Below are 144,179 nucleotides of genomic sequence, written 5' to 3' on the forward strand. Positions count from 1 at the left end.
TATTTATGGGGAAATACGCTAGTTTGGATTTCCCGGTTAATACTTATTTGAGGTGTCAGTTGTGCTAATACAATCTACATAGTTAAGAACCGACTTCGATATTCGAAACAGATTCCTGAACTGTAGTCTGTTAGCTAACATAAAATATTATGTAAACAAACAAACTAAGGTCTATCGTGATGAGGGATTTCCATAAAATTACATGCTGATGACTACGATAAAAAGTATCCTAACGAATACTTATAAGGACCATTGAACTAAGATTCAAAATTTCATCAATAATAACATTCCTTACTCCCTCAACTTAATTGTATCTTTTAGTTTTCAAAATCTTACTATACATGACTGTCTAGTATTCTTTTTAATCCTTACGGTTGTCATTGCAGCACTGGAACTAGTCGGGCCTAAAGGCAGGGTCTTCATCAGCTTGCTTTTCAACACCATGTTTATCCTCGGCGGAGTCACAGTCACACTACTCTCGTGGTGGCTTCAGAACTGGAGGCACCTCCTCTTCATCAGCTACGCTCCTTCCATCTTCGTCTTCGTGTACATCTGGATGCTGACGGAAAGCTTCAGATGGCTCTTCAGCAAAGGAAGATATGAGGATGGCCTCAACGTTCTCAGCAAATCCGAAAAAATGAATAACGCTAGCGTACCCAAAGACCACTATGACCAAGTAGAAAAACAAGCGACAAGACAAAGAGATGAAAGGAAATGTGAGTCGAAGGAACGGAACCAGTCTACATTCAACCAATTGTTGACATCTCCTATGATATGGAAGAGGCTGTTTACTTGTTCATTCCTGTGGATTTCGTCCACTCTAGTCTATTATGGTTTGTCTATAAACGCTATAGAGCTATCGGGGAATAGTTATGTGAACTACATCGTTGTTTTGGTCATCGAAGCGCCGGCTAACATCTGCAAATTAGTCTGCTTGGACAGATTTGGGAGGAAGAGGGTCATAGCTTTCGCTTTCTTTATGACTGGATTGATTTTGATTAACTACGGATTCGTTCCTGGTAAGTTCTTTTTTGTAATTGAAAAAGCTACTATTGGCTTAATACTTAATTATATTGAAACAGTTAATTTATTTTTGTTATGGTGATAATTGTGTATAAAACTAGATATTATAATTACATTAATAATAAGTTAGGTTGAAATCACTATATTAAAGACGTAGGTTTTAATTTCGGTTGAATCGTACAACATTTTAAAACTTGATAACACTTCAGCATTTTGTTTTAAACATTTTAAATATAGTTAACTAACCCACTAATCTCTTATTGTAGTTAAGTGTATAATAAGGCTAAATTAGAAAAGTTACACGCAATATCACTATGTACCTAACTGTTCAAAATAAATAGACGAACGCCATTAATTGCTAAGATTAGAGAATAGAGTCAATTTTCTTAACTTGCTACGTAATTAGCAAAGTTCTCTTTATATTTGAAGCATTAGCTTACAATCGTGATCAATTATAGCTAGGGGCGTCTTAATACTTTACTAAGCGGTTTTTGATTGTGTTCTAACTATAAGCAACTTTGGCAAGGGTGATTGTTATTGTGAACTTAAAGATAATATATCTTAGATGTTTATGAATACGAATATTCAGTAGATAAATAATACGATTGGTCATGGAATTAAAATGTAGTTCTTCTTTTATAACTTTCGAACATATGCATCAGTGGAGAAGCGTTTATACAACCCAATTCCTACCGGTTGCCGGTCGGTTGTTTTCTGTTAAATTGGCCAATATGTTAACTAAGGCAATTATTTAGCCTCGGGTTACCTTTTGAAAATTTCACCCTTCGCAACTGATATGCATCCTATAATATATCTTAGATAGGAGGTGATACTATCAGAATAGTAAATAGCATCGAATTCTTATTGAGGTGTTGAACACACAATTATATAGATTACGGACGCTACCATTTTCTTTTATGTATATTTAATTATTGTAGAAAATAATACTGAGTGTTATAGTACTGCCTCGGTGGCGTAGTTGGATTACTGCATTGCTGAGGTCTCGGGTTCGATCCCCGGGTCGGACAAAATGATAGATTTTTTTACTCAATATCAGCTCGGAGTCTGGGATTCATCCCCGATATGGCGATAGGCTCGCCCCCTATCACATTATTGGACAGTGAGTGCATCATTTGCGCCTCTGCCTAACCCTTCGGCGATAAAAGGCGTGTCTGTGTGTAAAACTAAGTAATGTATATAATTTTTCGTCAATTCTTTACAGCGGGCAATTGGTCGATACTTCTGTACCTTGGAGGCAAGTTCTTCATCACGTTGGCGTACAACTCTCTCTACGTGTTCGCTGCCGAAGTGTTCCCGACCAACTACAGGACTTCGTTACTAGCCATGTGTTCTACGATAGGTAGGACTGGCTCGACAGTTGCACCACAAACTCCTTTATTGGTGAGTTTATAGTCTGTAATTAAAAATAAATTGACGGTAGAAGCCCAATTGAGTTACGACATTTTCTAATATTTAAAATTAGTGTCTTTTTCCGCGTCTTCTGAATTTTGATTAAATTTTCAAAAAAGAATGTTGCCTTTCAAACTACATTGGTATATTCTAAGATCCAATTCTAAATTTGAATGATAAAAATTATAAAATCTCTTTGAATGTTTTTCAAACCTCTTTTTGAATGAGACCATACTTATATACAATTTATAACTTAATTAACATAAAAACACCGTAATCTTATTACTAATACAACCTAATAAGGTTTATATATCACACAAAATATAAATACAAAAATATTCTCTTTCTACAGACAAGATACTATGAATACCTACCGACGATGCTCTTTGGCTGTATGGCGGCTCTATCTGGCTTCCTAGTCCTAACATTACCAGAGACAAACAATCTCAAACTGCCAGACTCTTTAAAGGAGGCCCAAGAACAAGACAGAAAAGATCAGCCACAAGAACAGACTACAGAAAAACCTACAGATACAAAAACACGGCTTTAAATTAAAAAAATAAGATTGTATAACAAAGTAAATTGTCGCTCCACATCAATTCGACTAAAATGGTGCTATTGATAAACAAAATTACGGTAATTTACATGTGCCAGTCGTAGGGAAATAGGATAAACTTTGTACAAACATCAGGTTAATTGTTTTATTGCGATATGCTTTACGTTAGAGTTTCCATGCTAAAATTTATTGAAAAGCGAACTAATAAAATTTCATATTTATATCAAAATGTTATCGACATACAAATATTTAAAAGGAATCGTCGCTGGAATTTGAATTTAGAAGTTGTAGGTATATTCCATTTACAAATATCGCCGTTTTGTGTTCTATTTTAAAATTCCATATCATTTTTTAAAAAAAATATAATTAATTTGGAATTATGGCATTTGTGTGTTTTTTTTTTTATTAGTTCACGAGGTTGTATTTTATGCAATAAAATCTGGGGTGCCAAAGGCTCGTGATGTTAATTAGATAAGTTTTAGTAAAAGATAATATTACTTATGCCGTCGGATATTGTAGAATACGTTATTTTCGAATGTAATTACTTTTATATATTTACAAACACTGCAGGTAAATTGCGAAATGTTCGTTCATTTGTATAATATTATCTGTATTTCAAGATAACCTCAAAAATTTGTAAATAGAGGACACACTTTGTAAAAGTACGAATTATACAGAGTAACAACGACATAATAAAATTCACCTCGTAGGAATGGTGGCAGTGTGTTTAGGCTGTGAGATTGGAAAAGATTTAGATTTGATTCCCAGGTCGAATAATTAAAAAAAAAGTGACGCTAGTGACCTGAGATCAAAATTTGTTTCCGTTTCAGTTGGTGCTCTATTTGCCCCATTAAGTTTATTTTATATAATATAAATATTATAACTTATATGTAATGTATGTAAGTACTTAAGTATTACTAAAAATTTAAGTTTTATATCATGTGATCTACTAGTAAGTCAAAATAAATTTATTAGGTAAAATGAAATGTAAATAATTTAACTATAATATTAAGACGTAATTATTAAAAATTAAGCAACTAAATAATGACTTGATTTGCATTAATCCTATTTAGCAATTCACAATAGTATTGTAATTAGGTTTTATTCATGTTTTTTTGATTCACGAAGCAAGATTATCAAGATTATTGTTTAAAAAATGAGAATTATTGATTTTTTATTTGAATTCACATTATACAAATTGTAACATTAAAATATTTTTGTTAATAATATCATCAATACCTAACTGTTTCTAATACGTTTTTATAAATATTAATTTTATCGTTTTTTAATAAAAAGTACAATACAAATTCAAAATTTCTGTATTAATAAATGATTTTAATTACAAAGCTGTTTTTCAAATAGTATATAAGTATACAATCCCTTTCTTATTTTTAAGTTAAATATGTTTTTAATTTTAATATTAAGGCGATACCTCAAGGTCCATTTTCATACATTTTGTTTCACCTTTAATCTGGGTAACTAAACAAGTATTGGCAAGTAAAGAATTTAAATTCACGTCTAGTTAGTGATTAGTTCTCGCAGTTGAAAGAAAAACGTAAAAATAATTAATAATCATGGATATTTCGGCCTTTAAAATTTAATATGACGAAATTTTAAAGGCAGAAATGTATGAAAATGGACCTTGAGGTATCGCCTTAAATATGTTTTATTTGGACTTCTACTTTTAAAAACACACACGGGCATAGGGTAATCGGGTCACGTCCAAGTTTTAATTTGAAAAAGGGATTAAAACCTGACGTATTATTATTTTTTAAAACGTTCCGTTCTTTGCATCCAACTGGCGCGTTCACAATTGTAATTATGCGTTTAGAACGTGATCCCATTTCTCTGTACGTGACTGGGTGGACCTCGTTCATGTAAATAAAAAAAGTCATGTCCATAGAGTATGTAGGAGATAACTGGCCATTTAGCGCAGATTATAATCGTTATTGGTATTTGGTATAAAATTAGAAGATATTTTATTTCCTAATTTAAACCAAATTTACGCGAAATCCTGTTTTCGGTCAGACAATTTCAGTTATTTAGAAATTATTGTTAATTTTCCTAGGAACCATCTTAGAACTCTACATAAAAATAATTTACACGAACTAGAAGATATCTTTACGTTTACAAATACAACACAAAAACTATAGTTTAAACTTCTCATAAACCTAATAATATTATAACATATTAACGTCCCTACAAAAACATCGAATAAACAGTCATAAAGGCTTTACATTCCCGTTGCCTTATGGTAACAAAAAAGAGCATAGTTGGCCAAAGGGCAAGCGGTCTCACGCAAAAACAATTTGCAAGTTTTTGTTAAGGGTCCCGGCGCATACATGAATATGTTAAACCGAACCATCCCTAACGTTACTATTGGTTTTGCAGCTTGTTAAATTTTCTGTTGCCTTTAAATAATACCAAAAACTTTAGGTATCGATTATTTCAATATAGATTTATAATGTCAATATTTTTTTAAATACGATTAAATCAATGTAGAGTTTATTTAGAATATATTCATCACTTTAATTGTTCCAAAAGTTACAAACTTACCGCTATAAAAGCTATGAAATCGCAATGTGACAAATTAACGCACAAGATTAGCTTAATCTCAGCTATCAAGCAATTAGCACTAGGTCGAAGCAATAAGCAGGTTACAGCGCCAGTGATGGACGGCGTCCTATCGCCGCAGCATAATCGTCGCATCACTCACGCGTTCCAATATACAGCCCATAAATCCCCCGCAGTCATATGTTGATGTAATCAAGCATAGCCATGGTTTGAATCGCAGCACAATTAATAGGGGTCACCGCAGTTGTATTGCAAATTCCTGAGCTGTGTCCAACACTAGGGAATTGCGTTGATTTGTTTATGAGTATGTAGTTTGAGATGAATGAATTAAGGACTAATAAAAATTACGTGTACGTATTAAAAGCTAAACTTTTACAAGTACCCTCTAGCCGCGCTTCCGTAATCACGAACCTAACGTGAACCAGTAGAAAGTAAATTAACTTGGCTGCTGGTTTAGATAAATCTAAATAAATCTTTTCATGTATGAGCAAGGTTATAATCGGAAATAATTAACTGCTCAATAATGCGTTTCTTTCATTTAAACACGTAACGTAGTATGCCAGGTTTCATCTTCAATTTCATGTCATAAGTGAGGAGACTGATATTTTAACGTTGGTTTTCTACAGAGATGGGACCCGACAAAGCCGGCCCTTATATATACACAGACTAAAAAATACATTTTCAATGCTAAAGCCTAAAAGATAAATCAAAAACTCAATCAGGTGTATTGACTTTTAAATTGCTTACACGAGACTTGCCCCGAGTCCTAAATTAAAGAAAAAGAAAACGCAGCAATTCGAAGTCATATAAAAATTATAATTTACTTTTATAAATAAATCCTATAATCCGAGCTGATTCATTTTCTTCAGATAAAGAATATAATTGCATCTACGTGATCCTAACCATTGAACTTGGAAACAGAATTTCGATAAATATGATTAGTCTGGCTTTTGTACCGAAACATTTAGCTATTTTGTTTAGAAGTAATTTAGTTTATAAAAAAGATTTTTGATGTTAATTAATCTTAGAGCTGGCCTTTGCTCTTCAAAGAAAGAGATTTGAGTAGGTCCTCTGGCAATGAACATATATCATTCACCGCAAGAAGGTGATATTATCTGAGATTCCGAAATAAAGACCTATAAATGGTTTGAGGCCTTCATACTGTATAAAGGGAATGTTTCTGGTAGCTTCGGATTTCTTCGAGGTGGCTGGCGGGAGGACAGACTTTTTAGTGTTAGCGCCGCCCACCATTACCCTTGCTAGCTACGGCCATGCTCGTAGATTAGACTTTGATTTTTCCTGAAGATTAACATGCATTCTCATGTTATCATAAAAAACCGCTCTTAGTAAAAAAGGTTCCTCTTATTCGGCAGTCAAATAGAAAACGAAGCAGGCTGTTATTAGTTATTACGAAAATTTTCTATTTTCATTCCAGACGCAAGTCCTCTGTATGTTGATATTAGAGGATAGGCGATTTAATATGAACCTACATACTTACATGAAATTTATTTGAGATGTTTAGATTTTTAGTATGCAATCATGTACTTATACTATTGCATATTTAATGACTCGCTTCCTTTCTTCAAAAAGAAAGTATTGAACTCGCTTATTGCAACCTAAATCTAGTTTTATATTCAGTCTTATATTTAGAATATAAGTACTGCACTTATGGTGCAGCCATTTGTTTATTGTTATGTAATAATATGTTCATGCTGTGACAGCCTATATTTAAAACAACACTGCAGCAATTACTCACTGAATTGTTTCAAATAACTATGTAAGGTGCATGTTTTGTTGGCTGTTCAAACAAATAAATAAATAAAAACCGCTGCTTTGAATAAAATATTAATCTTAACAAAATACGCTAGGAATTATCGTGTCAAGTTCACAATAAGACTTTTATCCGGGAAGACTTACAAAGATAGGATTACGAAGTAATCTATTTAATTATAGAAGCGTATACAGTGATATACAAGTTCATAATCTTCAACAACCGCAATATCATCCGCAAGAATTATGTCAGTAACCGCATTGTACCACACCGCACGCAGTGAGTTACAACTTACTATTGTTTGCTATTGCGAGACTATCACGTGTCGTGTTTACGATCACATGGGTAGCTAATATTGTGGTTACGTGTTAAAAGCTAAAACATTGCTTTGAAAATTCTAGAAATATTTTGATTACACATTTTATACAATATTAACAAATTAAGCATCTGATAAGTGACCATTGCTCATAATTTGTACATATTTTTTTTTTCAATTATAGTAATGATTTTGCTTCGCTATCAGATTAAATCTCACCATGAACTATGAAACCCAGACATTGCTTTTTTAAATTCTTTCCGTAAGGATCCGGCTTAAGTCAAGGCCCATTCTGCCAAACCATATGTAAACCCAGACAAATCACAATTCTTAATTCAAAAAATAATTTATTTTCTTAACGAGCGAGTGCACGGCAGAGGAACTCCATTGCACCTATAAAAGTAATGCCAACCCATGTAAAAAGAGATTCAATATGTATGGGCATAATACCACAATAATATTTTTTACTTTTCGTATATTTTCAATTTCTTTGATACTTACGCATTTACCTTTTTTTTTTTTATTTAGTTACCCAGCCGGTATCCAACCAATCCGCCACCCTGTTTCATCTCCAATCTTCGTATTATAAAGGCAGTTACCACGATATACAATCTAAAGTTAAGATTCTGTGCAAACGTCGGTTACCAGGGGGCTAATAGCGCGAGCTGAAGCCAGGTATTGCGGTCAGCCGTTACGATCCACATGGATTATTGTCACGGTTCTGTATTGCCTTCCGTAGTGTTATCGCCTTTACAGTCGTATTGCTGCCCCCGCAACTAGTAGGGGGACTTAGGCGCGCTAAAATATGAGACTGAACTGGGACTTGAATTGTTTTAATTTTTTTTATTTCTGCCTTTAAAATTTCGACGAAATATCCATGATTATTAATTATTTTTACATTTTTCTTTCAACTGCGAGAACTAATCACTAACTAGACGTGAATTTAAATTCTTTACTTGCCAATACTTGTTTAGTTACCCAGATTAAAGCCGAAACAAAATGTATGAAAATGGACCTTGAGGTATCGCCTTAAGTAAATTTTTGGAGTTTATTTTGTAAGAGAAAATGGTTTATAGAGGTATGTTTTAAGCAACTTGATTTGACGAGACGGTTTCTCGTCTAATAAACGCCATGCCATTTATCATTAGCTTCTTATATTTAGTAGACCTTCTTACAATGCGACCCTACAGCCTGTCTTTCTAAGACTTAAAATAAATTATAATGAAACGGACGAGCTGATGGCATGTTTTTGTTTCCAACTATTTAATTTTCACCTATTAAATCGAAAATACCAAAGGAATCCTTGAGCGTTGCCGAACTTTTGTATGAATGTAAGTACTTAATTACCTCCCTCTACTACTACCCTATACCTGCATAATACACATATTTTTAATTTTATTTCAGTAGCAATAAATAAGCAAAGAAAATTTTATCATTTTAAAATTTCCACATATTTCATAACTTTTGAAAATGTTCCTACAAGCCGATGCATGGCCACCGTGCAATATGGCGAGTTGTAATGAAGCATTCCTCACCTGTGACGCGATTTATCGCCGTGCAGTAGAAGCATGCGGCTAAATTGCGAATGCCTCGTGACTACACGGCGGGCGACACCGCTGGAGACGTTTGCAAATATTCGTATAACACGCCGCCTGGATTTGGTCAATTTGTAATGAAATATTACTCGAATAAGACGTTGTTACTGGGAACGCGAGCCAGGGGAACGTTTACGTGATTGAGTTACGTTTTGTATGTTTGCAAACTGACTAATGTTATTTTGATTTGTTTAGGCGATACGAAAGTTATGATTACAAACGTAACATTACAGGTTTCAGGAAAATAGGTGTATGAATGCCTCGTAACCGAATTTCGGCTACAGCTGCCGATCTCAATGGAGATCAGCCTAGTACGCCTGAGATATTACAATGCATATGTGTATGCGCAATACACAGATGTACTCTCTTTTCCTTCACTCTCATGGTACAGTCAGCAACAGAAGTCGTTGAACATAATTTGTTTCCAATATTTCCTAATCGTTATAATTTACCATAAGTTACTGATTAATTTAAATTCAAAACAACTTGTCATAATTGAACTACAAAAGTAGCTGAACGCCGTCAAACCATTAACTGCTAAACATTACTAGCGACAATTTTTATGATCTGTAATAAATACAAATGTGGCTGAAATTAGCAAATTCTTTGTTTTACATACAAGCTGTTTTCCTATTCATTAAATTGAACCCATCAATCTTCAAGAAACTCATCTCGCGAAGCGCAGCGCACCGCGTTCTTTAATAATAATATAATAATATCAGCCCTGTATTATATACTTGCCCACTGCTGAGCACGGGCCTCCTCTACTACTGAGAGGGATTAGGCCTTAGTACACCACGCTGGCCTAGTGCGGATTGGTAGACTTCACACATCGGAATTCCTATAGAGAACTTCTCAGATGTGCAGGTTTCCTCACGATGTTTTCCTTCACCGTTAAAGCGAACGATAAATTCACAAAGAATACACACATGATTTTTTAGAAAAGTCAGAGGTGTGTGCCCTTGGGTTTTGAACCTGTGGATATTCGTCTCGGCAGTCCGTTCCACACCCAACTAGGCTATCGCCGCTTCTTTACTATCAAAACATTGCCGAATAAATACAACAGTCCAGAATATCAATTAAATTGTTATTTTACAACATACTAGCTTTGGCTCGCTACTCCACCCGCGTGAAAAAGATTTTCAAGGACAAAAGTCCTGCTTTATATTTACCCGGGATAGAAAGTAGTGTATAGCGCTTAAGAGTAATGTAGCTTCCTATTAGTGAAATATTTTCAACATGGGTTAAGCAGTTCCTGAGTTTAGCGCTTTCAAACAAATAAACTCTTCAGGTTTATATAATAGTATATATTGAAGTTAATAACCAGAATTATACTTTTTTTAGTATGGACAAAGCATCATATTATATTAGTAAGTAATATTATAACATTAATAGGAATAGGTTAGTTACATTTAAAACATCCTATTTTATAGAGCACTGGCCGGTTTAAGAAACAAATGTGTAAATTCAAAATTATTCTGGCAGGAGATTCTCTTCGAAGGATTCAACGTAAACGTCAGTTATAAAACTCACAAGTAAAATGTTTAGCGACTTATGTAACATTGAAATGATAACCTTAATCTGTACTCTTCTTTGGTACGTGATTTATGGTCCGTTTCAATGTTCAGGTGTTTTGTAAATTAGTATCTGTTCATCGACTTTTGTTGCTGACCGTACGATGAGACGGTAATTCGACATGTCCGTATGGACCAACGGATTTACATCTTTCCGAGGCACAGGGGTATCGAACGCCAACTTCCTAACTCTGAAGTGCAGCTGAGTAATTTTTAAGATGGAAAAACCCAGTCAATTGTTTTTGACCCGACCCGGGAATCGAACACAGGACCTCACCACGGTAGTAAAACTCCTGCCGCTTATGCATGAAAACTACGCCACTAAGGCAGTCATAACATGGGTACCTGAGGTATATCGACTAATCGGAACTTTGTGCCGTAGCTAATGATAAGCAAAAAGAGGAGATATTTTAATTTTTATATACCTAGTTGGTAGTTACTTACCATCACATTTTACACTAGGTACGGAGTACCTATACAGGTGGGTAGATCCCACGGCCACAATAGCTATTCTGCCGCTCAGCAGTAGGTAATTACCTTACAGCATTGTACGCGCACCGTTGTTACAGTTTGAAGAACATCCTAGACAGCTACATTCCTAAACTGTTTTGAATGTTCTGCGTCAGTGTAAAAGGATAAGTGTATTTGATAGAGCGATATAAAGATTTGATTTTAATTAGAAAATTTATAATAATTAAACTATTTACTTTATACAAATGTTTTCTAATGATATTAAAATTGTCCTAGAACGACAAAACCTAGAAGAAATGACGCAGAAAAATCTGGCGCATCGAAATGTTTCTCTATATTCTATATGATTAATTTTCGGTTAATCTGTCACTTAGACATGGTTGCCTTTCAAGGCATTGATATGTACTTAATAAAAAAGAGTACAAAATATAAATTCTCTGAAATTAGCATCAAAATTGGTTGAAAAATACAGCAATTATTCATATTTCAAATAATATTGAACGCTAAAGTGGGGGCGTCTCGGGGTTATCGCGCTATCTCTTTCTCACGAACCCAGTGCTTTGGCCCATGACAGTTGGTGACGACACAGTTTACTATATCTGTTATGATAAAATAAATGTATTTTAAACAAAGTAGTCAACTACCCTATTAATTGACACACTTCCAAGCGGCGACAGCTTAGTTGGGAGTAAAACAGGCTGCCGTGACGAAAGTCCACAGGTTCAAAAGACAAGCGCGTGCGCCTCATCTTTAAAAAATATGTGTGTATTCTTTGTAAATTTTCGCTTGTTCTAATAATGGAGGAAAACATAGCGAAGAAACCTGCATGCCTCAGAAGTTCTTCATAAGAATTGCAATGATATGTGAAGTCTGTCAACCCGCACTAAGCCAGCGTGGTGGATTTAGGCCTCGAACTCTCAGTAGACTGGAATGTCTTGCAGCGGGATAGTACATATTTATATAAGGGTAGGTAGAGGCAGGACAGGTGCACCTACTTTTCACTGTGTGTATTACATCTTGTAATGTAATAAAGAGCGAGCCTATCCTCAAATCTACTAGACTAGAAAAAGGCTATATGACTTTGCCTGACCCAGGATTGAAACACAGAGAATGAAACCTCAACACGATAGTCCTACCGCACATGATACAATTACGCCAGCAAGGCAATCTAATTTTAAGATAAGTACTAATATTATGGCAATTGATAGAATATGTTAGAATAACAGGAATAAAAAAAAATTAAATCGCGAATTAATTTTTTTTTATTTTTTAAATACCACACATTGGAAATGCCGTCTAGAGCAACTTAAGTTATTTTCTAACAGCAGCATAGTATTATTACATTTAGTGTAAACCAATTTATTATTTTTCACCATACTGCCATACAATAATTACTCTGGTGAGTCTGCCTGTACCCTCAAATAGAAGATGTACACATGAAACACAAATTATAAAAATAATATTTAATTACATCAACTTTCATCAAATACAATCTTCTTTCCTTCGAAAGGTAAAATGCCAGACTTTTTCTTCTTTGCTTCCCAAGATGGATGCAATTTCTCAGGTTCGTCTTTTTTAGAATTAAAATTCCTATTATTATCAAACTTTCTATCATTAAAATTACCCTTATTATTAAACTTTTTATCTTCTTTGTCATTGAATTTACTTCTAAAATTGCCCCTATCATCATTCTGTCTAAATCTGGAGTCATCATAATTCTCTTTTGGTTTTATTTTTGGTACATGACCAAACATTGCAGCTCTTCTTAACTTTCTGTTACCCTGTTTATGTATTTCTTTAACCTCATCAGGTTGTCTGGGTTCTGCTACTGACATATAGTTTTCTCCTGTAGATGTAATAAAGAAGGGATCTACAACTTTATTTTGTGCCACGGGAGCTTCATCTTCACCTTTCTTGAATTTCCTTTGAAGTAACTTCTCATTAAGATTTTTGTTCTTGTTAACATCTTTTTTCTTCTCTGATTTTTTTACTGGTAGTGGGACTTTATTTCGTTTCACAATGTTTTTACTATCTAAATCAGTATTTTTGTCTTTAACTTGAATATTTTTAGATAGTTCTGGTTTTAGTTTAACAAAATTACCCAAACTTGACTTTTTGTCTTCATTATTATCATCACAACTGTCACTATCATTACCATCACCAACCTCATCTTCCTCACTATCCTGATGTCTTTCGTCACTTTCTTGACTTCCTTGTTCATCTGCAGAATCTGCATCACCTAGTAAGGCTTTGCCTCTACTTTGTTCATTATCTGAATCATCATCCATTTCAAAATCATTGCCTTCATCAGAAAACATCTTTTCAGTTTCAATGTCATTATCTCCATCCATCATTACCTTTTTATCACTCATTTTAATATCTTCAACATCCCAATCACCTTCTGCGTTAACAACTTTCCCATTCTTTCCTCTTTGTTTACTCTTCTGCTTTTCTTTTGCCTCTTTTTTCAGTTTTAATCTTTCTTGTCTAGACATAAATAGATCTCTAATTGGTACCTTTGCAAATCTTCCTCTGATGTGTTTGTACTTTTCTTGCAATGCTTTGTGTAGGAGTAGTCTGGCACATGCTTTATTGTGGTCCACATTGGGCCTGTTTAAATAATCCTTTAGTTCACCTTGATGGGTTATCATAAACTGTGCCAAGTCCTTGACTTTTATTTTCTGTAAATATAAATAAGTTTTGGTTATGTATTGTATTTATAGTTTACTAGCTTTTGACTGCAGCTTTTAGTACAGATTTTAAGTCAACATATATTAATGTTTGCATTGCATTAACTTATGTCAAAATATTTAACATACTGGAAATATTATCTATATATCAGGGTTTTTTTAATAATTTTCACATGACATTTCAAAGACTTTGCAGCCTTCTTGGACCATGACCATGAACACTACAAAGTCTTTGAACCAACAACAATTATAAAAAACGAAAAATAGTTTTATGTCAATATTGTAAACCTTTGTATAAACATAAGAAATCATAAGACCAATCTTTATTTAAAATCAGAAATCATAATGAAATTAAGTAAATCTGAATAATTTTTTACTTTTTCATTAACATTAAGAATTGGTGTAATGCTTTGCTATGCAAAAAAGTTATTATATTATTGTAGATAAAAATTTTGCATTAATTATTATACTAGGTACATAAGAGTTAGAGTTATATACCGACAGAAATGGAAACATGGGTAACTGAATGTATAGGTTGTCATAAACTATCCATAAATCACATCTTACTTCCGGCAGATACAACTTGAATCATTCACATGTTTCAAAGTTTTCAAACTTGTTTATTATATTAATTACCTTCAATATTAAGACTTCATTTATAGCAGATTCCGCTTTTCTCTTTAGTTTCTCTTTTAAAGTATCTGGAGCCTTCTTTTCTGTAAGAGTCTTGGCTTTTCTTGTCAGCTTATGTATTACCTGCGTTCTGGCTTGGTTCAAATTTTTCTTTAACAGTATAAGCTGGAATAAGTACAGAATATCATGTAAAGATATAATTATCGACGGTAAATACTTAAAATGATAAGGAATAGTAAATCTTTGTAAAGGATTCGCGACATTTGTTTATACTATGTACTAGGTTACATATAATGTCGTCTATAATTACCTCATTGTTAAATGCTTGCTTTACAGCCCCAACTTCCATTTTAATTTATTAAATCCTTTATTTATTCATAAATTTTAGGTTATTTTTAGTCAAAGCGGGGAGGACACGGGGGAAGGTACATGTGTAAACTGTCAGTTGTCAAATTGACAGTTCACACTAAAGATAATAAATAAAAATTGAAAGGATTCAAATTGGAATTGGAAATCTCTTTTATAATCTTACAGTGATCGTAAGTTAACATGTCAAATGTTGAAAAAGATATTTCACAGACTTGACAGAGGAATATAAAAGTGGGTAGGTAAAATGAAATTTAATCAATCGAGGCGATAAATTATATTATATTACTATAATATAATTTATCGCGTTATCCAGTAATTATAAATTACAAATAATTTGAATTCGGCATAAAAGGAGAACCTTTTCGCGTAGATCTGCCTTAGTCATTTAGTTTAATTTTTCATCTGTATTGACCATAGACAAGGAAAATATGACATTGAAGTAAAAACAAAAATATAAAATATTCTCTTTGGTCGGATCTGTCAATCCGAAATGTACGTAAATAATTTTTGAAAAATAAATTAGATTTTATCCGTTCAATCCGTTTATTTCAAAGAATATAAGTTTATCAATCTGAAGCTGGAGAAATTAAATGAACTGACTGTGTATTGATTTCGCCGTTTATAGTTTGTGTATTTGATATTTCAGCATGGCTCCCCGGTTTGAGATCGCAGTTGGTCTGCGAAAGGGCCACAAAACCACTAAAATATCTGCCGGCAGAAAAGGCATCACAGACAAGGCCATCAAAATCAGGCCAGCCAGGCTAAAGGGTGTAAGTATTCTCTAGAAATTAATATTTTTAGGTTATGTTTTGTTACTTATCTTTGTGCTTTGCATTGTTTCCAACATTATCCGTAGTTATGTATTAAATAATAGCCGTAGTTTTAGTTTTCAGTCAAATAACTTAATATTTCAACTAGCCTACTTTAAATTCTCAGTCTATTAACTTAGACATTTTGTTTTCCTATAACGCTGTTACTTATGGTCTTAGTTATATGTATGGGAAATGGCTTACAATTTACATATATTTAGTCCCCTCTGGAAATCGCCCAGTGCTGTATATTTATGTGCGTTTTTTTCCGTTTCAGCTGCAAACCAAGCACTCGAAATTCGTTCGAGACCTCGTCCGCGAGGTTGTAGGACACGCACAGTATGAGAAGAGAGCTATGGAGTTGTTGAAGGTAATAATATTTGTATAAACTGAATTATCGCTGTATTTTCATGCTGTTTACTGGTAGTTAGATGTGACTAAACTGATGAGATTTAATGCCCAGTAATTGAAAAGTAATATTCTAGTATTTAACTGCACATTTTTTGTCTTTTTAATACTTAGGGCCTGTTGCATGATATTGGAATAAATATCAATTGTCGAATCTATACTATTATATAAAGCTAGAGTTTTTTTGAACACACTAATCTCAGGTTTGATTTTTATTTTTGTGTTGGATAGCCAATTTTTCATAGAAGCCTATAAGAAATAAGCAATATAATATAAAGTGAACAAACGTTATGTCAAGCTTCCAAATAAATGGTAAACAAAGGCATACACCCAATGTGTCTATACTGAATACAGTTGTCTATATGTTAAACAGCAAATACCATGTAAAGGAAGCCCTAACTCTCATATATTAATGTAAATATGAAGCTGTTTGTATCTTAGAAACAAATGCTGAAGGGATTTGGATAAAATATGGCACAGACTTAGATTTAATGAGCTACTTTTTGTTCTGGAAAAGGATATTGAGATTTTTAACGTCTATCATTGGGTGGTACTGTCAGCAATATGTGATATAGATCAACAGAGGGAATGACACTGGGGAGCAATTATAGTACTTTCGTATTTAAAACATATATAGATTTTAGATTGTGACTAGATTTTGTACAGAACTATCACCAGTGCTGGTAGTAGTATTATAAAATTCTGTGTGGTTTTAATTGTAATTTGTATTGCATACATATAAATAACTAGTTTTTGCTTGTGACTGTCCACATAGAAATGTTTTTCTGGGATAAATATTTTCACAGGATAAAAATTTTAGCCTTAAGGCGATACCTCAAGGTCCATTTTCATACATTTTGTTTCGGCTTTAATCTGGGTAACTAAACAAGTATTGGCAAGTAAAGAATTTAAATTCACGTCTAGTTAGTGATTAGTTCTCGCAGTTGAAGAAAAATGTAAAAATAATTAATAATCATGGATATTTCTGCCTTTAAAATTTCGTCATATTAAATTTTAAAGGCCGAAATATCCATGATTATTAATTATTTTTACGTTTTTCTTTCAACTGCGAGAACTAATCACTAACTAGACGTGAATTTAAATTCTTTACTTGCCAATACTTGTTTAGTTACCCAGATTAAAGCCGAAACAAAATGTATGAAAATGGACCTTGAGGTATCGCCTTAATAATTTGGGACTAATGTATGTTCCTGTTCGTGAAAAACATTTCTAAATTGTGTTAGAAATTCCCGACATTAGTGCATTAAAACAAACACTCTTCAGGTTTATGTATTAAGTTTAGATTTAAGAAAAAATAATGGAATTTGCAAGTGTATTAATTTACATTTTTGTGCACACTATAATATTCTATGTGCTCAAGCTCGTGCTGCTGTGAAGGTGTGGCCAGAGTAAAAGTTCCACTATGCACTCTTCCAGGATAGAAAGGAACCTACATGTTCATCCTAGACATGGTTTTACCAAATTTTATTCATAATACAGTCCACATTGCATGTTTCCTCCTAACAAACATGTAAATGTGTTCACCAACTTTTGATTTTATCCTAAACTAACTTTTGTATGAGGCTAAGCCTATGTGAAAGAGTTTTACTGGGATAAAATTTCTGCTATATATTTTACCAGGTTAAAAAGTAGCCTATGTCGCAGAGATCTCTATCTCCATACCAATTGTCATAAAAAATATTTTGGTAGTCTTTGAGTTTATCAGACAGACATAACACGGGGACTTTGTTTTAAAATATGGAAGGATAATACCTCTCAAATCATTTTCATAATACAAAGTAATTCATACAAAATATTATAACATTTTATCCTTGATAGAATTTTCTCTCGTAACATACAAGAGCCATAACCATCGCGTTGGTATAATAAGGAACAAGTTGTATGTGGAAGGTTGCAGAGTTGAGATTCTTGCACCAAGATATATTTCTGTCACCTGAGTTTTTTGGGACATTAAACTCCATTTATTTTTATTTACTGAAAACATAAAACTAGTATCTTACCATAGTCATGTTTATGAAGTTAGTATTTTCTTTTATTTGTTGCTTTTATACAATTCCCAGATTGTGTAACACATGTAAGTTGCTCAACCATAAATTATATAGAATTGGGTCCTGCTACAGGGCTTGTTAAACCATTTTTAAAAGTCGCCAACCTATACATACAATACTTATACTATATTATACTTCAAATAAAATAATTTGTAATTTGCTTCACATATTTGTGATTTTTAAACACTATTTTTTGTACCCTAGGTGTCGAAAGATAAGCGCGCCCTCAAGTTCCTTAAGCGCCGCCTGGGCACGCACATCCGCGCCAAGAGGAAGCGTGAAGAGCTCAGCAACGTGCTCGCGCAGATGAGGAAGGCAGCCGCCCAGGCGCATCACGCCACCACACACACTAAGTGAACAATAAACTAGTTTACCACATGACCTGTTTGATTTCTTAGGGGTTTTTATACAGGGTGATGCAGAATGGAGGTATCAATGGCATTTAAGGCCCTCACTCAATCAAACGACCTTGAGTATTTTTTCATATATTTACAGCGCACCATTTACTAGTGGTAATTTTTTATTGACGGATAATTTCATTAAAAAACAATTTTGGGTATTTTATCTACCAAAATGTTTCTTATTGGATGTATCTATCAGTGGTTGCAATTTATTGTGACATCGGGAGAGGCAGATATTCGACAATTAGTAAGTTTATTATTATGAAATTAATGAAACGAAATGCACATTATACCCAAACCAAAGTCAAGATGACATTTTATAAATTCAAAAACGTATAATTTAATAAAAATTTCGTGATAAGTAGTTAAAAATCCTTGCAATCTGGCACCGCATACTGCTATCTATCCGTTCAAAACCAGCTATTGCACGACTGGCATATTGAAATTAGTATGAGTAGGTATACTGAAGTTCGGTTAGACTTATTGCTATTCCAAAAACGTAGCGGATAAATATTAGGTATACGCGGAGTAAATAAAACAAGGATTCTTCAGTTTCCTTATATTTTTTGTGGCTTTTATGCACAAGATGGAGGCAGGTACATTAACTTTCAATCTAAAATAATATTATAATACCTACCACACGCGATGAACCAAAGAGAATTATAATATATATATATGGAAACGATGAACCGTTTATACGCTTTTCCTATGACTACAGCGTAACAATAAATATACCCCCTTATCCCCAAAGGTACAATCAGAGATACAACTATATTTCGCCTGTGTTCTATCCTATGATAGGATAGAGGGCGTGCCTATTTCCATAACAAGCTCAAATTCCGTACTCCGGATTGATACTGAGCAGAAAACCTCAATAATAAAATAATAGGCTCGGACTACGGATGTGTTTCCAGAGGGTAAACAGCACGTTCACACTATCAAAAACTTCTACAATATAAGTGTTAACGTTAGGAAAAATAAGTCTTTTTCACAAAATAAAAAATAAAAAAAACACTTAGCTACATAGATATATACTACAAAGCGGCGATAGCCTAATTGGGTGTGGAACGGACTGCCAAGACGAATGTCCGCAGGTTCAAATCCCAAGGGCACACACCTCTGACTTTTCTAAAAATCGTGTGTATTCTTTGTGAATTTATCGTTCGCTTTAACGGTGAAGGAAAACATCGTGAAGAAACATGCACATCTGAGAAGTTCTCTATAGGAATTTCGAAGGTGTGTGAAGTCTACCAATCCGTACTAGGCCAGCGTGGTGGACTAAAGCCTAATCCCTCTCAGTAGTAGAGCAGGCCCGTGCTCAGCAGTGGGCGAGTATATAATACAGGGCTGATATTTTTATTATAAGATAAATAGACACGTCACTCATAAACCTTGCGCATAAATAACTATGTATTCTAGATTTATTTACGTATTTATTATCGTAGAGATGATGAAACTATGTATGTGATTGACCCGCAGGGGGAACATATTAGATAATCCAATCAATGAATTACATTTATTTTACAGGGCAAAACCATGAACCCGGCGCGATATAGATTTAAAAATAAATTTTAACGATAAAAACTATATTTTTGGTTTACCAAAAATCTTCAATGCTAGGTTTACCTAGCATTGAAGATATAATTTAAAATTAAGAATATTTTAAACTGGTTTTTATGAAAGCAAGAGCGTCAAGTCAAAATTTTGACATCAAACGTTATAACAAGGGCTAATTATTATCTATTATAGAAGCGTATAATTTATATGTAACGTTAATTACATTTAGAAAGCGAGTAACATTTTTATGTAAAACTCCTACACGGTATAGCGAGATCTTTTTTCCGTACAGAGTTCAGTTAGAGAGCATAATATCATATTTTCCTACTTTATTTGCAGGCAACGGACCTACTTGCCTACAATTATTCTAAGCGCTTACAGTATAGACTGGTAATTGGTATAGACCTTTGGGAATATCGATCACACGCCATCAGCTAAGCTCTTTGCTAGTTTGCCACTTAATAATTTTATGGCTGTATGACGTAACACATTGCCTTGTTGCTTTGACCATTAAGTTATAACTGGGGTGTAAACATAGTAAGTGATCAATAACTCGACAGCACTATCAGTTCGCATGTGCATATTTGCGATACTGTTTACTTTCAATCATGACGCTGCCAAGGGTTTATCGAGGCCGCATCACGCATAGGCTATCATATTGCGTCAAGTAATTTGAGTATAAGCCCAATCTGACATGGCTAGTCACTGTTATCTGCAAAACAAGCATTAAAGACATTCCTTTCAGTTTGTAATAAATATAATTTATTCAATTCAATATATTATAAATTACCTAATTTTTCTGTTACCATTGACAGGGATTGTTTTATAATGATAATAATATAATAGAGGTTGATACAGGTTATGAAACCTTATCAATAATCTAACTATATGTAGGAACATATTCCATGGGTTTAAACAAGAAAAGTGCTATTAATTTTATACACAATATTAAGTTCTAGAAAAATATGTTTGTGCATAAACAGTGAATGCTTTCTTATCGAGTTGAAACTATTTCGTAGACGTGCAGAAAGTCTAAAACTGAGTAATGTTTTAGCCGCTAAGTGTTTTTTTACAATTTTTTTTTCTATTTTAATTAAAAAGCAATAGTGGGAAATTAGGATATAACTAGTTGATAGAATAAACTTTTTTGAAATTATTTGAAAAATTAAAATTAAACTGATAATAACACAAAATGAACATAACAGCGTTTCTTATCAATTCCACACTTTATAATTTTCCAGTTCTCTCAAAGTTTATTGTTCCTTAATCAGCATAGCAGTTCTGAAATATAAATTAACATTATTAACTAGTGATATAAATACCTATCCTTCGAAATAGTATTACATATTACTTACTTACTTACAGACAGGTATACGATTCACACGGATTGGTAAGAAATCAAATTTTTAAGAAGTGATAGGTCGCAAGTTTGGATTTCAACGTAGAAAAAAATATTCTCACATGCATATTATGTATTATTATTTATTAAAATGGTAATAATTGTGCGAAAATGTATAATATTATGTACAATACAATAGGTATACATAAGGTAAAAACAATAGTACAATAGTTACTTAGTACCTAGTACCTACAGACATTTTGTATGCAAGTCTTATGATACACAATACACATCCACTGCTCCGTCCATTTCCGCAGCCAAACAGCATCTATAGCATTTTAATTCGAAGTAAAATGTAGCCAAGGACATTTTATGTAGGTACTCAAGTCTCACAAACCGCGAAATACTGGTAGGTGCCATGGACATGGATAAAACCCTTAAAACGTGGTACCTACCTTACCGGTTATAGCAGGAAGTTTTTATACCAGAAAATTAAGTGTAGGTACCGACTTATCTACTCTTAAAAAGAACTCTTAACAAAAAACGCACTACCAATATAAATAGTTTAATATCACGGAACAGCTGTGACTATTCTAGCTCTATTAATTTTAATTTTAACGTCGCTATTATCTTTAGAAGTAACCTCCTACGCACGCAGTGAATGTCAATCATCGCTGGCTTCCAAGATAACATTATAAATACATACGTCTTAAGATTTTTTCATACCTCTACAATTTTATAGGCCTTTAAATTCTCAAAGTTTGATTACACGCGGTCAGCCAGTCAAGAGATATGCGGGTCACGCTGGCCTTCTGTATCCTGGGGATGGTGTGTAGGCAAGTACAGGTATAGGTATTTCGATTGCAGCTGAAATCGTAATTAGAAACATGTTGCTTTGTAGTCGTTTTTAGTAGAGCAAATATTTCGAAGAAACTGAGAGAGATCAAATGCACCACCTTTGCGAGAGTAGCCCTCTAGAATGTGGTATAAAACCACGACACGAAGATCCATGTTCTTTCATTGTGATTGGTACAGATACTGTCGCGTAATACACGAGTTGGTCTCTCGTGCAACCAAAACGAAACGACACGGCACGTTCGTAACGTGATTTTGGCACATTCTAAAGGGGGTTTGTTTGAGTCATCGAACACCTAATAAAAGTCCTATGACCTAACTAATCATCGGAATAGGTACTTACTACCTATTTCAAAACCGTATTTTCGCATTGTTTCTTTCACTATTACAACGCGGAATTATTTTTACACTTGTTTATAAAGTCTTAATTATTTGGCATCAACCAAATCTCGTATCTTGGTGTGGACGGAAACGAGTTGGCAGTACTTTATACATACATTGCATAGCGTTTTTAAATCTTTTTAATACCTAAAATTTTGTCACTCAGGTAGAAACTATTAATGTTTTGATATCCGCAGGTAGGCAACAATTTTTAACTACCTACCTGATTTTTTTATATAAAAATAGCAACTACACGTCTTTACTTACGACTGCGCTCGTTTGAAAATCCCTTTTCCTAAATAAAAATTCCGTATGGGTTACAATAAAGTTTCTTATTGTTAAGGCGATACCTCAAGGTCCATTTTCATACATTTTGTTTCGGCTTTAATCTGGGTAACTAAACAAGTATTGGCAAGTAAAGAATTTAAATTCACGTCTAGTTAGTGATTAGTTCTCGCAGTTGAAAGAAAAATGTAAAAATAATTAATAATCATGGATATTTCTGCCTTTAAAATTTCGTCATATTAAATTTTAAAGGCCGAAATATCCATGATTATTAATTATTTTTACGTTTTTCTTTCAACTGCGAGAACTAATCACTAACTAGACGTGAATTTAAATTCTTTACTTGCCAATACTTGTTTAGATACCCAGATTAAAGCCGAAACAAAATGTATGAAAATGGACCTTGAGGTATCGCCTTAAACAAGAATTTGAGTAGAAGCTAGTAGGTAGGTATAAAAAACAGTAAACCTATTTAGTAGGTAGATACTAGTAATCATCCAGAGGTCGAATTTAATATACTTATTTGTAATACATAAGTATTATTACACATATATGTTTTATTTACCTCAAATCTATATGAAATTTATGCCAAATCTTAGCTTGCGCGCAATGTGCTGTAAAAGGGGTAGGTAGGTACCCCAGTACAAAGTTTTTCTCCACTTAATAATATATAGATAAATCATCACATTATATGAATAGTTTTACTTTGTTTCATAAATCGGTGTAATTCGATTAGTAGAAAAAAACATTACTACTTATAACTACTGCAATGTCTTATATAACCCAATTTCTCTATAACGTATGACTTCTACATAAGTAAAATTATTTTATTATTGTTTTGTGTATCCTCGCGTCCTTGTGATCAATGCAGCTAATTAGCGAGTATAAAAATAAAGATTACTTTAAAAATAACTGAAAAGAAAGCACCTTGCTTCGACGCGTTAAAAATAGTCGTCAAGACAAAAATAATTATGGCGTCCGTAAACATTTGTTATTGTTTTTCTATTAGCGACTTGTTTTATTAGATACTACCTCGTAGTTATTTCCTAATTCGTATAATGCGTCACCATGACGTATATAGTAGGCTCATATAATAATAATATCAGCCTTGTATTATATACTGAACCACTGCTGGGCACGGGCCTCTTCTACTAATAAAACTGATTAGGCTGTAGTCCGCCAGACTGGGCCAGTGCGGTATGGTGGACTTCACACACCCTCAAAATTCCTATAGAGAACTTCTCAAGTAATCAGGTTTCCTCGAGATTTTTTCCTTCACCGTTAAAACAAGCGATAATTCATAAAGAATACGTGTAATTTTAGTGTGCCCTAGGGATTTGAACCTGCGGACATTCGTCCCAGCAGTCCGTTCCACACCCTACTAGGCTATCGCCGCTTAAGGCTCATGTATTATAAGTAATAATATATGGGTTCGATTTCCAGGTCGAATAAAACAAATTATGTTTTTAAATTCTAAAAAACCGCATTACAGGTTACTGCTGAATATGCCTAGTACTCAACAGTTCCGTGGAAACCAACACTCACACCTTAGCTTTTTAGTGTTCAGAACTTATATCTTATATAGCCATTTATTAGGTAATATTCACATTATTGATCAACAATTAAGTACTTCGCCAACTGCGTTTGCACCAGTTGTCACTCTAAATAGTAAATTACTTAATTAAAAATGGACGACGGAGCGACGAAGTGCGGAAGCGCTAAGTACGCCTCTGCACTCTCTTAGAGGAATGATTTTAGCGAGTGATACACGTAGTAAACTGTTTACCTTCTTTCCCGTTTAGGCGTAGAAAAACTTCCAAGCGCCAGTTTGTAGCAAGTTTAAATGTAGATATCAATATTATACCTATCTATGTTACTGCGGCATACTGGGCTTTAAGATAGGCACGTTATCTCGATATCAACAAGCATGAATAGCCTAAATTGGGCTATATTTGTGTCACACTGTCAAACGATCGCTGTTCGACTGTAATTGGATATTTTTTACGCAACGTGAGCGACTCAAAGAAACAAAAAAATTCAATCCAACTTAACTGTAGATAATCTAAACACAATATTCATTATGAATTCGTGAAACGAAATACATTTTTACAAGATTTAATTCGTATGTCGCTTTGGGGTTTCCGTTTCTTCCGTTTTAAGGAAATCTATAAAATCTTCAGCTTTGTAGTTTATTTTATCCCCACCAGTGTCATGTTTGGACAATATTGACAAATCGACGCGCCCACAAACAATTTACATCATTGTCGAATTGACCTTTAGGTTCAAGTTTTCATACAGATAATGGCGGGGTCGTGTAACAACAGCCATTTAGGAAAAATACATAGATTGCCGAAGCATGTTATTGTTTACCCTAGTCCCCATATCAGTGGAATGGACTGATCTTGAGTTACGTCTTTTGTTTAGGTACGTTGGTGTTTGATAAACGGAAATTTAACAAAGTTTATTTTACATTTCATCAATAAGTACCTAAGATAAATTGAAGTACTTTTTTCCATAAAACATTAATTTGCGTGGGTGTTGGAAGCGTCCGCTTTGTGTGAGAACATTGTTTCCATGAAAACTGATAATTATTATAAATTATATTCAATCTTAAAAGTTCCACCACTACTATTTCGAAGACACCAGCATAATGAATCTTCATATAACAATTAATAAATAATCCTACTATTTTAATTCATGTTTATTTGGCAGAGATGTTTTGAATATATTTACATAATTTGAATAATTTATTAGCTTCGCGTTTTTGAAAACACGAGACGCAAAATGCGGAAATCCTATGGTTCCTAATACAATTCTTGCTGGACGCGCCAAAAAAAACATGACGCATTATTCCAACATAAGATTCAATAAACAAGTTTATAAAATTAAAAACAATGTTAGTTAAATCAGTTGTTATTTATTATTTTCAGTGCGTACACCTAATATACAGTATTTATTAGCTTAATTCTCAATTTACAATCAAGGCTTGTGCTTGTCAAGCACTGTTGCAGCCAATTCATAAAATTTTAGCGTAGAATAATATCAAAATATAACAATTTGAAGTTTATTCGCCAATACAAATTAGCCATTCAGCCAAACTCCATTATGAAACTAAAATCAAAGAGAAAAATATAAACAACCTAATAACTAAAATAATCAAAAATGATCTTTCATGTTTTCTTCACTCGCACTATGTCTTTTCATTGTGTTTGTAACATGTATATTTCATCTAGAGTGAATACAAATAAATGCAAACAAAGTTAAAATATAATATTCCATGAGATTGGAATGGACACTAAATAAATGGGGTACAATTGATACCTCATACCTGATCAGCACATTGCAATAATGATAGGCAAGTTTGTTTTTGTCCTTTAAAGCTCTTCTTCAACTGAGATTATATTTTAAATATGTAAATTCATATAGCACAGCTAGTGTAGCATCAATTCCAAAAAAATATATGAAATTGCATAAATTTATATTGTTCATGACAATATATTTTTTTTAAATATTGCTCAAATCTGTGTTTGCTGTTATGGTTAGCAACACACTATATATTCCTTATTCAGACACATGAAATACTTTGAATAACCCTACCTAAATATAAACGTAAAAACATAAAGTATTAAACTAATATGGAACATTAGAGAACAGATACGAGACAGACTCTCCGTTGTGTGTACGTCGCACAGCCTCCGCCAGCATCATGGATACATCAATGCACTGGATCTTGGGACACTCCTGCATGTGCCGCTCCTGCGGTATAGTGTTCGTCACCACAACAGCTTCTAAACATGCATTATTGATCCTCGAAATCGCAGGTCCAGAGAAAATACCATGTGTTAGTATTGCATAGACCTTTGTGGCCCCTGCTTCAATTAATTTCTCTGCAGCATGGCATATAGTGCCGCAGGTGTCTGCCATATCATCAACCAGGATAGCTGTTCGGTCCTTAACATCACCAACTAACACCATTGATGCAACTTCATTGGCCTTTTTTCGTTCTTTGTGTATAAGAGCAAATTCTACATTCAGTCGATCCGCGATAGATGTCACTCTCTTGGCGCCACCCGCATCGGGAGACACTACAATGCTCGTTTTCCAGTCTGGTATATTTTCCTTGATCCATTTCAACACGGCGGGCTCAGCGAAGAGGTTATCTACGGGTATATCGAAGAATCCTTGGATTTGCGACGCGTGGAGGTCCATTGTGATAATGTGATCCGCTCCAGACACGGACAGGATATTGGCGACGAGTTTGGCAGTGATGGGCGCTCGGCTCTTGTCCTTCTTGTCTTGCCGCGCGTACGGGAAGCACGGGATGACGGCGGTGACGCGCGATGCGGACGCTATTTTACAAGCGTTGATCATAATAAGAAGCTCCATCAGATTGTCGTTGATCTCGCCGCTGCCGCTCTGCACGATGTAAACATCCTCGCCACGAACCGACTCGCCGATTTCCACGCACGTTTCCATGTTACTGAATTTCTTGGTTACCACTTTGCCCAGATCGATGCCGAGCCGGTCGACGATCTTTTGGGCCAAATCCGGGTGCGAGCTACCGCTGAAGACCTTGATGTTCGGCATCCTTGTTGTTAGAGGGAGAGCTTGATCTAATCTATTCACTACTTCTTCTAAGGTTACCGTTGATTTCATCGACACTATCCGAGACAACGTCCCGACACTCACGGTATGCGAGCCGATAATAATGAGATGAACTATTTATGTGTGTCTAATTAATGATAAGACACTGGGGGCAACGTGGGGACCGCTGCGCCGCGCCGTAAATACGCACGCTTCGCAACTCGACCACACTTCACACGCTCCGCGTTTGCCCTCGCCACTTGTCTTGTATGGCCGCACGTTTTTTTATTACCAAAATTGATTTGACCTGTCAAGAATGTCATGAAAAAACTGTTCGTGTTGTACAATTTTATTGTGGCTACGAGCTGTGTTGTCAAGTTCAAAAACGACTCAATGTAAATTACGCAATAATAATATTGTTTTGAAATTGCTCCAAGATATTGTTATTGTTATACAGAAAGTCAATACTAAACAATAAATATTTTTTATGCTATAATAGTTATTTATGAAATTATTGACGTCCGCAGTAATTTATTTATTCATTTTAAACAAAATATTATGTGACACCTTATAATATCACGGAATATAATAATGGAATCTGCCATCTAGATAATAGAGATTTGAGAAAGGTAGATAATAAAAACTAGTTTGTTTCTTCTTGCCACTCCGTTCGTAGTCCGCACCAGTAAAATAGTATATAAAACTATTAAATTATTGCTAAGTAAAATCAGTACATAAAATAAAAAATAGAATGAAAGATGTTTATTTTAAATGTAATAATAATATCAGTCCAAGGGCCTTATTCTCTATCCCGCACGTTATTTTGACAGTGCGTAACAAGCACGTAACACAACGCATCATGTTTAGGACTATAGAAATTTGGCTTACAGAATACCATTCCACGCACATTACTCGAAGATAACATGACACGGCTGCGTTACGCGTTTACACTATCATACAGAATAAGGGCCCTGAATAAGAGGGCCGTATAATACTTCGCATAAATTAAAAAATACGACCACTTTCAAACTCGACATAATAATTAATTTCGTAACACCAACGATATTTTTCCAAGACAATCCTAAAAAAAAATTACAATCATTCATTACAGAAAAATTCCAAATGTGAGGTAATTCAATTTTATCTGGGATCTGGATTCAGATCTGAATTCTGAAAAGGAATAAGCGGATGTATAAGCCCAGCCTTCCGAGTTCATGCGAATTATGATTGTTGTATAGTGTATAGCTTCAAACCAAAAAAAAAAATGTATAGTGTATAGTCTACCTATCTCATAATAAGCGCGCCAATCCATAATCCAATCCCTATTTTGACATGAACATTTATAGATATTTCTATTTTGCACACTGTAAAGATATACAAAGATAAAATAAAAGGGAAATAGGGAAGAAAATAATTGTCTGCAAGAAACTAACTGCTTATATACCGATAGTTAATGATAATGGAAAGGATCGTGGTGGTGTTTTTCATTCTACTAATTTTATGAAGTACAAAGAAAAGTAAAAGTTAGTCTTTACTGTTCGTCTTTACTGTTAGTGTGTTATTTTAAATTTAAGCCATGTCTGATGATTTAGAGCCAAATCCAAAACGCGTTAGACTACTTCGTGGCATGGACTGGTTGAAAAACCAAAATAGTGAAACAAAAAAATCACAGCAAAACAAAAACGATATACAGTTTATAATACAAACGAATGCCGATAGAAAGAAATTTTTGTTGAACGCTGCGGAGGATGAAGCTAGCGTTCCAGCAGGGGTAAACGAGTCTTCTGTTGAGCCCAAAGCAGTGGTAAGAATTTCAAAAATGGAATACATTTTATTGTGGTTTATATTACAATTATTAAGGCTTGGTGCCATGGCTCAGCATCACCTTCTTTTATAGCATACATCATATTATGAGCAAGTCACTTGATGTTGAGATGATGCACTTCACAACTTGTAAACACCCCACACTACTAGAAAAATCATGGATAAGTTGTTAGTTTTACAAAAGAATTAGGTTAAAAAACTAGCAGAGACTAAACTTGTAATACTTCAGAAGGATTGCTTGAAATGTACAAAATACATTTTGTTAGTTAAACCTCAAAATCAATTCCATATAAATTTGTTTCAACTTTTTATAGCCTTTAAACCGTTTGAGGCTGGACAAACTGCATATGGAGTGTGAATGGCACACATGTAGAAAGAAGTCAAGTGATTATGAAGAATTTCAGAAGCACATACAAACCCATATCTCAGATGTGAAGCCTGTTGTCGATAAAAATGAAAGTGGTGAGTGTTTTGTATGATGCAGATTCAAAAATGTAATACCAGCCTGTATCACATACTGTCCCACTGCTGGGCAATGGCTTGTCTACTACTAAAAGGGTTTAGGTCTTACTCCACTTTAATATACTTATAGAGAACTTCTCAGGTATACACATTTAGTGACAATGCTTCCTTTACCATTAAAGCAAGTGCCCTTTGAAATTTTAGATGATTCTTAGGTATGTGAATAAAAAATGTTTATGGGACAAAATATTCAGAGCCTTAAACTCATTTTCATAGTTTCTAAAAGATATCTTACATACTTAGAGCTTGACAGACAAGAAAAGCCTGTGGTTTTCATTTTCAGTTTCCTTGCATGATATTCCTTTATTAGAATACAAGCCCCAGTATACTCTTCAACTAGTTTAGCAATAATCTTAATTCAGGACTTGTCTGTTCATATGCCAAATTTAATCTGATCATAACATTTCAAGCAAACAACAAAACATTTCTCCAAACATTTTTATTCATAAGTAGGTGGTAGAATTAACCTCATAAAAACAATTTATTTTCAGTGGAATATGCCTGTCTGTGGGACGTCTGTGGTCACATAACACCCGATTTCAATGAAATGGTGCGACATATTAACTTTCATGCGTACCATGCGAAGTTACTAGCAATAGGCTTCAACGGTCGAGCCACTCTAAAGCTTGTGCGGTGTAGAAAAGATTCAAGCAAAAGAAATCAGTTGCCGAAATTTATTGGTGAACATGTCTGCATGTGGACTGGTTGTCAACTGAAATATAGTTCTATTCAGGTATGTGCACTAATACTATATGATTACTGACTACAATAACATTTGACATGCTTGCTATAGTAAATTATGTCACATACAGGTTGTTTCAAAATGGTGGGTTTAATGTTTTGTTTGCATTAAAAGAAAGTTATGTCATAAATAAAAATAAACTTAAATTTTAACATAACACATTTAAACAGTGATAATATTATTTTTAATGTAAAATTTTTAAATTTATAGCCTGCTTCTATAACATAATATAAAGACTTTATAAATTCATCATCTCTGCAGTATTGTACCTATACTACTCAGAAATAAATTTTATATGTCTTATCTTCCAGGCGTTCTTTGACCATATCAAACAGCATATTGCACATTCTGAGAACCTGCAGTGTTCATGGGCAGGTTGTGGGGCTATATTTAACAGGCGGACCTTCCTCACCATACATATGAGAATTCATACCCGAGAGCGCCTTATCGCGTGCTACCATTGCGGTGTCCACTTCACATGTAACAGGAAGCTTTGTGATCATCTCAGGAGACAGGTTAGTATGGAAGACAGTATATCTTGTGTTGTGTTGGCATTTTACACCACACATATAAATTTAATTGTACCAAGTCAGTTCTTGTTTGATCGTCAACCGCTCATCAAGTGTATCTTCATTACTACTGTCATATTATGTATACCTGTTTAGTACATAATATGTTACCAGAAATATTTTATTTACATTTATGAAGTGTAAACCGTACATTTTATATGGATACCATATTTGTATAGTTGATTTATTGGCAGCAGTTGACAACAGTTTTGATGATTGACACCACCCTTAATTCTTGGTTGGACTCTTGGCTTGTGCCCGATGAGACTGAATATGTGGGGAAAAGGGGTGGTCTGGTATCATGTGTTGTAATGATCTGTATATATCCGTAGAACGTGAATCCGAACTCTGCGTTCGCGTGCTCGCTGTGCGGCACGCTGTGCGCGACGGAGTACCTGCTGAACGAGCACGCGCGCCAGCACGTGTCGGCGTACGTGTGCGCGCTGTGCGACATGTCGGCGCCCACGCCGGCCGCGCTCGCGCACCACGTGCGCTACCGGCACCTGCCGCCCGCCGCCGCGCGCCTGCACGCCTGCCAGCTCTGCGCGTACCGGTACATACTCGGACAGCGGCAACGGCCACAAGGTGGCAAAATTAACTAAATGCAGGCCATACGTATAACATTAAACCTAGAAACCCTGCTTTAGATGCGCTTACTCTTAATTTAATACATTTATTTTGATGTTTAAGCCTTATTACAAAACAATCACCGACCGCTGCTTTATAATATACTTTCAAAACAACAGACTACAGTCATTTACAAATGTCTGTGTTGTGGGCTGAAAAGTATATCAGTGAACTATAAGATTTGGTCATTTTAGTCGTTTTAGAAGATGCCATATTATACATTTATATCCGCCCCGATAACGACAACCATACACAAGGTGTTAAAACCCGCCATAATGGCCTTAAGTGTGTGGCATTCCGAGAGCAGTCTTTGTATATCCAGTCCCAACAGACCGGCATAATTGTATCAACTGTCTAACGGTAATCGTCTCTCATCAATTGACATTATATTTAACTCCAGTCCACTTACTATCAGGTACAGTGAAGTCACTTTCCGCGTCCGTAAAATAAAACATAATTAAATGCCGTGTTTGACACATCCAACATATTCATTTAAAAAGCCAAAATGGAACCTAACGAATATTTTTCAACAGGGCGGTGACACAATCCGATCTTCGCAAACATCTACGCCATACTCACAATAAAGAAAAAGCTGTAAAGAAAGCTGAGGGAAGTGACCCAGATGATTTTAGCGATGATTCAGATGCAGAAAGCAAACTGAGGAAGAAGAAGTCGACTAAGAAATACGCGTGTCACTTGTGTCCAGAAAAACATATGAAAATCTTCTCCAGAGGTTACAGATTGACTACACATTTAGTGAAAGAGCATGGGGCTCAGTGGCCGCATGGGCATAGCAGGTTTAGGTATGGACCTAATCTATACTTATTATATAAAGCTGTAGAGTTTGTTTGTTTGAAATTTGCGGAAATCTCAGGAACTACCGGTTTGAATTGAAAAATTATTTTAGTGTTGGATAGCCCATTTATCGAGGATAGCTTAAGGCTATGAAACATCACGCTATCACGAATAGGAGCGGAGCATTAATGAAAGGTTTTGAAAAAAACGGAGAAAATGTATGCTTGTTGAGAGTTTACGTTGCGTACGTTGCGTAAACGGTTAAAGTAACGCAACAAACATGTATGACGGATTATTCTTCTTAAAAAAATCAAAAAAAATATATTATGAAACAAAATCCCCTACCGCATCTGTCTGCCTGTCTAAAGAAAAGACGAAAATTCAAAAACTATCCAAAGGATTTTGTTGAAAGTTGGTATGGAGATAGTTTGAGACCCTGGGAAGGACATAGGCTACTTTCCACCCCCGAAAATATATAGCGGGACTTTTATCTCTAAAAACTTTCAAGCATCCTGAGCAGCAAACAAAAACTAGTTTTAAATATAAGCAGTGTCTCGCGGCTCTGCTCGACCAAAGTATACCTAAAACATAAAATTATGCCCATAATTAATTACTACCTATTATGTATTATCCAATAGTAACCGCATTTTGTGTATTAGAAAAGTAGTCAAATAGAGACCAGTAAAGTATACCTTTTTTAGTATTAATGTCATTGTAACCATTACTACTTTCAGGTATCAAATAAGCGAAGATGGCATGTACAGACTGACAACAACAAGATACGAAGTTCTCGAAGTTTTCAAGAAGATTGTGGATCGAGATAGCGGTCCAAACGAATTGCTGACAAACAAATTTGAGTTTAAATTACAACAAACTGCAGAACCAACAGAAACAACACCTAGGCAGTTTGAAATAGCATTTAAAAATGAAACAGAAATGGAAAAGTTTGAAAAAACAATAAAAAATGATGAGAAAAAAGACGATAAAACTAAAGTGGAGATTGTCATGTGCGATGTGGATGAGGAAGGGAATATTATTAGATCTGAAGTTATGAATTAACATTTCAAAGCTGTTTATTAGCTACAAATACAAGTTACTATGTTGATATGAACCGAAGTGATTGTATACTTTCAAGTGGATTGTTAAAATACTTTCAATAATATAGGATTACATTGTAACTGAATAGTAGGTACCTAAGGTAGATGATTTTAATATCAGCAGTATAGTAATTTGTATATTAAATCAACTGTTTTATTCGAGAAACCTTACGGTGACAAAACTACGGGCATGAGATAGTGTTTATAATAAAATAAATCAAATCTTATATTTTCAAAAACAAAATATTTTTTTGAACTATATAAAATATTATATTAGGAATTTTTGAAATCTAAATAATTTTAATCATGATGTATATAGAAATATTTTATAATTTCTTGAAACTCTCCACGAGTCTCTCAGCCTCTCTAAAACCGGCTTCTACGGCGCCATGGACGTTCGGATGGTAATGATGTGACGTGGCTTCTCCTCCGAAACATACAACGGGAAACCCATTGTCATGGAACAGCGGTTCACTCAAGATGGCCGCCCCGCCGCCATTTTCTTCTGTCGTAACACTGCGGTATGCGTACGCGCCTCGTGTTAGCGGATTTGAACCCCATTTTGACCTGTGATATTAATGTTTGTATCAAAGGATTGCATCTAACATGGATTGATTAAAATTCGATGTTATAGGGAATTCTTTGTCAGCCAGCAGCCTGGTTGTCAAAATGTTAAGATAAACTCTACTTTTTATATAAAATGCGTAGCTAACTTCACGTTGGAATGGAATGATAGGGGTAGTGATTGAACAAAAGATAGGGGTAGTCTGATCCGTAAATCGAACCCAGGTCGTCACTCATTTCATAGCCTATACTGATAAAGGATACGCGTACGATAAAACGAGAATACCTTAAAACCGACTTAACCGGCGTCACATCAAATCTCTTCTTCAAAACTCTTTCCAACAGTACATTTACTCCAGTCTTGACTTCATCATTGCTTAGTTTCTCCATAAAAGCCGCGGCTTTACCATACATCCACGCCCGGAGTAAATTCGGCTGGTATTCAACCGTTTCGAGGCAAAATATTTCGGCGATCCATCTGTCTTGGTCCGAGAACTGGGCTTTATCTTCTTCGCGCCACAGAAGTTGATATTTACAAGCCTTCGACCACCAGGGCTTGGTGAATTCTATGTAGATTTTATCCAATATACACATTTGCATGTTGTTTATGCAGTTTAATTTCTCTTTTGGTAATGGTGGATTGAAAAGGTTTGCGTGTCTGAAATAGAATAGAATTTGGTTAAATTAGCAGTTATTTTTCTACACAGTTATTTGTGACAGGTCGTATACTAGAGTCTGTTTGGGTAGGAATGACCGTAGTGTCTATTTTTGCCGTTAAGCAGCAGTGTGCATACTCTTTTGTGTTCCGGTTGAATGATATTATAGCGTAATTGCTGGACGGTATGAGACTTAACATATCATTTGTCAGGATGGCGAGTGCGGTGTTGTGCTGCAGTACTTTGTAATTCAAAAGTTCTGTATGGTGTTGCTAATGTTTATGGGCTGTCGTATCGATTACTTATCATGAGCGAGTGGATTTCTCGCCTAGTCATAATATTATTACTACTCTGGATATTTATCAGCAGTTTTCATTAAATACCTTTCCTTCAACACTCCAACAGACACTGTAATTATGACACTCTTCGCCGCATACAGACTGCCATCTTTGCACTTGACTTGCACGAGTGGGTTGGTGGTATCCCCGGGCTGACTTGTCCTCCATCGTACGTTTGTAACCTCTTTGTTCCTTAGGATTTGTACTGGTATCTCTTTGCTGGGATCCGGGTATTGATTCTGAAAAAAATATGGTTAATTTACCACTGGTCGAAGGCTAACCTCCTTCAAAATACTGAGAGGAACTGAAGTGTTAGAATTCGGCTTTTCGCACATCAAGCTGGTAAATGCGAGTTAGTAAAACAAATTTTAATGAAGTATAACACCTATAGAAAGCAAGTTTTTACTAATCTCTTGATCTAGGCTTTAAACTAACTTTCAATTCGAATCCTATTTCAAATAACACGTCTCGTGACAATCGCCGCGTTATTTGCGTGTATTCAAAAATATTAAGAAAGTACGAAGACATAAATTTGGTCCTCCGACCCTGATTTGTGATTTTTAAATAAATTTAAGAATGAAAAGAAGGATACGTCAGCTCACCTTATAGTAAGCCCCGAGACGACACATAAACAATTGTACAACGAGGAACCACCACTATGTATTTGGTGTTAATGTACTCTTTGAAAATGACGTATAAAAGTCACATCTGGGTCTCTAGTTTTCCATACTTCAATAAATCATTGTTGATACTATGCCGACAATAGTTTGTTTGACAAAACTTTCTATTACGTGTATTTATATAAAATACTACATAAAGAGTAGGAAAATTTGTTTGTAAATTTTTGGGTTGTAGTAAATTATCTGAAATTACTAATCCTCTTCTGAAAATTCTTTGATTATTAGGAACCCGCATTATTTCTGCGTGATATAACTTGATTTTGCCGATGAAAATATTTTTTGTCATAAATCTGTCATCAATCAGAAAAAAACAAATTTTATTCAGGATGGAAATTTCGGGACGGTAATGTTCGGTGAATGTACATTATGTTAATGTTAAATATGTATAATAAGTTAACATAATTTCGAAACTGAACAAAACTATTTTGATACTGTGTTAGTTTTGCAAAAATAAATTTGCAATGTGGTGCGGTAAAGAATACAGGCTCATCATTAGCATCAACGAGGCGCTAGTTATGGGGTGGATGCCTCCAAAATGTCTTCAAGGAATGGATTTAATTAAAACGGGCAGAATCGAGGCTTAAAGTTGGTAAAATATAGAGTAAATAAACCAGATGTCATTTGTCAGAACAAATATGTCGATTTGACAGACAAAGTTCTGAATAAACATTACACAACAGTGTGTTTACCTGTTGTCATTGAAAATACGTTTATCGGTTTGTGTAGGCAAGATATCATTTATGAGGACGAATGACATGACGATTATGGCAGCGTTTTTTTTCACGCCGCGTTTTTCGTCGCTAATGCTCATTTAATGTAGTGTGCATATCTGAAGTTTTAGTTAATTGTCCAGTTATTGTGCTTGGTGTATTCTTACTAAAATTATTTAATATGCATGTAATTTTAATACAATCTGCTTTCTTAAAAATAATATTAATAAAAGCCGTCGACTATCTATGTTCTTGTTTTAGGGATTTAAGTAATTTGCATTAGCAGATAAGATTATCTAGATATAAATTCAATAAGTAAATTATGAAATTAACATTAGCTCGTTCAAATTTTATGCAAGCTCCATTGAAACGAAACCTCGTGGCAAATTTCATCAAATATTCAATGGTTTGTCACCGGTTGACCAACGAACATCCAAACATCCATAGCTTTGACGCACCTTCATATGTATATTATTAATAGGATTCCTCTTTAGCCTGAGTTATCAATTTTTACGCTAACAGTAGCAGTTACTATTACTTTGCTACTTAAAATAATTAACAATGTCGAGCGTTTTAAAAACTGTCTTTATTGGCGTCATACGAAAACTTTTGTTTATGTAATAAAATGACTAAAATATTTTAATAGAAAGATAAAGGATGTTATAAAAGGGTAATTTGAGCTACTGCCATACAGTGTTTCGTTTGGAAGAAAGATGGTCAGTGAATTTAATAAGTGTTACAATCTCACTGAGATTTTTACGGAAGATGAAGTCGATGTTATAATAAGAAAAGCGTTAGGTAATGGACAATGGAGGCTAGTGAGGAGTGACTTCAAGCAGATGTCTGATGGGCTTACGGGTTTTCTGGGGGATCATATTAAGGGTGCTCTGCATATCGAAGCTGATGGAAGAATATTCACATTGTTCATCTTTATAAAACGAATGCCAAGGAATAACAAACCTAAAGCTGATTTTATTACGGAGCATAATTATTATAAGAGGGAACGATTGGTGTTTTCATTATTTGGAAATTTGGAGGATTTTGGTACGTTGTTTTGAACTATATGTTTCTGTATATTTTTATATTCTTTTCGTTATTAGTTCTTTAAATTATTTCCATAGTAGAAATACAAATTTGTTAATACTTAACGATAAAAAATGTGGTCACACGTCAGGCATTCGCTAAGTAACTAAAGTAGATTTGCACGATTGTTTCCAGATTCCAACCCGTGGATTCCTAAGGGATACATTTACACCGATGAGTTGTTGGTATTGCCTGACCTCAGCGCCGAAGGATATGCCTCGCGACATCATCTAGACACCTTAGATTTGTCACATGTCTTGATAACTGCTACTTCCTTAGCCCGCTTCCATGCTGCATATGCGAACTATGAGTCTAAAAAGTGTGTGAATAATGTTCCATACAATATACTGAATGATTATGGCGATATCATGGAAGAACCCACATTCAAAGAATCTCCATGGTTGCGAGCAGCTGCTAAGCTCACAGCGAATTTCTTAGCGACGTTTTCTACTAAATACAGAAGTGTTGACTTGGAGAGTGTGTTAAACGTGTTGTATGTAGAAGCTTGTGATAGTCTCAGAGACTACGAAGACACCGTAAACGTCCTTCTTCATAAAGATTTATGGATGAACAACATAATGTTTAAGTATGAAAATGGTGTTCCAGTAAATGCAATATTAGTCGATTTTCAGTGTCTAAGATATGCCCCTCCAGCCTTTGACTTGATGGTTTTCCTGTATTTGACTACTTCAAGGAGTTTCCGAGAGAAACACGAAGGAGAAGTCTTGCGTCATTATTATAATACCTTTTGTAGCTTATTAGACGATAAAACAACAGAAAGAATTAGAAATTTGGGATATGATAAAGAAGAGTTCTTGGATTGGTGTAATAGAAGCAGAATGTTTGGAATGTTGGAAACTATTACAATCTTCCCGTTCGTGCTGATGGATCCAAAGACTGCTGAGAAGACTTTCGATGATCCTGACACTTATGCTAAATATTTGCACGAAGATAGATCGGAACCGGTGATAGCTTATGCCAACAAGTGTTCAGTTTACAAAGAACGGCAGGTGGAAGTCTGCGAAGAGTTCGTTGAAAGATATGTGTTAAATGATATACGTCAAATGCTTGTCGAAGATTAATATATTAGAAGAAGCAGATTTTAAGCTGCGAGTACTTTATGTCGTAACATTTTACATTCGTTAGAAGATTTAATGGGTGACAGAAGGTTATTAAAGATCAAGGTGGTGATAGGGTGGTGATCAAGGAATAACTGTAGATCGAAGAATAAATCAGCTCGACGAAGTGATAATATTATTATAGTACCTACTACATTAGTTGTTTATATTGGCCCAGTCATAGGAAGGAATGGATATTATACCCTTTAGAAGGATGATACCGCTTCATTTAGTGAATATTATAATTTTACAGTTAATGTTGCTTTACAGTTCCCTATAGGGATCCCCAGAGGGGGTGATATCGGGCAGGCAGCCGATCCTAAAAACCATGGTAAAAGTTAAGCCAAATCCTTTCAGCAACATACTAGTTAAAGTATGTTACGTTAGTCCTATATTGGATCAAGATATAGGTGAGAGGCAGGAAGTTTTCTCTAAAAGGGCAAAAAGAAAGCAGAAAATTGGACACTGAATGGCTTAACGAGTTGTGGAAAGAGAAAAGTGCAAACAAATTATTTGGAATGTATTGTCTTTGAAGACGCAAATTTAGATTTCGAGTAACAGTAGCACTGAGTAGTTACTCGGACTTTTGTCGATTTTTAAGTTAATTATATTGCAATGCTTAAATAGAATTATTTATGATAAATTTTGAATTCAGATTAGTTTTATATCATACTGATCCATTTTCTATAATATTTCTCAATTTTGTTTTGTTATATTGTATCGTTATTAAATGTTTTTGTTGATTATATTTGATTTCCTCGTTCCTGAAACACCCCCTATAGAACTTGACTCCTAACAATCCGCATTCCTCAACTATGAATGAATGAATCCATGTCGATTACGTCAACTGTTGTCAGTGGTTATTGATGAGTCTTTACATGGCTGATGTATCCAATTACAGCTTTAAATGTTCTTAAATAGATGATTTATACGAAGACACCATCGACATAATTGTAAGTGATCTGGGTCATCAAAAAACAACATACCACAGGCATTGTAGAAGTTCATGCTCACTCACCATATGATATACCATGCCACTTACATCTTCTATCATCCTTTACAAAAACAATACATACCAGCAAGACGCTTAGGAGGGCTTTGAATCCCTTGTCCTTCCAATTCAGCATGAATTCCCCCTCGCAAATGTGGCTTTCTTCCAGACTTCTCAACGATTTGCCGGTCTTCGGGTCGTCTTCGCCTCCCAAATGGTTTAGTTTCTCATATATAGCCGTAAGCCAGTTTGTTATATGGGGTTCCTTTTGGAGGATCTCGTGGTTGTTGATTCTAAAAATAAAGTGTACTTTTATATGATTATGTGAAATGATATTTGCAGTTTATGTCTTTTAATGACTGCGCTTGTGTTATTTCATAATAAATCGAAACATTTATAAAATAAAGATAATAAATAATACGATCAGATATGAACAATTTTGACTGACTGAGGCGTTACGGCCGATGAGTTGTCTGTTACAGCAGCAGATAACCGGAGGTTTAAATCCCACGTCGAGACAAACATTTGGGTAATGCGTATATTTTTACAATTTTGCATATTTTTAGGACCGACAATCAATCGTAATTCTTCTCAAAAAGCTTTAGATATGGATATTATATAACATGACATAACATTTTATATACTCACGCGCCCTGCACGCATTCCGAAATGGATTTTGTATTTTTATCAGCCTCGTAGACTTCGTTCTCCAAAACGGATATTATTTCTTCACAGACGTCTCTCGGCACCAATTCTCCATTAGATATCATAAAATAGTTCTCATAGTCATCAGGTTTTCCAAGCAACCCCAGAGGTTCGGCTAATTCAAATACTATATTGTTTTTTTCGCCATGACACCTGAAATTAAGTTGAAGTTGAGTGACATACTGTTTTAAACGGATTTGATTTTCATACTCTGGCATGGTATTGAAGATATAAAATTGTTTATTTTTACTGTGATGCGGCAAAGTGGGTATTCTGTATTTCATGACATCCTTGTCAGTGACAGTGTGCGCCAAATATTGACAGAGAAAAATCGGTAAGTATTTTTCGAACAGCGCATATGTTCAGTTATTCCGAAAAACAACTAGTTTTTTAGATTTCTGTCGAGTCTTAATGTACTATTGTATCATTGAGGACCTAACAAAACCTTATAAAATTAACATACGTGACTTATGGAAGATCATAGCAAAATGTTTGCAAATAGCGTTTAAACAACTGCAAATTATATTATGTACCGAATATATCATCTAAAACTTATATATTATGACAGCAATAAGATATCTACTATGGACAGGCAATGGGTTAAATCTTACAACAACTGTTTTGAAAAAAAGAGAGACAGATTACGTACCCAATGGTTTTACAGAGTCTCGAATTTTATTATCAGCAACAACATTTTGTTGTACACAAGCAGTGATTGCTCCAGACCCATATCTCCTGTGTCTAAAATTTCTTTACATTTTCCCAAAGAAACGCAGAAACAATTGCTCTGTTCTTTACCTCCTAAGCTACCTCTTTCTGTTTTCTTTAAGTCCTATACTTAGAGACTCAGACGAATTTAAACTCCCAAAACATCATTTCTAGTAAGTATACCTTGGAGTCTAAACACTAACCAGGCAGCTCCTAAGTCTACAGTGCCGTTGCAATATTCGACGGTGAGTATCCTCCCTCCGATTCTGGTGGCCGCCTCCAAGCCCAGGACCTGGAGACCAGCGTCATGCAGCTTTCTTATCGCTGCCAATCCTGACGCACCGCAACCGATCACTATTACGTCCATAATTCGCCTGGAAGTTGAGATATTTTGGAGATGAATTTGTAACTTTTTTAACCGACTTCAAAAAAAGGAGGAGGTTCTTAATTCTACTGTATGTTTTTTTTTGCATCAGCTGACAAAAAAGCAAGTTTGTCCACATGTTAAATGATGTAATGCGCTCATATATTTCATAATAGTAAAGTAGTAAATAAAAAAAATTACTCGTACTCTCCATGACCATGAAAGCTGCAAGTCTTTAAAACGTTGGGAGAAAATAATTTAATTTAGCCGCGATAAAATCCGTAAATAGTTTTATTTCAATGTCTAACATTCGCAATAATAAATAAAAAATTTAATTCTTTCTTAAAATTTTGTGATAGCAAATATGTGCGCTAAGTTTTCAGACCGGCGGTTTTTTATCTCGGGTTACATTGAATTCCCACTGGACAGCAGTAGGAAGACACATAATCAAAGACTATGGATCTTCCTACTGCTATCCAGTGCGATGGCCAATTGTTGTCATATATAAAAATCGTTTCATTACCCGTCATTTCCTTGATAAAAAAGTGTTGATAATTAAGAAACACCGGTCCCACTACCCTAGGATGTATTGGTATTATTTTAAATAAGAAACATAGAAAAATAATCTTTTAAAGTGAACTGTATTTTATTACCATATTTTTTTTTATACGGGGAGACCCCACGGCACCTGATGGTAAGTTGAGTGTGGTCAGATAGAATGTCGACTGACAAGAGATGATTACCCCTCGACAGTTTACACAATTATGCCGGCTTGTTGGAACCGGATATACACAGTCTGATCCCGGAACGCGACACACTTATGTAGGCTACTATGGCGGGTTTAAATACCTTGTGTATGGTAGTCGCTATCTGGGCGGATATAAAATATGTCCTACCGCTAGCAAACTTATAGTTTTAAAGAAAATATACTAATATACTTACGCCAGTTTATAAAATTTTTGCACAACAAAACCCAGCCGATACTCAAGAATATTATCCACTGACTATATTTATAATTCTACTATCTATATCTCTGTACACTAGTGATGTAGAAAATATTGTTATCTCTTGTTATTCACGGATATTCGCAAGTTTATCGACAAATATTCTTGTTCTTAAAAAATAACACGTTTTTATGATATCTACAACTATTAATCTATGAGCAATCGGTCCGTTTCATTTCAGTTTACTTTTGATTTAACCATTTATTAAGCATAATTGGACCTTGTTGTATATTTTAGGCGCCATTTTTAAGAAGCGTATTTCGTTTCTTCATAATAATTCGCACTTGCGAATAATAGAGTTGTGTATTCGCAATCGCAAATTTGTGAAACTAAACAACACTAATGCATACATAATGAATACAACAGTCGATGCTATCTGTTTATAATTGTTTTTTATCTATTTAAAAGCAATGATATTAAGAACTTTAGATTCGGCTTTACCGCCTACAACTTTTTGTTCGTTTAAATATGTCACGTTTGAGACACATGTCAATGTAGCGATGTGTATGTGTGCGTACGAAATAATTTATTTGTTTGATTTGATAGGATATGTCGTATCTATTCTTATAGATTATCAGTCTATGAAAGTATAATATTACTTGAAGTAAATGAAGTGATAGTAATCTCACTATAAGCATGCATGTTATGTGCATGCATAATTGAAGTGATGTTTTGTTATCAATGTAATCTATAAGGATAATGTAGGAAACTAAGATTGTCACAGAGGACTACAATACGACACGAAAAATCGTATTAAAACATCGGTTGCATTATTTTATTAAAAAAATGTGTCGTGGGGCTGTTCTTATGTATCTATGCTATTAATGTTCTGACGCATATAGCAGCGAGAATATTTAACCGCAGAAAATTAAAAATCGGATCCAAAAATTAAATCGAATTAAAGTCAACTGTATAAATTAGAAAAAACATACATTTCTAAATATCTGTTATCAAATTTCACTGTGACCTTATTACGCTATCGTAATATTAAAAGTAGCCGAGTGCAGCCACGTGCAAACATCAACAAAAATTACACACTGATAAGTATTATCGTGTTACGCAATTGTAAACATAATTATCTCGATCCACGATGCTCTCATAAGTAGTGATTCGTAGGTATTACTAATAGCTTAACGTTCTCAGCTGAGTAATATAGAAAAACTTCGTATTTTGTTAGATTTTGTTAGATGCAAGCGTTTAGTTATGGCTCCTGCCTTTTTTGAGATAAAAAGATAATGTAGCACGTGGTCTAGATGCTGACTGCCTCGGTGGCGTAGTTATACTGTGCGGTACGACAGCGCTCTGAGATCCTGGGTTCGAATCCCAGGTCGGGCAAAGTGATATTTGAGTTTTTCTGCTTAGTATTAGCCCAGAGTCATCACTAAAATATTTTTTACTAACTTTACTTTATTTTAGAAAGAATATGCATATTCTGTTTGAAGTTAATATGTGTAGGAGCGAAGTTTTAAAATTGCTTAGCTACTTTTTTGGTTGACTGTACTCATTTTTCTACCTTCATCTATATTTTTTTAAAGAGAACATTCTAACGGGTTTATCTTTCGGGTTCTTAAGACTGGATCTTACAATTGGCATTCAGGAAAACAAAATATCAATACTCATGAGTCATTGTGGAGTAAAAAGGATGAATTGTTGCCAAACCGCATAAGTGTCCAGTAGCGGATAGCGTCTCTAGTGGACCAGCCGCGCAGCATTCTTAGACCCACCCTCGTTGTCACACGCAACGGGCTCCCAGGCTCGGTTGGCCATGCTTTACCTATTCAGTGATAATAAAAATCGTTTTTTTAGTACTGCTTCATTGTAGATATTTAATTTGTAACTTGATAGGGTCAGCATGGTCTATGTGGCACTGTCACAAAAAAACTAAAATAAATCGAAAGCTTCTTGCGTTTCGTATGGTAGAGTTGACCATAGGGGTGATTGGTGTGAAGACTCTGTCCTATTTTGTTACCTTAAAACTAGTGGATTATGGATGTTATCTAATACCTTTGCATGACGAGACGAGATTGCCTTTCGTCTGATGGTAAGCGATACAACCCATAAACAATAGAAACACCATCCAGCGCCTTGAATTACAAATTATTGTTTGGCATTTCACTGCGCTCGCCATTCTAAGACATGGATGTTGTCTTATTATGTCCAGTAGTTACACTGGTTACAATATTTTACAAACCGGAACGCAACAGTGACTACACACTATTGCTTGGCTGCAGAAAAAGACATTGCAGTGGTACCTACCCAAGCGGACTCTCGCATACGAGCGACCTACTACCAGTAAAATAAATTATTTATCCCAAAACGTCAGTAACTTACAGCCACCGCACGATCCTTGCAAGTTTTTACCGCGATCCTCGGACAACGATCTTCCACTGACGTTCGCTTATGTAAGAGATTACCAACGCCTTATATGTAAACTGAATGAATGCAAAAACATTTTCATATCCTTAATTGCCTAATAACCACGTTTTTATCATATTTCAAGACTCTTATGGTGTGCTCTTCTATTTGTTTCTGACCGGATTTACCCATGTGAATATTTTTTTTTATGTTTGGAACAGACTATCTAAATCTGAATGGTTAGGTTGGGGGTAATTATGCATCGTATGTCATTTTGTCGAGGTTACCGTCTCAAAACGGGCTAGTAAGCGTCAATGGGGACTGGAAGTGCGATGCGGTGTGGAATTGTATCGGGATATGAGTTTTTGGAACTTAAGTAATTTTTAATTTTTTTTTTATATTCAAAAAGAAAATATTTGTAATAATACCGTAGAAAAATAATACCAAATAGTCGCTTAACATCGGATTTCGGACAAAAGGACGGTGGTAACTTATATTGTGTTAGTAGTATAAAACGCGTGGCTCTAATAAATGAGACAGGTTGGCATAATTCTGTCGACAGTCTCATAGTTCACGCAAACGTTGTTAATTAGTGGATATTATATTTATTTATTTTAATGGCACAGTTACAGAACACAATTCAATAGCGCATGCATACACATCCGTAGAGAATCACAAATAAGTGTTAATTTGCGTTTTTACTGCAACTATGCATATTGCACAGAATTAGTTAGGAGATAAGTTTATAAGTGGAGAAAACTGCACAAGAAAATTTAGACTACACTGAACAGATTTATGTTCATCGTACTCACTTTCACGAGCTGGTTAAAAAAACGTCAATTTAATAGCACGGGTGTATTACAAAATACAGTGTAAATTCCTGTGATGATATTCTTTATTAGCCAGAAGCTGAATGAGGGTTCCCGTTGTTGGCATAATAGGTATCATTTATTTTTCTAATTTTATGTTTTTCTTCTCTTTTTGTTATTATGTGCACGTTATACTGTTTGTGTGCAATAATAAAAAATCTTTCTTTCTTTCCATCAAATATCAAGAGACTTTCAGTTTCACAATACCCGGTCGTCAACGGGTCACATACCTGCGCATTCCACATTGTCCTACGAGAATCTAACCCACGACCTTTGTTGTAGCCACTCAGCCACGAATGTTCAAGAAAGTCGTGAATTCCGCATACTTACGATAGTGGCAGATTTTAACTTCGTTTATAATTTCTTTTATTTAAAGAACATTAAATAATCTGTCCATATGTTTTTTTAAATTTTACGCCTCTTTGGAAAGGGACAAAACAAAGATTACCTAGCCCAATTATAATCAAATATATTTAGGGGACTTTCGATAACGTAAATAATTAGCGGCCGGCCCCGGCTCCGCACTTAGCACTAATTATAATATATAGCCAAATAACTTCTGGTAGTTCGTTTCAACACCAATCGTCAACCGTTTTGGAGTCCAAGAGGAACATACATACATCGATTTTTGTATAATATAAATTTTGATATTTATTTTTTCACTCCGTATTAAGGCTTCCAATAAATTGGCGCCAATAAAAGGCCGCCATTCGTAGGCTGGCACGCGTGCTGCCACCTGGAGGGCAGGTGTTAATATAAAAACCGTCTTGTACTCGTGTATTCGCTTTGCTCTTCTAATGGCTTCTTTCACCACTTGTTTTAGTTTTGGCGAGTGACCTTTTATTTTTGTATTGTCACCTGCGTGTGTACGCGAGAATGTAGGCAGATAATATGGCTATAGTATTTTGGGAGTAAATGGTTCTATTTTTAAAATTGATACTTTAAATATTTGTTTTTTTTTTGTATCGGATCCCGCAGTCTACATCGGGGGAAACTGGAATCCCTTGGCTTAGCGGCTGCAGGGCCCTAGAGGAAAGTTGGGAGAAGGATAAGGAAACCTCGTAGGATTGGAGGAGGGGAGAAGATTAGGAAATGTGCGCGAACCCTTATAGGCCTCAATGTGAATTAGCAACCATGAGGTATACATATTAGACTGTGTGCCTAAGGCTACGACAAATGTCCCCCCATGCATAGGCGTGCATTCGGTGTGGAGACCGAGCGCACAGGAAGTACCCAGGGGAATATTTTGGGTTAGATGTATGAAAAGAAAATCGACAGGTAAGTCAAATTTATAAAAAAGTTTATTTTACGTTACGAATGGTCTCTTCAACCTGGTTTTAAAACGTAATAGTTACGTCACTTTTTTGCACGGCTTCAAAAAAGAGGGGTTTCCAATTCGTGGTGTATTTTTTATGTTTGTTACCTCAGTACTCCGTCAATAGTGAACCTATTTTGAAAATTCTTTTTTATTTGAAAGGGTATACTAGATTCGTCTTGATAAATTTTTTATCGAAGTATCGATAATTTGGTTTTTAAAACCAAATATTCTAGAATCGAGGCTTCCCAAACTCTTCATTTTTAACTTTCATAACATCAAAATATGAGTTAAAGCTTTTTACTTTTTATAGTATATAACAGGTCAAATCGATTAACCTCACTCGGTTCTCTATAGCAGATGTTACCAATTTGACACACGTATTTGAAGCAAAATTGATTTAAATAACAGTTAAAATACTTCTGGTTGGCTAAACAAAAAATATTATTGATGTATTGTGAGCAATTTCTTTAAATGTTCCTGATTAAAGGAAAAGTATTACAAATAATTTTGTAGTTTTAATCACACAAGCAAATGGTGTAATCGATGTTTAAAAAGAAATGTTTATGAACATTGTCCATACTTGAGTAAAACTCTTTAAAATTCAAAAAAAGAAAAAGAGATAATGATTTATTATGTTTACACAGATTTTAGGAATTGAAATAAATTTTAATAAGTTTTATTTATACAAAAAGGAATTGAGGGAAGCCTCATGCACACACTTATCCCTTTTATTTCTAGATGGGGTAGGTGTATAGTGCACGCACTTTTAACCATGTGCATTTTGTCCCATGATGTGATAGCAGGTGAGCCTATCGCCATTTCAGACAGAAATTCTGGACTCCGGGCTAATACTGAGCAGAAAAACCTAGCTAGGTCTTCCAACCTGATATCTCAGTGCGGAAGTCCTACCGCACACGCAACAAAACTACGCCACTGAGGCATTCTTATGAATAGCCGAATCCTCTCTTTATGCCTAGACGATGGATACTTTCAATTTGCTACTGAAAAAAACACATTTATGCCAATATGTAGAGCTAAAGGTTATGTTTATTTGTTTGAACCCGCTAATCTCAGGAACTGCTAAACCGATTTTGAATTTTTTGCATTAATAGGAACCTGCATTATTCCTGCTATAAGCTACTTTTTAACCCGAAAGATTTTACGCGCCAAGGAGCCGGAGGCAAAAGCTATTTACTAATAGAGTCCCTTCAATTACTTCAACACAAAATGATACGTACCAGAAATTAACTTTCATTTTTAATGGAAATTAACCAGTAAGTTTTTTTGGCATTTGAAAAGGGCTCCCTTTTCTATTCACACCTGCTTTGTATGTAAATAAGGCTATCTTATCGGTACGGACATGCAGAAGCTATTTCACAAACGGTAACACTAAAAGCAAACTGATTAATCTGTCAGTGGCCAGGAGTGATATTTTCTGATATAGAAACTGACACAATATATAGGAACCAATAATATGTATAAATGAGGTCTACATATTCTAATGATAGTTAGATTTTAAATAAATGACGAAAGGGTAGCCGGCAGGAATCGGGTATATGGACCCTTTGCCCCTACAACCTGTGTATATCTGGTTCGAACAGGCCGGCATTATTGTGTCGACTGGCGAGGGATGTTCACCTCGTTAGTCAACAGTCTATCTGGACCACTTTGCTTACAATCAGATACAGTGAGGTCACTTCGCCGAACCCTTATTTAAAAAAAAGAATGTGGAAATTTGAGAATTTGTAACGTGCCGAATAAATAGAAAGATGTTAAGATTTAGTTAAACGTTTTCTAATCATTGTATGAGAGATTTAATATCCAGCAAATAGATGCACAGCTCTTAAGCAAAAATTAGGCCGCAACCACTGGATGCTGTCTAAAACCTTGTGTTTTGACTTTGTTTTTGTTTCCATATTTCAACGGGTCAGACATGACGCAAAACAGATCTTGTTTAGACGTGGTTAATAATATCTGTACCAGATATGTTAATTCCAGTTTATTCTAGATAATTCTTTCATTCATAGTTTGCAAAATGGCTTCTCACTATACTCTGCTTATGAACCGATTCCTAGAGCATTTAGTGAACTGGAACCTTCTCGACAGCATCATGGGATGCACATTTCCTGAACCCTCTATGTATTATTTATTTGTTCTTTTTTTACCTTGTTATAAATATTTGTGAGCGTCTCAGTATATTGTGCGAATAAATTGTACTTTCTTTTCTTTTCCTTTTTTATCTTTCAGAGTTTCATCATTTTAGCCGGGAATCGTCCACTGCTCGACATAGGCCTCCCCCATTGAGTGTCACAGGGACCGGTTCTGGGCCGCCTTCATCCATCGGACTCCGGCGACCCTCACCAAGTCCTCGGTCCATCTTGTGGGGGGCCTGCCTACGCTGCGTTTTCCAGTTCGTGGTCGCCACTCTAGAACTTTTCCGCCTCAACGGCCATCAGTTCTACGAGCTGTGTAAAAACGGACACCCAAAATCTCTGGTAAGCTTGACTACGATTTGATAGGCACCCGGTCCTTAAAAGGTGTGGATTTACATCCACACCCGGCTTACGCCGGGCAAGCCAAAAAATTATGCCATATTGCAATGTTATAAAATAGAAAAGGAATATTATGCTGTCACTAATTCAATATACTCATTATGTTCTACTTCTATCTCCTTAACAGTATTATTAATCACTTCTATCATTTTATTTCTCATATCAAGTCATTTTCGAGTCGTACATAAAACGATGATTACGTTAACTAATGGTTAAAGACATGTGTCGTCACCTATCCTTCATGACGAGGGCATTGACTTAACCATTACTATAGTGCGTTTACGTAATTTGATTTATCAAAGCATTCATACATTGATAGCCCCTAACCTCACCCTTTCTTTCGAAATCATAAATAATTTCCTTATTTTATAAATCGTATGTATGTATGTCTTTCTACAGCTCAGTAATGATAATATGCTTTTGTATAAAACGAAAGGCACTGGGTTTGAATCTTAGGTCAGGCGAAACTTTATGTGAGTATTATTAATATTAGTTGGAAATGGACCCTTTGGAAGTTAACGTCAGGTATGGCGATCGTGGAAGCGAAGTTAAATCAAAGTAAATGTCAAGCTTTAATGATAATTAGATTCTACATAAATTAAGGGAAGCCGAGAGGAATCGAGTTATATGGACCCTTGGCGACTGCTTCTGATATTTTACACTGCATTGGATCTCTAACGCATGGCCATTAAGCATTAGACGTATGTTCCTAGATAGCCGCACGCATCTGAGGTGACGGTGAAGTGGCTCTTTGCGAATCTTATCAATGCTTAAATGGATTTAATAACTCCGTGTTAGTTGATTAAAAGGAAATAAATATGCGTGGAGGGAATTTTCTGGTGATGAGAATTAATAGTAAAATGTGCGATTAAAGCATTCGATTGAGATTGAGCTGATTTCCGTCCTATGATAAGATATATATTGGGTATGAAAACTACATACGTCTGGTTCTAAGTTTCTCCGGAACGGAGATTTAGTACACGACTTCATAAGTCTGGTGCCAGAAGATCATTGCATTAATACGACCAACAAAGATGACCTCTTTGCTTAATCTTCATTTCAAGACTAATAAAATAAATCTTTCAACAATAATAAAATATTTAACTTATTAAATAAATGTATATTTATGTTTAATTTATAATAAAAGTGGTTACTTACGTACATTTTGCTTATGCAGAAATTACAGGTACATAATTTGATGTCATATTAGACTCTAAGATTGAAAGTATAGGAACGCAAACGAATCAGAACAGCGCGACGCGACGCAGGGTTGAACTGATAACATTGTACATAGGTATATAACATTGTATTTGTACTGAATATTGTCAGGATAATTAAAAAAAAAAATGAATATAATCTGAATAAAAAACCCTAAACCAGATACCAGTTAGCGCTCTATTGCCAAAATTGTTGAAATACGGGAACTAACTTGATGTCTATATTAGGCTAGTGTTAGGCATGTCGTTCCATGTAAGTACTATAATGGTTGCATTAAGCATTTTGTTGTATTATAATAGTTACATTATGTTACTAATGACCGTCAAATTGAGACTAACACTGTGTTTAAACTATTTAGAAATCTATTTTTCCATGTTTTGAAATTGTGCAGTATCACAGGGTTAACATATTTTTCATTTAAAAATGGATTTAAATGTATTTATTTTATTTTATAACGGTTAATATAAGTAATACTATTCGTACGAATAAATTTCATCGTATATGGGTACTATAACACGACTCTACAATTTACTTAAATCGTGTCAAATGTTTACACAAACACCTTTGACAAGATGAAAGAAACAAACACATTGTGCTCAACAAACGTGTCAACAGGCACTTGTTTAGAGCATTGTCTGCGGAGTGCCATTATTCCATTGTCAGGGAAGGTTAGTTGGGTGGTAGTGCGGCGGCCGGGAGCAGATCGCGCGCCGCCCCAGCCCTGCGTGCCGCCGTCGAGCCCGCTGGCTGATTGACATTAAGCGCAGAGGCACCGAGGCAGGTAGCGAGCGGGGCCGAGCGGCGAGCTCAGTCGCACTCCGCCCGTCGCCCGAGCGGCCGCGTCACCGTCGCGGAGGCACGTAAACCGGCTCGCATGCCGGAAAACCAGTCGGCGGGATGGCGAGTCACGGCGCGCTAGGTACGCCATGTTGAAACATGCCCAGCGGCCGCCGGCGGCGAACGATGCCGACCACCGCTACCAGAACATGCCGCGGCGGCCGCACCATCACCTCCCGCTCAACGTGTCCACGCTCGACTCGTCCAAGCACTCGGTCGGGGGCACGTCGGCCAGCGTGAGCCCCGGCGCTCAGCCTCCGCCCGCCAACCCAGTGCAGGTGCCGCCGATCGCCGTCTCCTCACCTCCAAAGATTGCGAACGGCACGGCGACAGGGCTGCCGCCGCCGCGACCTTCGACAACGAGGAACCGGAGTACTAGGGCGGCCACTGAGGAGGCGCTCACGTCTCTCGCCTTGCTATGCCTCGTGAGCCTGCTCCTGGCGCTGCTAGCGCTGCTGTTTCTGTTGAAGATCTCGGCGCCGGCGACCAGCGCGCCCGAGGAGTTTGCAGTGGTGTACGAAGTGACACTAGCGTTGTGCGCGTTGACACTGTCGTTGAACTTATGCTGTCTTCTAGTGTGTGCAATACAGTTCCTGTTCGCTGTAAAGTTGGTCCATTCACCATCCGCGCCGAACGGACGGTAAGTCGTGAATGACGGGCTCATCAATCAAACAAGAGCGGTGGTTGCTCGAATTTTACAATATTGCAAGCTCGCGTAATAAATCTCAACGTGATTCTTGCTGTATGCGCTCTCCAGCTTAAACTTTATTAAAATTTCAAAAACTCATTAACTCTTATTACCAGAATTTTAAATTGTTCAAGAATTAAAATCCATACCTATGATTGAGTAAAATTCCGTTACAAACCAGTCAGAACTGCGTGTTATCAAAGTCGATTTACAAATTACGACCCTATTCCGGCCCAAAAGTGTTTAGGCACGTTACCAGGTTACCCCGGATTGATCAAACACGTCGCGTGACAATCAGACACGACAGCCGACAGGCGTCCGACACGCCGCAGATCCAAACAGTCCTATCTCGTGCAGGTTATCTCTTACATAACGAGTAACTGTATGAAAAATTCAACCAAACCGATTGTTGAGTTTCCAGTTTTCCTTTACATACCTACTATGAATCATATTTTTTAAACCTTTTGCCTTTTTATTACTGTTGCTAAAATTAGGCTCTATATTTTGAAAGCTAGATGCTATGTTTCGCTTATACGACAGTCTGACCGGGTTACAAAGCAGAGTACCTACTTTGTCTATATTTGCCGCCAAGCAGCAGTAGGCATACCCGCTACGTTCTAGATGAAGGATTGTAGCCAGTGTCATACTGGACAGTGTTGAGCAGTGCTTGCAAGCCGAAATTCAGCGTTGGATTGTTTATGAGCAGGGAATTAGCTTTTCTCATTATTGAATTTAACATATTTAAGCTTATCCCCAAAGCACCGTACATAGAACACCATTTTTTTGAGCTTATATCATTCTAGGATAAACCTATCACAGTTTCCGACATAAATTCCAATATTCAATTCAGGTGTTTTCTTCAAATAATGTCGCCATTGCCAATGCAATGTATTCATATTTATAAACATAATCCCACAAATTGTTTAAAGATAAATTAACACAAAACGTACAATTCGTGGTAACCATTTAGCTAGATAAATATTATTTTTTCGCACCTATCATTATAGCATCATTTACTAAGATAAAATATTCTCAGTAACTATTATGTACGCGGCTTCGTTTGTGCGATGAACTTGTTTCTTACGAGGTAAATGTCAACCCAAATATTAAAGTCAAGATCTATAGAACTCCAAAAGATTCCAACATTATAGTTATTACTAGAAAAATAAATAATTTTTCGATAAGTATGGGATGATATAGCTCGAAGTATTTTGGTTCTAATTTAAGTTTTTTTTTTGTGCCTTTTATGCAGTAATGCAGGATAGAAGTCTTCTTTTGAAAGAAAGGATCTAGACTATTGTACTATACACCATGAGCGAAGGTCACTCATGATCTTTATTTAAAAGAAGTAGTTTGACCAATATCAATTACTCTGATCTAGTGTAAAATTTCTGGACGACTATAAGGTCGAAATTTTAGTAATTACGTCACCATAAATCAGGACTAAAAGATGTTTTAAAGATGTCGGAACCCTTAGTAACAATTTGCAAATAAGTAAAATGTTTATAATTCTTACTTGCTGACGTTGATCCACAAATCGGTTAACGTTACTTTGATGATTACGAAACTTATCGAAAAAGGACAGTACCATGATGAAATCAGATCGATAACATTGTGGGTTGTTTATCTATTTAATTGCGTACGAAATGGACCACCCATGCGACGCATGTTGCCCAACACCCCATTAAGGACGTTGCGAAAGAGTTTAGTACATTTTAACGACTTTAAACAAACTTTTTGTGTTTTTTATTTGTTTGTGGATAACTCGTTAAATCATATCGTTTCACTAACCGTTTTCGGGTGATTTCTTTTCTTAATCTTAATTAAATTGTACATTTCAAGATCTACAACAGATTCCAATACATTGAAATAAAACTATTTTACGGATTTTATCGTAGTTTTTTATACTATTATTTTCTCCCGATGTTTCGAAGAGTGCATGCAGCCTTCATGATCACGGGGGATTTAAGTGTTGGTCGTCCGAAAAGTCAAAGTTACAATACCTTCCTGCATTTTACAGACAATTTTTGATTCATACATTTAGTCCTCCAAGATGCTTGTGACCGTCACTAAGTCTTATAGATGTGGCAGCTTAAAGCACGTAAAGCCGTTGGTCCTGCACCTACTCTCCGGTAATGTCGGCTTGCCTTCTCACCGAACTATGAGAGTGAAGGAACAGAGAGTGCACCTGTGTATTGCGCACACATTTGTGCACTATAATATATCCTGCGTTCCTGGCTGATCTCCGTTGAGATTGGCCGCCGTGGTCAAAATTAGGCTAAGGGGCTACTTTATAGATGTGGCAATAGAAAAAATTTATTGCTAAAATTTACTAACATAAAACTCTTCACTCATTACGCTGTTTCACGCGGATTTTGGGGTGATTAGAGCTCCTTCTATTAACATATTTTGCATTTCATATTTCGATAGCAGCGCAAACATCCTGGTCATCTTCCAAATCCTTATATCATTAATGGCAGCATATCAAATAATAGGCTCGTTTGCGTAAAAAACGAATGTTGTATTTTCAATAGCAAACATACGTCCAGGATGTGTTGTATCTAAGCAGGTGCTAACGGTCTCAGACGTCCGTTGGCTGAATGGAGCGATAAAAAATATTCTCAACCGTTCGAACACTGTGTTATTGTAACATTTGCACCTTCACTGTGTGAAATTGGACATTTTTGGCAATGGCTAGATAGATTTACTTATTATTAAAAAGTGGAGTTTATGTGTTCAAATGTATGTGTTTGCAACGATTTCTCCGTCAATTGTGGATCGATGTTGGTAAATCTTGTTGGGTTAGATTTTGTACAGCTTCAAAATGGTTGGAATTTGGATTAAAATATTAAAAGGGTTATCCAAATATTTCATGTTTCTTTTTTAATTAAAGCTGGCAATATCATACCAGTCGACCCATGTATTCTCCGATTCAAGACTTAATATATCAACATTTCAAATCGATCAAGTGATGACAGGTTCTAGCAGATCCATAATAGGTACTCCGGATACGTCTTTAACTTGCTTACTCTTCGTAAAAAATGTTTGTGAATAAAATCATAGTGCAAAATGTAAATATTTTTATTATGACTGTAACATATTAATCACCTGTAGCAGAGTACGCTCTATAATTTAAATTAGCAGCCTTTGTTTAATGATTTTTATCTTTTGTTTAACATAGCTTCTGGTATTCTGTTCTATTATGTAACAGTGGTGAAGCGTCCATACAGCCCGATTCTTACCGGCTTCCCAAGGTTTATTTACGTTTGTTTTAGTTTTTATTTCCTTTTAAATTGGCCGCGATTTGTTATCTAAGGCATTTTTTTTTTCTTTGAGTTACCTCTTCAAAAATTTCACCCTCCGCCACTGTTATGTAATACACATTTGTGTTTGCTATTAGTATGTAGTGTGTCTTTTTTATTTGAAGTTATCACATCATTCATTAAGACTATAAAGTTCATAGTATTTACTTTGATGTCAGTATTTCGTTATCGTGATAGATGATAAAATGTTGCTGTCTGCATGGCGCTTGTCCCATTGTAACATCTGTTGTTATTGTCTTCACACTTCTATATCCTTAATACCGGAATCTTGCCTTGCGAGTTAGACAAAACGAATTTCCCCAAATGATCTTCCGCATACGAGAGCTAAGAGGTAAAATCTTTGGCTGGTTGAAAAAGTTGTTCATAGAATGATCATTACACTCACCATGAGGTAAAATTATGTGTGCCTTTCATTCAATTTTTTACAGTTTATAAGAACTCAATGTTACACATGTCGAAACACGTTCAAACGCGTGTAAGTTTTTTCTCTTGCAAACATTTCAAGTTACGTATGGGTCACTTCAACTAACTTTTTCTAGCAAATTGGCTCGAGTGGAAGTTTTGAATAAACAGTCCCAAATAATTTATTCTTTGATAAAAATAAATCTAAATAATATTATTTCAGAACCGGGGTTCTCTATTTACCAAATTTCATTCAAATTCGTTCAGCGGTTTCTGCTGTTTATTTATAATGAACATCAAAACACTTTTTCAAACTTACACATTTATTAAAAACCTTGAGCTTATGTTAGCTCGCATTTTACCTACTTTATTTAATATACATAATAATAATATCAGCCCTGTATTATATACTGTCCCACTGCTGAGCACGGGCCTCCTCTACTACTGAGAGGGATTAGGCCTTAGTCCACCACACTGGCCTAGAGCGGATTGGTATATTTCACAAACCCTCAAAAATCTTCTGAACTTCTCAGGTATACGGGTTTCCTTGCGATCTTTTCCTCCACTGTTTGAGCAAGCGATAATTCACAAAGAATACACACATCATTCTAGAAATACTTCATGTAATTAAATTAAATTATGTAGTCTTCCAAATTTTGCTCCGGTAGAGCACGGTGCGAAGCTAATCGATAAGATACTGTATATATTTCATATATTAAGATAATGAATTATTCATATTACATTTTAAAAATATTTGACTTCACATTTATTTCTATTTGAATATTATATCACTCGATCAACATTAAATGTCATCGATGTACGATTATCATATAAATACATATTAAAATTTTACATATAGTAGCCAATATAAAAAAATATATTTAATTAAATTTAAATATAGGTAACCTTGGTCAAAATTACTATTCAGTTTATCTAGTTTTTTAGTGGTATAGTGTAGGTATTTTATAATCTACATGAGGATTAAAATGGTCTCAAGAATTCTAAGACTCTTGATCTAGGTTATTAAGTTGATTTCTTTTACGTTTTATTCATACTAGATGATACAAGCATACAGGAAATACTGTAGCAAATTTATTGGTAAATATTAAAATAGTAATCAACCATTCTTTATTTTTTATCAAGATTTCAGGCTTTCGCGTGCATACCTATCCTCTACGAAGAAAATGTTGCATATTTTTTTCTACTAGGTCGCCAAGTCTACTTCTAGATTAAATTTTGAGAAAAAAAAAATCTTTTTTCCTTCAAATATCTTGGTATCTCCTCTTCTCTTTTCCTTTGGTATTCTGTTATATAGACAACGGAGATCACTTTAAATGGATGACCCTTTTAATCGTTTGCTATATTAGGAACTATAATATACAGTGCCACTGATTGTCTCCGTGGTGTAATTATATTACGGTCTAAACTTCAAACCCGGGTCGGGCAAAGTGATATTGGGTTTTTTAGTCAATATCAACCCTGAGTCTGGAATTTGTGCCTGATATGGTGATAGGCTCGCCCCTATTACATCATGGGACGGAATACACACGGCGGAGAGTGGATGCACCAGTTTCGCCTCTGGCTCTTCTTTTATGGATAAAAGTGTGTTTTAATATAGAAATATATAATATAAGCAACACAAAATATTCTAATATTTTTTGTATTATCAAGCAATCAACACCAAATATGTAATATGAAATTATGCAATTACATTTTATATTATCAATCAATCATTATACGAATGTACGGAATTGCCAGTCACTTCCTACAAACAATAAGTGGCTAGTAAATTAGATGTAATAATTGGCTTACATTTCAATGGGACATAGAAATTCATACAAAAGATAGTTCTTTATACTAGCTCCCGATCTAGGACATGTACAACGATTGTAGTGGGCGATAGTGATGGGAAAATACATTCGCATTGCGCGAACGCGAAGGAGAATATTTTGTACAGTCATAATAGGCAAATGAATTCGGAAAGGTATGAAGAAACATTCAGGACATGACTAAAATGATTAAATAGATACTACAAATAGGCAAAGTATGTCATCTTAAGTTTTTTTTTTTTTTCACTTAAGTTATTCCATAAACGATAAATTGTTAATCAATTATTATATAAAAATTGTTATTACCCGGCACATTTATCTCAGAGCGAATGAGATGTCTGTCAAATTTATAAACATTTGCAAAATTCTCTACCACATTGATTAAATGTAGTGAATTAAATGACTATCAAAATTATAAATACCAAGATATTTAAATTCGCATTTTTTTAAATAAAATGTTTTATTCATCACGTAGGCGAACATAGTTTCGCTTATGATAAGTCAAACTATATGGGAACAAATTAATTATAACTTCAATTAAGTCGCTTATATAACTACAGACATTTTATATTGGACATAAAATAAATGAAAGAGTACAAAGTAAAAACAGAAGCCAATTCGGGCTGGCTGAATTGAAAAGCGAATACGAATAAGGCACATCACTAGAGACAGCGCTGCCTTCCGCGTTGCGATTTGTATTTATGTACGGCCGCATAACTGTGGGATCACCAGTTCAAAGACACCGGGCTGTTTGCTCTTTTATGTTATTATCAATTGTTCCTTCAGGTATCACGTTTCGACCTTTAATTGGCAGTTTCGGTGAAGCATTTTATGATGATTAGGACCTTTGTTATAGAGACTTTGATGCAGTCTTGAACGAGATTGTTTGATTATTGTTATGCTATTTTTATACTGTATTTCACAAAATGGATTCGCTGTTGAAATGACTTACAATCATCCAAACATCTTTAGAAAACTTTGTGTTTCTTGCGTTTATACAAATTTGGTGGTAGAAATACCCCTGATATTTAGTTTTGACAAGATTGGAGAGTAATTTGTTAACAACAAGTAATTACATTACTATTGTAAAAGATCAATTTTGAAAATATCGTTAGATCTGATCATAAGACATATCACTTTACAAGACTGAATATTTTTACAATAAAACTTGAAAGAAATCATGACCTACAAAATACTTACCTTGTTTGTCAAACGCAGGCTCAACCACGTGTTAGTTATCCAGCGATAATATTTCTTCTATCAACCATAAATCGACTATCTTTACCGCACTTGAAGTAAGCGTTGCCAAATTATCGTTGTCCGTAGAACCAGTTGTGAGCTCTCGATACGCTGACCTTTTGACAAATTGTTTCTCTAGACATGGATTCAAATGCAGTAATTTGTATTAATGGTGTGGGAAATTTTGAATTCAAATTTTTCATCGCGATAAATGATCATTTTTTAGAAAGGTTTACTTTGGACTATGTATGTTAAATAAATAAGCCTTTATATCTGCTACTTAAAAACATTTCTTAAAACATATGACTTCAAAGGAATTAGGATATTTTTGGTCCTGGTTTCAAGTTTGTCTCAATAACCATATTAAATGGAACAGGAAGTCTGTTATTACGTTTCTTTTCTTTGAGGCAGTGCCACACTCCTTGATCTATTCTTAACAGACAAAGAGGACTACAGAGCTCTAACATAAATTATCTAAAATATAAAACTAATTATAATAAATATACATGCGTACACCTTTTATACACGGAAAGGTTGGCAAAGGCACAACTTGTACACCCACTTTCCGCGGTGTGTATTCCGTGCCTTAAATTACACAAATTCCAGACCTCGCATTGATACTGTGAATAGAAAAACCTCAGCACTTCACAGCAACCGAGACCTTAGCACTGCAGTCGAACCCTTATACAGCTACGCCACCGAAGTAGTCTATAATAAATATAAGACCTTTATAACTAACTAGGTCTGTAATATGACTCACAGGAGCGAGACACCATGATAAGTGTTATGTGGTCACTGTCTAGTTGCAAAAACTATTTGCTGTGAATTGGACTCCCCTACATTGCCAAGTCAGGGTTAAATATACTTTAAGGTCAACCATGAATACGTCGCTAACAATAACTTGTTTCAGACTTTATCCATAAAAAACTTTATTTTATATAGAATTTTCATTTATAACGATGGCTATTGCAACCCAGGCACTAATGCTGTGTGGTGATTTAGTTTTGCTGGTAGGATCTATTTTATATCCTCAGAAACCTCATTATTTTAAAATTTGAATCGATGCACAATTTGGCGATTAACTTGCCAGCTATTTCATTCGCTTCGTAGATTCTATAAATGCATCTTTGCCTGAAATCAAAAAGTTACTGACAGATTAAAAACTTTTTAGAATATACCTGGATAAATGATGTATAAAATATTGACTAGCTTTTGCCTGCAGCTCCGCCAGCGTGAAAATATTTTTTCGGAAAAAAAAATTCTCAGTTTAAAAAATAGACTGCCTCGGTAGCGTAGTTATATTGCACGTCCGGTACAATAGCGCTCTGAGGTCCTGGGTTCGAATCCCGGATCGGGCAAAGTGATATTTGGGTTTTTCTGCTCAGTATCAGCCCGGAGTCTGGAATTTGTGCCCGATATGGCGATAGGCTCGCCCCCTATCACATCATGAGACGGAACATACTTGGCGAAAAGTGGGTGCCCTAGTTGCGCCTCTGCATACCCCTTCGGGGATAAATGCGTGATGTTATGTATGTATGTAAAAAATAGCCTTGTAGCGCGCAGGAGTAATATAGCCTCCTATTAGTGAATTTTCAAAATCGGTTTAGTAATTCCAGAGATTAGCGCATTCAGTCAAACTCTTCAGCTTTGTATATTAGTATAAGTTCACTTTTCTGTTTATAAACGATAATAATATTTGTAAACTCGTTTAATTTTTGATATTGTATCTTGAATGCGTTAAGAAAAAAATGGGAACGTGTCATGGTGTTGCACAAAATAGGTCACAATCTCCCTTATCGTGCCAACGAAGCATGGAGTGTTATGGTAACCGATTTTGATAACATTCTTTACATAGATTCTCAGTACTATACAATCTGTTGCTTTTAACATTACAATTATACTATTTTTCAGACTTTACCGCGGTTTTACATTCAAATAAATTTGAATATAAAAACCAAGATAATATCCGAAAATTCGCGTAAACATAATAAGTCATAATGTTGCTTTAATTTAATAATAATGACTTTGTCCCCAAAGTAGTAGGCAATGCAACCGGGGCGGCGTATCTACTTTTCACCATTTTCCGTGATGTGACGGGGGGAGCCTATCGCCATATCGAACACAAATTTCGGGCTAACAAACCCGATATTACTTTTCTGATCCGGATTCGAACTCAGAACTTTAGAGCTGTGTTGTAAGCTTGCAATATTATAGCAGCTCAGTGTATTAATAAAACAAAATAAAATTAATTGTTTGGAAGACGAATGTATAGGAGTGTTGAATGAAGTGCATATTTCAATGTTCGGGTGGTGTTGCTAGTGTTAATGTAGTTATGTCGATTACCGTCAAGCGAGCGATTTGCGCGGTTTTCCGTTGAATGGTATAAAAAAAATACAGTTTATAAGTGTTAAGAATACAAAATTGAGTGTATATTTTATTATAAGCATTTCGAAACTGATAGTATATATTGATAGATATAGAGTCAGTATTTACAAATATTTCCTAATTTAAATAAATATTTTCTAAGATACTTATCCATAATATATTGTAACACGAATATCAAATTGCGAAAACTAATAAATTAACCTAACTGATTAATTAGGTACTTTTATTGCTAGAAAGGTGTTAAATGTCATTTAAAATAGACACGAGGTTAAAAAATACAATTTAATTTATCGGATATAGACAAACCAGTTTTCTAAGCGAGCATCGTCTTGATTCGTTGAAACACCTGCACATACGCGAAATTCCTCCGACGAATGTTGGAGTTAATAACTATTTATTTATTTATTGTGAGCTTGCCGTTCGCCTGATGGTAAGCGATACGACCGCCAATAAACAGAAGAAACACCATCCAACCTTGAATTACAAAGTATTGTTTGGTATTCCACTGCACTCGTCATCCTGAGACGTGAGATGTTAAGTCTCATTATGTCCAGTAGTTACACTGGTTACGATGTCCTTCAAACCGGAACACAACAGTGACTACACACTGCTGGTTGGCGGTAGAAATAGACATTGCGGTGGTACCTAGCCAGGCGGACTCCCACATATGGGAGACCTACCACCAGTAAATTCTCTATTACTGAGGAGAGATTACCCTTCAACAGTCGACACAATTATGCCGTCCTGGAATGAGATATACACAGGCTGATCCCGGAACGCGACACACTTACGTGAGCCATTATGAAGGGTTTTAAAACCTTGTGTACAGTGGTTGCTATCCAGACGATAATTGCCATTTATATTTCTTGAAAATAGTATAAAACAATGCAAGTTTCTGCGCATACAACATTGTTAGAGCTATCGCATTGAACATTCAATGAGAATACTTAAGGATGTACAGGATCACTTCAAAGAAGGATTCACAACAGGATTTTGTAATAAGAAAAAAAACACCAAAAGTTTGTTAAACTCAACTTACGTGATCAGAATTAATTCAAAATAAATACGTGCAATAGAATTTAATCAAGTGATGGTTGGTTCACACTTGTAATAAAATGGTTACATTACTTACAATAATGGTTAGTGCGTACCCACACTTGCTTAAGTTTACCAACTTAAGCTTGCTTTAGACAGATCAATTATTGGCAGCAATAATTGTACGCAAATATTGCTTGAACAGTTACTCCGTATGTATATGCGTAAAGACGAAGCAAATCTCTACCGCGTTGACGTACACGAGACTTTTAATACATATTCAAAAACTTACCATCAAAAATTTTAATATTGAGATACCTGAATATCGTGTGTATTGTGTTTATTATTTAAAGACAATCATCATCATCATCAGCCGCTGGATGTCTAGTGCTGAACATGGGACTACCCCAAATATTTTTAGATCGATCTATTTGAAGCGAATATAAAGACAATAAATGATAATATAATATATTATTATGATCGTGTATAACGGAATTGTTGCTCTTAAAAAGTTCTAAAATATATATTATAAAACATAGTCCCGCGCCGAATCTGTCTCTGTCTGAACGTGATAAACCCAAAATCAATTCAATGGATTGCCATAAAATGTTGTATGGAGATAGTTTGAGACCCTAGGAAGGATATAGGCTACTTTATATCCTGGGAAAATATATAGCAGGACTTTTATCCCAAAAAACTCTTTTACGCTGGTAAAGCCGCAAGCAAGAGCTAGTATTTTATGGTAAAACTTTATACTTCAGCGCACAATATCATATCGTTGATATTCATTTACGTAATTTGTCAAGACTACTACAAATTATGCCTATTTTATGACCTTCTGGTGTCTTACTGAAACATTGCCAAATTGCAGTAAAATCCACAGAAAAATAATTTGGAAATCTTAAAATGTAGGTACCCTTTAATTAAGAATCTGTTCAAATAATACAAATACAAAATATATCCGACAGTAAATGTTAAAGGAAATATACAGTGTCTACGCTACTTTTGTTTATAAAACAACCAAATCTCGTTCTTAGCAATGGAATCCAAAATAACATTAGTAAACACAGTACGTGAGCGAATGCATTTGTGTCATTGTATCTCGCGGTTATAACACGGTTGATTTTGAAAGCGATGCGAAATGTATGCAGCGTGGCCAATTTGCGTGTACATTGAATTTGGTAAGGTTCGATGTGAGTGGATACCGAGGGCCACCAGCGGTTCCGACTAGTGAATATATGATTAAGAATGGACAAAAGTGTTTGTTTTTTTGTTGATTTCACTTTTTATTGGCAATGTCGGTTGAGTGGGACATAAAATTCACTTAGTACATTTTGTAGCTTGTAGAAAATTTGTTTGTGGGTGGTTGGTGATGAAAATATAGAGATTTAATAGCTAGAAAGATCTTTTCACTATATAAACGTCCAACTCTTTGGAAAAAAAGGTTGAAATTACATTTCTTACTTTCTTAGTATAAATATCTTTAATTTTAACCTATGTTCCCTCGGTATTGTTAGTCGGTTACGTAAGAAAGTACTGGACCATAAAACTAATTCAATCAAACGTTCTCACAGTTAAATTCGAGAATTAAACGCAATAGGAGCGGCCAGCCGTTTAAAACATGACCCTATTATCCGTTGTTAATAATACTGGCAATTAAAATGGTTGCAATAAGGTTTTAATTTAAAACACTTAGGTTTGGGCGGAAATTGACAGCTCTATCAGCCGTTGATTTTGGTTCTTAATTTAAAAAATATTTTTTCATTGTTATTTATTTGTTAATAATACAGGCACTTATTGTAGTTGCAAAGTTATAAAATGATTGCGTTTAGGCGGGAATTGACAGTTCTATTAGAGTTGACTTTTGTTCTTAATTTAAACATAAATATTTTCATTGTTTATTTCTACATATTTATTTTTTCTCCACTCTTAAAATTTGTCGTAATTTAACGCCTGCCAGGTTTATTTCTGTCATAAGTTATATTTATTTGTTAGTGTTGTACATCTATATTTATTGTTTTAATAGACGTATGAAAGTCCACAAATTATAAAGAATATATTTCAGTTCCATAGTTCATTACTACTCGTGTTTTAAAAATCGTTTATGAGGCTATCATTTAATTTATTTATTACTGCTACCTAAACGCAAGACGGAATTTTATGAAAAGAAATCCTATAGAAAATATCATATTAATTTCAAAACCACAATCACTTTCTTAGTCATATTGAACCAAACTTTCTACAAACAATCAAATCGTCATTACAAATAACACCGTTACGAAAAAATAAAACACACATGGGAAAGAAATAAAAGGACGCGAAATGAAAAAGAAAGAATCGAGGCAAAATTTCATTCTCATGAGAAGGTGAGGCCGACAAAACCAGTACCTCTGTTGGACAATAACTACGTATAAAGACGGCGCGTCGTGAGAAATACGAATCGTATTATACTTTATAGGGCTTTTATATTTTTTCAAAAACCTTTATTGAATTATAAAATTGTGGAATTAAATTGGTTTGTATTTAAAGATGCGTTTCGATGCATTCTCTATTGTGAGTTCATCGCTGTCTTTGGTGCTGATTGTTTTTTATTACCTCTGAAGGTATAAGCGATTTAGAACTCTAAGATATGAAGCTATTGATTCATTCGCGTGAAATTTTTGAAGAGTGGAAATAAGTTAATGAAAATGTTTTTATATTACGTACTATTTAATACGGAACAATTGCGGATATGATAAAAAACTTAACCCATTCGGAACCCCAACTGATTTATTGAAAAGCACTATTGACCTCAAAAATTACGTCCGACACTAAAGCGAGCGTTTCAAACCAAAAATAGGTGTAAAATAGCAATAAAAACCCGATGAATTCCAACGACAATGTAAATATATACTTTAGTGTCAGCCTGAATGATCGTCACTAGCCCACGGTACAAAAGACCGGTTCCTTTACAAACTACGAGAACCAAACCTCTCTGACAGTGTCGTTTGGAACAGAACTTTTTGCTGTTACCATTGGGTGTAATTTCGATTGTAGTCAAACCAATGATCGGTATGTGATTGATAAGCACTTTTTTGCATCGTCAATGACGTTGTCAAATCGATCATTAATAGGTTTTGGAGTTTGTTTGTGTTTTAAATGGTGATTATCAGATATTTTAATTACAGCCGCGTGGACTTGGTAGGGTTGGCACGTCATTAATGTACTGAAAATTGCAAAATAGGGATGTAATAAAGTATTTATTGGTTTGTCTGCAAGATGGTGACTAGAATGACGTCTGTAATCTACATATATAAAAATTAATCACTATTTCCCTTGGTCACGCCATCACGCGTGAACGGCTGGACCGATTTCACTATTTTTTGTTGTGTTTGTTATTCTCAGAAGAAGGTTCTTATGAAAGAAATAATTCAAAAAATTGCGCGGAGAATTAGAAAATTTAGGAAAAATTTACGAAAATATTAATTTTATATAACTGTCAATTGTTTCAAATAACTGTCAGCGATTGATAGAATACGCGCTGCAAATTTATAGTTAAGACGGGAAGACGTTTGTCGGGTCGATGTCGGGATATGATGGTAAAAGTCTGTCCCAATTGTTTCACAATAAACTTCGTACCTTATGTACTTTTGAATAAATTACCTTTTTGTGTAAAGCAATTTTACCATCCAATGTATACAATATACATACTTGCTTAATATTACGGCAATCCTTATGTGAATGTACAGTTATAAAGCCATAATCAAGGACAAACATATTTGGACTTCCTACATTTTTATAACATTACCTTATAGGGCTCTGTTGCTGGTTTATTTGGGTCAAATTGGAAATAAGTTATCATATCCGGTAGAGCATTTTTGATAGTGTTACTGGATTGTGAAGATTCTTTGATCATAGCTTGAAGGGCGGCTTGAACGTGGTAATGCCATTTTAATGCTGTAGAATTGAATAATACATTTCGTATTGTGAATGAGCTGGTGGTAGGATATGTTTTATATTCGCCTGGATAGCGAACAACGTAAACAAGATGTTAAAACCCGCCATAGTGGCCCACGTAAGTGTATCGCGTTCCGGGATCAGCCTGTGTATATCCGACTCAAACAGGCCAGCATAGTGTCGATGGATGAGAGGTAATCGTCTCTCGTCAGTCGACATTCTATTCGATCCCACTCAACTTAGCATCAGGTGTAGAGGGTACACTATGACGTGCGCGTGTAAAAATATCCGGAGGCGTAAACACCCTCTCTGTTCTTCAGTTTTTAATCCTTTCATGTCTTGCTAATCCACAATTTTAGTGCTGATATTAGAAAAAAAAAAGCGGCCATAGCCTAGTTGGGTGTGGAACGGACTGCCAAGACGAATGTCCGCAGGTTCAAATCCCAAGGGTACACACCTCTGACTTTCCTAAAACCATGTGTGTATTCTTTGTGAATTTATCGTTCGCTTTAACGGTGAAGGAAAATATCGTGAGGAAACCTGCACATCTGAGAAGTTCTCTATAGAAATTTCGAAGGTGTGTGAAGTCTACCAATCCGCACTAGGCCAGCGTGGTGGACTGAGGCCTAATCCCTCTCAGTAGTAGAGGAGGCCCGTGCTCAGCAGTGGGACAGTATATAATACAGGGCTGATATTATTATATTAGTGTTGATATTTATATACAAAAATGTTTACCACAGGGTGACAGAAGTTTTGTCACTATCTATAAAAAGACAAAGTTCACTACCGCATAACTAGCATTGCCATTTAGAAACAGAGAGCAAGTATAATTAAATAGCTTACACTTCAATTTAATTAATGACGCAAGTTGATTGCAATATGATATCAAAAACAGGTCACTGCAATGCAGGCTCAATGGCAAAATAAACGGACAAGCGTATTTCGACCATAAATAATTGGTAATTAGGTTTTATTCCGCAAATATGTACTTATTGTAATAGATGTTATGGACAACATAGAAATATAATCAAGAGAATGAATGTATTATTTTTATATTTACTAATTCTGTAAAAAAATCGAGATCGGCGTTTTTTTTATACAATATTAGGTTACCGATGTACTAAACGAAATTGATTCAATGAAGAATAAATTTATTTGACTCAGTTCTTTGACAACCTTTTTGACGTCAACCTTCCTTTATTTATAATATGCAAGAAGTACAAAGTATCGCAATCCTGAAGAACTCATAAAGATATTAGCCTATTCCCTACTTCTCTACGCAGAACAGTAAAAGATACGGTTATAAAAAAACAGCGTCGCACGGTACCTACACCTCTGAGCCTACACCATCTAACGGATTAGATATTACGTTTTAATAACATGCGGGCACTCTCACGGTGTTTTTATTTGATAGCAGAACATTATGATGTATGCGTGTACTTCGTTTTGTAACCTAACTGTTAATTGCAACGTTCGTTTAGACTTGGCACATGAGGTTAGAGACGTGTGGGATGTGGACTCTACAATTATTGTCCCGATTGTCGTTTCGGTGCATGGGTTAATACCAAAGAGCCTCGACCAACATCTTTGGAAGCTCTCAATTGGCCGTTGGATCGGAGGCCAGGTGCAGAAGGCAGTAATGCTGGACACGGCGCGCATTGTGATGAGATTCCTCACTTTGAATCCCTAACCGCCGGTGGTCTGGGTCTTGAGCTTCGCCATCGGAGGATCATTAATTTTTTATATTTTTATATGCATTTTTTTTAAATATATATGTAAAAATGTAAAAAAAACCTTTAAAATAAAGAGAATTGTCAAAAACAATAAATTGTTATAAAGAAATTCCTTATACATTAACTTAAAGTAATTAGGGAACATAATTCATTATTTAATATTTATGAAAATGTATTTCTTTGCTTCAATTTGTCACTCCTCATTCTAAGGTAAAAATAATTTCAACGCCGGATCCCGATTGACCAGACTCCGTAAAAAAAAGTCGGGCGATAGAAAAAAGGCATAATGCCTTGACAAGGTCGGTCCGTTGGAGCATCTCGATTATTTCCGGCTATAATCGATTCACAGAAATTCATGTGGAATTTAGAAAGTACGATCATAAATATGTTATTTTTTTAATTGAATTATGTTATTTATGCTCTTAGAATTTTATAGTTGTTTATGACCCGTTATATTTTTGGCAAATGTTGATTTATAATAGATAATGCTTACTTAAACTTTTTTAAATATGGCGTAAAATAGTGTAATATTGAATTTAGTAACATAAACATTTGTGAATTGAGCATTACAAAATCATAAAACACGCCTAAACACAATATAAACATAGCAACCATATTTTAAATAAATGTACGTAGATATGAATGGCATTTTTGTGCTTTACTAGCCACTATAAATAAAAATTAATTGATCATACTAAAGACATTAAACAATATAGTTAGTTATAGACTAGATATCACGACCAAATTTGAGCCTTAAAAGTTATTACCATTGGTAATAAGTCGCTGTCGCAGCGTCCTTAGATTTTAATACAAAAATATGCTAAAATGCGCATTAAAGACGTGCGAATTGCGCCATGAAAAAAATATGAAGTACTTACATTGGTGTTTTGCTATTTCACGATACATTGAGTAACCATAGCATGAGCGCAAAATTTGTATATAAAAATCTTCCTAATATCTGTTCTATTTAATTATAGAACTCTTTGGAATAACCTTATTTTACGTTCGACAAATCTTGATGTAGGAACTTGCTATTTTGAAAACCTTTTTAAAAGATCTTCGTTATCTAAAAGGGTTGTCGAAAATAATAGTTCATCGACCCCTGTGATGTTTTTTTAATGACATCATACGTTAGAAAACAATTAGCGATAAGTTAGAGTTAATTGCAACGTAATCAACGTGAGTATGAATGTGTGCGCTGCAATTTTTGAGCTCGGATTTCTTAACTGCTTGATAGTTTACGTGTAATGGTGTTTTAATTTCGCGAATATATTATTCTTTTGTAAATTACGTTTTAATTTACATGAATATTTTTCTAAATATAATGCTTCTGGTGTAAAAAGTAAGGAATTAGTTGATATAGGTATAAGTAGGAAAAGAATTGGTAAAAATTTATTCTGGATTACGAATTGAATTAAGGCTGAATTGATCGTGTAAATAAATAAATTAAAATGCTTTATTCGAACGAGGCGAACATAGTTTATTTATTTATTTATTTATTTATTATTAACGGACTGCTAACGGAGTTTACAATTCAATTTAAATCCACACATGTATATAGTAACAGTCTCTTATGTAATTGTAACTCTAGTTACAAGCAGTCACAGCATGAGCCACAATATATATTTTCAATCTTAAACAATAATTACTCTAATAATATTTAGTACAACTGCAATAAAATTACGTAAAATCTTATATACTATTTATAACAAAAGAGAAAAAACAAAACATACATAGTTAACATTCAGCGTTACTCAATAATTTACGTCTAAATTGTAATAATTTATCACCAAAAATGTCGACGTCATTACGGAAACCAACTGTTTGGTTGTACAGAATAGACAGGCGAGGAACAGGAGCTTGCTTCCCTTTATTAGTTCTATTGAACCGAACATGAAATAAGGGTCCAGGTTTTCGAGGCGGTCTATTTGGTGCCTTTAATAAAAACTTGTTAAGTAAATAAGGGGCATCTATTACACCATTCATAATCTTATGTAGGAATAGTAAATTCAAAAATCTCTTCTATCACTTAAAGACTGTAAATTAAAATGTATAAGCTTTTCTTTATAAGATTTAATATGGGCAGGTGGTCTAAATCTGTATGACAAATGGTAGAGTAGTTTTTTGAACTTTCTCTATTCTATTAATGTGTATTTTATATAATGGTGACCAGACAGCACTACAGTAATCCAATTTACTTCTAACATAGCTATTATATAACAATAAAGTTGTAGAGGACTTTTTGAATTCTTTGCCATTTCTGAGAATAAAACCAAGTGACTTATATGCAGAATTAAGTACTTTATCAATGTGAAACGTGAATTTTAGTTTAGTATCTAGTGTTATTCCTAAATCATGGATCTCAGCGACCTCTTTTATGGGTACATTAGAAATTGTATATGTAGTGTCGTTTGTTTTATGCTTAAGAGTAAATTTGATGTGGAAACACTTGGCTGGATTTAAATGCATCTTATTGGATACACACCAAGATGACAGGCTATCCAAATCGTCTTGTAACAGTTTTGCGTCATGCGTGTTTTGTATAGTACGAATTAGTTTTAAGTCATCTGCAAATAAATAACAATTTGAGTTTTTGAGAACATCAGTGACATCGTTTATAAAGACATTAAAGAATAAAGGACCTAGATTAGAGCCCTGAGGCACCCCAGAGTAGGAAATAAAACGAGCAGAGCTATAGCCATTAATTACAACACTGGATTGTCTATTTTTAGGTAAGTTTTGCACCAGTCAAGCATAGGTCCCGATATTCCAAATTTTGCAAGTTTTTTTACCAAAAATACGATGGTTAACTTTATCAAATGCCTTGGTAAAACCTGTGTAGATAGCATCAACTTGGCTACCTTTATCTACTGCTAATGTAACATCATCAGTGTACTGAACTAGGTTTGTGTTTGTGGACCTCCTAGTGATGAAGCCATGCTGGTTTGATGATAGTTGGTCTCGAACTTGTCTAAACAGGTGAGGATATACTAGTGATTCAAAGACTAGCTATACACGAAAGAATGGATATGGGTCTGTAATTTGAAATATTATGTTTATTTCCGTTTTTGTAAACAGGTACAATTCTCGCCTCTTTCCAATTTGTTGGAAAAATACCCGATGATAATGATTTATTAAAAATATGGCATAATGGAGTTGAGAGTTGATTGGCACATTGAGCGATGAATAGAGGTGGAATATTGTCCGGCCCAGCACTTTTACTCTGGTCAAGATGTTTGAGTTTGTATCTTACATCCCTTACGTGAACGATGATGTTATTAAATTCTTGTCCCAATACAGTATCCATAGTAGTTTCATTTAACGTATCAGAATAACTGTTATCTTGTTCAAATACTGAAGAGAAATGAGTGGCGAACAACTCGATAATGTCTTTCGTAGAATGACCTGTTGTACTATTTAGAAACATAGAAGGGGGATAACTAGAGCCATTGCTTCGCTTGTTTTTAATGTGTGTCCAAAAAAATTTTGGGGTTTTTATTAATCATTGACTCAATGGAGTTAATATAATTATTGTAACATTCGCGCATTAATTTGTCACAGTCATCGCGTAAATAATCGAACTCTATTTTGTCTAGCGAATTTTTAAACTTTTTATATTTGCGGTGATATTTGTGTTTACGTTTAAGCAAGCGTACTAATGTGGGCGAGAACCATACTGGATAATTTGATTTAGATTTACATGAGAATGGGACAATGCTTTTTATTATTGAATTAATAATTTCATAAAATTTTTCTACCATTTCGTTTACATTTGTACAAAGCTTAAATATATTTATCCATTCTATTTTACTAAGTTCAAGATTAATTAATTCATAATTGGCTTTTCGGAAGTTTAATTTATTAACTTTAATATCTTGTACACTTTTACTTGGAGTCCCTAATAATTCAATAGCAACATGTAGTGGAGGGTGGTGTTTATCAACTTCTCTGAGGGGGTTAGGACAGTGTGTTACCTTCACATTACTACTCATATTACTGAGCACAAGGTCAAGAATTTTGCCGCTGTTGTTAGAAACCTGATTATGTTGAGTAATGTCATTCAAAGACATAAAATCTATCAAGCTACTTTTAATTTGACAATTAGAATAATTACTTGGAGTAGCATAACCATTGTCACTATTAAATACCCAATTTATACCACCTAAGTTAAAATCACCAACAATGACTGTATTGACTTGGAATTCAAATGCGTAATTGTATTTGTTAAGGTAATTATCTAAGTGTATTTGAGTTACTGGTGGAGGTAAGTAAACAGCGCACAAGTTCAGGGCCAGCCCGCAGTTGTTAAGATGGATTTTAACCCATATATCCTCGCAATCACTTTCTAAATTAGATAAACGGTGAGATGTAAATTTCTTATTAATAGCTATCAAAACACCGCCTCCCTTTGCCCTATGATTAAAAAAATTAGAGCTTTCCCTGTCTCGTCTGTACACATCATACCTGTCGTCGAACACTTCTAAACTAAAAATACTGTCATTAAGCCACGTTTCAGTGAATACAATTATGTCAAAGTAATTTTTTGAATTTGCTGCTGAACCTTAATAGTACTTAACCTAAGGCCTCTAACATTCTGGTAATAACATGATAAATTAAAAAAATCTGAGATCATATTAGAAAAAGCACACATGGGTGCGGACTACAGCTAAACAGTACCGGATACATTATAATAATTAAGAATAAAATAAAATATAATATAGATTATCAGTCAAAAACAGAAATAAACAAAACAAACATAACAGAGCTATTCTACTATCACTTACTCCAGTTTGGATAAAGCTTCAATTGTTTTAATTAGTTTATAATCAGATGACTCATTTTTGCGCATATAAACTAAACCGTCCTTAATCCATACAAACTTGTAATTAAGTTCTCTGGCTTTCATTCTTGCCGCTGCATGTACACTTTTCATAGTTGGAGACAGATGTTCGTTTATATACACCGCACGCCGCTCTCCCGCTATTCCAAGGTGGGTACTGTTTAATTTATCCATATTTGTGGATGCTCTCTTGTTGAAAGTGATGGCAGCTGCAAGAAAGTCATTTCTGATTCTAGGACAGCTAAATTTCACCAACACAGAGCGAGGACGCTTGCTATCCCGATTGACCTTAGATATACGGGTACAAAGATGTAAGTCTGTCTCATTTAAGTTATAATGAATTGTATTGGCGATTTGTTGAACAGTTTTGAACAAATTTTCAGCTTTATGTTCCGGTATGCATTGTATCTCAAGGTTACTAGCTCGGGAATGTTGTTCCATTTGGGTAAGGCGGGTACTGAGGCTAGACAGGTCTTTCTTGAGTTCGAGATTCTCCGTTTCTAAACATCTTATCCGATCTTCCTTCAATTCAAGATCTTTTGCACCTGTTCGTAGTTGTGTTGTAAACAGTGAAGGCTCTCATCAACCTGAGATAATCTACTCAATACCTCATTAATGTGAAGGTCGAACTGATGAAGGATGTTGATTTTAAAGTCATCCAATAAAGAAGCCATATCATCGCGAAGTTCCTGCCTAAGGTCATTATCAGCAGGCCGATGTGTTGAATACACTTTTTTTCGCAACGTTATATTCGATGCTTCGGAGTTAGATGATGGGCTGCAAGTTGACAGGTTGATCTGGCTGGTAAAAGATTTCTTTTTTGCACATGCTAAGCAAATCCAAGATGATTTGAAGTCCCTAGTTAGATCTCTGAACTGTTTTGTTTTCTTCGGTCCTTCAATGCATTCAAAATGGTATTTAATCTTACATTCATAGCATGTCAGACAATTCAGAGAAGGTGATTGACTCGAGCAGCATCCAAATTTGTTCAATTTCGACATTTTTATTTTATTTAAAATCAATGTCGAATAAATCAAAATTATAAACAGCTCCCTCTGTCAACGAGTAGGAGATATAAAATATTGAATGTAATAAAAGTTAATTTTTCAATGAATACAATAGATGGCGGCAACGTTCGAACCAATTCAAATAAAAAACGGCTTCTGTTATAACCGCCAATGTAGATTTACGAGTAGAACAAAGTATAAAAAAACACTTCTGCTTCTTTTGTTTTTAACACCACCACTTACAATTAATAAAGTCACATCCAATTTCTGGTCACTAAGTTCTGTTTATTAAGTTATGCAAAATTCGTACTTGTTAGTTGTAGTCCGCACTGATATGCTAAGTAAACATGAAGAAAGTTACCAACTCATTAGATAACACTTGATGATCTTCTAACACCACTAAAGGCACTAGTGAAACGGTTAATTGCAATGTCAGATACGTTTATATATTTTTAACAGTATTAATTAGTAGAGCACTATGAAATTTCTGTTTAATCGAAGAGCGCCACCTATAACTTGCTTATGATAAGTCAAGGTACATGAGAATATTTAATCGTTACTCAAATTAAGTCTCTTATATAACTACATACATTTTATATTGGACATAAAATACATGAAAGGGTATAAAATAAACAAAAAAGCCAACTCGGGCTAGCGGCAAAGATAAGTCCAATAAGCGCATCCAAAATACTCTCTGAGGCTAAAATTAACAAAATTCGTCGAGGACATTTTGGAGACGCTATGAACTTGATGCTTCAGCAACTTCATTATCACAATGATTTCTTATACGTATATACACACTCACATCGTCATCTCATAGGGGTAGGCAGGGACTATTAAGCACCATATGCGATCTTGAATCACATCTTTCGCCTCTTTCATGTTTTGATTTCTTATGTTTGTTCGAATGTTCGACAATGATACAAAATTCCTTAACGGATTGTTTGCAATAAATTTGTTTAATTTTTATTCCTGACGTTTCGAAGACTGTAGTCTTCATCATACCGTGGTCGATAAGGTAAAAGTTTCGAAACAAAAAGAGTGCAAACCAATTTATTGCAAAAATATTCGCTAACTTTTGTATCAACTTCACTAGCGTCTGCGGTGCGCATACATCCCACTCACAACTATAATTAAATCAATAAATTAAACAATCATATCCTTTACAAACGAAAAGATATACGAAACGAGTTCTTCATGGGAGCGGTATGGTGAAGGAACGTGACGAGGCGCAAAGGTCATCGTAGGTGGGCGCAGTCTGCCCACGCTTGATGGGAAGTCCTCGCATTCTTACCTCACTTTATGAAATTAGATGATATGTCGCAATTGTTTGATTTGTGATGTAAAATATATTGTAAATGATAGATAAGTAGATATCACATAAATCATGTGTGTATTCTTTGTGAAAATCATGTGTGTATTCTTTGTAAATTTATCGTTCGCTTTAATGGTGAAGGAAAACATCGTGAGGAAACCTGCACATCTGAGAAGTTCTCTATAGGAATTTCGAAAGGTGTGTGAAGTCTACCAATCCGCACTAGGCCAGCGTGGTGGACTAAGGCCTAATCCCTCTCAGTAGTAGAGGAAGCCCGTGCTCAGCAGTGGGCTAGTATATAATACCGGGCTGATATTATTATTATTATTAGATATCACAGGATACGAAATAGCAGTGGTACCTGAGTCGTTAGTTTGGTATTCTTGATTTTGACTGCCTCGGTGGCGGAGTTGGAATGCATACGCGGTATGAGTACGATTATGGTGATGAGGTTCGTATTCCAGGTCAGGCCAAAAAAAAATGTAGTCCAACCTGTAAGTCTACCACCATATTGGGTACAAATTCCAGATTCCGGAATAATACTTAGTAGAAAAACTCAGTATCACCACTTTGCAGGTGGATGCCCAATGCTGAGCTTAAACAGAAACATATCTTCAATAGTAAAATAATTTCTCTCTCCCAAACTCCATTCTTTTAAAAGATTGCAACACATCCACAAGTTATCATCATTGTTCATGTTAATGGTATTCATATTTATCTACCTACAACCTACTTGTCTCTATGAAAATATGCCGCTGATATGGATCTATAATCCCTTATATTTTGTGGTTTTTATTATACCCCGAGGTTATAATATAGGATTAGGACAATGTATGAGACTTCGATTGTAACCTTATAAGATGCCTATTTATTGTTTGGATAGTATTCTGGAATTCATGTCTGTACTTGTTTTTTATTTATTTTAAAATATACAAATTTTATAAGCCAACCTTTAAAATATTAGAAATCTGTTTTTTTTTTAATTTCTCTCCCTTGTAACTTTCCGTCATCTTCTGGCTGTCGTCATCTTTGTCCAGTATAGAGTCGGCATAAAATATTTCTTTCATTTCGTTTATAATTATTATTATTATTATCTATATGTTTCTTGACAAAAGTGCTTATTTCTAACCGCCAATTTCAAGAAACGATCCAAATCGCTTTTTTCGAACTCAAAAATGAACCAATCAGAACGCAGTATTTTTGACATTCTTACAAATCAGTTATTTTGATAGGTTCATTCTCGGATTCGGATTGACGCTTGAGATTGGGATCGTTTATTGAAACAGCTGTAAATCATAGACAATTAAATTTAATTTGTTAGTATCAGCAGTGGGCGCAAGGTTGCCTAGGCGGCAAGTCTCGTTAGTGTTGTTAATAACACGTGCTACAACCCAAGCGTCACTACAGTGGATGCACTCCAGAGATCGCTTTGAGCACGTGCCTAAATGGGACTCAGACAAAGCATGTAACACAAGCCAGCGTGGAGACGCGCTCCGCGTCCCACTACTAGGTTACAGTGGAACTGGACCGCTGGCTGTGTAATAGATATGGTGCAAAGTTTAATTCATTTTCTCTACCTGCTCTTACAAGAAAGAAAAAATATTATCGGCAACTAGTTTTGTAATAAACAACATTTTTTTTAATACGTTCACGGAGAAATGACCCCACTGCACCTGATGGTAAGTGGAGTAGGATCCAATAGAATATTGACTGACGAGAGATGATTACTCCTCTGCAGTCGACGCAATTATGCCGGCCTGTTGGAGCCGGATATACAGAGGCTGATTCCGGTACGCGACACACTTACGTGAGCCTTTATAGCATTTTAACACCTTGTGTGCGGTGGTCGCTATCTGGGCGGATATAAAATATATCCTACCACCAGCAATATGAAAATAAATGTCTATCTTATAATATAATGAACGAACCTATTACGATTACAAAGTTTTATCCCATAAAAGAACTCTTACAAACAATTATTCTACTTGCGAATCGAACTAAGAACCTCATATAAATGAGGTTCTTAGCCCAAATGACCAAGGGCGAATGCGAATGACAATAAACGAATGTAAATGTGTGGACAAGGCGGCATTAGGCTTAAAACTTAGCTCGAATGTAGGCCAGTGCGTCGACTATATTTGGTACTTATGATGTCATAACCAAAACGGTTAGCTTATGTGTTAAGTAAGATCACAATCAAAATTTTGTATCGAATAATATGTATAATATCAGCCCTGTATTATATACTGTCCCACTATTGGGCACGGGCATCCTCTACTACTGAGCGGGATTAGGCCTTAGTCCATCACGCTGGCCTAGTGCGGGTTGGTAGACTTCACACACCCTGAAAATTCCTATATAGATTTTCTCAGGTATTCAGGTTTCCTCACGATGTTTTCCTTCACCGTCAAAGCAAGCGATATTTCACAAAGAATACACACATAATTTTAGAAAAGTCAGAAGTGTGTGCCCTTGAGTTTTACACCTGTGGTCAGACGTCTCGGCAGTCCGTTCCACACCCAACTATGATGCTATTGAATGGTTTGCGTGTGTTTTTTGACACGCTTTTGCAACTGGATCTCCGGTATTGACACTAGGGTGGTCGTAAACTTAAGCCAAAATCTTTTTGCAACTTGTCGGAAAAAGTGTGTTTATCGGACACATGTTGGCTTAGAGTTAGAACGATTGAAAATACCTATAGGAGATATCTTGCAAATGAATAAGTGGTAGAACAGCAGCATTAACAGGGACTTTGTCGCTATGTTTAGTGTAATAGTCGTGGATTCAGGATTATCTTGAAGGTTTGCGGTAGTCAACGTAGTACGAGATGGTTAAAAAGAATTTAAAATAACCTTGTTACATCATTGCAGTTCACCCAGAACGTTGGATTTCCAGCAAACGTAATTTTAAAAAAAGAACAAAGAATAATTTTAAGTATTCAGGTTCTTTCTTCATTACATTTATGCGATTACACAAAACAATCACCTACAGTAAATACATTTAGTGATAAAGATCAATAATACCTTGGCCTCAATCAGAGGTAAATACATTTGACATTACACAATAGAAGTTCAGTGTCGTGGTGCGTGACTCTTGTTATTACGTCAGATTTAAAAAATACTTAGAAATGAAGAAAAAATATTTTCTATTTAAAAAAAACTTCTGGACGTAATGAAACTTAACATCCCATGTCTCAGGATGGCGAGCGCGGTGGCATATCAAACAATACTTTGTATTTCAAGGTGTTGGATGGTGTTTCTGTTGTTCATGGGCGGTCGTATCGCTAATCAGGCGAACGGCAAGCTTGTCTCGTCATTCAAAGAATAAAAAAAATACTTTAAATAATATGGCATAGTATTGAATTGCCTTGATGGCGTAGTTTTATTGCGTCCGCAGTACAAATATCGCTCTGATGTCCCGGGCTCTAATCCCGGATTTGGTATTAATATTAGATTTTCTTCTTAGTATATAGCATTCATCTTCCAAACGCATTGATTACTTATTCAATATTTCCTCTCCTATCCTGATGCTGACATTTATAGCAATACTTCAACAAATAATTAGATCATGTTACTAAGGCGACATACGTGTAAAAGGTGTTATTTGATATAAGAAATTCCGCGAAGCCGTCCAAGTCGCGTCTCCAAGTAACTCGAGGAAGTAAAATGATATTCGGAAACGAGTTCACGACACGTGTCATAGAGCTTCAGTACTAAGGAGACATGAGGTATGTGCAACTTGCAGTCCTCGGTAATGACAGTGTTGATTGTCCTTCACGCAAGAACAAGCGACAATGACATTTTTAAGAGTTTATGAGACATAGCGTCCAAGATATTTTATTCTATGATGGTGTGAAACTTTATTGTAGGAGAAACTGTAGATCGAGGAGAAGGTAGAGACAGTTGCGATAGAAATGATATCGATCCATTGTTTGTGTTTATTTTAATTATTTATTACACTTTATATACAAAGTTGATTAATTCCGAAGGCATTTTCTACCTGTTTACTTTTAGGTGGTGCAAAGACTTAAGAAGTTTTAACTCTTATTGTCTATGTGATAGCACACAATTTTAGAAATAAGAAACTGTTTCGGAAGACCATATTATCTTCAAGATGATTGAACTCTTGACAAAAGTCTGGAAAATGCTACCGCCCTGTTTTTTCATAGCTTCGAGCAATTGTATTACGCAGTAAGCAAATACCAGAGGTCTATTTCGTGCTACTTCTTTCAGACTTAATGTCCTCACGATTTCTCTGATATTGTGAGCTTTCATGAAAATACTCATCTATTACCTTCTTCACTTATGCTTTTTGCTGTTCAGCTATAAAAAAATATTAATTTTGCCAAACTAAATGTAATTTAAGGAGTAACATGAACATTTTGTATTCTTACGCCCAATTACGTTGAGAAGCGTCTTACAAATTTAATGGGCACGCAACTAATGAATAACTAACTTAACCAGCTCTAAGGTTTCTTACTGTCTAAGCAGCGCAGTTATTTGGAATAATACTGAGTACGCTAGGAACTTATACATGGCTTTTGAAGTTAACTTTTAATTAGTATAGAAAGAATCTGAACTGTGCATAAAATTGTGTTAAGATACGCGATTTGTCGAGTAATGAAACGAATAGTTCAAATAGAGCAGAGAGTAATATATTCTTCAGGAACTGGGAGATCGTAAGTTCAATTAATATGTTAGTATTTTTTAACATTCAACTGAGAAATTATATTCTTTGCGGAGTATAGCCATCAGATCGCAAATCCTTTTAAAAACTAAGATGATTCCGTCATGCATCTTATCTTAAAGGTGTTTAGAATAAGGACAAAGGATATTTGCTGGTGATAGGATACATTTTCTATCCGCGCGGATAGCGACCGTCGTACACAAGGTTTTAAAACCCGCCACAGTGGCCCACGTAAGTGTGTCGCGTTCCGGGATCTGTATATATCCGGTTCCAATAAGCCGGCATAATTTTGTCGACTGCCAAGGGGTAATCATCTCTCGTCAGTCGACATTCTATTGGACCATCAGGTATAGTTGGCTCACTTTGCCGTGCTGATACAAATTTTAAGAATGGATTATAATATTGTACCAGCCAAACACGTAAACCTGCTAGTTCTTCGGTATCGTTGACTAATATTACACCACTAACCACAAAAACGAACCGAACGATACTAAAATTCCTCGTATACGTTACTTGGCTAAATATCGTACATATTTTGCATTAATAATTTTTCTCGAGGTACAGAAGGCCTTGGTATTTGTCGACTTCAGGACTTTTTAAATTTTACACGAATATCTTATAGACTCTGCGAGTTTTTATCTTTATCTTGGATATACGTGGTTCTATGATAGGAGTCTATTAACAATTTTTGATGATTACCTTAGGCTCAATAAGTGGTTGCGGTCATTTCAGTCTTGTTATAGGTTACCAGTATACAGTACCTGTGTATTTTATAAGTGTTGTTTTCGTCTGTGGCGTATTTGTATTTCGTCGGTGGCTACCGTACTAAAGTCCTGGGTTCGAATCCCGGGTTAGGTTAAAATTAGTTGCGACCGGGTTTGTCCACTTTAAAAATTACTCGGTTGTATAAGTCAGAAAGTTCACGGTGTGACACATTCTCGGAAACCACATGAAGCCGTTGGTCCTGCGCTTGATCTCTCTCCGGTCATGTCGAATTGCCGGCTCACCTGATTATGAGACTGAAGGAACAGAGTGCTTATGTATTGCGTTCACATTTGTGCACTATAGTATCTGTGTCGTACCTGACTGATCTCCGCTGAGAATAGCCACCGTTACCAAAATTCGGTTAGGAGGGATTCATAAGGCTGTCATTACCGTATTGGCTGTATGTAAATGGATAACGGGTTCTTTCTATGCATTGGCAACGTCTCGAGAATTCCACTATTCATTTCCTGGATGCATTTAAACAAAAATGATATAGCGTCTGTAAATAAATTTCTTAACTGACAATATTATCATATTTTGGAAGATGAAAATAAAACCAAATTTGATAGATATCATGATTCTAACAAGCTCTAACAACTTCCTTGGCGAACATGGCTAATCAACATCGAATATTGTTACTATAATTTTAGTAACACATGCAAAGTTATGCAGGAAGTTATATCAAACAAGTTTGGTATAAAAACTAGATATATTTCTTCTTAGTATCCGTTTGCGTTATGGACACGTGATAAATTTGACGTTTATGAATTTAAAATACATATAAAAGTGTTAGGTGTAAACGGTCTTTACAACGTAATGGTCATAGAACAAAGTTTATAAAGACTATAATGATAAATACAGATTATAAATATTGATTGGTGAATTTTTACAACAATAATTTAATCGAATATATTTTGTAACCTAAATATTTATAACATAAATAAAATACAAACTTTGTCCTATAATTATAATCCACCGGCTTCTAACACCGGTTTTCAGTCATCGATTCGTTAAAATATTTATTTGTGACAGAATATTCTTGTTCTGAAACAGTTGACATAAAACGTATCGCACCTCATTCGTTCTTTTACCTTTTCGAAATTTAAATCTAAAATATTTTTAACACTTCATTAGATATTTAATTTCATGTCCGACATCGCTTAATGTGATTTAGTATATTAAAGTGATATTTCCCAAAACCAGTATCTCCATAGTCCCCAAAGTCCCTTTCCTACCCCAAAAGATCACCATAATCTTACCATGAGGACCAAATGCAACTGCAGGTTAAACAATCGTCAATATTTAACTGTTCCAGAGGAACAAGAGCCTATTATTATATACTTTTACAACAGCCAACCCACAGTAAGATTCCAAAACCATTTTTTGTCCTTATTTCAATGCGAGTTCGCACGGTGAATGCATACACGCGATATTCTGCCTGTTTTACTAAGAAGGTAAACTAATTATGAGTGAAAAGCATGTATTTTGTGGTCATTTAGTGTTACTTGATGAAACTAAATTATTTAAATGTTTTCGTCACGTCTTTCAACACCAGATTTGCTCGTTATCTTGATGGTTGATTTGCAGAAATTGCTGCCAATAATTTCCAGTCTTTTTGTATATATAACCTGTCATTTATGCGTCTCGTGTCAACAATATTCTGTTATTTATTTATTTAATTATATAAAAAGACTCATTTCAACTCATGCGCCGATTTATAAAATTTCTCTAAAATCTGAGATAGTTCGCTTTTGATTTCACATAAAAAAAGTAACATTCATCCTAAATAAGATTACTCAATCGTTTAACGTATCGAATGCACCTCGCGTCCTTGAATGAGTCGCAGGTAAAACCGGAGCGTGTAACAAACGAGATACAATGATTTATAACGGACAAACAAATTTATTTGCTCTTCACTCGTATCGCTTGTGGAATTTCGTCAAGCTACTGAATATAAATTAGCGACTGAACTTTAAAGTATTTATGCGTGAATTGGATTCTATTTTTAAAATTAAATACGTAACCGTTTTTTACACTTGATTAGTGTTGTTTATGGTAATGAGTAGTTAATTTTTGAATTATGAGAATGTATCGCTTTGTGGTTCATTTTACGTATCTTGTTTTTTATCTGTTGTATTTTTATTTAAAAAGCTAATGTGCAATATTGATACATTATTATATTATTTAATCTTTGAATACCATTTTTTATTATAATACTAGCTTTTGCTCGCGGCTCCGCCCGCGTTATAAAGTTTATCAGGCTAAAGTTTTCCATTATAAAAGTAGTAGTTTCCCGGGAGCCTATTTTCTTCCCAGGGTTTCAAACTGTCTCCATACCAAATTTCATCTTAATACGTTGGGTAGTTTTTGAGTTTAAGACGTTCAGGCAGACGGATGCAGCGGGGGACTTTGTTTTTATAATATATTTTTTAGAACTTTTTAAGAGGAACAATCCCGTCATACATCATTGTTGCATAACTTTAACCGTTTACGCAGCGCACGCAACGGAAGCTCTCAAAACTAATAATTTTTCCCCGTTTTTGCAACATGTTTCATAATTGCTCCGCTCCTATTGGTCATAGCGTGATGATATATAGCCTATAGCGCTCCACAAATAAAGAGCTATGCAACACAAAACGAATTTTTCAGTTGAAACCGATAGTTCCTGAGATTAGCCATTACTGTTCCGCTCCTATTGGTCATAGCGTGATGATATATAACTTAGAGCACTCCGCGAACAAAGGGCTACCCAACGCAAAAAGATTTTTTCAGTTTTGACCGGTAGTTCCTGAAATTAGCCATTACTGCTCCGCTCCTATTGGGTATAGCGTGCTGATATATAGCCTATAGCACTCCACGAACAAAGGGCTATCTAACGCAAAAATAATTTTTCAGTTTGGACTGGTAGTTCCTGAGATTAGCGCGTTCAAACAAACAAACAAACAAACAAACTCTTCAGCTTTATATAATAGTATAGATAGAGTATAGATGTCGCAGTAGTCAAAGTTGCGTTAATGATGAGATGTGTATTCGTCTGCCAAGTTTGAATTTCCCGCCCTCTAAATTCGCCGCCCGGGGCACGGGCCCTGGCTTCCCCCCCCCCCCCCTAGATCCGGGAATGACTGAGAGTGTTATAAACGTAAGAATAGACAAATATAATGAGAAAGCTTCGAACTGCTATGCTATCGGGAGTTACACGTGTTATTGTGAGTCAACCATAAAAGATAGACATATGCTATCGTGGGATATTTTTTATATAATTTTAAGGCGAACATTTCCTTCATACATGATTTCTGTGTAGCTTTAACCATTAAGGTTGCACACGCGGCGGAAGCTTAAAAAATGGAGTAACTTCTCCCGTTTTCCCAACATTTCCCTTCACTGCTCTGCTCCTATTAATTGTAGCGTGATGAAAAGTATACTATAACCAGCACAGGAGTATGACAAATAATTGTACCAAGTTTCGTTAAAATCCGTCGAGTAGTTTTTGTTTCTATAACGGTTATACAGACAAAAATTTTACTAATTGCATTTTTGGCATCAGTATCGATCCCTAATCACCCCCTGATAGTTATTTTGGAAATATATTTAATGTACAGAATTGACCTCTCTACAGATTTATTATAAGTATAGATAATGTATAAATTTCTCGAGACTTTAAAGCCGCTGCGACTCAATTTATTCAGTACATATTATATTTGTCAATAAAATGAACCATAACGAAACAATCTAACAAAAATTAATTAAAATTAGCAACGCGATAAGATTCTCGTTCATTGATTTGTTTCGGTTACATGGTTATAAAGAATGCTATTGTCAAATATAATGGGATTAGGTAAAGATATGGCTTTCAAAAATGGCGGCATTTATTTCTTGATGACTATTTTAATCCGATCTTATAAAACAAGAAGATTGTACCTATTGAGTTCAGTTTTCACAATAATCTATACTATTATATAAAGCTGAAGAGCTTGTTTATTTGAACGCGCTAATCTCAGGAACTACTAAACCGATTCTTTTCTTTTACTAATAGGAATCTACATTACTCCTAGGTGCTATTGGCTACTTTTTATCGCGGAAAATATTTGCCGCAAATATTTGCAGGCAAAAGCTAGTGTGTGATAATGCCATAATATGAAGTACAATCATAAAAATCCTTGGCGTTCGCACCAAAATATTTCGCCACAAACTGGCAATATTTTGAAATAGAACGAAGTTAAATTGCACGGAATAGGAATCCTTACGCTTATTTTACGATTTGTAAAGCGAGTCATTCCCTTGGGTCTGCTTTGGAAGAATGCCTGGGTGTATTCGGATATTTGTGGCATCTAATAGCAAATAACAAGGTTGGGAGACATTTTTCTTGCTTATGACAATTGTTTCATGAATTTCCAATTTTATAGTCTCGTAATAGCGTACTTAGGTTAAAACCAGCGCGGTCTGAGGTTAGAAATCCGAGCCATGCTATAAAAATTTCCAATAATTCAGTCAATTTCAATAAAGCAACTCAATCGCTTTATCGATCTATCTCAAAAATGGGCCAAACGGAACGAAGTTTTTTTGACATGCTTACAAATGAGTTATTTTGATTGGTTCATTCTCGAAATCGGATCGAAGATTGGGATTGGGATCGTTTATTGAAAACGGCTGTAGACTTGATGATCAGATAAGTAAAATTACCCAAACAAGTTTACGCCAGCCACCATTCTCATCATCAGCCTACAGCTGTCCACTGCTGAACATAGGCCTCCCCTAAAGCGCGCCACGCTGCTCAGCCACCCTTCTGACTACCATCTTTCCAAATCGTCTATACAGTCTACACCGAACAGCGAAAAATGCCAAGGCATAATTTTACGCAACATACAAGAATTCAGTAACGAACTAGGTCGAACGAGAGCCATGAATTAGCGGGCCGCGGCGTTCCCGCGCACGTTCGGCTCTACGGACCTGTTAGTTGGAATTCGTATGTAGATGCACAGAACCGGTTGTCAGCTGACGTTTTGGAAATGGCGGCCGGTGCGCCCGGCTGATAACCTAATCGCGTCCTCGGATCGGACGTTTCCTGATACTAAACCTTTTTTGTTTTATTGTATGCATGTTTTGGCACCTGTTGCAAATGTTTAGATTTTAAGGTCATTAAAGGCCTATATTAAAGGTATTTGTAGAGTAAAAGACTACTAGGGTGTTTCTGAAACAGTGCGAAAATATATTATATATTTTTTAATGGCTTGTAATTTGACCAGACTTAATAATCATTTCATAATATATTCTTAATATATAGAACATTTTTTGCAATACCAAGATGGTTAGACATTTTCTTTAGATTAAGACTTGGATCTGTTTATAGAAAATGATATTTTCTATTTTTGTACGAGCCTGGAGAAATTACCCCTACAGCACTTGTTCGTAAGTGGAGTAGAATCCAGATAGAGTCTCGACTGACGATAGATGGTTACTCTCCTGGTCGACATAATTATGCCGGCGTGTTTGAGACTGTTGAATGGGTACATTTATATTTGTTTGGGGTAAAAAAATAAAAATGCTTTATTCATCACCTAGGCGAACATAGTTGCACTTATGACAAGTCAAGGTACATGAAAATATTTAATTATTACTTAATTAAATTAGCTTATATAAACAAAGACAATTTATATTGAAAATAAAATAAATGAAAAGTATACTTAGTAAACAAAGAAGCCAGCTCGGGCTGGCAGGGAAGAATAAATAAAATGATGTATATATGTATTTTTAAATAAGCAATAAGGGAGAAACGCGTCGCGATCCTCACTGGTGAGGACAATAAAAGGCCTAACCTAGCTAACCTACCAGCCTTTCACTAACTACCTAAGCGATGACTACCCGAAGAAGAAAGGCAGAAAGAAACTCCGGGTAACATTTGTTAGTATGTAATTTAATTTGTTTTTGTGGCAACACGCCTCCTCTTCCTTCTTCACGGGCTGTCACGGGCTGCCGGCGAGCAGCCACAATAATGTAGTTCAGATATCATATTAAATAATAGTGATCCGTCACAGTGGTTTTATTAACAGAGACTAAATATACACAGGCTGGTACCAGAACGGGACACACTTACGAAACATAGGATATTCTTAAAACCCAATCTTTTAATGGAAACAGCATTTACGATCGTAAATAAAGTTTATCGACCAGATAACACCATGGAATGGATTTGATACTTTATAAATATATAGTTTGGTTTTGTTTTTAAGATAAATAATCAAGTTACATATTTACAATTCCTTTACATCTTCAAACTACATTTACAACACATGTAAACTCCGGCGCAAACTTTTTGCATTACTTTCCCATTCGGTCGACTCTTCTCAAATAAAATGTAGTATTTATGACAAAGACGAACCGATTTCGAGGCTAATAGGCGATAACAACCCTGTATTCACTTAAATTTGCATTACATAAATCCTTTTATAGATATTTAAGAGTCGTGCATAATAATTTAAGTTCTGAGCTGTTGATAATTTTAAAATTCATTGGATTATATTTTTATCGAATTTTTTAATTTATATTGGATCTTTGGGTAAATCTGATACAGTTTATTTGTAATCAGCACTACCTATGGATCTTTCAAGATTTGTGCAAAAACTAATTTATTAATCTGATATCAATAAATGTAATTAATTTGTCTAATGGTTTCCCATAACGCAAATATTACACATTGTGATAATCGGTGCCCAAAAAAAAAATCCGAAAAATAATATTGATTTAATAAATATGGGCTTCGCTTCGTAATTTATCTTATGCACAACCAGACTTCCTTTTAAACCATTGTCTAATCGATTGTGGTCACACAACATCCCACACAACAGAATATGGAAGCCGCGATTAATGGATTTATTTTTTATGATCATGTCACGGCTGTGATGTATTAGGTATGAAAAGATCAATTAAAACTAACGTTAATTGGATGTTTTTTGCGTACCTAGCTCTGTTGTGGCTTCATTATGATGTTATTTAAATAAATTTACTGTTAGGATTTGAGGAATAAAAAATGCTAAGCCTTAGACTATATGGACCAATATTAACATGTTAAAAATAATCGTTATGGTAACGAGAAGTAATAATTACATGACATATGTAAAGTAATCGGCTTTATTTTTAATGTTATTTACATGGCGTATGTATATCGGCTTTACTACTTCTAAAAATAGGCATACATCGCCTTTTGCGCCTCATATCCAACGGTATGTTGGGCTGTAAACTATAGTTTTTGGAGTCAAATTCCAGGTAGCACAATTGTCATTTTTAGTTGTTTTTCGCCCTTTCTAAGAAACGTTACTAACCATTGTCAGCTCATGTTAGTTCACTTTACCTCGCGTAATAATTTCACAATTCAAATTATTTTAACCACAATTATGTAATAAAGCCTTGTTCTTAAAATACAAAGCTATGATACAAGGGAACAAATGTCATGTTATTAATCGCCCCAAAGAGTCAACGGAGCGTGTCGCGCTGCTCGCGGGAAGCCGTTGGACACCTGTTATATTTTTGTAACGGTTACTGCGACAAACTGACAATGAATTTAGGTACAGGACATAGAGATTAGATTAAATAAAAGCCAGTGTAACTACTCGACATAATGAAACTTAACATCTCACGTCTCAGGAGTGCGAGAGCAGTGGAATACCAAACAATACGTTGTGAAAATCAAGGTGTTGGATGATGTTTCTACTGTTTATGGGCGGTCGTATCGCTTAATATCAGGCGATCGGCAAGCTCGTCTAATTATTCAAAGTAATAAAAAAAAATGAAAAAAAAGTCATATCACTTCATAGGACGGAATTGAACGAAAAGTGAATGCAATAGCTGCTTCTCTGCCTACCCGATCGAGAATAAAAGGCGTATGTGTATGAAAACAGAATATGCGTAAAATTGAGAACATCCGCCTTATTGAAATCGGTTAAAAAGTAGTAAACAGTGTTACACGACTTATTAAAGTCAAGAGAAAAAGCTGGGTCTAAAATTAAGATGCTAGAAATGTAGGTTTTTTTTTGATTCTTTGAGCTTGTTGTTGTGTTTGTTATATTTCATATCCACTAAAAATATATTCGAAATATATTATTTGGAAGAATTTTATTTTATTACGCCGATATGGCGATAGGCTTAATCAAATTATTGATATAGAATAGAATTTACGAACCACAAGTGCAGGAGATGCATCTCTACCTACCCCTTTGAAATAAAAGCGTAAACATAGATACGAAAAAGGATGTCGCAATTGAAAACATTGACATTCAACAAACGTACCAACTAATGATGTAACTGCGAACATCTAAAGAAAAACATAAATACTTTGATAACAGGAAAGATGCTGTAATCTTACCAAGTCTAGTGTCACCGACTTGCAACCAGTACCAGGTTATGCGACCGATTTAAAAATACATCATTCTTGAACTCGCACGCAATCGACTGTGCGTTTTTAATTCGCCAGGTTTATAGTTGATGAACAGGTGTTGCGCCCGTTAGGTTCAAAACGAGTTCCGATACCAATCGAGTGGTTTTAATATTATATCGATAAATACTTGGTACGTGTTGCAGGCAGTTTGCGGATTAAGTCATTTGTGTAAAGTTTTAAAATATTTTTTGCGGCTTTAAATTTTTGTTTTAGTATCGGAAGGACGACATTCATAATACTAGAGAGATACATTTTAAAGCAAACCGTTGTGATAAACTACGTTCTTTCCTTGATAAACAAGAAGAAGAAGAACTTGAAGAGGTTTTAAAACAATTTAATTTCGTCTAAAAATAACGGCTCTCAATGAAATAATATATAAATGCTAAAGCATACTAGACTCAGATATCGTTTATGAACTTTGCGAGATTTAAAAGCAATATATTTTATGAATGAACAGACGTCGTGGAGAGGCCTCACAAATCCTCATGTGATGCCCAGAAACCGTACTACGCGTTTTATAATTAATTCGATCAGTCGGCGTCTAAGAATTCCTTAAATACCTTTCGCGCCCTTTTTTATTTTCGTCATAACTAAGAAGTTTTGTTTACAAACTTCTGCGAATAGCTAAAATATGATGGTTAAACGAATTTAAATCTTATTGCGCTTAGTATAAGTTCTTACCGGAATCTTAATGCTTGGCGACGAATATAGAATGCAGTGATACTTATTCAGACGTCTTGTATAAAAGAGATGTTCCATCTATAAATATTATAAACAAAGTCCTTAAAAGCTGTCTGTCTGTACGTGATCGATTTTCTCAACATCTACTGAACGGATTTTTGTACGGTTTTTACTAAAACATATTGCAATTCTTGAAGAAGGTTTAGGTTAATAGTACATTACGGTTTTGCGTTAGTTGACTGAAAAATAACGATTACTGTTGAAGAGATCGTGAGGTTGTAAAAAATCTCGTGGGTCGGGATTTACGCGAAGAACTTTGTGACACACTGATTTATACACGGGCGAAGCCGCGCGTACAGCTAGTCTACTAGACTGTTATCTAGATGTTATCTAGATCATCACTAGGCCAGTTTTTACCGTAAGTCCACAATTTTTTTACCGAGGCGTTTACGAAAAATCCTGTTTACAAACACTCCATTGACAGCAATAAAAATCTATTAAAATTAAAAAGCCGCGATGGTTTGACACCAGCGAGGTTAACGCATCGGTTTGCGTGACTTGGCGCAGGTTCAAACCGGCGTGTGGTGGGTTTTTCTATATCCTGGTAACACTTGGGTTTATGGATATTTGTATGTAGTATTCTAGGAATATGGATAATCCAATTTTATCCTGTAACACATAGGGTACATTTTTCAATTGTCACATATTTATCCATTAATTATAATCTGACTGAATGTAAAAGTGAGGCAAATTGACATCTTTAGCAAACGAATTGTGTGACGAACTTTCCCATAATTGAAATGTTAAACAGTTATTTCTCTTTTTCCAGATCAAACAAATATCTTCAGAAGTCAGCCATAACAAGGGTGTGCGCCATCGGAGGCTTCTTCATATCTATACCAGTGTTCTTAACAGGTACGTATCTCATTTATTTTTAACAACAGAATATCAAGACATGCATAGTTTATACTAAGCGCTACGAAGACTCATAAACAATATGAAGACCAATAATTTTATATCTAAATATGCGCAGTTTTCGTCATCCTGAAAAATGAAAGTAACATATCAGAATGCCCAGTTATTTCAGCTGTTATTATGTTCTTGCAACAACAAAGCTTGTATATTACACCTTAAAGCTTAAAATAGAAAAATAAGGTAACCTAAAAGAACATATAAAACATACAACAATAAAACACCGGTCTAAGAATAGAGCATAATATGACCACAATCTTTCATAATATAAAGTACCGTTGGCAGACGAACTACTACTGTAGACAAGCGTGTATCCATGCCATTATATAGATATTTACCTACATAGTTATAGAAATAATTTGTGAGACAAGGTTTGCTGATGATTGCATATTTGTATCCGCCCGGATAGCGACCACTGTACACAAGGTGTTAAAACCCGCCATAGTGGCCCACGTATGTATGTCAAGTTGCGGGATTAGTCTATCTATACAGCTTCAACATGCCGGCATAATTGTGTCGATTGCCGATGGATAATCATCGTCATCAGCCGGCACATTATCTGGACTCCACTCCACTTACTATAGCGTGTAGTGGAATCACTTGTCATGCTCGGACAAAATATTTATAATCTATTAAAACTAATTTCTATTTAATATCCATTGCAGGCATAATACTCTACACATTCATCCAGTTCCACTCAACGCCAGCGATAGTCACGTCAGTGTTTATCGGAGTCGGGATCATATTCTGCGGGTGCGCAATGGTTCACAACGTTTTCGTATGGCAGAAAGAGAAGACGAACTTAGTAAAGGCGATACGAACGCAAGAACTAAACGCATCTACAGCGACGTCACCCAACATGAACACGTCGAATGGTGTCATTATGGGAAACGGCCATTTAAATAATACTGGGATGGGAAATCTGAGTTTCCATAGTATGACCGGAGCGCCGTATACGCATCCCATGACGCTGCTACAGCAAGGCGGCCCGTATATTATTAGGTAAGGTTATTTATCTATTTGTTTTGATACCTACGATATTTATGGTATAGCTCAAATTCTTCTTTAAACTCAATAGAAGAGATCGTAAAATAAAATAAATCATTTACATCATAGGTGTTTATGTACATCATATTTTAACGATGTCAGTTATGATTCTTAAGTTTGTTAATACTAAACAAAATACTCATTTTGCCTTGCCATTTTATCTAGTTCTAAAAATAATTATTACCACTTCGCTGATGAGTTACATCGACAGAACTGTATTTAAAGATATGGTCCTTCGAGCCGGAGTTGAATTTTTTTAAAGATATACTAAGTCAAATAGATTTACACATTTTTAACCTTCCTTAGACCACGCTAGCTAAAATTCAACATAGAAGTAAATGTCAAAAATGTAATACTTATTAAAAAAAAATCATTTCCAGACCTCCCACAAGCACGCCGCCAGGGGAGGGCGCTGCGACGCCGGGCGTCCCGCCGGCCACCGTGGACCTCAGCCACGACACGCACGAGCTCAGCACCCTCGTCTGATCCGCGACGTGTTAATCAGCTCGTCTCCAAGACACCATTGCGTCTGCCTCTAAAAGGATCGGCAGAGATACACGTTATGATTGCTAACGATTCTCTCACGTCATGCTAACCTGATTATCAAGTTCTTACAGTAATACATTGCGCTAGAACTTCGAGACGCGTTTACGCTAGCGGCAATTTTTCAGTAATTCTATACACATTAGACTCGCTGCAAGCCTTTTAAAAATTGCTTGCGGAAGTCGAGTTCTGCAAGTTTTCCTCGCTTAATAATTGATAGACAACTTTTAGAATGTCTGTTTCCTGCAAGAGTCCGGCAAGGGAACAAAGTATGCACTGATTGCTATCGGTTTTCCATAATAAAGCATAATTGTCATCTTGGACATAGATAGAACACAATTGAAATAGAAATCAAGGTCCTTACAAACTGTTGCTCAGCTTGGAAATCGCCCGATTTCCGGATAACGATTACAGCATTCGGAGTTTAAAATTCGAATCTACCAATGAGACGTGAGAGCGAGTTGCATGAATAAAATGAGGCCTTTTGATTGGCAGATGTTCGCAATAAAATGCACCGACCGTTAGTGTTCCATATTTAAATTAGTGGTGTCTATGGAAGATGATCTTTGTATAGACTGTAATGTGCCTTGTTCAGTTTAGAATATTTATTTAGATATAAATTGTTTTCTGGTCAAGCGTACTTTTAGTGGTAATTATTGTGTGTTGGTATAATAAAAATAGTTGCAACATCAAACGCAGTAAATAAAAGTGAATTATGTATGTAAGAAGTAAATTCGCCAAGAGTGAAGTTAGTTGCAAGTCCGGTTAAACCGTCTGTCATGTTAACAAGTTCGCAAATAAATTGTGAATATTTATATTGGTACAAACTAAACTACGATTGGAAACCTGTCCAAATGTTTAATTCTAGCTACACGTGAGAATTATTTATAGCATGACTGGGATAATAAAATGCCCCACCATGTGGTAAATACGGAAAAAATATATTGTACCTAGTGACAAAGTCGACTTAAAACTTTAGACTTATTCCCATTAATAATGATTCATTGTCTTGTTTAAAATGTCCACGTGACAAAATGTCACAGCGTCCTTAGATATTAATACAAAAATAACATATTTACAGAAAATATGATAATAGATTGGGTAACCATCGCATGAGCGCAAAATTATTGTATTTCCCAATGTCCGCTCTATATAATCTTACAACTCTTTGTTATGAATTATTTTCGTTTAACGACCATTTTGATAAGCCATTCCAATTTTAATATTAGATCCAATCCCGAACATAAACCAATCAAGACAATTCATTTTTAAACATGTCAAAAATAACCTATTCTGATTGGCCCATTATTTTGTATTGCCGTTGCTTTATTCACCGTTCAAATCATAGACAATATTCAAAATTAGTCTATGTCTTTTCCTACTTTGATATTGGAAAAATCATTGTTTGATAATGGAGCCACAACCTAAAAATAGAATTGATTGACCTATGGATTGAAGGGATTGGGATGGTTTATTAAAAATGGCGGTAAATCAGCTATAAAGGCTTTACTTTAAATTATTTTGTTCTTTTGTATATTGTGGTAACTGTACATATTGTTTTCTAGGTTACTTTTAACGCCTGAAATAATTGCCATGTTTTTATTATTAAGTTATTGTATTTTCAATGTTATGTAGCGTTAGAAATTCAGTTTAAAGCGTAATTGAAAGCAAACTTCGATCCTCAAAATTATTTACTTTGACAGATCGTATGGTCAGCAAAAAAGACGATTTTTTCCTGTTTGAATGTATTACAGAATCTTTAGTTGAATATTTATTTATCTTTTACTGCAAGCCATTCTATTCTTGTTTAAAGATTAAGAAAGCATTTATATCTTCATGAACATATTTTTCAATGTTGACAGCTTGTTATAAAAAAAAAACACAAATGTTCCACATATTTGATTAATTTATTGATCCTTATTTTTTAAATATACCTTTTACATCGATAGCACGAAGGAAATTCGGCATTGGTTGAGAATAAGTTACATAGACAATTCTATCTATAGCCCTGTATACGACTGTTTCGCTGCTGGGCATAAGCCTCCTCTAATGGGGGTTACATTTAATCCAATATGCATAGTAACTAAATCTATATTACCTTCGTTACTGCAGATTTTAATAAACGTCCCTTTTATCGATCGATTACGAATTTCGACTATTCAGAATATTTTTGCTTTATAAATGCTTACAAAATACCGGTTAGTTTCTCTTCGGAATCCAATCGAAGATTGGGTTCGTTTATTAAAACAGCTGTTAGAGGACACATTTATATACTGATCCAAATGCATTGGAATCCACATATGATTATTCTACATATTGTTAAAATGAAATTGCCACACTGCCACTGCACATTAGTATAACGTAAACCAAGTGTGCACGTAGCAGCAGGCATGAACTTTAGCCAGCATCCTAACGCTGTTTTTAGAACATAAAGAGTTATAACACAAAAAATAAGTCCACGTTAAATAATTGGGAAATTTTCATGGAGTTTAATTATACCAAAAGTTATCTTTACTATAAAAAATACCCATTTTTGAAAGATACCCAGTGATACCATGAAGTGTTTTTATGATTCTGACAAACTAATTTGGCGTTGGCTTTATAAATCCTTTTGGGCTTTTTAGATGACATTGCAATAATACGAATTGAAAAGGAAAAAAGATATGTTTAAAAAAAACCTACAAACGGCGACTAATTAAGAAAAAAATAGGAGAGATAAGCATAATACTAGTGTATAAAAAAACCCACCAATCACACTTTTACATTATTTTTTCTACGAAATAGCAGTCATTAAAACGACATCAAAATGTAAATTTGTATATAGTTACAGACACCTGGAGGCATATTTTATTTATTTTTTCGTTTACATTATTCTATTTTTATTTCTATACATAATTTCTTTTTATGTGGCACTAAAATAAAATTAATTTAAGAAAAAGAAATGGTTTCATTGTGTTCCCTTTACGTGACTTTGTTTACATGTTTCTGCGGTTTTCCTTGGCTCTGAAAAAGGAATAAGATAGTGACTGTCTATGCCATCTATTAATGGAAAAAAAAACGAAATGTTTACAAATACTATCGACTCATCAACTGTATCACCTTAGTGTAAACAGACTGAGAGGTGTTGTGCAAAAAAGGGTAAAAGTGTAATTGCGATTACAATTACACTAGATTACATTGGTAGATCCAGTCATTCAATAAAAATAAACAATAAGTTTTCATTTAGCTTTTTCTTTAGTAAGATTTTTCAACCATATTTTTTTTAAGATTATCCTTAAAACAGTTTAGAAAAAAAAATTCTTTATCCAATCCAAAGCTTGCCAAAGCCCTCTCATCTTATACTCAGGCAATAGTTACAAAATAGCCCCCTATCCTGGTCATTATTTAACAAAAAAATTATGGATTACCTCTTCATCCCCTGGTAAAGTCCAGTGTAATAACCGCTCATGTACCAACTGATCAGCATTGAAGATACCGCCTGCTCCTCGGAATCTGAGCGGTTGTGTGCTGAGAACGACATCGGAGGAGGAGGCATCGGCATCTCCATTGAACCTAACTGTGAACAATGACAAAGGCTTATCTTCAGTCAGCTATAAACGAAAGCTGAACAAACTCTAAACTTGAAATCATCTATACAGGTTAAGTATAATAGATCCATTTATTTAATTTTTGTCTATAATGAAATTAACCCAAATATGAGTTCAACTTATTAAAGAAAAAAAGTTTTAGCCAAGGTCACAAAATTATTACAGATTTGAAGTTTTGAATTTGTTTAGATACTTTTGTGGCTGGCTGTTCGTTGTCAACATGAGTTAAGATTAGAGTTTGTTTTAAAATGCATGTTCAGTTTTGCTATCAGCTGAGATACTATCAAATTGAAGTCAGCATCTTAGCACAGACTGGACAGTTGCCCCATCCACAATCTATCTAATATGATTATATTTGTTGTTGTGTAATATATAAATTTGCGTGCTGTGGTCTCCTATAATTGAAGAGGCACGTCACATTGTTAATTGTACAAATACTACGACATTGTAATTTATTATATGCCATGTATCCTTCGTTGGAGGTTCTTAAATAAATAAATAAGGTGACTACAGATAAAATGATTTCCAATGGTTTGCAAACTGCTAGCTTATTAGTACAAATAAGTAATGCATGAATATTTATCTAGACTGACTATCCAAGTAACTAGTGACCTAGCAAATATGTTTATAGTTTTATCTACTTACATTCCTTAACATTGATATATTTGGCATTGGTAGAGGCATATCAGGTAGTTCAAATCCGCCCATATTCTTTGAATGTTTCTTCTTTTTCTTTGATGTTTTCTTAGTTGGGAATGACCTATCTGAAATAAAAGGTTTTTGTGGCATTAAACCTAATTTACAAGTATTTGCCTAAAATACACAAAAAATTGTGTAATTTTGAAACTAATAATATATTGAGAAATTATTTCGCTTACTTAGCCTAGATTGAAGTTCGCTAACGCTCACCTTCGCGTAGGCGGTATAAAAAAAATAAAAAGTAGACAAAAAAAAAACAATGCAATTTAATGAAAATAGTTTTCAAATTGCTAGCTACTGAGTAAAGTTATTTGACTTCGCATTAAAAATACTCTGTATTACAATTGTTTTAGATTACTTAGGCTTTAACCAAGTAACATTGGTATTTAATTAATTACAAGAATATTGTAAATAAATTTCATATTTTTTTTTGTTTTTCTAGATAGGGTCAATGTTACTTACTAAAGTCAATTGTTACCCAAAACAATAGTAATATAAATTATCTGGAATATTTCAAATACTAGCAATCTAATATAAAATATTATGTAATTCCAACAAGTGTAATGTAAATTAGTATAAAAGTATCATATCATGTAATTAAAAAAAATGATAAGCCCTTTAAAATTTGACTTTGTATACCAGTGCTTCCAGGACTTGGGATTCTATCACTGCCGTATTCCATCCTATCTAAATTTGGAGACTGACTGCCAAAGCCATCATCTGTCTTCTCATTAAGTGCTTGTTCCATTTGACGAGCCCTCTCATCATTACCTAGCGTTGGCTTCAATGTATTTATAGAGACTAGTTCGGAATTTTCATAACCTGAAAGATAGAGTAAGAAATTATATGGTGCAGTGATGACTGGCTCGGTGGCGTAGTTGTACTGCATAAGCAGTATATCAGCGCTCCAAGGTCCTGGGTTCGAATCCCGGGTTAGACAAAGTGATTTTCAGGTATTTCTGCTCAGTATCAGCCCAGAGTCTGGAATTTGTATGCGATATTGCGATAGGCTCACCCCCTATTACATCATGGGATGGAACACATCAAAAGAGGGTGCCCTGCTTGCACATCTCCATATCTTTTTGGGGATGTGTTGTCTTTGTTGAGTCACTAAAGTCTAGCAAATATGATAAAGTTTAATAAGGTTATTTTGTAGTGTCTGTGATTTTGAATTTAAAAGCTGCACCAAAAATCTATGCTTTACTCTAGTTTAAATCTAGGCATTAAAATGGTTGTCATTGCTACATTGCTAGTGGTGGAAATCACTATGAAGTTACTTACCTATGAATCTAACTATGCACTCTTCATCATCAAACATTTTAAGCACATAGGCTTCGTATTCCAGGCCATCGCCATCATAGATGGCACGGCAGGGCATGCCTACCTTCCATTCTGTGCCTTTCTTCTTTGACGATGATGGTTTACTTGAAGATTTGTTTTTCTTGCCTTTCTTTTCTGGACCAATATATAATTTTGCTACATTTAGAAATATGTTTCAGCAATTTTTTACATAATTTTGTTTCAACATGAAACAAGACTTTAAGGAGAAATATTTGTATATTGGGTAGTTAGACATGTTACTTTGAATGTTAAAATTATACAATAGGTGTAGAGTTGTTTGTGTTTTTGATGGTAATGTATGGGAGTCACAATTCTAGCTATAATGAAACTCCAAAGATGGCACTGAATATATTATGTATTTCAAAACTCCAGAGTATGTTTAATACACAGTGGCGTACTTAGATGGTAATAATAACAAATAGTAAGACGTACTAATTAAACAAAGGTGTATGTTACTTTTATATGGGAGGTATAGTGTGACACAGCGTTCTCGCACAACTACACACGTGCACTTACATAGCTGCGCAAGTGTGTGTGTCCCAACAATAGGCAAACGAAAAATACTATAAAATGTACAAAAAACTTTGAACAAATCAAATTATTTATTAAATGTTTGTTTGCACTATACTTTTCAGTCATTCTAGATGAATACTTAATGTGACCTAAGTATATAAACCATTTTTATAGTGTAAAACTAATTTTACTAATATTATGAATACTTATTATAAATTGTTGGAAGTTTGTAAAAAGCCGACAGAAACTGTTACAGATTTGAATAATTTTTGGCACAGAAAATATATAATTGAATTATGTGTTTTAGGCAATAGTTAATGCCGGAAATCACAAATGCGATTCGTGATATTTAATTACACCTATTAATGCAACGTTATTACTCCATTATTGAACTAACCTGGTTTGCCGACCTGCGTGTTTGTAGCCATGGCAATACGCTTGGCCACCTCCGCGTTGGCCATTTTCAATGCTTTGTCGTATGCATCATTCAGCTTCTTATCATCCCAAATGTTCTCGTCTTCTTCCCCATCGGACTCCGACTGGAAATCGAAAGAAACATCAAATCCAATTCTTGGCATTACCACTACTTAATTGTTGAACACTTACATCAACCATTCCTTTGACGTAAAGAATTTCACTTTGAGACATTTTATACACTTTTTATTTTTTTAATTACACACCAATTTATTTTTATGAACTTAGAATTTTAATTTGAATTTATTTGAATAAGAGATTTAAATACACGACGGTGTGGATTTTGTTTTTTCTGTCAACTGACAGTTGACAGTTTGCTTTAACGTCAAAAATTGCGTTTTATTATTCTTCTATTGGCATATCATCTTGGTCTGGCATTTGGGAGTATATTATAAGAGGCTGAGAGGAGATTGGATTCCCTAGTAGTGAAATACTTTGAATTGTAATAAATAGAGTAATTTAGTATAATTTGCCACTGTATTATACTATAAGAGGCAGTAGACAGGAAGGTACAGGATTCGATGGATATGCTTATGCTGGGTAACACTTATTTGGGATTTTTTAATCTTGATTTGCGAAAAAGACGGTTATAACCTCTAAGCCAATTGAATTTGCTATAATACCTTTTCATAGCATACTTACATTAAAATGTATTGTATTACATAAAATTGGAGTGGAATACAAGTAAGCAGATATACGGGGAATACTATGATAACACGAAATTACTTTTATCACAGAAAACACGAATTACTGAGAACAGTAGTATTCCGAAAAAGAATCACATGGGCGATATCACATAGGTACTTAAATGTTCGATATCACGGGTATAATTTCTAAAATAAAATAAAACTTGCTTAGTAACCAACAATTAAAGACGCAAGAGGTATTTTAAAGTATTACTTAACCCGTAAGCTTTCAAAAAAAGTAAAGAAGTAAGTTTCAGACATCGTGTAAAATCCATAATCCTTAAATATCAAATATAAATAAATTCATATCAGAAATATTACGAATACCGACTAAGTACTTATATTTTTAGAACTATTACTGGCTTCGAATACAATATCTAAATTTCAAGCTTGTTACTAATCACAACAACAAGACACTGTATATGCAAATCCGCTAAAAGTTCTTCGCATACTAATGTCAAAATGTATGTTATTAAAACACGACGACGTAATTTGAACAACGCATACGTAATATTGAGAATTTTTTGTTCTTTGAGAGGAAATTAATTTCCTGAATGCGAGATCGCAAGAAACAACGCTAGACCGCATATGAAACTTGTAGAGGGGAATAAAATAGGACAACGCTTTGTGTTTTGCATTTATAACTATGATTTTTTTTTTACTTCTTTTGTAAATTATTGGACGTTCCAGTAACAAAAATTATTTGCCTGTATTTTACAAATTACAACTCTTATAAATGTTTTATTCTCTACATATGAATTTCGTTTTTAAATTGTCTAATTAAAAATAAGGTTACCGCGCTGTTTTGGTAAGGGCACTGCCTTAAATTATTCTCCTTAGGTCTATCAAAATACATGTTTAACAATTGAAAATAGATAAATAAGGTGATAAGTTTTTTACCTATAATGTTAGGTTCGAAATAATCTTGATACACTCATCCTTACTTATTTATATCAATTTGATGAGAAAAACTCCTTAGATGGTTGATTACATTATGCTTACAAATATACTATATTATAGATTTCATCACATAGTATATCGAAGATCTTCATTCTGTTTGGTCCAAATTCTTATATGTGCTTGTGGAATGTAAATATGAAATCGGCTCCCGTGAGAAACAATTGAATGTTTTAATTTATTTTAAAATAAATAGCGAGCGTCCGAAGCCGCGAGCAACAAATGTAATTTAAAATTGGTTATTTCAAGATAAATGCCTACCCCATATTATGTAAGAGTATCTAAAAGACTTAATATTATTAATACGAGCAATGTCATATTCCTCAACAGTCGTTTTATGATGGCTTGCGTAATTGCTTATTCATGCTTCATTAACTGATCCAATATTGAAGGAAGGAAGCACGTGAGATAGCAGCCCTTCTATCTCTTAATAAAAACCTTTACGACTAATGTGGGGTAACAAGGAAGGTCGCTAATGATCAGTGCAATTAATTTACCTATTACGAGGTTTTAATTATCTGCTGGTATTAAGCTCTTTTATTTATGTGTGTTATGTGATGTTGATGCGAACACGACTCAATGACAATGTATATAAAGTTTGATTTTGAGTAAAACGAAATAATTGACAAAAAAAAATGCATGGAATGCTTTATATTTTTATGTTTGGGTGTTAATATTAATAACAAACACCATATTTAGAATACTGCTTCACGAGTGATTAGGTGTAAATTGAAATAATATATCATATAAATTTTATGAATCCAGGTGGAATTGCATTACAATACCTTTTGTTGAAAATTAAAAGACGATTAATTTAAATGTGGAACCTCGCTGTTCAAACCGTTAATAAACTACGATTATTGATTATTATCTTATTGCTAAAAATGCTAAGAAAATTTCCAAGATAGAATTACTGATTCTTTTATAAAGCCTAAATATCGCCTCGACGCGATGAAGTAGAATTTTTGCGTGGATCATGACACATTTCAACATAATCCAGCAAAAATGTATGAAAGGAATAAATCAAATCGGCATTAGTAACCGAATTACAGAACAAGTCACCCGTGAACATCGCAGAAGAGGAAAACGTCAGATGACAGAACATTTCAGCAATATTTAGTAGCGGGCTTCGCAAATCTGTTCATAACACAGATTTCATTCAGATCCATTGGGCTGTGTCGACGAGATATTAACGCAAGACGCTTCTGAGTATGTATTTCGTGTTTTCTTGTGACGCTTATAATTATCTAGGTCGCGCCGTTAATGAATATTACATTATCAATCTGCATATGTTTTCATCCAAGTGAAAATGCCTGATTATAATATCATTCAGATTCTTTCACAAAAAAGGAAATACAAAGCAAGTCTCATAACCAATACATTTTTATTGTTTTGTATATTTGTTGATTGTCTCGGTGGCGTAGTTGGAATTGTATACAGTACGAGAACAACTACCGTGCTGAGGTCATGGATTCGTATCCCGGGTCTGGCCAAAAAAATTGATTGGGTTTTTCCATCTTAAAAAAATTACTCAGTCGTAGCTCGGACTTAGGAAGTTGGCGGTATGGATACCTCCGTGCTTCGGATATCACGTAAAGCCCTCAGTCTTGCACCTCATCCCTCTTTCGGGTCATGTCGGATTATCGTCTCACCGGACTGTGTGAGTGAAGGAACCGAGAGTGCACCTATGTATTACATGCCTTTGCACTATAATATCTACTTCATACTGTGCAGATCTTCGTTGAGATTGGCCGCCAGACCGAAATTTGGTTAGGTAGGAATCATTCATATTTTTGTCATGAAAATAAAGATATACTGGGTCTTAAAATAAATAATTGAACTAGATAAAATAATAAGTCAGAAGGTAATGAAATTGTAAGGAATTTTAATTTAACTACCTACCTTTCATCCTAATTTGACGTCAAAAATACGTTTAAATCCTTCTAGTCCTGATGTACTTATCATAATTTAGCCAATACTCAAAATGATACAAGATTTATCTACTTATACAAGTGCTAAGTACACGAATTGGTCTCGATTTTGATAATTCTAGAATCTCTAATTTTGTAAAGCTACGTTATAGAAATATTAAAAGACTTTTTTGCACCATCCATCAGGTAAATTTCATTAGTTTTATCACGTCTTGAAAGTAATCTATTCATTGGTTTTAGTTACTTGCTATTAAGAAAAGAGAATTGGGTAATATGGCATACTATAAAACAAAATTATAATGCTTATTGGTGAGATCGAAGCTTCAAACTTACAATTTAATTCAAAGATAGCTTATCATCCACTGTGCCACGCCATTGCGCAACGGAGGCTTTTACAGGAATGACGAATTAACTTTAATATTTTGCAAGTTTTACATAGATAATCTTTCTTTTAATAATATTGGATGGCTTATACACTTTGCAGCTTTTAATTTATTATGACATTGAAATATTCCAACCGTAAGTATGTAAGTGCTGTGTTATTGGATTGTAATAAAAAGTTTCCCCAAGATTCCCCTCTCGAAATCTATGACTTCAGATAATATGTTGCACTTGCATAATGCATTTAGATAAACAAAACGTTTAGTGGCGCTAGAGGACTACGGCGGGAATTTATACTACGGGAAATTGGAAAACTGGCGAAATTTTCAGTTTAACCAAGAGTTAATAGCCCATCTATCAAAATTGAAAACGCAGTATCATTCATCAATCAGAGAATATTTTCGAAGGTATCGATTTTATTTGTGAAATAGTTCTTGATTATCAGAGTAAGGTACTTGTTTGATATTGATACAAATGTTTGTTTTCAATAAAAATCTGGACAGTTTTAATTGAATGTAATACCATGTAAAACTTAGGGCGTCTACGATCGATCGATAAAACGCATTGGCGTGAAAAGTGATTCGTTTTAACAAAAGAACACACCTTGCTATCATATATTTTGTATTTCTGCGCAGAGAAGTTTCATCATGCCGAAATGCAAGCCTAATGTGGAAAAATCAAAGGATGAGGCTGAAGATTCGAATGTAGAGAAAGGTCGAATACCTGTCCGAATTGGGAGAAGGAAGAGAATAGGACATATGAACAAAATGTTACCTAAAAATGGGAACGACGACATGCATAACTTATCAGACATATTTCAGAAAATGTTAAAATTCTATATGACCCCTGTGAATCAGCAACCAGCCAAGCCTCCAGCAACCAAACCACTGACATTGTTCGTCTCCAATATACCCACAGCTTGGAGTTATGATGAAGTCAAACAATTCATAGAAAAAGAGGTAAGATAATTTATAACATCAAGTAATACCTAAAGTACCTTCTATACACCACTATATAAGTAGTTACATAATACAGATATTTTATTTCATTTTATTATAATAGTTGAGTAATTATAGGGTAAGATCATACCTTATAAAAGAAACACCTCAATTCAGATTAGTATGGTAATGTGTTGTACTTTTTCATGACTTGATGTTAAGTTCCATAGTCTGCCATTATTTAAAAACCTTTTTCACTAGAATACTAAGCTGCTTGCGGAAAGAACATGCAGTATAGACAGGATCCAATAAACACCCTACTACTTAATAGCCTGTGACTTAAACAGTAGCAATGTGTACGATCTATCATAAAATGTCTGCTTTGCTATTGTGAAAAACATATTCAAATAACGTACCTCTATCTATCCAAGTGGTTCTCAGAACCAAGTTATAAAAAAACAAAGCAACATTTAAAGACTATCCGATGCTTGCCTGTAATAGAATCTGTTAGGACAAACTGGGGCAAGCATTTTAATACATCAAGTGCAGAACTGCAAGTTACTTGAAATACTAGTCTGAGTACCTTGAATAAGTAGGGTATAGTGGGAATGTTAAATCTCCACCGAAAGCAATAACTAAAAATGTAAAAAAAAAACTAAATTGAAATTATGTTTTGAGTTATTTTTCCGTCCTGAAGATAATTTGTTCATTTCCAGTCCTACTTCTCTCTTGTCTTTGGGATCTTGTCCTAGATAATGCAACTATACAGCTTTTATATGACCTGCTACTGACAATGTTTCATTAATAATACTAGAAATAAAACAACAACCATTATTGATATTGATATCAACATAAAATATTTTTTTTTTGAGTAAAAAGACAAAAGATAACTGAAACATGCTATTTTATGTGTAGGCTTCACACTTCCTAATATTAAGAATAACATACCTTATATGTATGTATATAAAATGCAAATTAGATTGTAATATATTGTATTCCTTTTGTTGCAGTGTGGCAGCATTCAAGAGGTGGAACTTATGAAATCACAAGGTCCTGTTGGAACCGTTAAGGTTAAATTCTTCACTCACATTCAGCTAATCATAGCTAAACACGAATTGGTCGAGAAGGAAATTGATGGAAGAAAATTAACTGTTGATGATGGTAATAATAAACTTGAGATACCATGTTTTAAGAAAAAAGTGTCGTAATCATTTTTAGAGTATACTCATGTATGGTAAATTAGTAAATCATAGTAAGTAAGAACATTTGTTTGGGAATAATACTAATTATGCTTCTTTATATAGTGCATTTGCAAGCAAAAGTTTTTTCTGGAAGTAGTCATATAATTGTTACCTTATATTAATTATTGGCCTTGTAAGTCCTACAGCAAACTTGAGAACACATGACCTTTCACATGAACTATCCTCAATTCAGGTAATTGAACCTGCTTCTTGTGGGTTATTAATGGACATAGCCATATTGGTGTGTTATTGTGTTTTTATTGCTTTTTAAATATGAAATGTATGATTTATATGTTTTAGTGGACATAATTAATTAGTAAAGTGATTTATTTGTAAGTTTGTAATATAAGTTTGTCTAATAAAATATTAGGTACAAAATAATTTGTTTGACTAATGTTAACAAATTTGTAAGTTTATAATAATTTTTTTGCAGAGAAAGTAGAGGGAGAAAGTAATGTGGTACATCCGTCTCCCAGGTATGTGGTTATGTTATATTTATATTTATTTTTTATTTTAGAAAGGATAATTTTGATCCCATCTGTTCTTTTATTTATATGTTGAGCATTATCCAGAACGTCTCATAAAAGTATTAAAAAACTCAATTGAAGATACCATTAGGAATTATTTAATATGATGTATTATTATTATAAAGATATGGATTTTGTTTTTTTTTTAATGGTACTCTATTAGGAGCTACAATTTCGCTTAATACTAAGTTACATTTTATTCGTATTGGGTGAGGGGGGAGGACGATTTTCCACTATTTGATTGCTTTTGATTGGCGGTTATAATTTTATTCAAGGTTTCTTTAAAGAAGATACCTAATTTTTTTTGTATTTGTGAATAGGCCGTTTAGGCCGAGGCCTAGGGGGCGGCATATTATAAAGTAGGGGGGTTGAAATTGGGGACCTTTTTTGCTTCCTTGAATTAGGACGACCTGTATGCGGACACGGGATATGCGAGGCGGTAAAACCGGTCTACTTAAAGATATTACGAATCTGGCAAAGGTACAAAGGAGATGTCCAAAAACGGTTTTTTATTCGACAAAGAATTTGACCTAGATAGTGTATATACGTGAATAGAACTTTTAAAAATTAGCTTATTGAAATTAATAATTTAATTTCAATGACCTCCGTGTTTGAGATTTTTTAATGTTATTTTAGTTAAAAATTACACTTAAAATTAATGCTTACGAATTGTTAACAAATAGTTTATTTGTCCCTAAGAATAACCGCGAATGACAGTGTCATTTAGATATAATAGAGAAAGTCAATAAAGAAGACTTTCGTTCGTAGCTACTAGAACACAGAATACTAAAGAAGTAGTCTGTGTTCCCCACTTCCTCGGATGCCCTCGCGATAGTTGTATTTTTGTGCTCGATCTTTACATCGAATACACGGATGACATTTTTGCAAGCTTATTTACCTGATTAGCAGCCCGTTGCAAGAATCCAGAAAATCACAATAAGTATGTAATTTGGAAATCAGGCATAAGCCTGATACGTTGTACACTTAGACAATATACAGTATACTCTTGTTCAAATTTAGAGGAACGTTATAAATATGGTGGTTATTAAATATTTTACCGTGAACTATGAAGTAAGCAAACGCACGGATAGTTTGTTGAGAACTGTTTTTTTTTAAATCGCACTGTATTAATTACAACTACCCGCATACAAAAATTGTAATATAGAAGCAATGTTATCTATATCTATACTCTATACTATTATATAAAGCTGAAGAGTTTGTTTGTTTGTTTGTTTGTTTGAACGCGCTAATCTCAGGAACTACCGGTCCAAACTGAAAAATTCTTTTTGCGTTGGATAGCCCTTTGTTCGTGGAGTGCTATAGGCTATATATCATCACGCTATACCCAATAGGAGCGGAGCAGTAATGGCTGATCTCAGGAACTACCGGTCCAAACTGAAAAATTCTTTTTGCGTTGGATAGCCCTTTGTTCGTGGAGTGCTATAGGCTATATATCATCACGCTATACCTAATAGGAGCGGAGCAGTAATGGCTAATCTCAGGAACTACCAGTCCAAATTGAAAAAATATTTTTGCGTTGGATAGCCCTTTGTTCGTGGAGTGCTATAGGCTATATATCATCACGCTATACCTAATAGGAGCGGAGCAGTCATGGCTAATCTCAGGAACTACCAGTCCAAATTGAAAAAATATTTTTGCGTTGGATAGCCCTTTGTTTGTGGAGTGCTCTTATTTATACATCATCACGCTATGACCAATAGGAGCGGAGCAGTAATGAAACATGTTGCAAAAACGGGGACAATTTATTAGTTTTGAGAGCGTCCGTTGCGTGCGCTGCGTAAACGGTTAAAGTTATGCAACAATGATGTATAACGGGATTGTTCCTCTTAAAAAGTTCTAAAAAATATATTATAAAACAAAGTCCCCCGCTGCATCTGTCTGCCTGAACGTGTTGAACTCAAAAACTACCCAACGTATTAAGATGAAATTTGGTATGGAGACAGTTTGAGACTCCGGGAAGAACATAGGGTCCCGGGCCTTAAAACTTTAGCCTGAAAAATTTTATAACGCGGGCGGAGCCGCGGGAAACGCTAGTAGATAATAAAGCGTAAAGTTTACTGGGACGTAATGAAGGAAGGAATGAGACAAAGAGCAAGAATATTACAACACAAGAAGGTACGTTAGCAAAAATGATTGATGATATCTATTTATCCTAACTAGGATGTGGCTAACTTGTGTTTACCGTCCCAGTCGAGATATAAAATTCTACAAATGAATAATAACTTTAATAAATTATACTGGGCTACTTCCTAATGGTACGTTTGGCATTGATAGTTCAGCCACCTTTCCCGCCGTTTTCTGAACTACTTTTGGCGACATTGCATCGAGATCACGTTGGCAATTAAGGCGATGGCGGACTCCATCCGGCCTCAGAAGAAAGATTCCCTAGATTGAAGAACAATCTAGGGAATTCTAAAATTGACAAAAAATATTTTATTCAGATAAGTATGCTTATTTCGTACTTAAAACATTGTTACGTAATTTAAAAAGTTATTATTCAATTATGTCCCACGTGCGATGAAATCTGAATGGTGTAATTCAAATAAAATTATAAACATTAAACGCTGAGTTTATTTATGAAACCGCACGTTTCTGCTAAATCTGGCAACACTGATGTACGGTGTTGTTACAAATAATTTATAGATATAGATGGCTTTCTTTGCTAGTTTTCTTGAGTGTTATTTTTCGAATATTCATTTATGTATTTTATTTATAAAAGTTCATCGTAATAGCCAAATATGAGCTGACAGTGTCAATGTTATAAATCGTTTATTGCAAGAATTTTGGAATATTGTAAGTAGAAAATAACCTGATTCGTTAACTGGATGGTGTAGACTGCAGAGTGAAAAATATAGACTATAGAAGCAATAATTGATAGATTCATCAAGCAGCAGTGTGTAGTAGTCACGTTCCGGTTTGAACTGAATGAAGAACTTTGTAGCCAGTGCAACTACTGGAAATAATAAGACTTAACATCTCATGTCTCAGGATGGCGAGTGCAGTAGAATACCAAACAATACTTTGTAATTTTAGTTGTTGGATGGTGTTTCTACTGTTTATGGGCGGTCGTATTGCTTACCATCAGGCGAACGGCAAGCTTATCTTGTTAGTCACAGTAAAAAAAAGGAAGAGTCCCCTATACGTGTGCTGCTCATAGTGAGAAAACTGTCCAGGTATCCCGAGCAAAGTGACTGTGCGGTTGTGTAAATGTCGTTGATGCTAACTGCTCCAGAGCAGAGGATTTTCATCGGTGACTATAAAATCTAGTGAACCTTGCTTGTGGGTTATGACTTTCTTTATTTCTCTGTAATTTTCGCTAATGATGAGATCTCGTTTTACCGTATGATAGTAACTGGAGATGACGTCCAGAATACTTCGTAGGTGGATTTAATTGTACCAATGAGTTTGCTGTTCAGAAAGTTTGGAAATGATTTAATGCAATGTCAGAATAGACGGAACAATGTGTTGCTGTTTTGATTATTCAGTGCAAGTTGCAGGAACAAGGAGGATGACAGGAGAGGTCGTGTTAGAACAAAAATATTTTGTTGAGGGTATTTGTGGCGTGACTTGCAATTTTTGCTATAAAAGAACCGTGTTTGAGGCAGTTGATATTGACTTTCGTATCGGTCTGTTTGCTGGTGATATCTTCGTTGTATTTCAGTAAAATAGGTTGTGGTCTTTTTAATTTTAAACTGGTTCTGTTCCGATATTCAAAGAATTTCACACTCTCGTAACTATTATTACATATAAGGTCAGGAAAGACGGATTTGCCTCCGCAGAGAGAATAGGGTTGTTCCGTCTATGGGGCATATCCGTCTCTTTGAAATAACGGGTGTTCTAAATTAAGGTTAGCTATTATAGCAATACTGCTTAAATAATTAAAAAACCCCTTTAAGCAATAGGTTTCATTTGCTTTTAAAAATAAAGTTATATGTTTTGATAACGTTATAACTTTATGACCCTCGGCTGTACTCGCATATACCTACTATAAAAAGAGTAACCGATAGTTAATGTGTCGAAAATTCTCTTACATGTAAATAAAGTTATTACATAAGCATTTTATTTTTAAATAACAGGACAGATGGGACAAATGTCTATTACAAAAACGTGGACAGTAATAAGGAACCAATTGAATTTAATGTGTGCAAAGAAAAATAGACTGTCGACAAAATAGATAACCAAATGAATTTTATCTAATTATTTTTGTTAGGATTATTAATCTTATGAGTAACTGCCGCGGTGCGTATGTCTCGGGTTTTAGTCTCGAGTGAAGCAAAGTGATATTACATAATGTGACGGAATACGCACGACGAAAATTGGGTGTACCCATTGCGTCTCTGTCTTCCCCTTCGAGCGTGAGTGTGTGTGATATATAAGTAATTTACATTACAATTAATTTGCGTGGTTAATAATTGCAATATTGCTTTATTCACCCTTTTATCTGGGAACTCTTAAAGCTATGGACCCATTACTTATGTGTCGGGAGTGATTTACAGGAAACCATATGTTGACGCCTGGTCAGAGGATCCAGAAGGATTGTACGGTTTGAGACTAGCGTTCCTGCATAGCCTCAACATAACACCACCCATCAGTAAAAGGGTTCATGTTTTCAACGTAAGTAAATCGCAATTGCCCTATAATTGTAGCGCATTTGAAATTTGCATGTCAATATCGAATGTCGCTTACAATGATAATATTGTGATTTTGAGATTTCTTGCTTTGAATTCCACCGGTGATTTGGGTCTTGAGCTTCGCTGTTGAAGGTGATTAGTTTTGCTATATTTTTTATATTTATATTTTTACGATATATATGTAAAAATGTAAATAAACTTTTAAAATATATTATGATATTTTTGATTAATTTTGTTCTTTGCTTTTTATAACTTATTTTATTTATTTAAGGTGGTTTGAAGATCTTCAGTGACGGATGTAGATTTTGATTTTATAAAGATAAGTGCTATTTTATTTAAGTTACTTATTTCATTATTTTTCCACTTATTTTTTAATTGATTTTTTTTTCCGAATTTCAGAACAGTCTGTTATGCTCTTTTGGGTTTTACCTACCTACCTTTTTCTAGTCTTTTGGGTTTGTTGACCAAGCGAAATATATTGAAATTATGCTCATTGCGAATATAAAATTGTGTAAAACTGTTGGTGTTATGTCTAACAAAATAATGCAGACAATGTTCAACAGTGGCGAATGGTGAAATTTTCCGTAAGGTAACCAACATATAGGTACTAATATGCATAAATTCGTTCTGCAAATCGTTTTCATAATAATTAGAACCTAGAAAATTAAGTTAGAATTGTATTTCTTATTAGTCTTATAGACTAGATTGTAATTTATTGCTAAGAACCCGGTTCTTACAACAAAAAATAAAAATGATAATTGGATCCCTCTCAGTAGTAGAGGAGGCCCGTGCTCAGCAGTGGGCAAGTATATAATACAGGGCTGATATTATTATTATATTCTAAATAAATTCTAAATAAGGGAAGCCGGCAGGAATAGGATTATATAGACCCTTCGCCACTGCAATGTTACCCTTTTTACTTTCTGGATTGATTTCTTTGGTTTACGAGAAAGATACACATTTACATAAAACAGTTTGCAGATTTTATCGGACCTTCACTCAACTCTTGTTAATTGTGTAATTTATAAATGAAGGTAACTAATGTAACACCCACTTTTGATCACCTAACACTTCAGTCCATCATGTGACCGAGGAGTTAATTTTAAATAAAAATTGCTGATAAAATCTGCAAAATAATGTCACTTCATTATCGATTGATACTTGTTCTAATCAGTTTAAGTGCTGCAACTTTAAGCTGAAGAAACTCTTGAAGATTGCAGGTCGCATATTGTTCTTTAATGTTCAAAATGGTATTTTCAAGTGTGCAAAGGTTACATACAGTCATCCATTAGAAGCAGTGCAGGTGAGTATTTAATATATTTTATTATTTATTATTATTCATCATCGTTTCATAATGTCTAGAAGTCTTATAATTAATAAAAGAACAATTCAAGATATTAAAAGTACGTTACTACTTTTCTTATCTTACTAAGATTATAAATGAAAAAAGGGTTGTTTTGGCTGTTCGTTTGGAAGTAAATACGAGAAGCTGCCGGACAATGCATAATATAGACGAATTGGAGAAATAGAACAGGAAAACAATGCTGCTAATGAGTACGTATAGTTATATGCTGTGTATGTACTTTTTTTGTATTTTGGAAGTCGTATAACTCAACACGACGTCATCGTACGTGTTTGAGACAGGGATATGTTTTGTTTCATGCTTTTGTATGCATATCCTGATGAATTTCAAATTGCGAATTTTCATTTTATGGTGCCTACTTTATAAATGGAAACTAATTTGCATGTTTCTATTCATTTAAGACAAATAATCATTCATTCCAGGCAATCTCCATGTTCAATGGCCGTACATTTTATGGCCTGCAGCTAGGTATCACTATGGATAAAGGATCTAGTGAAGATACACTACCCCGTGGTCTAAGAGACTTAGGTCCCGGGCTAGGAAAGAATGGGAAGCCGGTGACAAACATAGCTGTTCAATACGATAGACTGGTCAAGAAAAAGTCTACTTTGATAAACTCCCTTTTATTCGTTGATGTAGATGAATATACGGCTAATGTTGCATCCCAAAATGTTGTGTTTAATCCTTTTAACCTTGTACAAGATTTTATAAGGGGGGTTGAGATAAGGAATTATAGACCAGTAGAGCATGTTCCGGGATTGCCCATCCAAAATATTATATCACCTCATGCTCCTAATCTTATGCACGATGCGGTTACCTCTGTCGGCTTAAACAATATTCCCAATACGAGTGTTCCACCTACAAATGTGCTTCAAAACGCAAATGTACATTGTAATCCTTCTCAACCCCACGTTATGGCTCAGAATGCACTTCAGCCTCAAGGCTTGTGGCACAATAATGAATATCAGCCAATGCCTCCTGTACCTTCGGTTCCCAATCAAGCTATACAAGCTCCTATGCCAGATATGATTCCAAATATGGACGTAGCTCAAAATCAGGATTGGCAGTTTATATCTCAACCTCCTCCCATTATTAATGGCCCACCAAACAGCCCTCGTATCAATGTAGGTGGGAATACTTGTGTAGCTGACTTTCGTAGAGACGTGGCTTTCCAAAATGTGCCCAACCCCGTAAAATTCGCACAGCCTGAGGCCGCTACCGTCGGACAAAATAATGTCTTTCCAAATGCTTCGAACCCTATCATAGAAATCACACCACCTGAAATACGCAATACAGTCGTACTAAACAATGTAAGTATTCGGATAATAATTATATGTTGTGTTAATATTGACAGTTGGCACGACAATTGACTTATCGACAATTGTTTTTCGAAAAATTTAGACTAGTTCCAATAAATTAAGAAAAATGTGTTGATTCGAAATGGCTTTAAAATTCTGCCGCAAAAAAATCTTGTTCGAGTCAATTGGCGTGCCAACCATCGATATGTTAATATTAGTGATTAGTATGCAATAAATAGCTCGATGTTTTCGTTAGATCGATAACTAATATTTATGATGATTTGGGAGTATAAACATATTATATATAGCCTCCAAGATGCAAGGTAAATCGAGAAATCAAATACTGAGCGAATTATGGACTATTTGCTATTAGGCTTGATGGATTGAAACTTAACAAGAATGAATTATAATAAGTCGTAGCGTAAAGCAGCCGCTCAGTAGGCCGTCATGATTATGTCGAACGAGATAGCCCTCTTATGCCATTTGATACTCTATCTGAACGGCATAGTGCTTTCCAAGCTACAGTGCATCCACTCTGTAGTGCTTGACATAAAAAAAGGACAAATCAGAACTGCATCTACACACCCTATACATTGATGTTGCCTTACTTCGAATGCATGCACGGGGGGACATTTGCCGTGGCTCAAGGCACACAGTTCAGTGTGTATACCTCATGGTTGTAACTACATATTGAAGCCTATGAGGGCTCGTGAACATTTCCTGGCCTCTCCTTCCATCCTAAGAAAGTGCCTTTTCTTTCCCCAATAGTTCTTTCTCCAGATATTCTTTCCCAACTTTCCTCCAAGCCCCTGTAGTCGCGAAACCGAGGGATTCCAGTATCCCCACACGCAGGTTTCCTTGGTCGACTGCGGATTCCCAAAAAAAACCCCAATGAGATAAATGACCCTGATATTTCTTTCTAGATACCACCAAGCACACTCAACGTGTTGCTCGAAAGATTGAACAAATGTGGAAAAGTGATGTCGATCCATTGCCCGTATCAAAGATGTGCGGTTGTAACATTCGCGACACCTCAGCAAGCTGAGCGCTGTATTTGTATCCTTTTAACAATACTTCATTATTTGACTGTCTTGGTGGCGTAGTTGTAATTGTACATGGTACAAGAACGACTACCGCGCTGAGGTCCTGGATTCGTATCCCGGGTCGGGCTAAAATAATTGTGACTGGGTTTTTCCATCTCAAAAATTACTCAGTCGCAGCTCGGAGTTAGGAAGTTGGCGGCGTAATAATCCCGTGCCTCGGAAGGCACGTAAAGCCGTTGGTCCTGCGCCTGATCTCTCTCCGGTAATGTCGGCTTGCCGTCTCGCCGAACTATGAGAGTGAAGGAACAGAGAGTGTACTTGTGTATTGCGCACACACTTGTGCACTATATTATATCCTGCGTACCTAGCTGATCTCCGTTGGGATTGGCCGCCGTGGTCGAAATTCGGCTAGGAGGAGATTATTATGTTTATTATTATGATTATTTGAGTAGCGTGCCTCGACTTGTAGACTGCCTTGGTGACATATTTGTACTGCATGCGCGATATGGCAGCAATCCGAGATCCTGGTTCGAATCCCCACTTCCCATTTAGTTCGGGCAAAGTAATATTTGGGTTTTTCTACTTAGTATTAGCCCGGACTCTAAAATTGGTGCCTAATATGGCGATCAGCTCGCCCCCTATCGTATCATGGACGGTACATACTTGGCGAAAAGTGGGTGCCCTGGTTGCGCTTCTACATACCCCTTCGGGGATAAATAGGTGTTGTGTGTGATGTGGTTATCGTAGTATTGCCGTCGAACCATGCCAAGACAACGTGGTCCATGCCTGGGTCGGGTGATATAGGGTTTGCTCAATTAGCCCAGAGTCTCGAATTTGAGTTTGAGGCGATAGGTTCGCCAATATCAAGGGAACTCCATGTAGTGTATGCAACACTAAGCGGAATATTATTGTAACTTTCGGCGGTAGTTTGTAAGAATGTCATTATAATACGGCAGTTGGGAATAAACCGTCCTATCAACTATACGCTGTGTCTCTTTAGGCTCCTAAAGACATTACACTCCATATATTAATTAAGACATTTTTATGTGTACTTCAATGATTCTAAAGAAATATGAAATCAATACAAATGAAATCTTGTATACGTGACAACCACATCTTGGTGTAAGGAAACTTATTAGTTTCATTTGCAATAGGTGTTAACGAAGCGAGAAAACTTGATTATCGGTAAAACTTTGCTTATTTAATTCTCCGCGAAATAAAGACTAAATACGGTCAGCAAGAACTTGGTTTCTTGTGAATGACGGTGTAAAAATAATATGAATATGGGGCTGGAATAAAATCATGAAACTATTCGCATTATTTTAAGAATAGATATAATAAAAGTTAGCGTATGATTGTCAATTGATGTTAAGCAATGTGCTCATTATAAGTGTGTGTATTTGTGAATTATTGTTTGCTTTAACGGTGAAGGGAAACACCGCGAGGAAACCTGCATACCTGAGATCTCTAACAATTTTGAGGGTATATAAAGTCTGGCAATCCACACACAGCGTGGTGGATTAAGGTCTAATACCTCTCTGGGCTGGGCAGGGGTCTCCTTTACTACAGTAAAGGAGGCCCGTGCCCAGCAGTGTGACAGTATATAATACAAGGCTGATATTATTATTTTAATCTGCCCATAAACACTCACAATTCCGAATTCTCGGTGAGTCTTAAAGAATACACACACTCCTCGCGCCTTTTATCGTCGAAGGGGTAGATTGAGATGCAACTGGTGTACCCACTTTCGGCCACGTGTATTCCATCCCATGATGTGATAGGGAGAGAGCCCTTTGTGATATCAGACACAAATTCCAGCCCGGAGGCTGATTAGAAAAATTCAGCTCGGACTGGCAGATAAGGGGATAAATAAAAATAAATTATACCAATAAGAAAGAAATCGCGATGAGATTGGTCTCTGGAAATCTGATCATCGCAAGAATTTTGTGAAAGACCACACGCTTTTGTGAAACGGTATTCCATCCAAATAGATCGCGTTGGCATATCCGTGCTAGAAACAAATAAAAATAATTTCCTTAATCAGTAATACAGTGATGTACAATGGATATGTGGTTGGAAACTGCATGATACAAGTGACCTACGCTTAAACAATAATACCAAAAAGAAGGTAAAAGAATATTAGTAGCACATCATTAATACCGAGATTTTGCAGCAATGACACTTGCTTCATACCATCTTAGAATTTCACCAAGTAACTAGAGCCATAGGGAATCACGGCTTGGTCTACCATAGACAAGGAGCTTGTAGGCCTTGGTAGCCAAAATAATAGGGAGTAGCCAAAAGAGCATCTGAGCTTACGGCTAGAAATGGAATACTAGAAACTTTCATTGTAGAAGGTCTGATGATGGTGATTGGCATGGCTGGCAAATTATCATCGGAAAAGTACGTCAATAAAGTAGACAATAATCAGATGTGATCTAAATTTTATGAACATTAAATCGTAAATCAAATAATAACTGTTCGTCATTATGTTTATTTTTAAGTTACATCACATTTATTAAAATTTCTGAAATTAGGTGATAAGGTAACAGTTGAAACCATCTTATCAGAATTAGTTTCTAGTTTAGATTGCATTGAATCTATTTCTCTGGGTAATTCTGAATGAAAGGTCCGCCATCTTTAGGCCTCGTATTTTAGATATAGCTATGCTTGCTTGGTCCCTAAAGTGCCCCTTCCCTCTTTCATCTTTAACTCTTGGTCTCTCGTGGCTCGCCGGCGAGCCAAGACAGCTACATGACATTTGCGTGTGTCACGGGATTATAACCTTATATACTACATAATAAGGTTATTTTTCCGTCACACGCGTAGCTGTCAATGTTTGGCGGCAAACATTCAGCTACCTGTACATATTTGAAAATAAAATTTTGACAAGTCATGACGGGTTAATATTGTAATATTATAATGGGATATCATTTTCGACAGCTCAGTCCAAGCTTGGACGGCGGCTTCTGAAAGTATGCTAATGAATCTGAATTTGGTTACACTGAATCTACTGAAAGCGTCTTCATTCAAATAATTTTCTTTTTGATTTTTTGTCAGAATGTGGAAATCTTAACTTTTGTACGCGATATGGTGTGGTTTTCCTTACCTGCTTTTAGAAGAATGTATGTTATGTTTGAGTTTCCATGTTTCATAAAGTTGTGACTCCCATTAAAATATTTACTTTATTAATGAGACGAACAACATAATCTTAAGAATTAATACATATTTAATAATGACTGTTAAAATCAGTGTCCTGTTGGAAGTTTAAATATCTTGTTAGTCGATGTAAGTACGATACAGAAGTAGCCTGTGCTCGGTGTCTTTATATTTAAGTGTACTAATATATTATATTATGATAATGTGTCAAATATTTTTTTGAAAATATTGTGGAGCCTTCCGTGATCAATAAGGTCTAGTATTGCTGTTAGTTAAGATTTGATGTAAATACAAAATAAAAAAAACATAAAAATGATAAAAAAACAAAACAAAATAAAAAGTCAGTTAAAAGATATTGCTGTTAGTAAGAATTGATGTAACTAGAATAAAAAAAAAAACATTAAAATAAACAAAAAAAAAACATAACAGTCTGAAAAAAGAAATATTTCTGTTTGTTAATGATTTGATGTAACTAGAACACAAAAAAAAACATAAAAATAATAAACATGAGCAAAAAAAAAACAAAAAGTTTGAAAAGAGACAAAAATAAATACTTATTAAACGGTGAAATGGATTGTTTTAGATATTTGCATTATATTAGCATGCGTGCAGTCAAGAAACTTGCTCGTCAACTGTTTTCAAAGTATTTACGCCACTATTCCTACTTAATTAAAGATTCTATTGGAGGTGAACTATTTAACAGATTCCTAATAGCTTTGATCTAAATTCATTAAATAAATTGCTTCATGCCACGATGCAGATTATATATTTTATGTTAAAAAAATACCTACAAGTCAATTTATAAGATTTATTTTTTTACACGTTTTATTTATAATTTAAATAAAATTATACCTTAAACTATGTTTATTTAGTGTTATAATAAGGATAATTTTAAGTAAATTAACTCAATTAACACTTCCGCCTTCAAATATTGTAAAGGATGACGAATTATTTGAAATTATTTTTGATGAAAATTTTGTGAGGTCGAATTTACTTATGTAATTTAGTTTATTAGTCCTTGAAATAAGTAATAATTTCACACTTATTAAGTGAGAGCAATATAATGATTTATGTAGTTGAGAATGAAAGAGGAATTCGGCGACAGGCTTTATATTTTTTTGGACTGTTTTTACCCAGGGCAGTAGTTTCTATAACATATCTAACAAAAGTTGAACATTTTTGAAAGGAAAGGAGTCATTTACTGTATTCACTGTCATTGTATGAAGAGTTTGCAAATGTCTTTATTTAATCATATTATATCATTGTGGACCATATGCCATTAATGTCTAATCCATGACTATGTGTTGTGATGTACGTAAACAATTTAATTGTTCCATTGTGTATTTAGAGGTGATCTTGTAGTTATTTCTAGATATATGCATGGGCGGATTGTTTCAAACTTAAATTACGTTTAACTTAATCTAAGTCAAGTGATAAGTAGCTGCCGACAGCCCTTTAAGAGCAACTATTATAATTGACATCAAATATTTTAATGTTTGTATCGATTTTTGACAGCTCGGAGAATTTATTGGGGTAATTAATGATAAAAGTAGCATTTGTAAGTGCATTTAAGAGGGGTATGCTAAGGTTTTTTGGTCATTTGGAGAAGATGGATGATAAGAAACTGACAGAGGATTTATAAGGCGACTGTGGATGGAAGAGCCGGTAGGGGTCGACCGCACCGAATCTTCGAATGTCTGATATCTAAAATTATTATCAAAGGCCAGGTCAAAAGTACCCAGAACCGACGGGAAAGTTTGAAAAGATTGATGGAGATGGAGGAAGCGAGAGAATTATGTCAGAATCGTGCAAAGTGGCAATCCATAGTCTCTCTGCCTACCCCTGTGGGATAGAGGTGTGATACTATGCATGTATGTAAGGGGCTTTAGATTTTCCAAGCAGGACGTATGTCAATTTATAAGTGAATGTTCCGTTTGAAAGACAATAAGGCCAGAGAAATATTGCATACGTTACCCACATAAGAAGGTAAAATTGAACAATGCATTTTTGGGTGTTTGAGATGTCAAGCCTAGTGGAAGAATGATAATCTTCACGTTGGATTTGTAATAAGATAAAGAATGGACTGAACAATCCTTAAATTTTGGTGAAGCAATGATGAATCTTGGATTTCACTGTAAGTTGAAACAACCCGCCATTAAAAAATTAACTCTCAATAAAATTTTAGAACGTAGTTCATAATATCTAATCTTTGGTGTTGTGGACTAAATTACTGGGATTGTTCAGGACTCCCTGCGTTGTCAAATTAATATTCAAAAAAGAATATTTAATGTGACATTGTATCATAAAATCAAGCTCAATAAATGTTAGGGAGGGGGCACGCATTAGATATCGCTTTTAGAACACATAAAACTGATTAACACTTAATGTTCATGCATCTGCGAAGGTTTCTTATAAAACGTTATTTGAATAAATTTTGATTTTAAATACAGGGATAATTTTAAATTGTATTTTTGGCTCCTATTAATATATTTTTGAATCCTTTATATCTTTGGTCGTAGGGCAAGATGCCAATTATTTCGTTTTGTTTAAATGACTAGTTTGGGACTCTGGTTATTCAACCATTGTTCTACCACCTATAGAGGTTCGTTATTAATAAATTGATTAAGATAAAACATTCGAAACATAATCATCAGGCGAATGGGTTATTTTCTTGTTAAAAATTTAATGGTAGTCTTATTTTTAAGACACTTATGAAAATAAACATTTGTGTTAATCAATTTTTGTTTCATTTTCACTTTGTCTTATTTTAGAGGTGTGTAGCTATTTTTACATAGTTCCTGAAGCAAATTGACATACTGTTTTATTCTCTAGGACTTTCAGGCTCAGCCGTGAGGAAAAAATATAATTATTTTGTATGTAGAAACAAACAAAATTAGAGGAAGTATAAAATATAGATAAACACTAGATTAGCTTCCAACTCCATCGAGTTGGCAATAAGCTGTGTTGGTATATCACAACGCTGCACAATTAACCGCCAAATTGAATCATGGCGGCTTAATCCGCATACCTTGTTGATCCGTTATAATGGACGACAAATATCTTAACTGATTACATTAGCGCACTTCGCTGTTCTAAAGGTAAGGATTTGGTGACGAAAATGGGGAGGCAATTACTGGTCAGATTGTTTTTAATTAGTGATATTTTTTTAATAGGGTAGTTGGCGACTTTTTTAAAAATACATTTATAAAAAGGTATTTTCTCCAAAATCTATTAAACATTTTTCAAAATCCACGCATTCAAAATCCTCCGTGCCACCGGCAGTAACGCTGCGTGAGTGAGAAAAGGACAGCGTGATAACCTAACTTGCTGTCACTTTTGCTCACAACAATATTTCTAATATCAATAACTGTTTTATTTTTCAACTAATTTTGATGCTGATTTCACAAAAGAATTTCTTTTTCATATTATTTTCTGTCACATATAAAATAATAAAATAAATCAAACATAGGAAACTACTCTATTGTGATAAGCTAGTTCCCTGTCACATTATGGGACGGAACATGCAAGACGAAAAAATAGGTGACCCATTTCACCCTTGCCTACTACGTTGGAAATAAAGGTGATGTAGTTATTTTGTTTTTAATTAGGGATTTTAGGCGGTAGGTATCGTTTATCAGAGATTCTTTGGGTAATATTTTATCTGTTAGAACGAAACATTGCAAGTACTGTTGTTTCGGTTGTAAGATATAGATGGCGTTGTTATTACTCAGTAAGTGTGAGTGCCAAGCACAGTGGACGAGTTACTATGCAATAGTTCGTGTATAAAATTCTAGATGGTGTTATAAGTGGAGAGTGGCGCCAAACATCAAGCGAGCTATAAAAATATGCAGTTGTAAGAAGAAGGTTTTCACTAAAATATTACAGAGCCGAGATCCCACGTCATTCAAAGCTAGTTTTCCTAATTGAGTTACTAGGCGAGATTAACCTTAGAATGTAAGCCTTGACGCCTCGATAAATCGCGCTTGAAACATTTATTCGAATAATTTGGTTACATCTTTTGTCTTCCAATTTATTTGCCGCATTCTATTTAATATTACGTATTGTGTATTTAGTTTTTTTTATAGCTAGGATTTATCAAATCGTAAACCATGAAATAAAAAAATTAAATAAAACTATTTACGGAGTTCATCGTGGTTATTTATATTATTATTTTCTCCCGACGTTTCGAAGACTGCAGCCTTCGTGGTCAACAGACTAAGGTTTTGAATGTTGATCATCCGAAAAGTCAGTTACAATATCTACCTACATTTTACAATTATACAAATTTTTAGGGAATAAGGGAATCAGCATCATAACACTAACAATTACGGGTCGCTACCGTCTTAGCCGAATTCGCACCTCTAATGTTACCAGAACGTAACTGATTGATTGCATTGTCAAGAGCTATTGGAACGGAAAGTCATCCTGTTAATCGCGTAAGCATGTATCTACAACTGTATGGTGTGAAACATATCGCGTGTTTATCTTGAAGTTTAACTAGTAATAGATATTAGGGGCCGATCAAGTATTACGTAACGCAATTTGGGGCGGAGGGGGGGTAAAATGTTACGATGTGTTTCAGGCGCGGGAGGGGGGTTCGCACAAAGCGTTATGGCAAATTGTTTTTTTTATTTTAAAACAATAACAAAGGTATTTTAGCGACATTCCGGTATTTTGCGTAAAATAATTGTGAATATTAGAAAAGAAAAATAACTAGTTACATAACTTTCAAAATCGGGTCAAAATCTTCAAAAATTGCATTACGTAATATTTGAACGGCCCTTTAATGTGTATGGTCGGATTTCTAATTGAAACAGCCAGTGTTGTAAAATGTACTATTTTATATTGTATTTGGATAGTTTTTTGTACAATGTTTAGGAAAATACTTATAGGTATCAAGTATAGCGCACAAATTACGGTGAAGATGGTAAGCAATTAGCGAGATGTATTGGCGTCCTTTGGGTTGCCAACCTACAAAATATTTCATTCTATTATGATTTCTTATGTTTACGCGAATGTTAGACATTTAAATTAAACTATTTTACGAATTTTATCAAGGATTTTTATATTATAATTTTCTCCCGACGTTTCGAAGTCTGCAGCCTTTATGGTCACGGAGGAGCTCCTATTTTCTGTGGCGACAAATCCGCTTCATAAATAATTGTTTTTGCGTTTATGAGGTAAGGGTAACTCATAATGCGCTTTTATGACAGAACATGGCTTCATTGGTACAACTGATCGACTCGCTGATGTAAAGCTAGTCTTAGACATTTAATTTGGAAAGAATAGTCCTACAGGTAAGTAGAGGATGATACCTTCCACGGTGGACCTATCCGGCGATGGCGAAATCTTGCTATCATTAAGATTTTTTCGCGTCATATGATCAAATATGGCATGCAAACACATTTATAGTTATTTTCATTTTTTTACTTACTGTATTAATTGCCATGGGAATCGAACCTCAATTCCAAATATAAAAGCCACTAAACTAACAAGATGAAAATTGAAACAGCAATCTAAAAATAGGCAATTTAATTACGCAACATTAGCGAATTACAGAATAAGAGGGTGAAAAGTTTCCTGATTACGTCGACGGATTACACTAACCCAACAGTCTAAGACAATGGCAGTTACATAAAATGAAACGTAAAACTGAAACCTTTATTAGACCAGACAAGTTTTAATTATACGGAATCGTGAACTCGGTGGAGTGACAAAGCGAAACTTTCTTTTAACATGTTAATGCGTGGCGTGGAATGCCTGTTAGAGACCTCTGAGCGTAAAGTTTTTAAAATATTTCATTTAAAAAGATTCTACGAGTAAATTGTATTTGTACGGAATCGCTGGAATTTGAAATGTTTAAAATGCTTGGCGGAATGATTTTCATACTCACTTAAATTATTTGAAAATAGAACTTTATTTTTTTATATGCTATGTTGACTATGGCGCTCTAGTGCTTTCTTTACAAAGTTGTATGTTAAGTGGAAATAATTTGGCACACGCTGTATGTACATATATAAATTATAATTTATTTGCCTATCTCAGAAGAACTACTTACTAGCAGGAGACAATATGGAAGTTTTAGTGGTAGTTGTAGGTGATGCGGTTGGCATGATTGCCCAATTATTTTTCATAAACTGGCGTAAAAGTTCAGTTGGTATAGAACTAAAACATAATAATAAAGAATTAGTGTGTATTTTAATTTCAGTGAGTTTTAAAGATGTTGTTCTATATTATGTAGCACACACACACACTCACGCCTGTGTTCCCCCAAGGGGTAGGCAGAGCGCAGGCAGGCGCCCATTTTCCACTATGCGTATATCATCCCATAATGTGATATGCTGAGCCTATCGCCATATCGGGTAATATCCAAGATCACTTTGCCCAACCCGGGGATCAAACCTGACCCTCGACACTACAGTCGCACTGTAATACAACTACGGAACCGAGGCAGTCATTTATTTTTTATATTAAATATAAATAACGTAATAATAAATCTGTGAGTCTTAAATGCGGTTATTGTAATAAGTAAGTGATTCATAGTATATTTTCTTAAATTGATATTTTGAAGTAACTGGTAAACATTTTATCAACGTTTTACAGGCATCTGGATAATGTGCAAGGGCCCTGGAAGAAAAATACATAAAATATTCGAAAAAATATTTTGGAAATCAACACTAGAAAATAAGAGGCTTTTTATTAACAATCCATTTAAACTAAATCCTTCATGACATATACCTACACTTAGTCGGCGCCATTAGCGAAGGATGAAATTTTTCAAAAGATAACCCGTTGCAGAAAACAATTGCCTTAGTTAACATATCGCAACTAATTTAACAGAAAATAAAATCTTAGATAAACGTAAATAAACCTAAAAGGGAAGCCTTTAGGAATTGGGTTGAATGGACGCTTCGTCACTGGTCGGTCCACTAATTGCATTTCTGCCTACGAACCTCTTTGGATATGGCGTGGGTTTTCGTTACGTCTTCCTCACATGGGATGTAGTAACTTCGTCTTTATGTCCAAGCCGTTAGAGGCCCTATAGAATAGCAAGCTAATGTGATTTCATTATGCGGATATTATTTTAGTTGAATAACCAAACTTCGCGGGTCCCTTGTGTGTTTAGAAACTTTCCGTCCAAGGATGCATTGATATGAGGTGGTTTTGTTTAATACAATGTTTCTAGGTTATTGAAACTTAGGAAATAAAGTTAGTTAATGATATATCGTTGTTTTCTGTTATCTATTTTTTTTTAAATAATACACTATAATAATTATGTTAATACTTATAAAAATTTTTAGTCTTACTTATAAAAAATTCGCAAAGCTATGCTATGCTTAGTTAAAACACAATTACTCGATCAGCTGTAAGTCAAAACCCGCCATCTTGCCTCTTAACTAATTAAGAGGCAAGATGGCGGGTTTTGACTAGGTTAGGTTTAAACTAGGAACCGGTGATGTTTTTGACAGCTATTTAAGAAATTCTTAATCACCTCTTAACGCTAAAAAGTTTATAAGTAAGATAAATATTGTATATAGGAAGTTAAACTTATTACTTGCTATTACAATGTAGTTTCTAAATATCTATAAAATATGAAAATAATATGAGAATAAATGCAAATTCTTTAAATAATATTTAACTCACCAGCAATTTAAAAGCATTAGTGTATGTTTGATTTATGATCTACACAATGTTAAAGCTTTGTATGTAGTTCTACTTGGTAAGGCTTTACTAATGATAAATAAATAGTTTATTATCTTTCCTTTGACAAATTCACATTGAATTTAATGTTAACTTTACGAAATTTAATGTGGACGATTTAAAGAACGTAATAGCCCATTCAGATACCGAATATGGGTACTTACCTACTTCAGATCTATTTATAATTATCAGTATTTTAGTGAAATAATAATATTACGTACCGTATTTTCTTTTGCGAAACCAACGCCATACACATCGTTAATCCTTCGAGTTGTTTCTGCAGCACTGGCCTCTGTAGAACTAATATTTTTAAATATACCAATATTTCATGTTTTCCATTGTCCAACAACAAAGACGCCAATGAAGAAACTAATCAGAAAAAAAAACAAATCAATGGCTGTTTTCGAATCTCAAATGTACCAGTTAAATGCATTTATAAATTTGAATTTGGAATTCTTAACCACAGAGGAGATATTTCAGATCAAAGTGGCCAGTACGACAAAAGGCCAATTTCATATAAGTAAGGACCTAATATTAAATAAAATATTATTTTGATGAACTTTAAAAATACTCTACTTATGCTCATAAAATATAACAACGGATATTTGCATTGCTTTTGTCGTCAAGGAAAACGGTGCTAGATAAAAAGGTCGCTCGGCTTCGACACTCAGATTAACATCTCATTTTACTTCCTCGTTATTTTTTCCGATATTCATTTCCAATAAAGAACCGTTCAGAATAGAACAACGTTTAACAAAGCCGTATATAGCGTTGTTAAATGTGTTTTGATAACGTAATAGCTTCGTTTTGTTGTACTTAGATTCGCGGTCTGTCATATACAGTAAATTACATACAATACAATCAGAATATATATTTTTTTTTTAAATATAAGTTGCACGTATTTTATGAGGATATTACTTTAAGACTGAGCAATGTGTCTCACAATGCCAAGTAATTACACTTGGTATAATGACCCTAAAACCAAAACCATAGTATCAATTCCTTTGCGCAGTCTCAACACAGAATGCACGCCCATGCACGGGGGGACATTTGTTGTGGCCCTCGACACACAGTTCAGTGTACCCCTCATAGTTGCCAGTTCAAATTGATTACTATAAGGTCTCGCTAACATTGCCTGGCTTTCTCCCTTCCATCATCTGCAGTGCGTCTAGAGATCGGACCCGTTTCGGGCAAAGCGATATTAGTTGTGTCTCTGCCTTCCCCTTCAGGGATAAAGGCATGAGTGGTTGTGTATTTATTGTCTGTGATCATTTCACATTAGTGACTCATTTGCTTAAGCGTACACCTATGTTCTTGCTAGATTAATTATGCTCCTGGTAGGATATATTTAAATTCGTCCAGATAGCGACCACCGCACACAAGGTGGTAAAACCCGCCATAGTGGCCCACATAAGTGTGTCACGGGTCAACCTGTGTATATCCGGTTCCAACAGGCCGGCACAATTGTGTCGACTGCTGAGGGGTAATCTCTCGTTAATCGACATTCTATTGAGACTTACTCCACATACCATCAGGTGCAGTTGAGTAATTTGTCTTGGGCTTCGAGTCGCCCTTGCAGAGTAAGTGTGGAAAATAAACCAGATTTTCCGTAGAATAGGAACTTATATTTTAATAGAGTTAACACATTAGACAATCGTATTAGACTAGCACACATTGCTTAGTAACAGTACATTGTTATTTTATTCCAAATACAATAATTCAAAAAGATACATACTGTTACGCGGCCAGTTTACATTACATTATTAAAAAGGCTTTGTATTTGTCTATGCAAACCTCAACAATTTGCGCGCTCGCATAAAAAAAACACTAGAGCAGTAAACACTTCAATAGACGTAGCATCAAATGCTTGATCGTGTTAGTAATCTATCACACTTTCCATTGTTACTGAACGTAATCCCGCTTTAGAATTCAGCCGGGGCTGTGGAACGGAAACTATTAAAACCAAGTTACCTAATGCCTATGGAATTGGGTTGAATCTCGTCTGCCGCTAAAATGATTTGCGGAATTGTGTACGATTTTGTTTTTATAAGTTGTGATTTGAGTTCTGATTCTAACCTTTCACAATGGGTATTAGTTTGTTATATTTAACGCCAGGGCTTTTTTGTTGGATCACGCGGGGGCACGCAGTGCTCCCAAAGGAAAATATCGAATAAATTGCTATTCAAAAGTACAGGAAGGAACAGGGGTAAAAATAATTATGAACTTACAATTATCGAGAATTAGCGTGATCCCAAAAAAGAAGTGACGAAAAAGGTCTGTTTAAAGGAATCTTTTTAATTATAATGGATCGCGGTTTTTATAGGTCATTCTGATACTCAAGGTAATTGCAATATAGTCCAAATTTAATTGACGCCCAACAAGAGCTGTTTTGTTTTTTATAATGATTTTTTATGTTTATACGAATGTTAGACATCGAAAAAAAAGTAATTATCGGATTTTATTGCAATTTTTGTGAGAGAATCAAGACACTGTGAGCTCATTCTGCGTATATCGGACCGTTAACAGTAATATTTTAAACAAAAGAAACCTGTATAGGTAATTGTAAAATATAGGTAGATATTGTAGAAAATTATAATATAAAAAACGCGATAAAATCCGTAAAATAGTTTTATTTTAATAAGATATTTAAATTTTGAATTTTTCGAAGACTCGTCCCGTCTTTCCAACGTCGGGAGAAAATGATGATATAAAAAAGCGCAATAAAATAGAAAAACTAGTTTTCTTTTGATGTTTTATACCTCGGCTATATACATAATTACTACAATCTTCGGTATAATGGTTTATTTTTGCAGTGTAACTACAAATAACCAAAGTTATTTTTACCAACGACCCAAAGCCAGGAATAATGTTTTTTTTCTTGTATTTAATCTTCTCTAGTCTAAGATCATTAGCACAATCACGTAATCAACATAACTTCTTTATTGTAATTTAAAATGAGGCACGAACACAAAAATATTTATTCAAACCCCTCTGAATAATCATGAGATATCTTTCCGTTGTTTTTGACTACTTTACTTTACTGATTTCTATTTTTTTATATAAGTACCTAACTGAATAATAGACGAGCATTGACGTATGTTCTATAGACACGAATGCCTATATAAACTATTCAAAATCTGAACTAAAATAGCAAACAAAACGTCACTATCTTAACATATTTCACTTGAACAACAAATAATTGTACTTATTTGACTAATATTTTTATTCAAATCCAGGTTTACACTTAGACTCGAGTTCTTATATCACGACCGCCACTCTGTACAAACTACACAACTACAAGCTGTTAATATTGACCATACTTAAGTCAGTTTGAATGGATTGCAGTTCAATTCAGTTGAACACAGTGAATGTTCGGAACGCCAAATCTAATACGTAGTAAGTACATATATATCGATGTAGGCCGGTAATTGTCGGCACGACTGTCCAAAAATAGAATTAATATTAGTAAAAACTCAAAATACACCGTTTTACTATCTACATAGAGTTGAACAGCGATCGTCATCTTCGGACTTTAGGTGTCCTATTAATATCACCTTTAAGTAGGATGTCACATTTAAAGTGTTTAAATATTTAAAAAACAAAACTTGAGTTGTCCCTTGAACGTCTGTTATTAGATGAGTTTGTTCCGAAGCCGTTGCCAAGCAGTGTTTCTACAATCGTTTACGCAATAAACGAAATTCAGCTGTCATAATCCATTATATGCTGAGAATTGAGAGTTCTTGATATCAGTTCATTAAATAACGTCAATTTTATTTTATTTGGGATAATAAACAACTAGGTAATGAGAATTTAACTGTTAACAAATAGTATAGGTAATTTATTAAATACTTTTTAATTATAAACTGAATAAAAACGATTATAAGATGCTGTATATAACTTGTCAACATCGTTACGGCCCCATATGTCAAACCTTTTAGCGAATTATATTATAAATGTATTTTTTTAATTAATAAATAAACCACAAAACAAGTAGGCATAAAAAACGTTGCGTAAAATAAAGGATTTCGGTAGATGCGGGCGTCAATACAGTTCAGTGGTCCGAATTATTATAGCACAGCACGGTTGATTGTACAGTGTCCATTAAAACTGGAGTACGGGAGCGCTGAGCAAACCGAACGTCCCTCCGAATACTGGAATCGATTAGATTTATTTGTACAATTCGAATGAACGCACCACTATCGAATATTCTATTCGAATTTAATTGTATTCTACAAGCGTGGACGTAACTATTTTCGTTGGGTATACTGTTTAACCACCAGTTGGTGAATTTATTTGTTTATTGTGCTGCATTGGGGCAGTGCAGACAATGGCCAAATAAAGTTGTTTCAACTGGACATGCAGTTTTCTTGTGGTGGATACCACAGCGAAAATATTTTAGGAATAAAATAAAATTAAAATACGGGTTCTACTCTAAAATAAATATTTAAATTTATACTACCAGATGCATTTATATAAATCCGCAAAGTGTGATACGACAAATTTCAATTAAATCTATAAATCCATACATTGATTATAGTATCAGCCCTGTATTATATACTGTCCCACTGTTGGTTATAGACCTCCTCTACTAGTGAGAAGGATTAGGGATAGGATAGGGATTAGGCCTTAGTCCACCACGCTGGCCTAGTGCGGATTGGTAGACTTCACACACCCTCGAAATTCTTATAGAGAACTTCTCAGGCATGCAGGTTTCTTCACAATGTTTTCCTTCACTGTTCAAGGAAGCGATAATTCATAAAGAAAAAAAACACATAATTTTAGAAAAGTCAGAGGCGTGTGTTCTTGGGATTTGAACCTGCGGACATTGGTCTCGGCAGTCCGTTCCACAACCAACTAGGCTATCGCCGCTTTCTATACACTGATTAGAAGCTGATAAACACAGGAACTTGTTGGAGGCCGGCCGCTTTTGACAGGACCGTCTCTACATCTTTAGAGAAGGCCTATGTTTAGCAGTGGACTTCATGCTGATAATGATGAAACACTCTTTTACTAAATAGCAACGTGGTTTCACTCACGTATTCCTACTCGGAGTCGAACAGTTTCAACCTATTAAGTACAGTGAAACCGTGTTGCTATTTAGGTAGTAATTTAATATGAATCGCGTAAGATTTATTATAAACAGTCCTGGATTTGTAGATAGGCCGTATAGACCGCGGCCTATGGGCGGCAGTCAGGGGCAGCAGATTTTAGACGCTCACTCGATTTAATTAATCATTCGTTTATTCAACTTTAGTGTTTTCCATAATACCAACTGGAAAATTGTTAAGTATTTTAGAAACATACGTACATCAACCTACCCACATGGCGCGGCGGAAATAAAGCGGCCTACACTCATAAAAAATATAAATTCGGCATTGATTATAAACACTACTTTTTAACACTTAAAGCATCGGAATGTTTGCCGGCAAACATGACAGCTACATGACATTACGCGTGTCACCTTATTATGAAGTATATAAGGTTATATTCCCGTGACACACACATGCTTCATGGATTAAAATAGCAAGAGTATAACTTTTATATAATATACATAAATTACTCGGGTATAACTTTTATACCATCAGTCGAAAACTTAATTGAAATTGCCTTAAACGATGGAGACAACGAACTTACACACAATTATCTTCACTGAAGGAACAAAGACTTTTCCCTCGCACACCTAACTAATTAATATCTAAATGTCAAATTAAAATGTCTGATATTAAAATAGAATTGGCTGTAATTAAGTTTTAAGTAATTTAATAACCGGCGCTATTGCTTTCTAGTTACAGTTTTACATTTCAGAATTAATTACCTTCAATTAATCATAATTGACACCGAACTTAATGGCGGAGTATTTAAATATTCTAGTTATATATTATGACGGTTTTAAGCTTTTTTGACGTTTTTATTTATTTAAGAAATACTAGCAGCATATGTATTTGGATTATGAAAGGGTTGTCATAACATAATCTGATATGTATATCCTTAACAGGCATTTATTAAATGTGTTATTCTTTATTATGGATATGATTTACATAAACGAAAATAATATTCTCAGTGTATAATCTATCCTATTAATTAACTAAATTTCTTGTTCTGTTGATGTTTAATGTCCGAAGAATTCAGAGAGAATATTTATTCTTTCGAAAGTTTCTTCGAATCTCACAATTAGTGTTATCATTTAATTAAGTAATAATCTCTCCCTTCTTCTACAGAAGTCTCAATGTTTTTTGCACAAATTATGTCTTTTTCAGTAAACAATTCTAATAATCCCGATAGATAAATAAAAGGGGAACGGTGAATATTGACTTATTTTTAAAATATTTTTTCCAACGTCAATAAAAATAATACACCTTGAGCTGGTGATATAGCTGCAAGGCCTTACTAGTCTTAACTTATCAAAAACCTTTCGTATTTCAACAAGCTATATCTAGTTAATTTCTCAGGCCACACACACACCCACACCAGCTTTTTCCTACAAAAGGTTCGTCTGATATTTATCGCCATTCAACTACGTTAGCTTTAGTTTGGAGATCCATCAAAAATGGGTCTTAGAAAAGGCTCGCCAAGAATTTGACAGTCACTTGTCTGAAAAATTGACGAATTTTCGAATAGATTTTTTAGGACAAAAATAGCCCTAGAATCTAGACTATGATTAATGTTAAAACATAACGTTGGTAAATTTGTGTTACAGAAAAAAATGGGTATTAAAGTAAAGGCAGTTTATTATAGGTGGCAAATGAGCGAATGTCACAATATGAAATTGAACACAGCACTAGATTAATCGTAAATCTAATCTCTCATTAACTATGACTAAGGGTAGTGGGACGCAGTGGCGTAGGGTGATTTTTTTGAAAAGGTAACCCAAGGCAAAAATAACTTGCCTTAGTTAACTATCTATAATATCGAGGACAATTTAACAGAAAAAAAACTAAAACAAACGATAATAAACCTAAAAGGGAAGCCGGTAGGAATCAGGTTGTATGGACGCTTCACCACTGGCGGGAAGACTAGGAATCCTTGATTATCGACATAGAAATACAATTGTAGAAGCAGACTCCGGCTCCAGAAATAAATATAATGAATTTAGAAATCATAATTAATTACATGTCAAATTTGATATTATTAACACATTGAAAATAATTTCTATACACATCATGCCTATATCCACGAAGGGATAGGCACAAGGGCAGCCAGGGTACTCGCTTTTGGCCAAATGTGTTCCGTGCCATATGATAGAAGGCAAGGGCTTATCACAATCATCATCATCATCATCATCAGCCTACAGCTGTCCACTGCTGAACATAGGCCTCCCCTAAAGCGCGCCACGCTGTTCGGTCCTCCGCTCTCCTATCACAATTATAACAATTAAATATTATCACAATATCGGGCACAAATTCCAGACTCGGGGCGGATAGTAAGTAGAAAACCCAAATAGTACTGGTCAACCTAGGGTTTGAACCCGAAACCTCAAAGCATGATCGTGTACCCAATAATTTCTATCATGAAATATTTTCTAACTCGTTCAATATTCATTTAATATAGTAAAAAAAGAGATAAAAACATTGAATATTTAACTTAAATAAATTAAAGCACTCAAATACCATTTATAAGTGCAATAAACTTTTATCTTACCTCATTAAGGAAATAGAACGTTTCAAAGGAGTCCTTTGATAAATTCACATTTTCTTTAAGCACATATTTACCGCGAGATTGCATTCACGAAGTTAAATCATCGTTTTATCCGATGAAAAACACATTTCGCGAAGTTTCCAAGCTTTCAAGGGAATACCTTAAGTTTGGATCGCCTGGACACTGATGTAACGACCGGAAAATGCTGACTGCAACAATGCCCGATGTCTTCGTACTAACTTTGACATTAAGCCTGGTTGGGACAACGATTATATAATACATTTAGTGCTTAAGGCATTTGAAATTCGTTGTTAATAATTTGTTCTGTTTACGCGAATGTTAGACATTGAAATAAAAATATTTTTCGAATTTTATCGCGGTTTTGTTATATTATAATTTTCTTCCGTTTCGAAGACTTTGAACGTTCGTGGTGACGGAGGGGGTGGGGGTGTTGTCATTGTTAACTACAATTAATGAATTGATAGAAACAGCATGATTTTAATGTATTTTTATTAATAAATAATAATGAATTAAGAGAAATAGCCTGATTTTTTTAAATTTGCAAATGTATCTACTTAGTAAATCGTCGTGCAAGCTTTCCTAAATAAATACATATTTAAAGAATTTTAGGTGAGTTTTTTGCTAATAACGAGTACGTTTGCAAACGAAAGCATATAAGAAATTTTATAAATATTTCATATTAAAGGTGAAATTACCCCAAAAGAACAAAATCTACTAAACACATAACTGTCAAGTAAATTAACGCAAGAAGCGTACAACTCAATCGTGTTTATTCCAAACCTTTCATCGGAGAAGTTTATTAATGAGGAAAGTTAGAGTTTGGTCCCCATCGATTGTTCCTTTTAACGAAGTATTGGTAGATCGGTTGCCATGCAATCATAACCCAATTTTTAACGGGTATTCAAATCCAAATAGTTTATTACAAATCAGACTTACATAAAAGCTTAAAATGTACAAAAATATATAAAATTACAGGAAATTATTATTAACAACAACGTTGTCGTTAATGTTGTGTTGTGTTTGATTGGTTTGGTATGGTTCATTGGTTTTAGTTAATGAATTCTGACTCGTTATTTTGATTTCGAGAGAAAATTAATTACATAGAAACTATCACTAATTCATTGTTAGCATTAAATAACTATTTTCGTCATCAAAACTTTTCTAAAACCGTAAAATATTAGACTTTTGTTGGAATATTGTTGACTAAAACGGAAAATTTGGTTGTCATCATAAAATTATTGAGTGGTATCTGTACAATAGTTGGTTGTTTTTCTGACGGTCTTTGTTATAATTGCTCTTGGAATTGTGTGTAACACGAGTAATCGAAACGTGTAGCCGAAGACACTCGATCTCGGATTCATTGTGAAATCGATTTATGGGGAAACGTCGACAAATTGTATTTTAATTGATATGAAAACCTGAATTGTTTTGAGTTTCTTGAGATTTATTACGACAACTTTATCATATATTGTTTTCTTGTTGATTCAAGAGCTGAGAGAAATAGTGGTAAATTAATTTGAATATTACAATTTGCGCTATTTGTCCATTTAATTAATTATTCAATTATATGCGCATAAATTTTTCAAATAATAGTTAAGCACAATCAAAACCACAATTTAATTCACCGCAGTCCTTACACAAAGAGGTACTCATGAAATATGGGAACGCAACGTACTCATCCGAAATACAAACTTTTTAACATCAAAAAGGGACAGATTTCGAATCGCATGTCAAAGCTTTGTTCGGCTTATAATTTTAACGAGTCCGCATTCATAAATTGTGAAGTGTGTATTTAGGTGAAATACTTTCAGCTGCTTTGATATTCCTTATCGGCTTATTTAAACAATTCTACGCAATTAGCTATAGTATAAAACAGAAGTTAGACAACATGATCAAATGCGATTCGTTGCACACGGTAAAAAAAAATATTATTGAATGTTCAAATTTAATTTTATAATTATTTTAGTGACGTACCGCAAATCACTTTACTATGGCCTTATACAGGCTAATTTTGACATTGCGTTACTAAATGAAACCACGTACCCGCTTTCACCTTTGCTGACATTGTGCCAAAAATTATCTATTAATAACGAATATTTTCACACAAAAATCCTGATTTAAGTTTTCAGATTTTTTATCATTTTGTAGTTTAAGGCGAATATGGCGTGTGCGTGAGTGTATTTCTGACTGAAAGTATGATGTTGCCGCTGCGACGAATTATCTTAGAGTTGTAGTAATGGCATTAGGGCGCGTAAAATTACAGTTTATTTTTATTGATATATACTTTGTTCGAAACTTACATTTTTTTATTTTACATCTACGACTCAGGTAACTATAATAAATATAATGAATTAGATAAGTATGTGGTTTCATTTAGTAACGCAATGTGAAAATGACCTTGTATACTATATTTATATGCATTAGAATTAGGTTAAAAAAATATTGTTTTAAGTCAGGATCTTGAATGTTACGTTATGGTAGACTAAGAAAGAAACGCAGCAATATGCAACTCAATCAATTTAATGAAGGCGATCCTTACTATTGGGTAACTTCACTTGCAAAATCAATTTGCCCCGCCCACCGCAAACTTTCGTCGAGTTAGAGTCACCATACAGAGAATTAATGGTAACAGAAAATTCAGTGGGCCATTGTCAGCAGTTTCATTGTGACCGTTATGGGGTAAAGAATTGTGATGTGTTAAAATATTGGGGGAAATGTAATAAAATTTCATCGCAAATGTTCGGTGTAATGATTTTTATATTTTTGTGTAATGTATCCGCTATTTTTATATCCAATGTATTTGCATATTCAAATTGAATTTTTTTATATTTTATGATTCGATTTGTAATCATATTAATGACTTTTACAATAGTTATGCGGTTTCATTTAAGGAATTACAGATTATTTTATGCGGACATTGATTAATTTATGCTAATTTTAATTCGTTAAATTCTTATATTATTTTCAGTCCCGATAGTTTATCTATGCATTGGTCAATAGTTTTAGACCGATCCTAGACCGTGATGGGAAATAACCATAAACATATACGGTAGAAACATTTTGTTTTTAATCTAACTAATTTACCTGGAAAGTAAGCGTTAAAGGCACTGCACTTAGACTAAAAGCAGCATGCTTTTACAGCTACGAACCTTTATTAACTTGATGGCTTGATGGCTTGACGTGCGCCAGGTCTTTAGTGTTTACTAAATACTATGTTTTAATTACATAATGGTGGGGCAATGGCTTTATAAGATGGTTAGTGTATGGGCGTTAAAGAGTTTCATGTTAGGGTAATTGTGGTATAGTATGAGAATTTAGATCGGAATATCTGGGCAACCTATCTATTGCTTATAGTTTTTGTAATCTATAAATCTGAATGCTTTTGCCGTTGTAGGCTGGCATGATGCTACCCTGAAGTGAATTTGCTCACTGAATTATTATGATGTTTTTACTTGAAGAAATGGCATGATGCTATCCTGAAGCGAACGCTCTCATTAAATTTCATGACGTTTTTACTTGAAGAAATTCTCTAAATTAGATTTTGCATTGAAACTTCTTTAGAATCGTTGTGATTTGAAACTCGATGAAATGAAAGTACGTCGCGATATTTGAAAAAGGACAAGCGTTCAGCCAGCCTGCATGCTTTTATTCTTTTGTTGCTATGTGTTTAATACATGTGTTTGCGCCTGCGTATTACAAAGCTCTAGTAGGTATAAAGCAAGCATGTATTAATTTTGCAAGAATGTTTTAGAATTATACAAAAAAATTAAACCTTACAGTTTTTCTAATACTCCTGATAGTCTGTCTATATCCATCTCAACCTCTCGTTGGCTAATTTTCAGAAGTTTTACTTCTGCGTGTAATTTGTGTGTAAATTGCACACACATAAGTACTGTTTTATATGACCGCTTTATTATCATAAAATTACATTAAAATATGTAGAAAGTAATTATTATCTATATTTTAAAAGACATAATAGATTATCAGTCTTACTTATAAAAATTTCGCAAAGCTATGCTTTGTCTAAACACAAATTTACTCGATCAGCTGTAAGTCAAAACCCGCCATCTTGACTCTTAATAAGGTTTAAACTAGGAAACCGGTGATATTTTTGACAGCTATTTAAGCAATTCTCAATCACCTCTTAACGCAAAAACGAGTTTATAAGACTGTATAATGTCTAAGACTAGTTGACTAATGTCTTAACTTAAAACTAGACATCTGAACAATATAAAAGCATAACAAAGCGCTTGAAGACTTTAAAATGAAACCCACGACAACAAAGAACAACTAGATGTTTCAAACTCGGTCATAAATCAAAACAAAAGATGGTTATTCGTAAAGTTAAACAATTTAGTTGGTAGTCCTGTACGGACTTGGGATTTGTATCTGTCGCTAAATAATCTTAGCTCATAGTTCATCTCATCCAGGTTTCTTTATGTTAAAGTACTTTGAGTGTAATTTTCATAATTATCAACACTTCATTCGTTTAGTGAGATTGTTGGACTGAGGTGAGGTTTTAAGTTATTTTTTCAGGTCGAGCGACTAATGAGATTTGCTTTGGAATTTCTATTTGTATCCCGATATTTCGATAGCCACTTACTTTACTGTGCCAAAATAAAATTCTAGTCAGGCGGTCGATCCTAAAAAAGCCGCTTGAAGAAGCCATGATTGAATGTACATAAAATATCTTTATTGAATGTTTGACATTGTGATAAACGAAAAAGTAGCTTGAAGAAGCTACGATTAAATGTGCATAACATATTATTATCTTTATCGAATGTTTGACATACTGATTAAAGTATTTTTCCTCAATTAATTTGTTTAATTCTGTCTCGCGACGACCATGAAAGTTGTGGTCTTTGATACGGAATAAAAAAAAACAAAATTTTATTTTTGAAAGTAGTTTCAATATCTTTGTCGCATAATAGTCGCAATGTGCTCTCGCTCTCAGACCGCGATCGCCCTCTATTAGTGCCAAGTCAGAGGGGAGTAAGTTGTACTGAATGCTCTGTATATTATTTTTAATTAACACAGCAATGTTGAAGATAAATGTAATGTATGTTAATTATATTGAAGCACGTTATTACGTAATTGAGTATGCGGTAAGTTTAATATATTTGTGAGAAAATTCGTAATTTTATTAATTTACAATGAAATGCTCGTTAAATATTTATAGGTCTTAAATACTATTTTTATACAAAACTACCTTTTTCTCGCCAATTCGCCGGTATGAAATTGTACGGGATAACAGTCCTGCTGTATATTTTCACAGGATAATAAGTATGATGTCGTTCTCACAGGGTCAAACTATCTCCATACCAAATTTCAATTAAAGCTATGACTTCTGATATTGTTGATGTTTATGTGCAGTAGAAAACGCTTTGCTGGTGGCAGGATATATTTTACATCCGCCCGGATAGTGATCAGCGTACACAAGGTGTTAAAACCCGTTATATTGGCCGTAAGTGGGTCGCGTTCCGGAGTCAGCCTGCATATTTCTGGTTCCAATAGGCCGGCATAATCGTGTCGACTGCCGAGGGAATCATATCTCATCAGTCGACATTCTATTGGACCGCATTCCACTGACCATCAGGCGCGGTCAGGTGACTTTCCTGTGCACATATAAAAAAAAATGTTTATTATTTTACGAGGTACGTTGCCCGTTATTGATAGCTTGGAAATCTTTAGAGGAGGCCGATATAGTCTATAGGCAATGTGTGTGTAGAACTCTGAACATTTCAAGAATGATGATGATTTTATACGCGTAACGTATCATCATCAGCCGCAGGATGTCCATTGCTGAACATGACCTTCTCCTGCAGATTTTCGACTTATTGTAAGCGACCCGCGTAACACTACAGGTATTACTTTAACTACTTTAAACCCAGTTTCATTCCCCCTATATACTTATGAGGAATACCGTTTAAAAAAATTGCTTAGACTTACTAATAAGAAACTTTACATGAGCAATTTGAAGGAATCTTCTTTTTTAATTGCGTTTTAAGCAGCTTACATATTCTACAAGCTGACCACTAATCAAACAGAACCTTAAAAGTTTCAAAATAAAGATCAATTTTATTAGTTCCATGCGAATGTTCGATATTTTTTGCGTAATCCATCAGACAAGCCTCCATTCCCGCTTTGTTCATCGAATTGTAAGCCGTAGATAGAGTTCGGAAGAATTAATATCAAAAGTAATTACCCAACTTTTTGAACTTTTAAAAACCAAAATGATTCCGCGTGCTAGCTAAGCGTCTAAACAAATATCCAAGACTTCGTAGGTACTGCACAGTGGTGTAAAATAGAAAGTTTCATAGAAGAACGTAACCATCTGTTCCTCTACAGTGGCGGCAACCTATACATGCCGCTATAGCGCGTTTATCCATAGCTTTGCTTGTATTTTTAGTATGGGTTAAGTATTTTAATTAAGTAGATAATATATAAGTGGGTTAAGTAAAGCTGGCACATGTTAAAATTTTCATAAGGATTTCTTATTTTTACGCGAATGTTTGACATTAAAATAAAACTATTGTACTATTTATTTATTATATTATTGGAGTCAGTCGGACGGTCTTCTGGGTTCCAAAAGACCAGGCCTGACTTCAAGATGCTGCGAGCTCATTCCAACCACCAACAGCTAAAATTTAAAAAGTTGTATAATTGTAAAATTTTTGGTAGATATTGTAACTTTCACTTTTCGGATGACTAAACGAAGATCACGTTTTCATTTCACCTTGAATATAAATATCTAAACAATTTAGGTCACGAAGCAATAATATTAGTCCTTGAGACAGGCTAAAACCATTCAGTACTTACTTAATTTTTTCTTGTCAATCAAGCAAAGTATTGGGTCACGAGGTCAGACTGTCGTACCGGCCGACATGATTTCTTAATTTAATTCCGTATAAATTCGTCTCCAAAGTTTCAATATCTTTGGATTAAAAAATGGATGTAATTTAATTTCCTTTATTGGATACTAAAGGCGAAATTGAGAGGGGCAGGATGTTTTTTTAGTTATAAAATATTTAATCAAAGGTTTTGGAATGTAATTTGACGTAAGCTGTTCGGATAACCACTTTCATTCCGAAATTGGTGAGGAAATAAGTACTTCAACACTTAAGACTGTTTATCAAGTCCATCGATACGCCATAAGACATTTTTAAATTATAGAATATTTTTGATCTTCCAATCAGCATCGCATGACATCAGATCTCTTATGACAACAGGTTTAAGATTATTGTAAACTCTCTACCTACCCCTTAAACTGAGAAAAAGACATGTAGTACGACTAGTAATTAAATTATTAATGTAGTTCATATCAAAGTAAGGACTGCGATTAAGGCGTACTTAAGTTTAATGTACCAACTTTGACCAGATACGGGCCAATAGATAACTGGGCTATTTCGTAGGCGGTAGTAAAGAAACTTTGCTTGCGATCATAATTAATACCATTTAATGTACGTTGGACTAAAATATTCTATTAAGTTCTAAATTGAGAATCGCCTGTGAATTCAGTCTTTGCTGGTGGTAGGATATAATTAACATCCGCCCGGGTAGCGACCACCGTACACAAGGTGTTGAAACCCGCCATAATGGCCCACGTAAGCGTGTCACGTTCTGGAATCAGCCTGTGTATATCTGGCTCCAATAGGACATAATTGTGTCGACTGCCAAGGGGTAAACATCTCTCGTCAGTCGTCATACTATTGGAGCCCACTCCACTTACATCACCAAAATCCGCCATCTTGCCTCTTAATGCGGTTTAAACTAGGAACCGGTGATATATTTGACAGCTATTTAAGCAATTCTTACCCACCTCTTAACGCTAAAACAAGTTTATTAGTAAGACTGATAGTGTACGGAATATAAACAACATCCAAAATAGGATAATAAAAAGATAATTTTGACAGAAACCATTTGGTAAATTGAACGCACGGGTCACGTGTTAGCGATCGTAAAAGGCACTTTGAGCGACAGTTATATAATTGCTTTCTCACCCGGTTGTCTTGTGTACAATTTTTCTCTAAGTGATTGTGTTTCCTAGGATTTTGATAGTGTTTTCAAAGCAACAGTAACTGACATATTGCTAGTGCTTTACATGTTAACACATGTCTTAATTGTTGTATGAATATTTGCACTAATGGTTTAATCTTGTAAAGAATTGTTTCTGGAATTAATCTCATTTTAAATATTCATATATTTATTAAAAACCATAAGTAAATTATAACAAGTCATTACAAATCATATTTTTATATCCTTACACATTATAAAACAAAATTCCCCGTCGTGTCTGCATGAACGCGATAAAATCAAAAACTAACCAACGGATTTCGAAGATATTTTGTATGGAAATAGTTTTAAGGTTCTGATAAAGACATAGTTTAGATTTTACCCGGGATTTATAGTCGGACTTTTATCTTGGAAAAACTTATATACACGTGCGAGTCCGCGAGCAAAAGCTAGTAAAGAAAAAGAGAGCCTGCAATGTCGCCGTCGCGTCACTAAACGATATTCAGGCGGGTATACAGTCTCGAATAACAGCTACATAGTAAAGCCGATAATGTCATTAGATTGACTAATTATAATCTACATTCATCCCTACTCGACAAGGGGTAGACAGAACTGCAACTGCAAAGAGAAAACAAAACAAAGCACACACCACTCATTTATCCTCGAAGGGGTAAGCAGAGGTGCAACCACTTATTTTTCGCCAAGTGTGTTTTGTCCCATGATGTGATTGGGGATGAGCATATCGCCATATCACAAATTCTAGACTCTAGGCTGATACTGAGCACAAAAACCCAAATATCACCATGCCCGACCGATTCGAACCCAGGACCCAGTCACTGCAGAGAGTGTCCCAGATATTTCCGTGATTTTTTTCTTAAAGTAATAAATCATACAGCATACAGCAGCAAATCTAGTTCACTACTAATTAGACATATAAATATCATGTCTATCTGTCATAAAGACATGCCACTAATGCCGAATATTAATACAATAATCTTTCTCGTCCAACAATCATTAATTTCGAATACTTGTTACCATTAATACAATTGTATTTGTTACGTCTGTCTGTATTTCATCATCCAGATCTCTATTGTATAAGGATAATTTGACAATTATCTTTGTTCATGAATCATAACTAATTTATTGCCTAATCTAGATTTTGTCAACGTAGAAATAGATTTTGCTGGTTGTGAATTCGTCTGCTTAGAGGCTGCGCTTATATGGCGGAGCGCCACGTAGATTTTTTACTGTTAAACTATTATCAACATTGTTTTCAGTGAAATAATATTCAAAATCATTTGACACAACAGTGTAATGCATTTTATTCTTGTATTAATGGTTTTTGAATACTATTTTAATGATGACAAAGTCGATAATAGTTTGCCGTGCCCGAAAAAAAATACTATAGAGGCAAAAGGCTACTTTAATCTTAAAAACGGAATTTAACGCAAGCGAAGCCGCGAAGAAAGAACTAGATAAGACCTAGATCTCTACGAAACATAAATCCAAGTCTATATCCTAATTTATATTGAGTAATACGGTATACGTGCAAAACGACATAATATTTCTTTATCTAGTTTTCCTGACGTAGGCTTGAGAAAAATGGTACGATCGAGATCCCACTAATCCGATTTCGACATCTTTCTTCGGAATTTATTTTATTTAACATTCCAAGCTCATGCTGATTTATGGACGTCTTCAATACCTCTATGATTAGCGCGATGTTAAACATGGGTTATCTTAAGATCTTAATGACTGGAGTAAAGTTTCGGGTTTAGAAGGGACCCTTAATTCCGGGTTGTTGCGTCAACAGAATTGCTTGATAAATATATCAGTTTGGAGATGGGGTGCTTGGAACGTTATGAGGTATTATACTGATATGATATTGTTATGGGATGTAACTTTACATCTGAATGTCGAGATAAGGAAGTTACCCGATGGTCACGTTGTACATGATAACTGGTGGTTACCGTCTAGTCTTGCTCGGGTTAAATAATTTTGACGCAGAGACAAAATATTGTTTAGTATAATCACTAGTTATGAAGAATTGCTATACTCTTGTTACAGAAATGACTCGACGACATATGTATTTCCTGGCGTCAAGTAGAATATCTTGTAGAAAAATACCAAAAACTCTTCAACAAAAGCAATAAAATCACTGCAACTATTATAGTATCGTCGAAACGAGAAAGAGGACGGATCTCTTGCGTTAGGAGAGGCTCTTTACTCGTACTAGACGCTCCTGTCAATGTCTTAACCGGCTGTTCGATTAAATTGATGATTGCCTTCTGTTATTATCAGTTTTGTAATCAAAACATTATACTCACTTAAAATAACATGTTATTGTTTATTGAAATCATTTTCTTTTATTCGGGATTTTTATATTATTATTTTCTTCCGACGTTTCGAATACTTTTTGGTTCAAACTATATACAAAATGCGGAGTCTTTCATTGGGACAATAACTTTAAAAGTAATCAACATGAAATGAGGCTTCAAATTTAGGGCTTTTTAATGTTTACAAAAAGTGGCAATGGTTAGAAAGTTATGGTGAGAGTTTTATTCGATTAGCTACATGCAAAAGTCCTCCCTGTCATCATGATGGTTGCAAAGTCTTCGAAACTTTAGGAGAAAATCACAATATAAAAAACCGCGATAAAATCCGTAAAATAGTTTTATTTGTATGTCTAACATTCGCGTAAACATAAATCATTATTTTTTGTGACGTCTAAAATGAATTGGCAGGATTTAAAACATTACGATCGCTTATAATAGCTCGTATTTCAGTCCTAAATTGAGATTGCTTTCTAAAGAACTGTCTCTATACATTTTGAAATGTGGTTTGTAAAATAAAAGCCACTAAATATAAATTCTTGAAATATGTGCGCTTTACCTACAAAAGAGGTCGGGTGGAACATGTTTTCTATACCAGATTTTAGTCGTTCCATTTCATTTCATTTATTCTATTAAACATTTTAAAAGAGGTCTTAAATTGGTAAAATATATTTTCCTTTATAAATATAATAATAATATCAGCTCTGTACTGGCCCACTGCTGAGCACGGGCCTCCTCTACCACTGAGAGGGATTAGGCCTTACTCCACCACGCTGGCCTAGTGCGGATTGGTAGACTTCACACACCTTCGAAATTCCTATAGAGAACTTCTCAGATATGCAGGTTTCCTCACGATGTTTTCCTTCACCGTTAAAACGAACGATAAATTCACAAAGAATACACACATGATTTTTTA

General features: G+C 34.8%; 11 protein-coding genes and 2 long non-coding RNA genes across 17 annotated transcripts in view; 8 read left to right on the top strand and 5 right to left on the bottom strand.

Moving 5' to 3' along the window:
• Nucleotides 1–3,803, top strand: part of LOC115440891 (organic cation transporter protein) — a gene marked incomplete in the record, with an annotated part of 26,040 nt that extends 22,237 nt beyond the window's left edge. Inside the window, 3 exon segments of the mRNA XM_037436545.1 lie at nucleotides 387–1,019; nucleotides 2,246–2,424; nucleotides 2,786–3,803. Of these exon segments, the coding sequence (XP_037292442.1) occupies nucleotides 387–1,019; nucleotides 2,246–2,424; nucleotides 2,786–2,983 (1,010 nt within the window).
• An 8,731-nt stretch (nucleotides 3,804–12,534) lies between these two features.
• On the bottom strand, nucleotides 12,535–15,122 carry LOC115440894 (myb-like protein V). The gene is made up of 3 exons (XM_030165393.2): nucleotides 14,924–15,122; nucleotides 14,617–14,778; nucleotides 12,535–13,971 (listed from the first exon to the last, which is right to left on the bottom strand). Exons 1-3 carry the CDS (start codon nucleotides 14,960–14,962, stop codon nucleotides 12,763–12,765), a joined length of 1,410 nt encoding a protein of 469 aa, XP_030021253.2. The 5' UTR covers nucleotides 14,963–15,122; the 3' UTR covers nucleotides 12,535–12,762.
• A 249-nt stretch (nucleotides 15,123–15,371) lies between these two features.
• LOC115440893 (60S ribosomal protein L36) lies at nucleotides 15,372–18,646 on the top strand. The gene is made up of 4 exons (XM_030165392.2): nucleotides 15,372–15,474; nucleotides 15,629–15,752; nucleotides 16,069–16,161; nucleotides 18,473–18,646. Exons 2-4 carry the CDS (start codon nucleotides 15,630–15,632, stop codon nucleotides 18,623–18,625), a joined length of 369 nt encoding a protein of 122 aa, XP_030021252.1. The 5' UTR covers nucleotides 15,372–15,474; nucleotide 15,629; the 3' UTR covers nucleotides 18,626–18,646.
• Nucleotides 18,647–20,965: 2,319 nt separating this feature from the next.
• Nucleotides 20,966–23,124, bottom strand: LOC115440884. Its single transcript, XR_003938408.2, has 3 exons — nucleotides 22,522–23,124; nucleotides 22,292–22,432; nucleotides 20,966–21,507 (listed from the first exon to the last, which is right to left on the bottom strand). It is a non-coding gene; the product is annotated as an uncharacterized LOC115440884 (long non-coding RNA).
• A 2,859-nt stretch (nucleotides 23,125–25,983) lies between these two features.
• Nucleotides 25,984–27,997, bottom strand: LOC115440871 (ribose-phosphate pyrophosphokinase 2). Its single transcript, XM_030165365.2, has one exon. It carries the CDS (start codon nucleotides 27,740–27,742, stop codon nucleotides 26,717–26,719), a length of 1,026 nt encoding a protein of 341 aa, XP_030021225.1. The 5' UTR covers nucleotides 27,743–27,997; the 3' UTR covers nucleotides 25,984–26,716.
• A 934-nt stretch (nucleotides 27,998–28,931) lies between these two features.
• Nucleotides 28,932–33,991, top strand: LOC115440868 (histone H4 transcription factor). Its single transcript, XM_030165360.2, has 7 exons — nucleotides 28,932–29,474; nucleotides 29,809–29,956; nucleotides 30,508–30,749; nucleotides 31,070–31,273; nucleotides 31,660–31,880; nucleotides 32,488–32,757; nucleotides 33,484–33,991. Exons 1-7 carry the CDS (start codon nucleotides 29,247–29,249, stop codon nucleotides 33,806–33,808), a joined length of 1,638 nt encoding a protein of 545 aa, XP_030021220.2. The 5' UTR covers nucleotides 28,932–29,246; the 3' UTR covers nucleotides 33,809–33,991.
• On the bottom strand, nucleotides 33,983–42,836 carry LOC115440869 (spermine oxidase). The gene is made up of 7 exons (XM_030165361.2): nucleotides 42,706–42,836; nucleotides 41,603–41,773; nucleotides 40,635–40,844; nucleotides 40,072–40,279; nucleotides 35,450–35,643; nucleotides 34,697–35,068; nucleotides 33,983–34,413 (listed from the first exon to the last, which is right to left on the bottom strand). The coding sequence occupies exons 2-7, from the start codon at nucleotides 41,764–41,766 to the stop codon at nucleotides 34,173–34,175; spliced, it is 1,389 nt and encodes a 462-aa protein (XP_030021221.2). The 5' UTR covers nucleotides 41,767–41,773; nucleotides 42,706–42,836; the 3' UTR covers nucleotides 33,983–34,172.
• LOC115440870 lies at nucleotides 37,480–39,743 on the top strand. The gene is made up of 2 exons (XM_030165364.2): nucleotides 37,480–37,838; nucleotides 38,013–39,743. The coding sequence occupies exons 1-2, from the start codon at nucleotides 37,508–37,510 to the stop codon at nucleotides 38,957–38,959; spliced, it is 1,278 nt and encodes a 425-aa protein (XP_030021224.2). The 5' UTR covers nucleotides 37,480–37,507; the 3' UTR covers nucleotides 38,960–39,743.
• An 8,932-nt stretch (nucleotides 42,837–51,768) lies between the features above and the next one.
• On the top strand, nucleotides 51,769–95,205 carry LOC115440872. The gene is made up of 4 exons (XM_030165366.2): nucleotides 51,769–52,556; nucleotides 91,038–91,123; nucleotides 91,846–92,182; nucleotides 92,608–95,205. Exons 1-4 carry the CDS (start codon nucleotides 52,006–52,008, stop codon nucleotides 92,711–92,713), a joined length of 1,080 nt encoding a protein of 359 aa, XP_030021226.2. The 5' UTR covers nucleotides 51,769–52,005; the 3' UTR covers nucleotides 92,714–95,205.
• On the top strand, nucleotides 71,328–71,788 carry LOC119188632. The gene is made up of 2 exons (XR_005111981.1): nucleotides 71,328–71,465; nucleotides 71,565–71,788. It is a non-coding gene; the product is annotated as an uncharacterized LOC119188632 (long non-coding RNA).
• On the bottom strand, nucleotides 94,659–107,151 carry LOC115440873 (survival motor neuron protein). 5 transcript variants are annotated; one of them, XM_037436405.1, is made up of 7 exons: nucleotides 106,944–107,151; nucleotides 99,308–99,449; nucleotides 98,338–98,532; nucleotides 97,696–97,878; nucleotides 97,003–97,121; nucleotides 96,178–96,326; nucleotides 94,659–95,773 (listed from the first exon to the last, which is right to left on the bottom strand). In XM_037436405.1, the coding sequence occupies exons 2-7, from the start codon at nucleotides 99,369–99,371 to the stop codon at nucleotides 95,746–95,748; spliced, it is 738 nt and encodes a 245-aa protein (XP_037292302.1). In that variant the 5' UTR covers nucleotides 99,372–99,449; nucleotides 106,944–107,151; the 3' UTR covers nucleotides 94,659–95,745. The 5 variants fall into 5 exon arrangements, with proteins under 5 accessions (XP_037292302.1, XP_037292303.1, XP_030021229.2 ...); XM_037436406.1 differs by having other exon boundaries at nucleotides 98,338–98,511; nucleotides 106,944–107,149; XM_030165369.2 differs by having other exon boundaries at nucleotides 107,104–107,120.
• LOC115440896 lies at nucleotides 103,617–106,079 on the top strand. The gene is made up of 4 exons (XM_037436575.1): nucleotides 103,617–103,790; nucleotides 103,975–104,298; nucleotides 105,288–105,438; nucleotides 105,952–106,079. The coding sequence occupies exons 2-4, from the start codon at nucleotides 103,987–103,989 to the stop codon at nucleotides 106,077–106,079; spliced, it is 591 nt and encodes a 196-aa protein (XP_037292472.1). The 5' UTR covers nucleotides 103,617–103,790; nucleotides 103,975–103,986.
• Nucleotides 107,152–111,599: 4,448 nt separating the features above from the next.
• LOC115440897 lies at nucleotides 111,600–117,123 on the top strand. Its single transcript, XM_030165397.2, has 3 exons — nucleotides 111,600–113,370; nucleotides 114,282–114,414; nucleotides 116,454–117,123. The coding sequence occupies exons 1-3, from the start codon at nucleotides 112,492–112,494 to the stop codon at nucleotides 116,507–116,509; spliced, it is 1,068 nt and encodes a 355-aa protein (XP_030021257.1). The 5' UTR covers nucleotides 111,600–112,491; the 3' UTR covers nucleotides 116,510–117,123.
• The last annotated feature ends 27,056 nt before the right edge of the window (nucleotides 117,124–144,179 follow it).

The sequence above is a fragment of the Manduca sexta genome, chromosome 8, assembly GCF_014839805.1.
Source record: "Manduca sexta isolate Smith_Timp_Sample1 chromosome 8, JHU_Msex_v1.0, whole genome shotgun sequence".
Lineage (NCBI taxonomy): Eukaryota > Metazoa > Arthropoda > Insecta > Lepidoptera > Sphingidae > Manduca > Manduca sexta.

Coding starts and splice junctions, on each gene's coding strand:
- LOC115440893 (XM_030165392.2), top strand. CDS start 15,630: ATGGCTCCCCGGTTTGAGATCGCAGTTGGTCTGCGAAAGGGCCACAAA. Junction 15,753..16,068: donor GGCCAGCCAGGCTAAAGGGT/GTAAGTATTCTC, acceptor TTTCCGTTTCAG/CTGCAAACCAAGCACTCGAA. Junction 16,162..18,472: donor GAGCTATGGAGTTGTTGAAG/GTAATAATATTT, acceptor TTTGTACCCTAG/GTGTCGAAAGATAAGCGCGC.
- LOC115440894 (XM_030165393.2), bottom strand. CDS start 14,962: ATGGAAGTTGGGGCTGTAAAGCAAGCATTTAACAATGAG. Junction 14,779..14,923: donor AGCAAGCATTTAACAATGAG/GTAATTATAGAC, acceptor TACTTATTCCAG/CTTATACTGTTAAAGAAAAA. Junction 13,972..14,616: donor ATGAAGTCTTAATATTGAAG/GTAATTAATATA, acceptor TTATATTTACAG/AAAATAAAAGTCAAGGACTT.
- LOC115440868 (XM_030165360.2), top strand. CDS start 29,247: ATGTCTGATGATTTAGAGCCAAATCCAAAACGCGTTAGACTACTTCGT. Junction 29,475..29,808: donor CTGTTGAGCCCAAAGCAGTG/GTAAGAATTTCA, acceptor AACTTTTTATAG/CCTTTAAACCGTTTGAGGCT. Junction 30,750..31,069: donor TGAAATATAGTTCTATTCAG/GTATGTGCACTA, acceptor CTTATCTTCCAG/GCGTTCTTTGACCATATCAA.
- LOC115440870 (XM_030165364.2), top strand. CDS start 37,508: ATGGTCAGTGAATTTAATAAGTGTTACAATCTCACTGAGATTTTTACG. Junction 37,839..38,012: donor TGGAAATTTGGAGGATTTTG/GTACGTTGTTTT, acceptor GATTGTTTCCAG/ATTCCAACCCGTGGATTCCT.
- LOC115440873 (XM_030165367.2), bottom strand. CDS start 99,558: ATGTCTCAAAGTGAAATTCTTTACGTCAAAGGAATGGTTGAT. Junction 98,533..99,307: donor CACGCAGGTCGGCAAACCAG/GTTAGTTCAATA, acceptor TTCTAAATGTAG/CAAAATTATATATTGGTCCA. Junction 95,774..96,177: donor CTTTACCAGGGGATGAAGAG/GTAATCCATAAT, acceptor TTCCTTTTTCAG/AGCCAAGGAAAACCGCAGAA.
- LOC115440897 (XM_030165397.2), top strand. CDS start 112,492: ATGTTCAATGGCCGTACATTTTATGGCCTGCAGCTAGGTATCACTATG. Junction 113,371..114,281: donor ATACAGTCGTACTAAACAAT/GTAAGTATTCGG, acceptor ATTTCTTTCTAG/ATACCACCAAGCACACTCAA. Junction 114,415..116,453: donor GCAAGCTGAGCGCTGTATTT/GTATCCTTTTAA, acceptor TCAGTAATACAG/TGATGTACAATGGATATGTG.
- LOC115440871 (XM_030165365.2), bottom strand. CDS start 27,742: ATGAAATCAACGGTAACCTTAGAAGAAGTAGTGAATAGATTAGATCAA.
- LOC115440869 (XM_030165361.2), bottom strand. CDS start 41,766: ATGGACGTAATAGTGATCGGTTGCGGTGCGTCAGGATTGGCAGCGATA. Junction 40,845..41,602: donor GTAGACTTAGGAGCTGCCTG/GTTAGTGTTTAG, acceptor ACTTAATTTCAG/GTGTCATGGCGAAAAAAACA. Junction 35,069..35,449: donor GTTGGAGTGTTGAAGGAAAG/GTATTTAATGAA, acceptor ATTCTATTTCAG/ACACGCAAACCTTTTCAATC.
- LOC115440896 (XM_037436575.1), top strand. CDS start 103,987: ATGCCGAAATGCAAGCCTAATGTGGAAAAATCAAAGGATGAGGCTGAA. Junction 104,299..105,287: donor AACAATTCATAGAAAAAGAG/GTAAGATAATTT, acceptor CTTTTGTTGCAG/TGTGGCAGCATTCAAGAGGT. Junction 105,439..105,951: donor AAAATTAACTGTTGATGATG/GTAATAATAAAC, acceptor ATTTTTTTGCAG/AGAAAGTAGAGGGAGAAAGT.
- LOC115440872 (XM_030165366.2), top strand. CDS start 52,006: ATGTTGAAACATGCCCAGCGGCCGCCGGCGGCGAACGATGCCGACCAC. Junction 91,124..91,845: donor TATACCAGTGTTCTTAACAG/GTACGTATCTCA, acceptor TATCCATTGCAG/GCATAATACTCTACACATTC. Junction 92,183..92,607: donor GGCGGCCCGTATATTATTAG/GTAAGGTTATTT, acceptor AATCATTTCCAG/ACCTCCCACAAGCACGCCGC.